This window comes from Chanodichthys erythropterus, chromosome 1, assembly GCF_024489055.1.
Source record: "Chanodichthys erythropterus isolate Z2021 chromosome 1, ASM2448905v1, whole genome shotgun sequence".
NCBI lineage: Eukaryota > Metazoa > Chordata > Actinopteri > Cypriniformes > Xenocyprididae > Chanodichthys > Chanodichthys erythropterus.
The window spans coordinates 35045317-35189495 of NC_090221.1; the positions used below are offsets into that span (position 1 = coordinate 35045317).

General features: G+C 37.9%; 3 protein-coding genes across 5 annotated transcripts in view; all 3 read right to left on the minus strand.

Moving 5' to 3' along the window:
- LOC137023958 (protein diaphanous homolog 1) overlaps window positions 1-14052 on the minus strand; it is a 112536-nt gene extending 98484 nt beyond the window's left edge. Inside the window, exon 1 of the mRNA XM_067391125.1 lies at window positions 13468-14052. Coding sequence (XP_067247226.1) covers window positions 13468-13569 — 102 coding nt within the window. The 5' untranslated portion in view covers window positions 13570-14052. The remainder of the gene's footprint in view (window positions 1-13467) is intronic.
- Window positions 14053-22711: 8659 nt separating this feature from the next.
- Window positions 22712-25005, minus strand: LOC137018588 (small integral membrane protein 32-like). 3 transcript variants are annotated; one of them, XM_067383271.1, is made up of 2 exons: window positions 24790-25005; window positions 22712-23189 (listed from the first exon to the last, which is right to left on the minus strand). In XM_067383271.1, the coding sequence occupies exon 2, from the start codon at window positions 23162-23164 to the stop codon at window positions 22841-22843; it is 324 nt and encodes a 107-aa protein (XP_067239372.1). In that variant the 5' UTR covers window positions 23165-23189; window positions 24790-25005; the 3' UTR covers window positions 22712-22840. The 3 variants fall into 3 exon arrangements, with proteins under 3 accessions (XP_067239372.1, XP_067239381.1, XP_067239362.1); XM_067383280.1 differs by having other exon boundaries at window positions 24553-25005; XM_067383261.1 differs by having other exon boundaries at window positions 24458-25005.
- A 39234-nt stretch (window positions 25006-64239) lies between these two features.
- Window positions 64240-113753, minus strand: trpc7b (transient receptor potential cation channel, subfamily C, member 7b). The gene is made up of 11 exons (XM_067383292.1): window positions 113001-113753; window positions 100813-100995; window positions 95548-95712; window positions 91453-91669; window positions 90215-90448; window positions 88567-88831; window positions 66588-66783; window positions 65666-65887; window positions 64703-64783; window positions 64534-64609; window positions 64240-64382 (listed from the first exon to the last, which is right to left on the minus strand). Exons 1-11 carry the CDS (start codon window positions 113751-113753, stop codon window positions 64240-64242), a joined length of 2535 nt encoding a protein of 844 aa, XP_067239393.1.
- Between the last annotated feature and the right edge of the window lie 30426 nt (window positions 113754-144179).

Consider the following 144179-nt stretch of genomic DNA (forward strand, 5'->3'; position numbering starts at 1 on the left):
GTCTGTTAATGATAGACTGCAGGTCAAAGGGAATTTCACTGCTGTAACAGTAACAGAGATGAGAAAAATCTTTTTAAAATATCACAGCTATTTATATAGAGGGCCAATGATAATGTTTTACTTTATTTAAAAGGATGGTGTGTCCTGTTTAGATAATTATGGGGCCCATTAAGACTAATGTCAAAAGAGATAAACAAAACATTACACGTTGCGGCTTCTTCACAGGTGTCATTATGAACAAGATTCATTTCATTGTCAAACTGGGTGACTTACTAATTACTGAACCGCAATCCACACACACACCTGTGTCTGCACCTCAGAATCTAATCCAGTGACTCACAACCTATTTAAAAACCATTCTCTCTCTTACTCTCACACACCACACCACAACTTTGGCAGTCTGACTTAATCCATCCATTCAGCCTGAACGGAGTACAATCCACTGACCACACACACACATTTGTTTCACTGTATCAGTGAGCTTATCTCATTGACTTCCAATATTTATTTATTTTTTTTTTATTTTATATATATATATATATATATATATATATATATATATATATATATATATATATATATATATATATATATTTTTTTTTTTTTTTTTTTTTTTTTTCTCCTAATCTAATCCCTAAATCAATCCTCACAGAAACCTCTGCACATCATTAGATTTAATCACAAACATCACCTGGACCAGTGATTCACAACAAGGTGTCCAGGGAACACTAGAGGGCCTCAGCAAACTTCACAAAGGACTTAAATAAGCCAAAACAACTACAAACCTATGTATATTTCTTTTTCTTGATCCCACAAGCAGGTATCTGAAGACAGTGAGGTGCAACCACTCTATGTGTCAGCACACTATTAAATCTGATAAGATGATTTTTTTAAATGTATTTGTTTGTTTTTTAAGGATAAGAACCACTGTTCCCAATGTCTTGAAAAACCTGCATTTATAAGATGGTCTAATTTTAAAAGTGTGATTTCTGGACCTGGAAAACTTGAGAACTACTGATCGGGACCATGTATATGCCTTTTTGTGCTTGTGAAGTCACTTGTCATGATATTTTACTATATTAGTGAGGACATTTGGCCCTTAACCGTGCAAAGCCTGACCTATGAAAAAAGTTTAATAATAATTTTAGATTTTTTTTTAATGGAACAGTTCTTTGAACCTTTAGACAAATTTAAAAAAAAAAAGGTTTGCACGCGTGTGTGTGTTTGTTTTACTGAATATCATATTGATACATCAGGCGTTTGCTGCTCATATAGTAAGATAGTGAGAACATGGAGCTCAAACTCAATTTTATTCAGATAAAAATATCCAATTTAGTGCAGATTTATATGGACAAAATGTAGCAAGATGAAATTCTGATGCTTGTAATGTAAATCAATTAGATCTTTATAACAATATAGCAGATACTTTCATAAAATGCACATAAATATCAGTCACTCTATATTAGGGCTGTATGATTTATCGCACAATACAAAAAAAAACCCTGAACTTAAACACGATTATTGCTTAAATGCGATTCTTAGTGCAATTATGAATCTGCAAAGGCTGCTGCTTTTTTTTTTTTTTATGCGCAGCTTGTCAATGAAGTATGGCTCCAAATGCTAATCCATCTGAAAGCACTGCGAGTCTGAGTCGCTTATAATGTATATTTGACAAATCAACACACGTCAAACAGCTTTCCAGAAGTATTTATTAACAACTTGTCCAACAAAAGACAACATTTAATAACATGTTTTTACTCCAAACTCACTTCATAATGACAGTTGAGCATCTTTCTGTGAGATGGTTAGGCTTCTTACACAGAATAAGGCAGTCGTGTGTTTACTGGTCATGTTTAATCAAAGTGATCCAATCCTTTTTTCCAATCTCTTTGCCAAATCGTGTGCGGTTTAATCGCGATAAATAGTCTTGCAGCCCTACTGCCCATAATATGTCTTAGTAAGATATATTTAAATGCTTAGTTTTACCATCAAAGCTCTGTAGTTTTAAAACATAATGCAATGCAACACAAAGATGATTGAGAGATCAACAAATAAAACCTTCCTCAAAAGCCTGATGATCAAGATGTATGGATAAGTTGCTTCAGTCAAGAAATTCATCTAGAAGTAATACTAACAAGATTAAATTATTCTTATGTTTACTACTTTAAAGGTTTCATAGTAAAAAGACACGTGAACCACAAGCTGAAGGGATGTTTTATAATTATACTAAAAGACTTTTACTTGTTAAAAATTATAAACTATCAATCGGATGACAGAAGGACTGTAGTAGATTGTGTGCAACAGGTTTTTCAGCAGTTTTGATCATGTTGATAATTTAGAGGCCTTAGAAACATAGGCTTTACAGGGTAAGCATAGACAAAGCTGTATAAGAGACACTGGACACACATAACTGAACATCACACTCCTCACACAAACATTTGACACATTTCTGCCGTCACAATCTTTGACACTGAACAAACTTTCAACGGTCACCGAGTTGAAATAAACAATGAGGAGTTTAACTCGCCTTCAGATCCCTGTAGATGTATAGATACTGTTAGACAGTCATTTACACTGAACTCATTTGCCTTTAATAGATATTCTAATAGATTTTCTTTATCAGGGTCTGAATTTCGGCTTGGGATTGTGGGTATTGTGCATAATTTTATGTATTCCTGCAGGTAGTGTGATTATAAAGCAGGATAAAGCCCTTGCACAAAAAAAAAAAAAAAAAAAAAAAATCACCAAAAAAAGTCACCTAAGGAGGGATTTCCCCTCATTTTCTGAAAAATAATCCAGGCTGTTTATGATTCAGCTGCACAGGTGGTCATCATAACCACATTACAGTGCATTACATCATTTCAGATTATATGCAAAACCGTCTGTCAGTGGGGTAGAACAGCCTGTGATTGGCTGAAGCAGTTTGTGTTGGTTTCTCATTATCCAATCACAATGTCTGAAACTGAATGCACAAACACAGGGTTTTATGGATCTATATTTGTTTAAATCTACGAATCCTGATCTCATTTACAACATAACATGACAGTAAAACATGAGTAAGAGCAAGAGGGTAAACCCTGACTTCCTGTCGTTATAGCGGTTACATCCTGAAACAACACAAAGACGCGTTTCTAAGAAAACATGCGAACAAACAGCATCAGACACACACGCGACTGAGTCAGCAGGAGCTCTGACTGCTATAACTATGAACTTTATGATCAACAAACTTTTCATTAAAACAACAGATGTATTAAGCAAGGATGCATTCAATTAATCAAAACTAACAGTAAATATATTTATAAATGTACAACAAGTTTTCAATTCCAAATAATGCTTTTTTTTTTACTTTCTATTCATCAAAGAATCCAGAAAAAAATGTATCACGGTTTCCACAAATTAAGTAGCACAACTGTTTTCAACTTTGATAATCAGAAATGCTTCTTGAGCAGCAAATCAGCATATTAGAATGATTTCTGAAGGATCATGTGACACTGAAGACTGGAGGAATGATGCTGAAAATTCAGCTTTGAACACAGGAATAAATTACAGTTTACTAATATATATATATATATATATATATATATTATATATATATATATATATATATATATATATATATATATATATATATATATATATATATATTCATATTCACAAAACAGCTATTTTTAAATATTTCACAATATTTTTTTTCCTTTATTTTTGATTTTTAAAAAAAAATGCAGCCTTGATGAATAGAAGAGATTTCTTTCAAAAACACATATACTGTATGAGAAGTAAAAATGTAAGGTTGTTTCCACCATGAAATACATTTTTAAAAAAGTAATCGTGACTTTTTATCTCACAATTCTGACCGTTTTTGTCGCAATCGTGAGATATAAACTCACAATTGTGAGTTATAAAGTCAGAATTGTGTGATATAAAGTCAGAATTGTGAAACATGAGGCAACAAAATTGTGCGATATAATTATAAAGTCAGAATTGAGAGTTATAAAGTCAAAACTGCATGATATAAACTCAATTCTGAGGCGCGACAAGTGTTTTTTGCTAGTTTCAGCCCGACACAGTTATCATTTTCACATCCAGAGCCATGTTGTTTAAATAGCAAATGCACTCGCGCCCATCTGTGTACCCATGCGCGTACTGGTCTGGTGTGCTCAGGTGCAATGTTGGCGTGTTGCTATTTTGAGGCAAATGAAAACTACAGCGACATTTACTAATTGAAAGCTGGTCTTTTTTTTTTTGTTGTTGTTGTTGTTATCAGTGTTATTTAAAGAGCATGTTAGTAATATGCACCTATAGGAAAGTGCACAACACGTACACTCTGCTTGTTACACACAGGGATGCGCAGCAGCACACAAACATACCAAATCAGTGCTTCCCACACATAGACTTTACTTGGGCGGCCGCCCACGTATAATAACGGCCGTCCAAGTATATTCAGAGACACATTTTTGCTTTTATTATTTTAATCCTCTTATACTTTTATACCCGCGCAAGATAATGAAACCATCGACGATCGATTAACTAGTCTTAACCTAGTCGTACCTGCTCGTTATGTGTGCGTCAGAACTGTTTACTCCCGCTAACATTCAAACGGGCGCTGCATTTTGCAAAGTCACAAAGGGCCGCTGTTGCGCTTTCTACAAGCTCGCGCAACAGCGCTTCAGACTGCTTCAAAGTGATTCTCAATCAATGAAAAGCGCAGATTTATGCCAAGCGATTGCTAATGAACTCAAGTTGATGAATTATTACAAAGACTACTTTATGGCCTTTATATAAAATGTTTTAGAAGATTGTAAGAATCTGAAGGATCAGCCTGCAATAGTACAGACATTTCAAAATAAGAGTACGTGTGTATTTCAGGCTTGTTTATAATTAAAAGTCACACGCTAAGTTTTTTCTTTTTCTTTTGGGCATTATTGGTATTTTGGTTACACAATAAATTGTATTTAATTTGATTTCCATTTAATTCATAGTAAATTATTGTAGACTCCCCCACAGGAAGAAAAGACTAAGAACATTATTTGACATATATTATTCATTATATAAATTTTACTAGTAAAATCTGTGTCCCATTCACTGAGAGAGACACTATATGACAGCAAGGAGAACATAGGAAAACGTGAACCATTTAAATGCTGTAATTTTGCATAATTTACAATGCATAATGTTAGTATGTAATTAAATGTATATGTTATTTAATTAAAATTATCTTCAATAAATAAAAATACTGTTAAAAATCACACATTGTTTGTTTGTCACATGTAGTAGACCCTTTTTGTGCCGTGGGTAATAGGAGAATTTTTCACCCGGCTACCACCGCAAGTATATTTCAAACCTGTGGGAAGCACTGCAAATATTAAAAATAAAAGTATTTCTCTCTGGAGAAGCGTTCAGTCTAAAAGAATGGAAGATGAGACTCTGATTGTTTATTGCACGTTATGGCCAAAACACGCCCATGACTCATTAAGAGACTAGGTACAACCCTTTTAGACCATGCACCTGGTGCGCCGACCATTTCTTCCATCGTTCAACTAACAAAAGTGGATTCGGACATACCCTATGGCCGTGTGTCCTCTGCTTAAAACGCCCGTCTGTGAGTGCTTGAGAGCGCTTCTTTTTTTCCGTTGAGGCACTTTGTTGCTATGATACGGAATATCTGCGGCACTGTTACTTAAAACAGATTTTGCAGGTAATTTGTTTCAGACTTAAAATGTTGACACAATGTGAAATTACTTTGCTATGTATTTTCGGAGAGCAGCAATATCAATTTCTCATCCATTTTGTTCTGTTCTCTGTTTGTCGATGTTGTTGTACAGCAAGAATGTTGTGACGGTTGGCCAGTGTAGTATTTGTCCCACCCCTCCTCCACTCTGATTGGACGGCTGGCTAAAAAGTGACAGTGATGACTGCAACGTTTTACTCAAAGTTGAATGTTGTTCAACTCGAGGCGACCAGTAAAAAACGCTGAGCTCTCAGCGCTTGAGCGTGAAAAAAAACGCTCAGCACGTCGTTACGCTCCTGCCGTTTAAAAAACGCGGCGCTCCCATTGAAAACAATTGAAAAAGTATGCTAGCAGCTGGAAAAAACGCTTTGGTGGACACACGGCCTATGTGCACCTGCGCCGTGCGCTTTAAAACATGCGCTTAAAATCGAGCCCACTGACTGTTCTGTGATGACCTTGAGTTCAATTCCAGCAAATATTAAGATATTTCTACCACTATAACATTTTCTTAAACATTTACTTTCAGTTCATTTCTTTTCTTCCGTTTCCCACACTAGATCTCTTTCTCTCGACATTGTGTGGCTCAGTCACCTCAGCTGCACTTCCTGTTAACTAAATATGAACAATATCTTGTTTTAAGCAAATGCCACCAATAATGGCTAAGAAAAGTTTTCTTTTTCACAGTAAAGTGACAGTCTGAACACAGAGGCCCCTGCATTCTTCTGTGAATGATGCTGTTGTTTTATGAGAGGAGGCTTCAGAGGCGTTTCCCAGACAGCATCTGAATTACATCACGGGGCGTCTGAGAATGTGATCTGATTTTGAAGAGCTACAAACACTTTATTTTTCCTCTAAGAATGTCTTGTTATTCCCTTTGTTCTCTGGCATATGAGGTAAACACCCATAAACAGAAGTGGGCGGCAGTTCTGAATCAGCAGTCATGTTTTCCTGGACATCTGTCGGATGGAGAACAGGATACGGAACAGAACAAGCTCTCAGATCTCTGAAGAAAACATGCTCAAAAACATCTCTCCTCCTCTGTCAACCTGACAATCTGGATTTAGTAGCTTCTGTCAATCAGTGAGTCGGATGAGTTTATCAAAGCGGTTTGAGATTGTGATCAGAAATTGGAGGCAGTGAAGCCTGTTGAATTAGGCCTATTTGAGCGTCTCTTATCTTCAGCATCAGGCAGAGCGACTCTTCCTCCTGTCAGCATTAAAGTAAGGAGTAAACACTCAAAGTGTACCATTAGTGTATTAAAAAGCACAAATAAAGCTGTGCTGCACCATCTAAATGCTTGAAACATTTTCCACAATTTAAATTATCACTCATCAAGCACCAAATGAGAGTAAAAAGTAGCTCTAAAGGGTAAAAATACAAAAAACTACCTTTCAAGTGATTTGATAAAAGTCTCTTCTGCTCACCAAGGCTGCATTTATCTGATTGTTGACATGATAATCGTAATCAAATTGAATTGTGAGACCAGTGACGATTCACACCCCTAATATTTTCTATATATATACACACACATACAGTATATGGCAGACATGACTGGAGACATAGATATACATGTATACAATACATTATATAATATATATATATATATATATATATATATATATATATACACGTTTCATTACCAGTAAATATACATTTAGCCTTGGCTGGTAAAGCATTAGTTTGGCAGAATGAAGCACAAGCACTCATGTCTCCAGTCATGTCTGACAGCAGTGTGCAGCAGTGCAAGAGTGTGATGCAGTTTTCCACCTGACCTTTCAAATGCACATGAGACGGGTCTCAAACATCAACGTTAACACCTTTGTTAGCTGCAGAAGCACCTGTCTGTCCTGAGGGGGCAAACTCAGCTGTAATGCAGATTCACGTCAGTGTTTTTATACAAACATACTGTTCAGTGAGTCGATGTTTTCCTAAACAAACCATGAGCGCCATTAAGATGAGCAACATTACAGCTGTCAGGGGACATTCGTCAGTAAAGAGAAAAACTGGACGCATTAGTGCACGGCATCATTTACAGTGGCAAAAAAAATCTATTTGTAGTTACAGCTGCAATATACATCAAATTATATCTCAATATTGTTTAGACTTCTGACTAGACTATTGAAGTATTAGCTCGTCACACTTTTGCAACATGCAGTGTACAAAAAACAAATAGATTCAAAATATTTAAATCATATCTTCCACACTGATTCGAACTAAATGAACAAGGAACAATCATATTTCATCTAAATACATCAGTGTAATAATCAACCATAGCACTATTTTTTTTTAAACATTTTAAGATATGTAAAGAATGTCCTGTATTTCGAGTGATGCTGCAAGCAAGTTGTTGTTGAGAATTGATGCACCGACATGGAAAGTTAAAAAAATTCCTTCCAAAGATTACTGGCATTCTTGCCACTGAGATATTAATTAAAGTCTTAGAGGCCGTTCACACTACACTGTTTTCAACTAAAAATAGAGAATTTATGCGTTTTGCCCGCTCATTTACATGACAACAGCATTTTGGGGGCCTGAAAACGCAAACTTTTGAAAACGGACTTCAAAGTGTAGGTTTTTGAGTAGTCTCAGTGTAAACTACAAAATCGTATTTTTGAAAGCAATGACATCATGTGTATTCTGTGTTCAGTCTATAGGCGCGTAGTGACATCGCCACCTACTGGCCTGATAGCATAGTACAGCATTTTTTGTCGTTTTCACGGATTCGTGTCAAAGGGAATTGTCATCTGCGTGCAAAAAATGCAAAGAAAAAACTTTTCTGTTTTAGTATATTATTTTTGTGTAAATGTGCATTAAGTGCACAAATTCAAAAGGTTGGCGTGGGTATGATTTTTTTTTCGTATGAGACATTTCTCCTGCTCACCGCGGATGCATTTATTTGATCAAAAATACAGTAAAAACAGTAATATTGTGAAATATTATTCCAATTTAAAATAACTATTTTAAATCAATTTGAATATATTTTAAAAATATAATTTATTCCTGTGATCAAAGCTGAATTTTCAGCATCATTACTCCACTCTTTAGTGTCTCATGATCCTTCAAAAATCATTCTAATATGCTGATTATATCTAATATGTGAATATACTTTAATATGCTGATTTTCTGCTCAAGAAACATTTCTGATTATCATCAATTTGGAAATGGTTGTGCTGCTTCATATTTCTCTGGAAACCAATATAAACCATGAAATTAATAGAAAGTTCAAAAGAACAGCACTTATTTGAAATTTTGTAACATCAACCATTTCTTTACTGTCACTTTTTAGCAATTTAATGCGTCCTTGAATACAAATATTCATTTCTTTACAAAAAAATTATAAATTCTTACTGACCCCAAACTTTTGAAAAAGATTTTGAACTGCTGAATGTGTCTTTCATCTTTGACAGTGTCTGGTTATTTTTAGTATTCTGATAACTAAGTGTAACACCAAACACGTCCTGTTGAGCAAACACAGCTATCGCCTACATTTGAACTTTTGATGAATAACTGCCCCGCTTTAGACGCCACACTGACATGAAATCTATTATGTCGCAATGTGTCGCATTGTGTGCTTATGATCTCTAGAGACGATCTGTAAGCATAACTAGCAGGTTTAGGCAGGGGAAGAGGATATGACATCATCAAACAGAGACATTGGACTGTGGCGTCTCTCTGCGGGGGACAGATGTAAGCGGCGTCCTGCGGACATTCAGACACTGATCCAATCTCCCTCACAGAGATGACTTCCATACAAAAACACGACCTTCCCCTCATTATGGAAAAACACCAGTGGCAGATGTGTGTTTGACATCCTTGCTGAAGGGAGAGTATGAAAGCATCGAGGGGGCAGATATGAGACAAGGACGCTCCGCTCCAGACCCGAAGCACAAAACTGTTCCACTCAACTGAGCACACTTTCAAATGAACTCTCTCCTTGTGCCAGCATTTGACCATGACATCACTGTGATAAAAGGGAAATTCTGGACTTTAAGACCTTTCTGAAATCGATCAGGAGAGCTAAATGAACTAACAGAGCAAACATTTACATCATCTAAACTCCAGACACAACACAAGGCCTCCAGTGATACAAACACAGCTTTCAGAAAAGCATTTATTTAGGGCCTTATGAAAGGTTTCATTTTTTCCCAAATTCTGTATTTTCTAGTTTGTTTTTTTTAACACTGCAGGTCTTAACACCCAATTCTGATTTGTTGACTATATCTGATTTTTTTAATGACCATCTTTTAAAAGTGAACCATAATCCAAGATCTGCGTTTACTATACACTTGGCGAAACAACCTAAGGTAGACGTCTGCCACTGAAAAGCTTAGGAAGTAAAAACGGCGTGATTCGCAATGAACGCAGAAAAAAAGATAATACAAGATTTTGCTCTCTGCACCATCTTTACAGGTCAGCAAAACATTGGTCTCTTAATGCGGAGAAACAGAGTAGAGCCCTTGTTGCAGCCTAGGCATTGAAAAGAGTCATGTGATCATGGTTGGCGTCCACCTGAGTCGGCATCATTCATCACAATCGCTTTTTCAATGACGTATGACTCGCATTGACAGGAGAATATCCGATCTGTCCGCTTACGCAAATGCACGTATCCGATTTATATCAGATTTATTTTCACATATGAATAAGGCCTGAAACTGATCTGAGAATATCGGATACCATGTGCGTTTTCCTGCTTACACATTCGTGTGTCTGTGCCACATGGAAGGAAAAAAAATTGGAATTGGGTCACTTGAACCACGTAATGTAAATGCGGCCTAAGATGGTAGAATGCCTTGTTTACTACTGAATCGATCAAAGATAAAAGTTGGGACTATAATAACCAGACCTGTTCCCACATGCACCAAACATGTTGGTGAAATAATGAGCATGAAGATGAGAAACACTTTTCTCAGGATAATGATATTTAGGCTGTGAGCTGATTCAACCTTTTACAAACCAGTGCAAACCAGACAGCTCTGCAGCTTTGGATCCGACACTTCACCATTTGTCTTATGTCAGAGTTCAAATAAAAACAACAAATCAGACTGGCATGCTGAAATAATTAGGAAAACAGCTGTCCATCGTTATACTAGAGAACTGGAATAATTCAACTCCAAAAACTTGGAGACACACATGCTTATAAACATTAACCAGCAAAATACCAGTCAATAGAGCTATTATTAAAATAAAGCCACCAGCGTCATCACAAAACAATCCACTTCTTACACAGTTTGAATGAGAACTCTTACTAACGTATAATAGTTAACTGTATTAATTAGGAATGTATTAATTATGGTATTTTGGTGGTAATTATTGATTCCATGACCATGGTAAATGTTAATAAGCTGCCTCTACCAGACAGAAACAGCACACGTTCACACACAGTGATGGTTTACGGTTTCCTCCCATTACAGTGTCTAGAGTTTCACTATAAACACACCAGGTGTGTTTGGGAGTCTATGGAAACACGGTCTGATGATGGAATATCAGTTTCCACTCAGAACTAAAGCTTGTTTGGATTAGCATGGTACCATCTTACTATATTCTGCATTAATACCCCACTACATTTGACAAAATGTGCAGTTTGCAACCATAACATACTACATGCGGTACTGTGCCTCCCACAATACAATGCACTCAACTTGACCTTTCATTCAGTGTGATAAAAGCTGTCTAACTGACGAACACTAAAAGAAGACACATAAACAGGTATGTAATATAAAGACATTCCCTTTCATACATCCTCCTTACTGGCATTGTACATTGACCTCTATGTATATGACATACTAAAAACAACTGCAAAAAAATGATTCAGGTGTTGAATAAAAAAAATAAAATTTTACCACAAGGAACAACTTACATTTGTTTACTCATACTTTTGCACACTATAGTATAGAGAAATATACATAAACACATGTATGGGAGCCTATTTCCGACACATAAGATCACCAAGCAGATCTCAGAATTTCATTTTTGGGTGAACTATCCCTTTAAAGGGATAGTTCACCCAAAAATGAAAATTTGATGTTTATCTGCTTAACCCCAGTGCATCCAAGGTGTAGGTGACGATTGTTTCGGTTTGTGCAATAAACTGAACAGTATTTATATCATTTATATCAACTCTTATACACCACTATGTCCAACTGCATTCATCACTCGATTCGTTTGGTCTGATCGCGCTCTGACAGCAGCAGTTATGTCTCGCACGTATACTTCAATGAGAGCGAGACATCACTACCGCTTTCAGAGCGCAATCAGACCTTACTAACAAGTGCTGAACGCAGTTGGACATGGTGGTGTATTAGAGTTAAAAAATGATATAAATACTGTTCGGTTTATCGCACAAACCTATCGTTTCGTGTCTTAGGACATCAATGTGTCGTCACGAGCCGCAGGGTTTAATTTGGACTGGTCTATGCAAGTTTTATTTACTCTTATAGTAGAAGTTCCCATCCGCTAGCATTATTTGACTGACAGACGGCAACGGTTGCAGTTAAAAATCATCATTTGTGTTCTACTGAAGAAACAAAGTCACCTACATCTTGGATGCGCTGGGGGTAAACAGATAAACATCAAATTTTTATTTTTGGGTGAACTATCCCTTTAATTATGACATGAAAAGTCGAAGTATGACATACTAAGTACTATGAGATAAAAAGTTTGAAATTATGAAATTATGTCGTAATTATTTTGATATCATAATTTCATATTTCAAGTCATAATTCTGACTTTCCATCTCATGATGACTTAATAATTCTGATTTACCAAAGCCTGATTTTATTTTCTTATGTGGCGGAAATGGGCACACGTGTGAAGGCGTGGGAATGAAGTGGAACAGCATGCACTTTCCAGTATATACTGTGCAGCATGCATTCCATTCTAAACAGTCGAGATGAAGAGACACTCGTGGGCGTGGCTTGAGACTTCACGCGGGGGGGGGCGCTCGAGTCCCCTCCAACTACACAAGCTCTTTTATGACGACACAGAATTCCCTCTCATTCGCGCTTTTCCAGTTCCACGACTTCCAAGAGTGACTGTGGAGTTCTAGTGTTTTTTACCCAAAGGCAATAAAATTCCTGGTACCGAAACTGTTCTGTAATCTATGCAAATATGCGAGTGACAGCACGCAGCGCCAAAATGAAACTATGTTACACTCAAACCGCTCTTTGACTGAAAGAACGTTACACTTCAAAAGCTTTTCAGAAGAAACAATTCACACGTCAAAATGGAACGTTGCTGCAATCAGAATGCAACATTGTAGCACTTCACTAAAACAACGTTTCATTTCGCCGTGAAACAATGCTGCATGTCGCGATACTTTTGTGGTAGTTCCATATGGAATGTTTCAAACAAAGTGTGGTATTTCCATGGAACTCCAGGGTACTTCTAAGAATACTATGGTATTACCATTGTACAGGTCAGAAGTGACAGCTCTCAGCACATCCCCCCTGACCTAACTCCACATTTCTGAGCTAAAGATCTTCAGAACCAGAAGGAACAGAGTGATTCTTCAAAACACACTTCCTCATAAGAGACGAGGACGTACCGCGCGAGCTGCAAAAGCTCAAAACTTCCCAAACTTAAGAGCGGTTTAATGCGACATGTAGAACCTCAATGATAATACAATTTTAAACATTTCACAAACAGCCATATTCAAGAATATATATATACATCCAAACACGCCCTGATGCTTCACTGCAGTACTGACAGTAAACTCACAACGATAAGAACATGACACTTACAAACTTCTTCTTTCCGTCTCCTTCTTCATAGTTCTTCTTGCTTTTCTTCTCCTTGTCTTTCCCACTTTTGGGAGCACCAGCTGATGCTGAGTTTGGATCCATTGTTGTTCAATTAAAAAAAGTATATTCCCCAAAAGTGCAGTGCTTTATCCTCACACACTCGCGTGCTCTGTCTGCCTCTCAGGGCGTCTTAACCCGCGGCCTGCTGTTGCCGCGCGCCGCCGGCCTGTGCTCGTCCTCCGGCACAAAGGAAAAGGAGGGAAGTTTGAACCCTGAATCTTGAAGCCCAGATCACAGATGCGTTCTTTAATACGGATGCTTTTCTTCGCGCCCTGATGATAACGCGCTGATCTCGGCGCAAATGTCTCTTGAGTCCGTGCGCGTGTTTTGGCGCAAGTTTGTCTCGATCTCGAATAAACCAACCACGCGTTAAGTCTCTAAACCTATCAATCTCAGCTGTCAATCTATAGAGCTGTCATTAACACCGCCGACGATTGATATAAAGTCCTTGTGCTTCATGGTAAAGACTTCAGATTCAAAGAACAGCCATGAGCAGATCAGCTGAAGTTTTCCGCTTTCTCTCTCTCTCTCTCTTCCTGTGTGTGTTGGGCAGGTCAGGTGGGAGGAGCCATCATGCGCACAAACACACACCTGAGTCACATCACAAACACACACACACAGGTAGACAAACACTGACACCTCAGCTACACTCACGTTCTTTATACAAAATGATAAATGTTATAAAAAAAATTACTTGTTTTAGCTAAATAACAGCATAATACACAGATTATTTTGATAGCAATAATAGCACAATAAATGACAAAATTAGCCTTCCTCATAATGGAATATTTAGATGTTAAAACTGACTTCCTTAGAGAGTTTATTTTTCATAGATTCAGTTCTGATAACATCATTATGAATAGCTCTTTTTGCAGAAGTAAGTTTGCTTCACACATTGCATAATATCTGTCCATAGTGTCTATTATTGCATATGTCCAGAATATTGTCTGTCATGTCCATGTGTCTCTTATTTTACACTATTGCCAATATGTTAGCAACCACCAGAATACCCTAGCAACTGCATAGCAGCACCCTAGCAACCACCCACAGTAACCTAGCAACTGCATAGCAACACCCTAGCAACCACAAAGAATAACAATCTGTTTTTCTGACAGATATGGCCTTCAAAACCTTCAAGCTTTAAAACGACTTCAAACTGTCTGGTCAGGTTTTCTCAAGCCAACATCTTTTTTTTTTTTTTTTATCTGGTTTGTTTTGCTATTGTAAGAATGAACTTCTGGGAAAGTTTTATGGTTTATGGTAAATGTTCTTGATATTTCTCTGTGTAATCATGATATTCTTGTTTTTATACATTATAATAAAGAACAATTTTTCAATTGTATAGGTTACAGGTTTCTTTTATCCAAATATTATGTACAGATGAGTAGATGTAAATGTATTTATTAGTTAGTTAGTTAGTTAGTTAGTTAGTTAGTTAGTTAGTTAGTTAGTTAGTGAATTCAAAACAGAAATTAATTTATGTGAATTTATTTATTTAATTTGAAAATAAGTATAATTTATTTCCTTTGCTTACTTTTCTTACTCCCGACATATGATATAGTGAAGTCTATTGACACTCCTCGTTTTCTATGATGTGTTCTAATCAATACAACTGAAATCAATACATCTGGAAAAAAACGGTACAAAAGCTGTCACTGAGATGGTACCCTTTAAAAAAGGTTCAAATATGCACCTTAAATACTTATTTTGGTACCAATATGTACATTTCAGGTAGTAATATGCTCTTTTTAGGCACAAAGGTGTATCTTTTGAAAGGTCACCGCACCAGTGACAGCTTTTGTACATTTTTTCTGAGAGTGTTGGATGGGATCAGGTTTCTAATTCACTAACCCTTGTTTTATGTCTGAGCGAAGCGCGCCACCTGCTGGTCAGAAGATGAGCGGCCGCTGCAGTGGGTGCGCGTGAGCGCGCGTGTTTGTTTCATGTGGATTGAATAGCAGGGAAAACAGTTTTAATTAGACTCGTTTCAGATTTGTCCCATTAAAAGGTAAAAGCAGAACGGATCGTGATGAATCCATACTGGTTAAGACACATTAAGAGTCGTTTCACTTTGCTCATCTTTCCAATGTCATTAACTTTAATGGAGAGAAGCTGCTGAGAGTTGACTCAATCAGTCTTATTCAACGGTGTGTGTAATTAACAGGCCTCGGACGGTTACGTGTGTCATAAAGGGAACAAAAAAGGAAAGGCTCTAATCCTCTGCATCCATTTCTCTCTTTAAGCAATGCACAATATTTCCTCAAGCTCTGCAGAAATCGGTCTGATATTGTCCTCAGTCGTCACGGCATGATTCGTTGTAAATGTGCTGACTCAACCCAACCCAGTTTCACACTGAGTCATTATTATCTACCGCACACTCGCCAATTTACTCAGAGCTCTCGTCCAAATCGCAGCAGCGCGCGAAACACGCAGAAACATCTGAGGCTCCTGACACTGAAGGACAGACTTTATGCTAATGATGGTTTGTTATGAACATTCTCTGTCATACATTTATATTGTTCTTTATGGACAGATTAACCTAAAGACTGACAGTAAAAATATTATTTAGTCTCTTTAGGAAGCAGTTTCTAAGTTGAACTGTTCTGTTTCAAATAAATTCAGTTCTTTTGCAATTTCTATTCCTCAAAGAATCCACAAAATATTCCACAGGAATATTGATCACAGGAATAAATTACATTTTACAATATATTATAAATAAAAAACAGCAATTTTACTTTGTAATATTATTTCACAATATTACTGTTTTACTGTATTTTTGATCAGATAAATGCAGCCTTGGCGAGCAGGGGAGACGTCTTTATCAGTTATTAACCTGAACTGATATTCATTTAAAAATATATGTAGTTGTGGTCAGAATTATTGGCACCCTTGGTAAATATGATCAAAGATGACTGTAAAAATAAATATGCATTGTTTATCCTTTTGATCTTTAATTCATAAATTTAGCAAAAATCTAACCTTTCATTGAAGGAAAAGAATTAAAAGTGGGTGGAAATCACATTATGAAATAAAAGTTTTTCTTCAAAACACGTTGGCCACAATTTTTGGCACCCCTAGAATTTAGTAAAATATCTCTGAAGTATATTCCCATTCATGTTTATATTTTGTTTTAGCACACCAGGGTGATCATAAACATGAAATTGTCGAGCCATGACTTCCTGTTCCACAGGAGTACAAACATGAGGAAACACAAAGGCCAAATTCCCCTAATCATTCATCACAATGAGGAAAACCAAAGAATATAGTTCTGATGTGCAGCAAAAGATTGTTGAGCTTCACAAAATAGAAAGTGTCTGTAAGAAAATAGCTAAAGCATTGAAAATCCCCATTTCCACCATCAGGGCAATAATTGAGAAGTTCCAATCAACTAAAGATGTTACAAATCTGCCTGGAAGAGGACGTGTGTCTAAATCATCCTAATGTGCGGTGAGGAGGAGAGTGTGAGTGGACAAAGACTCTCCAAGGATCACAGCTGGAGAATTGCAGAGATTAGTTGAGTCTTGAGTCTCAGAAAGCCTAAAAAAATATCAAACAGCACCTACATCCCCACAAGTTGTTCAGGAGGGTTTCAAGAAAAATGCTCTCATCCAGAAACAATCTTCAGTATATTCAGTTGTCAGACAAGACTGGAACCTCAAACGGGATTGATCTATGGTCAGATGAAAACAAGAGCTTTTTGGCAGCAAACCCACCAGATGGGTTTGGTGCACACATGGATAAAAAGTACCTCATGCCCACGTTTAAATATACTGCTGGATCTTTAATGTTGTGGGCCTATTTTTCTGCTGGAGGTCCTGGACATCTTGTTCAGATACATGGTCTCATGGATTCTACCAAATATCAACAGATAAAAAATCAAAACCTGACCACTTCTGCTAGAAATCCAATAATGGGCCGTGATTAGATCTTCCACCAGGAAAATGATCCAAAACAAACATCAAAACCAACACAAAAATGTGTCACTGAGCACAAAATGAAGCTTCTGCCATGACCATCCCAGTCCCCTGACCTGAACCCTAAAGAAAATGATTGGAGTGAACTGAAGAGAAGAAGCACCAACATGGAGCTGGAATCTGAAGGATCTGGAGAGATTCTGCATGAAGGAATGGTCACTGATCTCTTGTCAGGTGTTCTCCAAACTCATCAGGCATTATAGTATAAGAATTAGAGCTGTTATCTTGGGAAAAGGATGTTGCAATAATAATGTGACTTTCCCCCCCAGTTTTAATTCTTTTCCTTCAATGAAAGGTTAGATTTTTGCTAATTTTATGAATTAAAGATCAAAAGGATAAACAATGCAGACTTTATTTTACAGTCATCTTTGATCATATTTACCAAGGGTGCCAATAATTCTGACCAACACTGTGTATATATATATATACATATATATATATATATATATATATATATATATATATATATATATATATATATATATATATATATATATATATATATATATATATATATATATAATGTATATCAAATTAACTTTAATAACCAGAAAGGTTACATTATACATCATTATCAAATACTTTTTTAAACAAATTGTTGTGTTGACAACATTCAAGCTTGTCCATTTAACCATGTTACTATAAAATTATTATAAAAATGGTGAAGTTTAATTCTTTAGTTAATGACAAATATAAGTTTAAATTTAATTAGCACTTGTATTTACCAATGAGTGCTAATTAAATTTAAACCTGTATCCCTGTTTTTTTTGTATCCTGTTACCCATTCTAAAAATTTATTAATTTATTTCATTTGAATTTAAAGGTGCCATAGAATGTCTTTTTAAAAGATGTAATATAAGTCTAAGGTGTCCCCTGAATGTGTCTGTGAAGTTTCAGCTCAAAATACCCCATAGATTTTTTTTATTTATTTTTTTTTATAAATTTATTTAACTGCCTATTTTGGGGCATCATTAAATATGAGCCGACTTAGGCTGCGGCCCCTTTAATGTTCACTCACAGTTCACACAACTAATATAACCCTCAAAATGGATCTTTACAAAGTGTTCATCATGCAGCATGTCTAATCGGGTAAGTATGGTGTTTATTTGGATGTTTACATTTGATTCTGAATTAGTTTGATAGTGATATGTGGCTAAAGCTAACATTACACACTGCTGGAGAGATTTATAAAGAATGAAGTTGTGTTTATGAATTATACAGACTGCACATGTTTAAAAATGAAAATAGCGACGGCTCTTGTCTCTGTGAAGAAACTATGGTAACTTTAACCACATTTAATAGTACATTAGCAACATGCTAACAAAACATTTATAAAGACATTTTTCGCTGTTGTCCTTGCTTGCTTACCTAGTCTGATGATTCAGCTGTGCACATCCAGACGTTAATACTGGCTGCCCTTGTGTAATGCCTCAATCATGGGCTGGCATATGCAAATATTGGGGTCGTACATATTAATGATCCCGACATTTACGTAACAGTGGGTGTTATGTTGAGATTTGCCTGTTTTTCTGAGGTCTTTTAAACAAATGAGATTTACATAAGGAGGAGGAAACAATGGAGTTTGAGACTCACCGTATGTCATTTCCATGAACTGAACTCTTGTTATTCAACTATGCCAAGATAAATTAAATTTTTTATCCTAGGGCACCTTTAAATGTCATGTTTAGTGCTATAAAATAATAAAACATAAACCAGGATTTTAAATTATTCTGGTAGTAGGGGTAAAATAGCAAATGTAATAAATAATAAATAACAAACTGCTCATTTGACATTTAGTTTGACCTCCCGGGAAGAATGAACATTTTCTGAAAGATAAACACTTTCTTTCAACGGCCCTTAAAGAAAACTTTTTCAAGGATTTAAGCCCTTGTTCCCTTTAGTTGAAAGTTCCCTTCAGATGTTCTGGGGACATTTTTCAGCAAAGTTGTCCTCAAAAGTGTGGCTAGGTCAGAAACTCTCTCTCTCTCTCTCTCTCTCTCACACACACACACACACACACACACACACACACACACACACACACACACACATGTTTGTTTTTGTGAATTGTGGGGACTTTCCATAGACTTCAATGCATTTTACACTGAACAAACTGTACATTCTATCCCCCTACCCTGCCCCTACCCCTAAACCTAACCCTCACAGGAAACTGTGCAAACTTTTACTTTTTCACAAAAACTCATTCTATATGATTTATAAACCCATTTACATTGTGGGGACCGCTGGCTGGTCCCCACGATGTAGGTGAACTCAGGTTTATATTACATCATGGGGACATTTGGTCCCCACAATGTAATATAAACAAAAGCACACACACACACACACACACACACACACACACACACACACACACACACACACACACACACACACACACACACACGTTTGGTTTCCATGTTTTATGGTGACTTTCCATAGACATAATGATTTTTATACTCTACAAACTGTATATTATTTCCCCTAACCCTAAACCTACCCATCACAGAAAACTTTCTGCATTTTTACATTTTCAAAAAACATCACTCATGTGGACCAAAAATGTCCCCACAAGGACAAGGATTTCTGGTATTGCCATCCTTGTGGGGACATTTTGTGCTCATAATGCAGGCTTTACCAGGACTCCCCCACACACACCGTTATTTGAGGACTGTATCTTATTAAACCTCAAAACACTTGGATATTTCTGTCATGGCCATTTGTTTCTTTCAGGCTTTGTGAGCTGCTCGGGCTCTTTAGAAGAGAGACACATCCATTTGTCTTGGTTTCATATTATGGGGCCCGCCGTCTCTCTCTTATCGAGTCGCACCTGATTTTCTGCGTCTGTCATCACGGCTTTGGTGCATCGGATGCGGATTAAGACAGATATCAGATTGATTTATATCTCAGCTGGCGCTGCTGTCTTACGTAACTTCGGGAGAATAAAATAACTGTCAGACAAACATCGATAGATGATTTCAGCTCAGCTGGGTGGAAGCCGGACTAACTACTGGTTGACTCATTTAGTTGTTGTGCTCCCAAGCGTTTCACAGGACAAAATGGTGATGATTTAAGAGGAGTTGAACCTGAAACCCTTTAACTCAGATCTCTGAAGGAACAATTCAACCTTAAAATTAAATTCTGTCATCATTTACTCACCCAAATGATTCACTTTCTTCTGTGGAAAAATGTTCAAAACAAACCACTGTTATTTTTTAACTAAGACTAAAAATAGTTTTTGTTCATTGAAATAAAGCTTAAATTAAATAAAATATAAGTATTAGATGAAAAACATAAACAGATTGGCAACTAACTGAATTAAATTAAGCTGAACGTATAATGTTATAAACGTTATTCCTTCAAAAGCACAAACATGTACATACATGTTCCTAACATATTATTGTAGCCTAGATTGTGCTGAATACAGTGTAATGACACTTTTTCAATTAATATGTTTATGAACAACTGAAAAAAGCACAAATGTCAGGGCAAATGTCAGGCCAAAAATCCTCAGACCCCTGAGGGTTAAAATACTAAAAAAACTACAACTGAAATAGAAATTAAAAAACCTAATAAAAATGACCAATGCATACAACAAAATTACTAAAAACAAACTAAAATACAAAAATAAAAGCTTATTCAAAATATTGAAATACTATAGTATATAAATAATGCTAAAATAACACCATAACGGTTGTTTAAGCAACTTATGCATTTTATGTGTTCAGTGCAAGAAATACCTTCATTCTGGGGTGTGTTTTGCAAAAGCATTGTTAGCCAACTATGTCTATATACATTTTAATCTAAATATTTTAGCATATCAACAATCAGAATGTGCAAGGGAACGCTAGAGTATGACATATGAGCAAACCGACGATGAATCAAACATCAAATAAAGCAAAATGATATGGAACAAAAACTGAAGTAGTCATTAGGTGCCATGTTTGTTACAGCAACATCTCAGAGATTTCAAATAGATTAAATCAGCAGAGGTTATTACTCCTCCACCTGCGCGTGACGTCATTAATGACAGTCCTATATTGTTGAACCAATGTGGTTCAAATGACAGAGGTGTGACCATGTTACTATAGTTCGGGAAACAGTCGAGACTAGCTGGTTAGTTTCTCCAATGATGCATTGTACTATGGCAGTTAATCAGCGAGTTACGTCATTGTATGAATATCGAACCCCAGGTTTGGGAAAACACAATGATGAGTAAATGATGACATGAGGATGAAGAAATGATTCCTTTAAGCACTAGGCTGTAAGCTGTGAGGGTACAGTCATTTTAAAAAAGAGCATGTTTCACCCAAAAATGAAAATTCTGTTTTCATTTACTCACCCTCATGTCGTTCCAAATCCGTAAGACTTTCGTTCATCTTCGGAACACAAATGAAGATATTGTTAATGAATTCTGAGTGATTTCTGTCCCTCTGTTGACATCTACACAACTACCACTTTGATGCTTCAAAAATTTCATAGAGAGATCGTAAAATGAATCCATATGAATTGAACGGTTTAGTCCAAATTTTCTGAAGAGACTCGATCACTTTATATGATGAACAGATTTAATTTAGGCTTTTATTTACATATAAACATGGATCAGCTCACACATCAGTTGTGGTAAACGGAAGCTCAAGTATGCTTGCATGATGTGCGAGAACCAATGAGGTTCAATCTCGCACATCAAGCAGGTTCAGTTGAGCTTCTGTTTATGTTTGCTGATCAATGTTTATATGTGAATAAAAGCCTAAATTAAATCTGTTCATCATATAAAGTGATCGCGTCTCATCAGAAAATTTGGACTAAACCGCTCAATTCAAATGGATTCATTTTATGATCTCTTTTTGAACTTTTTGAAGCGTCAGAGTGTAGCTGTCTATGGAGGGACAGAAATCACTCAGAGTTCATTAAAAAAATCTTCATTGTGTGTTTTGAAGATGAACAAAAGTCTTACGGGTTTGGAACGACATAAGTGTGAGTAATTAATGACAGAATTTTCATTTGAGGTAAATATTACCTCTTTAAGCTTTATTTGCTTCTTCTCATCACAACCACATCCTGTGATCAATATCAGCAGGGCTTTTTACACATTTTCCAGACACAGATGGTCATGAATGTGAGATTTAATCATGTTTTAACACCGTACAAGAAAATAATCTGTCTTACACAACGCACATAATTTGTGATAAACCCTATATGGACAGAAAAGGCCGTGCAGAAGTACAAAACAGTCATTATATACAGACAGATCAATGAGTTCATCTTCAATCTACATTATCCACATCGCTTTGCATCCTATGATCCAATGGCACGATCCAATCATTTCGGGCTCAAAATGATCATTTGTAGGAGCTACGGGCCTCTCGCAGTGAGCGGTCGTAAGGCATGGATGCAAAGAAAGAGTTCCTCAGCTGACAGTTGATGAAGAACACGATGAGAAGGACCAGCAGGAAAAGCACCAGACACATCACCACGTACGTGGCCAGGTCAGGTTTGTCGGGCTCGCCCTCTCGGAGCGCGCTCCCGCGGCCCGTGGGCTTCAAGAGGGCCGACACGCTCACGGGCACGTGGGACACGTTCATCGGTGCCGACGTGTGCGTGTTGGTCATCAGGTCGAAGTCTCGCGCCGCTGCCGTGGAGTTCAACAGCACCTGCCTCAGCATGATGAATCTAGCGGACACTGTTAGACTGCAACAGACAAATAAACACCAGATATGGATGTTTATACTAGTAAGCAGCAGTCACAGTATATAAGCATTCTAATTGACTAAACATCAAGCTGTTTTATACAAGTGTTGAATTTATATTTCTTATGTATATGAGATGTAGATTATTATTGCATTATATTATGTATAAGGGACACAGGTGCTAATTGTCACAAAGTCTTTATCTTAGGTTTGGAGTCAAAAGTCAAATTTTACAAATGCTTCTTTCCTTTAGCAGTGGTTTGTTTGGTGGGTTTCCTTAGTGTTTTTTATTTTTTATTTATTTTTTGGTGAATCTTATTCTCTAAACTTAAACCTAATATCAACATATGAAGCCTTCAGCTGCAAAAGCCTCTAAGTGCCATCTGAAATTTTTTCTAAAATGAGCATTTTTATCAGGCTCCTATGTTTAGGTTCAGTAACATCACTTTAATGGCAAAAAATAAGTCATTGCCATTAAAGTGAAAAGAAAAAAAAAAAAAAAAAAACTGACCATAAACATAGGAATCTGATAAAAATTATAATTTTAGAAATCATTTTCAGGTGGCACTTGGAATGGAACTCTTCATATGTTTATTATATTTGTTGGCTAACAAGTGAACACATTAAAGTCATATTGACATAAATAAACACAAAAGTCACTACATAATAAAGGTAGATAGTGTTCAATGTGTTCTCATTATAAGTACTTTACATGAAAGGCAAGTTGTCACGTGGTTTAGTGTTGTAAATTTGTACAGTACTTTCCACTGGCCAAAACAATGTTTTGTTTATTTATGTAGTGTTGCTCTTTCATGAATTTACTTTATAGGCCTAATTGTTCCATTGCTGAAAGCCATTTAATTAATTCACAATTTGCTTTTTTGTTATTTCAGATAGCATTTCATATTTCTTCTCAAACCAGTGTCAAACACATTGTGACAACATGCCCCGTCATGTTCAACGTATGTTCAATGAACTGTATCTTTTATCCAGGGCAATAACGGTGTATAACAGTCCTCAAGACATTCATTTTTGTGTCTGCACAGTAAGGGACTTTCATAAAAATAAACCTGAACTGAAAAATAGGCTGGAATAAAACATGTGACAACTTACCCCGGTGTCCTCTACATGTAACTTTGAAAATACAGGCTTTTCAAAACCATATTTTAATGCAATAAAAAATAGTAAAAGTAAATAAAAAAAAACACCGTAGATATAAGTATTAAGATAAGATAAGCGTTGCGCGTTATTTACGAGGGCTCCACTCACTGTCTGTGCGCCCCGGACAGAAGGCGAGGAGGACGCGGCGCGTCGTTGCGTTCGCATACCACAAACTCCCCAAGACCACCAGACCTCCAACACACCTCAGACAGGGGCTCTGATCATCGGCACTACATCCACAGATGGCTCAAACTGTCTATCCATGTCCCGCAATGTGATTTCCCATAGATTCTTGCGCTACCGGAGAGAGAGGACCTCTCCAATCACACCGACGGATCCAAATCTCTCCAAACGTCGCAATAAACGCGCAGTGAAGCGCAGTAACAGCGCAAAACGGGTCTCAGTATATCCTTGCACACAAATAACCACTCATTTCACACCTGTTTCCATGGTTTGGTCTAACCAAGCTCCCGTCGCATGTTTATATCCAGGGAAAGTGGCTCTCCACAAGCGCATCCGTCATCCCCGACCTCCGGTGACTGGGGGCGATCGATCCGGTTCGGCTGGAGAGGAAGTGAACAAATTAAAGAAACATAGAAACGAAAGATAAACGAGCAGTTCTCTGTGCGCAATGGAGATGGAGACGCGTAAATCTCCCTCCCTCTCTCTCCTCAGACAGACTCTTCAATTTGAGACAAAGTGAGTGGAAGAGTTTCAGGAGGGTGCGGAATGTCTCGGAGAGGTTTTACAGGGAGAGAGAGAGAGAGAAACATGCAGCCTATCAGCTGAACCAGACATTTAAAGGGACCGTTTGAGCTGCTGATGTCATGATGAGTTCGTTCTTGCTCAGAATTGTGCGTAATATCGCATGTTGGAATATCAAATATGTGTTAGTGTTATTGTCCCAGAAATGTAGTTGCTGCAAAATTAATCCTTCTCATGCATTAGGCTATGTTGTGCTAGACGTATTGCTAAAGATTGCCTTTTCTCCTCAACAAATAATAAACCTGGCATGCATAATGTGCCAAGTTTGGGATAATCTCTGTAACTAATCTAACTGACCCATTCATACAAGTTTTCTTTAGAACTTAGCCCTGCTAAATGTGATGTTCAAGTAACCTCTCAATGAAGTTGCAGGTCATTGTTTAGTGTTGAAGCTTATTAATATTCATATGAGTTTGAGGACACGCCCTTCTTGTGGTAATCACCACTGAAGAACATCATATCACAGCTCAGAGGTTAAACAGCTCATCAATATTCATGAGCACCTGTCTTGAATTAGCTTCGCACACATTGGGGGCAATGAACGGTGCGATGAGGACAAAGTCACATTGGTTGGGTGACCCCTCTAAAGTGAACAGACGGGCCACTTGGACATGACCATAAATGTCATTTAGGCAGAAAGTGTTTGTGCGGCAGTTTCATTCTATACACTACACCTTTAAAAATAAAGCTTCTTCTTAAAGAGAAAAAGAAAACTGTTATGCTGATAGGATTAGAAAATGATGACAATGAATTATTCTTTCAGTGTAGAATCCTCCTCATATCAAGAAGAATTGTACATTGCATAGGGCTTTTATTTTTTTGATGTTCTTCTTTTATATGCTTAAAGAAAGTCATTCATGTTATATTATAGGTTCTTCAGATCAGTGATTTGGTTTCTGAGCTTTTTAAAACAACAATACACTTAAGAAAACTCATCTTTAAGAGAACCACGCTTCAAACCCTCATCCTGCAATTTGCATAAAACTAAAGTCCTTTAAGAGTCTGTGTGAAGAAGACAAAAGTTTTCTTATGACCCTTAATCCGTCATCTGAATAGGACTAGAATAGGCATCTCATCTCATCAGTGCCATCATTACTTTTGTATGGTAATCTGTAACCAAAGATATTTAGAATCACACAAATGTGAAAATAAAGTAAATCTAGAGTGCTTTGCATTCATGATTATAAGCAAACTTAACCATAAACTTAAAATACATTCTGAGATGCTCTTGGAGTTTGTTTTGAAGCGTTCACACATTCTTGCAAATCACTCCCAGACACTTAAAACACCCTTAAAACAGATATACTTCGAAAGAACTCAAAGAACTAACTGGTGTGACTGCATTTTGAACATAATCAGCCAAAATGTTCCAAAGAGTTCATTTGGATTTCGTTTCGGGAGTTCGAAACATCCTATTCAGCTGGTCAGGTATTTCAAAATTAGCCTATTTTTAGCAAAGCATGAAAAAATTACTGGTCATAATTTAAATTAGGGTCCAAATCTTGAAAATGTATGTACGGTAGACTGTCCATGTCCAGAAAGGTAATAAAAACATCATCAAAGTAGTCCATGTGACATCAATGGGTTAGTTAGAATTTGTTGAAGCATCAAAAATACATTTTGGTCGAAAAATAACAAAAACTACGACTTTATTCAGCATTGTATTCTCTTCCGGAATCCTTTCAATTGAATTGATTCCATTGAATTCTTTCATCTTTCAGCGTTGGTAATGCATTTTTACGTCGCCGTGGTTGTTTTTGGCGATTAGGACATCCGCGATTAGTATTCCGTACAAGCATTTTCAATGGAGGGACAGAAAGCTCTCGGATTAAATCTAAAATATCTTAAACTGTGTTCTGAAGATGAACGGAGGTCTTACGGGTTTGGAACGACATGAGGGTGAGTCATTAATGACATAATTTTCATTTTTGGGTGAACTACCCTTTAACTAACTATTAACTACAACTTTTGCTTCAATAAACTCCTAATTACAATTCCTGCAAAATCAAAATTGGGATACTCGATTTCTCATGACACCGGAAAGTGTGCTTTGGCAAGCTGTTTCGAACTCCCAAAACAAACTCTAAATGAAATTTGTTTCGGCCTGATTTTGTTCAAAATGACGTCACATTACTTCGTTCTTTGAATTCGCTTGAAGTAGTATATCATGCCTTAAGGGATGTAGGATATGGTCATGCAGAATAAGGCGTTAATATGTGATTTATAAGTACTAATAAACATCCAATATCCTATTAATATGCATGCTAATAAGCAACTAATTAATAGTGAGAGTCAGACCCTAAACTAAAGTGTTACCAAAGGATTTTGTGCAAGTACATCGGGGCCTTTAAAAAGGTTCTTGATTGGCCTCATGCTTTGTGGTTCTAACTGCCCCCATTATTTACCTTTAATTAAATGCTGCCTGAAACATTTGGGAAAAAGCTGTCAGACGACTGCCAAAGCCTGAAAACATGCCAGTCTGCATTAGATGACCAGGTTAATGTGCCCTAGGAAGACTTTGTCGCCTCATGTAAGCATCTTACAAGCGAACGCTTCGCCTAAAGTGCAAAAATCTCCCAGCCGCCGCTCAGCATAAATATCCTCCGGTGGTATTTGCTTCCGCTGGAAAGGAAGAACATAGCTGTAATTGCGGCGGGCTAAGGAGATTATAATTGCTTTGCAACTGACACTTTTCCTCTAACGGGCCCTGTTTTGCCATTGGGAACCTTCCTGCCTCCCCCACCACAACACTGACCCATTTTTCTGTTCTTGTGCTGTCCAATTCAATCTACCTCTAATCCACTTGCTGACAAACTAAGTCCCTCGCCTTTATGAAATTCCACCTGGAGGGCTGTTACGATTCCAGAGATAGAGTGGACATGGACGGAAGCAAGCGAGAAAAGGAATGCAAGGGAATATTTTTAGACCACTAAACAGCCATCTCTTTGTTCGTCCTCATTATCTGGCCTGGCAATAGAATTTAGCACTTATACTTTAAGAAAAAGCTACCATTCTCCTTCCTCAGCTCTCTTGTCCCAGAAGAAACGCAGGTTCTGCGAGTAATTAACCGTGAAAAGATGTAAAATCACACTTGAGTACAACAGTAGAGCGCCGATGCGCAAGCTTCCTCCTACGTTCCCGCTGATGACAGGAGCTTGTTCTCGGCAGGGGAGACACGGGGTAATGTGAGATAAGTCTTCCCGCCACAGGCCCCCTGACGCGTTGGACGGCAGCCACAAGAGCCTCCTGTGTTCCCTAATGAAGATCTGCGGTTCACACGCTCTTCATCAAGTCGATCTCCGGGTCTTTTCGAGGTTATGCAAAGTTAGCATCCTACTGACGTTTGTGGCTGGGTCGCCTCGTGAGGTTATGAGTGGCTCGTGACAAAAGTGCACATGAGGGGAAGAGGGAAATGGCTGGAAATTTTTATAGAGGTGTGCCATGGAATTACTTTAGCACCTAAAACAGATCACGTCATGCAGATTATATTTTCTGAATTTAGCAGACATACTTCAGAACGGCTTATGAAAAGTGCTTTAGCGTCAACTGATGACTAGCAGGCAGTTTAGGAAGTCACAACATGCTGTTATTGATGTTGTTGTGGATTCACACTCTCACTGGTTTATTGAGGTTTGTTGAACTAGAGGCTCTTGCTAAGTCAAGCATCACTATTGCTCATATATGGATGATATTTAAGGATTAAAATAGTTTGAGGAGAAGTGTGGTGATCATAATTAAGATTTTCACCAGCTTGATGCACTAGCAATGCACTAAAAATCACTCAGACATGCATTTCCTTCAGAAAATATTAAACCCCCAGCTTTCACAGACAAGGCTTAGGCCTAGTCCCACACTAAAATGCATGTTTGAGCTGTTTTAAAGGGGTGGTTGATAATGATTTCACTTTTTAAACTTTAGTTAGTGTGTAATGTTGCTTTTTAAGGTCTACAACAAATGGCTGGTAGGGACTACAATGAGCTTCTTCCTGGGTTGGTGACATCACAAACCCCCAAATTTACATAAAACCCGCCCCCAAGAACACGTAACAAAGGGGGCGGGGCCATGTTGGGCTGCTTTAGAGAAGAGGAAGAGTTGTTGTAGTAGAGTGTTGTTGATGCCGTCATTTTACGCCGGACTGCTTTACGAACGAGAGTCAATTCAACACTGGATTTGCACAAAAGATGAACATGACGACACATGCTAGTGGATGAATTGAATCAACTCCACAGCAACTACATAAATTTATCCACTAACCGTTCAGAAACGTCCAGTTTTATTCTAAAAGTTGTAACTTCTTCCTGAGTCTCTCCATCAGTGTCGACTCCGGTTTGAACAATGTAAGGCTGAACACCGTTACTGACAATCTTCATTTTGGCTGCGTGAGATTCTCCATCTTTGTTGTTGTTGAGCTGTTAAAGCTCCGCCCTCTTCTGGAAAGGGGGCCGGGAGCAGCAGCTCATTTGCATTTAAAGGGACACGCACAAAAATGGCGTGTTTTTGCTCACAGCCAAATAGGGGCAAATTTGACAAGCTATAATAAATGATCTGTGGGGTATTTTGAGCTGAATCTTCACAGACACATTCTGGAGACACCAGAGACTTATATTACATCTTGTGAAATGGGCATTATAGGTCCCCTTTAAACTGAAATCAACTTGCACTGACGCATCTTAAAATATGTCAGAGCCATTGTTTTGTCTCAAGATGCACATCAGTAATTTTTTTTCTCTAAGGCACATTTATAAAAGCTACTTAAATGTCCTAATTGAACTAAGACCTAATCCTGGCTTAATCTATGCCGTGTTTGTGGACCCAGGCCAAAATGTAGAATATGTGTGTTTGAATGTTTAAATAATGCTGAATCTTCTTGTAAACTGAGCTAAAAAAAAAAAAAAAATCGTTACAGGATTTACTTTGAAAGACAGGCATATGGCTGCATAATGGCTGCAGCACACTGATCTCACCCTGGTATAAAATCAGCAGGGAATAAAGAATGTGATCGCCGTGGACCAGCGCTGGCAGACGGCAGGACTTCATTTATATAACTCTGTTAAATAAACAGACACAATCCAGGCAGGGTATGGACTATCTCTCTGTTTCCCTCCTCCTGTACAATGGAGCTCAACATCGACCGCCCACTTTTACAGCAGCCTTGGTTCAGGAAATATTTTTCTCATTCATTTTCTCCAAAGGGGTTTAAGAAAATGATTCATAATATAGAGTTGTGAGCCAAGAACTGATCCGACCAGCTTTCAGATGAATCACAACATTTGATCCAAAATGTTTATGTCAGTCTGAAGCCACTCATCCCATGAAGCATTGCGAATGATGTGAAATTAAAACTTTTGAAGTGAAATTGAACAGGCTTTAAAAATAAAATACAATTCCATAAAGTGCTGGGTCATTACAATTTGTTTTTGTTTGAAAGAAATCAATACTTTTATTCAGCAAGGACACATCAAATTGATCAAAAGTGACAGTAAATAGACTTATAGGCCTGGTTTCACAGACAGGGCTTAGATTAAGTCAGGATTAGGCCAGGCTTAAACCTTGTCTCCGAAACTGGGCATCAATGATTAAATCTTCATGGGAATTCTACAATTAAACACAATTTGACAAAGTTGACAGAAGCATATACCATCATCGTTTTTCTTAGGGAATAAAGTTCAAGTTCGTTTAATTCTGTGAACAGTTATTAATGCTGCACTGAATCATGTACAATCATTTTTACCTATTCACACAAACACACAGTTTGTTGAATAAGATGAGGTCTTTGCTTCAAACATCCCCTATCAAACTCTGGATTTTGCCTGTTTGACTGTTCAACAGCCTCTCCTCCTGAGATGTCTTCATCCTCCTCTTCAAATCTGTCTCAGATTCGTCTCATCTCATGCCTGTCATCCTGAACAGGCAGAACACCTCATGCTGATTTCCATAAGAATGTCAGCTCTTGCTTGCCATGCATGTTTACATGCGACACAGAGCGACACGCCGTTATCATCTGACATGAGAGAGAGGAGCACGGGAATGTCTGGAAATAACCCACAGTTCAACATTATATAAACAGTAGAAAATCCCAAAGACAGACTAAACAAACACACACGCACAGGAATAGATTGGAATGAGAGGAGGATTCGGAGATGACAGATTTCATTAGCACAACCGGTGGGTTGAGACGACTGCAAGGATTGCGAGTCTATCGACGTGTGCTGGACACAAAATCCCAATGCATTTCTTTATCCTTGATGTGAGAGAGAACATATGCACACTCACACCACTCACACACAGCAGTGTTTTCTGTTATTTTTGTGTCAATCTGGCTGTGTGTGCTTGTGTGTGTGTTCTCATGGTTGTGTGAGCAACTATAACTAAGGTACGTCCCAAGACTCATAATGAGCGTACTTAATCACTATTCTATGTTTATGTTTATTTATAAATAATGCGATTAGTGTGTTCACGCTGAAATTTCTATATAGAAAAAGTGCACTTCAAATATCCGGATGATGCACTTCATTAACCAAAAATACAAAGGTTGCGTTCAAAATCGCATACTCTCTTGAGCAGTACTTGCTTTGCAAGTGTTAAACAGTCCCCCGGTTTCACAGACAAGGCTTAAAAGGGTTAGTTCACCCAAAACTGAAAATTCTGTCATTAATTACTTACCCTCATGTTGTTCCACATCCGTAAGACCTTCATTAATCTTTGCAGCACAAATTACGATATTTTTGATAAAATCCGATGGCTCAGTGAGGCGTCCATTGATAGCAAGTTAATTTACACTTTCAATGCCCAGAAAGCTACTAAAGACATATTTAAAACAGCTCATGTGACTACAGTGGTTCAACCTTAATGTTATGAAGCGACAAAAATACTTTTTGTGCACCCAAAAAATAAATAAATAACGACTTTATTCAACATTATCTAGTGTCTGGACGATTTTAAAACTCTGCCTCATGAAGCTTCACAGCTTTACGAATCTTTTGTTTCGAATCAGTGGTTCTGAGCGTGTATCAAGCTGCCAAAGTCACGTGATTTCAGTACACAAGGCTTCGTTACATCATAAGTGTTTCGAAATGTTTCAAAATTTTAGTGGTTCACGTGACTTTGGCAGTTTGATACAAAAGATTCATAAAGCTTTGAAGCTTCATGAAGCAGTGTTTTGAAATCGCCCATCACTAGATATTGTTGAATGAAGTTGTTATTTTGTTTTGTTTTTTTTGGTGCACAAAAAGTCTTCTCATCGCTTCATAACATTAAGGTTGAACACTACGGTGGCCCAGTAGTGCACAACAAAAGAAATTAAGAATTTAAAAAAGCAAACATAAGTTCACAACACAACGAAATCAAGCCACAACACAATGGAAATGCTCCCGACCACTAGGGGGCTCTCAGAGCTCGGTAATGTTAGTTTTCTTTGCCACTGTTCTATAGAGTCGGCAGTAATATCAATAGCACGATTAGTTTAAACAGTATGTAACCACCGTATATCGACATGAAATATTAATTCAATATTACCTAAGTGCAAAATAGCTTCATATTTATACTTGTGAATGATTTGACGCGCTACCACTGTGCATGGTGAAGGGAACGTCTGCCAGTCCCACCAAGTGGTTAAAACGTATAATTTGTATTCATTAAAATTACTTTTAACATTTAAAAACAGACATATTCAAATTCCAAAGCTTGTCAGTCTTACCAACAGGAACTAACAACCTTTGGAATTTTAACATGTCTGTTTTTAAATATTAAAAGTAACTTTAATGAATACAAATTATACGTTTTAACCACTTGGTGGAATTGGTGGATGTTCCCTTTATCATGCGCCGTGGTATCGCGTCAAATCAAAGTATAAATATGAAGCTATTGTGAACGTAGTTGGTTTTTAATTAATATATCATGTCGATATACAATGCTTACATGCTTAAAACTAATCATGGTATTGATATCTTTGTAAAACTGTCGACTTTATAGAACAGTGGCAAGGAATAGTAATATTACCGAGCTCTGAGAGCCCCCAAGTGGTCGGGAGCATTTCCGTTGTTGTGTTGTGGCTTGATTCCGTTGTGTTGTAAACTTATGTTTGCTTTTTTAATTTCGTTGTGTTGTGCACTACTGGGCCACCGTATGAACCACTGTAGTCACATGAACTGTTTTAAATACGTCTTTAGTAGCTTTCTGGGCTAAAGTGTTAATTTTCTTGCTGTCAATGCAGGCCTCACTGAACCATCGGATTTTATTAAAAATATCTTAATTTGTGTTCCAAAGATTAATGAAGGTCTTACGGGTGTGTAACGACATGAGAGTGAGTAATTAATGACAGAATTTTCATTTTTGGGTGAACTAACCCTTTAAGCCTAGTCATAGACTAAAATGCATGTTTGAGCTGTTTTAACTGAAAGCAGCTTGCACTAACAGACCTTAAAATATGTCAGTGCCATTGTTTTGTCTCAAGATGCACACCAGTAATGTAATGTAATTTTTCTAAGGCACATTAAAAGCAACTTAAATGCCCTAATTGAACTAAGACCTAATCCTGCTAAATCTAAGCCCTGTCTGTGAAACCAGGCCAGTATGTTCTATATAGCATGAATGTGTGTAGTAAAGTAATCCGGGCGTACCACATTCACCATGTTGTCATTATTATGTGACCTGCAGCGGGAGTTGTGTCGCTTCACTGCCATTCACAAATCCTCTCCCATGTGAAAATATCTTGATTGTATGCATATATAAGAGAAAGTATTTAGGTGCTAAAAGCTTTTTTTTTTCTGTTCACATAGAGTCCTGCAGTGACTAATCAATAAAAGAACAAATATTCCAAGTCATAACAATGCATGTGCAATCATACAAATTGCTCTAATTTTAGATAAAGTATACTGGAACATGTTGTATCATGTTTCTCCTTCACATTTTCAATGATTTTTCAATCATCCCCACCCCCCATACTTGTGCAATAATAACATGCTTGAGTGTGTACATTTCAGAAATGTGCAGTTTTTTCTGTCTCTTAAATCGGTGGGATTATCCTCTCAAACAGTGGTATCCACTACATGACATCCACTATCTGAATTCATAGAGATCACTGATTGTGAGATGTGTGTGCAGCGAGTGAGAGAATACAGTGAATTTTAATGGCTGTTTGTGTCGAATGTTTGTCTGCATGGCTGGACAGAGAGTCAGAAATCCGAGCAGCATCTCTCAAATATCAGAAAGAAACCAGCATTTTTACATTTTATGCACAAAAATGATAGTGGTGTCTGCACGTGGAAAATCTGCATTGGTATGTGGTTGCTAAAGTGTTTTTCTTAGCACATTGCTAAGAGGTTGCTAGGGTGTTGCTACGCAGTATGCTGTCATGATTACACACTGGGTCCACCCAGCTAACAAAAATATGGTCTAAAGGCTCATTCACACTAAGAATGGGTGACATGCATGTAAGCGAGTAAATAGAGGAGAAATACGGCAAAGTAATTTTGACGTGCCACACCTCCTGCTGCCAACAGGTGGCGCTTTGACTATTACTGAATATTGCATGTAGATGTCTTCAGGACAGGACTATTGTCAAACATGTGAAGTTTGGAGCAGATTGTATGCCTGAATTAAAACAACTTCCTGTTTCGTGGCATTAATCACATACTTTAGCACTTAGCCAAGTGTTGCATGATTTCTAGTATGTACTTCGAGGCTTATTTAAATGTGTTTCTGGGAGTGAATTACAGTGCAAAGCATGCTATTTCCTGTTGCCAGCAGGTGGCATTATGACTAACTGAATATTGGCATACAGATGTCTTTAGGCGAGGACTCTTATCACACTTGTGAAGTTTGGGACAGATCGGACACTGTATGCCTGAGTTACAACAGCTTCCTCTTTCATGGCGAAACATCAGACTTTGTGAGTAGTATTAACGATGAGATCATTAGACCAGGCAAGCAAACAGTGTAACATAAAATTACCTCAGGTATCCAGCACTAGTTTCGACAACATTGTGCTGTGTTCTTTGAAGTTGCAGTGAAAAAGACTAGGCATTGTTTTTATTCCTCTATATTGACTTTGTCTCCTAAATTCACTGTTAGATTAGACTAGATTGATTACACTAGCTACTCACTTGAAACATATCATACTGAGGACATCTGCTGGTTAAAACGTGTAAATGCAACAAGAACAGCAAAAACATACAGTAAGTAAGAGTATTTAAGATATTTATTGTCATTGTACCAGTACAAGTACAACAAAATTTAGGATGGCAACTCTTAGACAAATTTAAACATTTACTCACTAAATATAGGCATGCACATAAAAAAAAAAAAAAATCATTAAAAATATAGAACCAAAATCACTAAAAATACATTGCACATTATATAAAGAGTGTTATAGTGTTATAACATTAAAAACAAACAGTCCACAATTCTTGAGGAAAACAAAAAAAAAGTTACTATAAAGAATAAAAGGGCTGTGAAGGAGTCGGAGGTCTAAGCGCAGCTACAGCTTTGGCAAAAAAAGCTGTGCTTTAACCTATTTGCCATAGCCTTAATGGCCATGTACATCTTCCCAGATGGTAAAGGGACAAACGATCTATATCCTGGATGGGTGGGATCCATAATGATCCTGCTGGCCTTCGTGTGTAACCGAGTAGCATACACAGTATCCAAACTCGGAAGCGCAGTGCTTATGATCCGCTGCGCTGTTTTGACTACGCGACAAAGTTCTTTGCGGTTTTCACCAGTGCAGCTAGCATACCACACAGTTATCCCATAGGCAGGAATGTTCTTTATGATACAATGATAGAAATTCACTAAAAACTGTGTGGGTTACCTTCCCTGCTTCATACACAATTTGTTACATTACTGTTACGTTACTGTTACGTTACTGTTTCTCACCTGGGCTGGGCTTGCTTGCTTGTTTGTTTATTTGTTTTAATAACAACAACAAAAAAAGTACTATTTTTGGCTAATATTAAGGCCCTTTCACACCAAAAGTGAAATGAATACGCCTCAGGCTGAAGGAAATTCAGATTTATCCCTGTACAGTAGAGGGCACAGCTCAAACAAACTTTTTAGCTGTGCTGCCATTCTGGATTAAAGGATTAGTTCACTTTCAAATAAAAATATTTCCTGATAATTTACTCACCCCCATGTCATCCAAGATGTTCATGTCTTTCTTTCTTCAGCTGAAAAGAAATTAAGGTTTTTGATGAAAACATTCCAGGATTTTTCTCCATATAGTGGACTTCAGTGGAGCCCAAATGGTTGAAGGTCAAAATTACAGTTTGCAGCGATCCCAGATGAGAAATAAGGGAGAAACCATTGCTCATTTTCTAAAAAAAAAATTAAACATTTTTAATTTGTATTACTGCCCTCCACAGGTCAAAGTTTGAACAAAATTGTCATATACAATATGCTAGTGCAAGTATATAACAATTAGTTCAAACTTTAACCTGTGGAGGGCAGTAATACACTTAGCAGCGTCTACATTGCCGGAATTCAAATAGAGAAGAAGAAGACAGCTAGTTCAAGATGAGCATTTATTGTTAAAACTTATATAATTTCTTTTTTTTTTTTTTTAGAAAATGAGCGATGGTTTCTCTAGATAAGGCCCTTATTCCTTGTCTGGGATTGTGTAGAACGTTTTGAAGCTGCAATGAATCTGTAATTTTGACCTTCAACCGCTTGGAGGCCATTGAAGTCCACTATATGTAGAAAAATCCTGTAATGTTTTCCTCAAAAACCTTCATTTCTTTTCGACTGAAGAAAGAAAGACATGAACATCTTGGATGACATGGGGGTGAGTAAATTATCAGGAAATTTTCATTTGAAAGTGAACTAATCCTTTAAAGAAGAACAGGATTCAGGAAAATACTCTTATTTCTAAATCAAGTAATTTCTATTTAGTATGGTTGAATTGGATCATTTAAGGTCAGCAGCAAAGACATTGGTTAATAAAGTGAGATTAAATACTGTACATAAAGTATATTTGTGCAATTGAATATGTTTAATTACAGGTTTGCGTAAATTTCTGAGATTGCATTTCACTTTTTTTTATTCATTTTGAGGAATACTGAATGTTTTCGTGCAAGTGAGATGAGTAAATGCATGTTCTCATTTAGTCTAGAACTAAAATTCCCTTCATGTTCACAAAGCAGACACAACACCTATGCACTTTATTTCTCTCAACATGGGGACAGTAGAGCTGTCAGTCAATAAATGTGAAAACGTGACTTGTTACTTATTTGAAAAAGTAACTTAGATATTTTGTTGTAAATTCAAAAAGCAATGTGTTACTTTACTAGTTACTTGAAAAAGTAACTCAAGTTACTTGTAATGCGTTACCCCCATCACTGGTAGCAAGTAGTAACAAATAAAAAATGCCAGGCGAACGTCCAACTAAATGTTTCAGAAAAAACATTCCATAAATGATTTATAAACAGAGCTGGGTAGATTACTTATGAATTGTAATCAGTTACTGATTACAAATTACATGACAAAATTTGAAATCAGTAATATAATCTCTTAGATTACATATTTTTGGAAACGTAATCTGACTACTTTTGGATTACATTTAGATTACTTTTGTGCTAATGTCACATATATTGTAGGATAATCTTGTACTATTTTGACAGATACAAAGAAAAAATATATTCCAGAAAATATATTCTATTCACCAACAAGAGCCTCAACAGATTATTTTTAAAGTGCAATGTATGGACAGTTAATACTTCAAAATACTAACACTAATGTACCTGTTAGTGTTTGCTGATAGTAACACTGAATAAAACAAAAACAGCAACATTACAAAAACAAATATTGAAAAACATGAAATTCACAGCAATATCACTGCTACATCAAATATTTAATCTATATGTCATATATTATTATTATTATTATATTATTATTTCATATATATTTCATATATATTATTCTATATTTCATTTATATTTCCCCCTCACCGCTGGAAAAAATTGAATCACGAAGGTATATAAGCGGCAGGTTTATTATGAAAAAATATAAGCGTTAAAAAAATGAAAAATTAGGAGAATCAATGAATTGTGAACAACTTACTGCCATTGTGTAAATAATACATAAATCCACAAAAAAGTAACTGTAGTCTGATTACGAGTATTTTAAAAAGTAGTTTACTCTAATTACAAGTTCTTGATTTTTGGAATCTGATTACAGGGGGGTATTCCAGAAAGCAGGTTATGTGACATACCTGGGTATGTTTAAGAGTAAGTAAGCGGATAACCTTTCAGTTCCAACTTTCGGTTTCAAAAACGGAGGTAACTTTCAGGATATGTTATTAGTGTAGTGAACAGCACATTCTAGGGCCCAGTTTATGGCCGGGCCCCTATCTGTCCGTAACAGAGGACAAAGGTTTGCTACATTTTGATTGGATCTTGGTGGCCTAACACAAACAAACTGTCCTACGCCATCAGATAAAGATGGAAGGACAACATCCAGACCTCTCTTAGAGGGTAAGAAGAAGACCTCTTGTACCAAGCCTGGGAAGGACAAGACTTCTCATTGGTCCACAGGCAGTTACTGCCCTTCACCCACCTAGACACTACTTCCTAAGGTTGGCCAGAGACTACCATAAAAATTCCTCGGGACCTTAGCACCATATATTATATATATCTTCCAAGGGTTTTTTTCCCCTCCTAGGACTTTTTTTCCCAGTGCTAGCACGCTGGGTTTTTCTCCTAGGGGGTTTTTTCCACCCCTGGGAGTCAGCCGACATTGGCTTAATGTAGCACCATCTTGTATATGTTACATATTACCATGCTTGTTTGTACAGGTTATTTTTAACCACTTCCCTTTTTTCTGTGCTTCTAATATGTAAAGCTGCTTTGAAACAATTACCAATTGTAAAAGCGCTATATAAATAAATTTGACTTGACTTGACCTACGCCAGGGCCTCATCTGCGTGTTCCAGATTTTAGGACCCTTTGGTGCTCCAGGAGATCAGCATCCCACAGAGCTTCGTGTTCAAGACTGTTGAAACAGATTCTGGCTCCTCTCCCCACTGCATTGTCACCCAGCACATCCAAGTGGAACGTAAATATCACTTAACCAAAACCTCTTTCCAGAGACCTTGGCATTGTTGTATATTATCAGTATATAATTTCCTAATTCCCATTAGATGTAATATAGCTGATGTTATTTAATAACAAATAATCTTTCGTTTATTTGTTTAGCGCATAATAAGTGTTACAGGTCCCTTGTTCTCCTAGACTCCATTTCCCAAGATCCTCCTGTTCTCCACACCTGCACTCACTTCCCTCGTCATCTCCCCATCATCACGGATCACCTGCACCTGGACTCTATTGTTAGCACTCCCTTTATATGACACTCACTCCCTACACCCCTTGTCCGTTCTGAATGTTGTTTACCGTGTATGTTGGCGTTCCTTACCTTTGTTACATTAAAAGCAGTATATTATTGTGGAAATCCGCATCTGCCTCATCTCTCAACCAGCATACCGTAACAGAAGAACGGACCAAAAACGACCGGATTTTCCACAGGGAAAAAAAATAAATAAATAAATAAATAATGGAGACTTTCACCGGCTCCCTGGATCCAGCTCCTCCAACGCCTCTCACCCTGACAGCCAGCGATCGCCTTATCGGACTCCTGCAGGTAGGTCGTTCGCTGGAGAGGTATGTGGAGGAGTTCGTTGAGCTCGCTTATTTGTCTGACTGGCCTGAAGCAGTTTTGATCTCCCTGTTTCTGGATGGACTAGATGATGACACCATCCGTTTTAGTGAACCCGATTATCGTTTCTCCTTAAGCGAAACCATAAATTCCATTTTATGGTTAAATGATTCCAAATTTATCGTGGATTGGGTTCAGGATGGGTGTCTGTCTCTAGTCCATCCAGCGACACGGTTGGCCGGGCCAGTCAGTCAACCTCCGGCTTCCTCTGCATACCTTTCCAGCGAACTCCCTGCCTGCCCCACACGGGACCCACAATCCTCAACTGGGTCCCGTAAGCGGAGGAGGAGGAAGCAAGCCGCTCCAGTGTCTCCAGAGCCCGCTCCAGTGTCTCCAGAGCCCGCTCCAGTGTCTCCAGAGCCCGCTCCAGTGTCTCCAGAGCCCGCTCCAGTGTCTCCAGAGCCCGCTCCAGTGTCTCCAGAGCCCGCTCCAGTGTCTCCAGAGCCCGCTCCAGTGTCTCCAGAGCCCGCTCCAGTATCTCCAGAGCCCGCTCCAGTATCTCCAGAGCCCGCTCCAGTCCCCACAGAGCCAGCTCCAGTGCCTGTGGGGATTTCCAGTGTATTTGAGGGGATGAAATGTCTCCAGAGCCCCAGTCTCCTCCGAGCCCGCTCCAGTGTCTCCAGAGCCCGCTCCAGTGTCTCCGAGCCCGCTCCAGCTCCAGAGCCCGCTCCAGTGTCTCCAGAGCCCGCTCCAGCTCCAGAGCCCGCTCCAGTGTCTCCAGAGCCCGCTCCAGTGTCTCCAGAGCCCGCTCCAGTGTCTCCAGAGCCCGCTCCAGTGTCTCCAGAGCCCGCTCCAGTGTCTCCAGAGCCCGCTCCAGTGTCTCCAGAGCCCGCTCCAGTGTCTCCAGAGCCCGCTCCAGTGTCTCCAGAGCCCGCTCCAGTCCCCACAGAGCCAGCTCCAGTGCCTGTGGGGATTTTAATTGTATTTGAGGGGATGAAATGGCCCTCAACCCCAGTCTCCTCCGAGCAAAGTTCTCCAGTCTCCGCCGCCTACGAGCCCTCAGCTCCAGCCGCCGCCTACGAGCCCTCAGCTCCAGCCGCCGCCGCCGAGCCAGCCGCTCCAGCCGCCGCCGCCGAGCCAGCCGCTCCAGCCCGCCGCCGCCGAGCCAGCCGCTCCAGCCGCCGCCGCCGAACCAACTGCTCCTATGAACTGTGTTTTTGAACCCTCCAGCCCAAAGACTGTTTCCCCTCCCTGCCTCCCTCTCCCGCCTCCGTCCATATGTCTCAGCACTGTACCTCCACCTCAAGCCCCTTCGCCCAGATCTCCACCTCGGACCTCTGGGCGATTACCTACACCCTGGCTCCAACCTCCCTCGTCTCCACCATGGCCCATCAGTTCACTAGTCTCACCAGTCTCCATCCTGCCCCCGTTCACACCTTGTTCCTTCGTCGGCCTGCCCTTACTTCTGGACTGCACTCCTCCGTCTCTGCTCCGTCCCTCCGTCCCTCAGTTCCAGTTGGCCTCCTCACTCCCCCCGGTGTTCACTTTGTTGTATGTCGTCTGTCTCCTACTGCGGCCTTCTGGAGCCCCGGCTGCGCTTCGGTCGGCGGAGCCGTGGATTCCGCCATCTCCCGCCAGTCCTTCAGCGCCGCCTGGGCTCGACGGCTTCAAGGCTTCGGCCCCTGACCCTCCATGGCCGCCTTCGGCCCCTGACCCTCCATGGCCGCCTTCGGCCCCTGACCCTCCATGGCCGCCTTCGGCCCCTGACCCTCCATGGCCGCCTTCGGCCCCTGACCCTCCATGGCCGCCTTCGGCCCCTGACCCTCCATGGCCGCCTTCGGCCCCTGACCCTCCATGGCCGCCTTCGGCCCCTGACCCTCCATGGCCGCCTTCGGCCCCTGACCCTCCATGGCGTTTGAGCCCGCCCTGGAGACCTCCACTCCAGTCTGCTCTTCCCCCTGCTCCGGCTTGAGGTCTCCAGGGCGCCCACCCCCCTCCCGGTTGTTACATCTACGGCGCGAGGACGCGCCTACCGGGAGGGGGAGGTACTGTTACAGATCCCTTGTTCTCCTAGACTCCATTTCCCAAGATCCTCCTGTTCTCCACACCTGCACTCACTTCCCTCGTCATCTCCCCATCATCACGGATCACCTGCACCTGGACTCTATTGTTAGCACTCCCTTTATATGACACTCACTCCCTACACTCCTTGTCCGTTCTGAATGTTGTTTACCGTGTATGTTGGCGTTCCTTACCTTTGTTACATTAAAAGCAGTATATTATTGTGGAAATCCGCATCTGCCTCATCTCTCTACCAGTACACGTAACAATAAGGTGCTCCACCTTATTATTTTCAGAGAAACAGTTTATCTTTCCATAAGATAACGTAACTCTTCCATAGCCACACTCAACTTAATCACTTGTATTCTATGTATTTTATGCACTTTATTCCTTTATCATTCATAGTATTCATTTAGTATTTGTGTTAGTTATTCTTGTTTATCTTTTTGGTTAATAAAATGTATTTTATTACACTTGTGTCTTCCTTGTGCTGATAATACAGAAAAGGCTCTACAAGTTAGCAATATCACCAATCTTTCAAATAAATCAGCTGACCACTTTACATTCTAAATGAATGAAAGCCCCTGTTGGGAGTGTTCTCATACTGCCAAGGTAACAGACCTTGACTGGTGCCCTGAACTAGGGAAAAAGGGAAAAGAGGTCATCTGATGTACTCATAACCACACCTTAAGAGACGTGTGATCCAAAAATCACAACGTCAGCGGTGACGTGAGTACCAATCCCTGTTTTACTTTGCGTCCTTGGATGGACAAAGTAAAAATCACTACATTAGCCATAGCGACTTGCTCTCTGAACATAACCTGCTCTAGTTTAAAGGAAGTAGAATGGCTCACTTTCTCCTAGCATCTGTTTCCATAGTGAATCATCGATTCATTGCTCGGTTGAGAATGTTTTGTGTGTTAACGGGGAACATACTCTGACTGAACTTACTCCCGAAAGCATTTTTTGGAACCAGCATACCTTAAGTAAGCAAGGTTTGAGTTAATCAAAGGTTCAAGGTATATGTTACGGTAAGTTAACCTTGCTTTCTGGAATAACCCCCTGATTACATCTAATCCGTTTCTGCCCAGCTCTGTAAATAATGTTTTTTGGTGCTAACTTTAGACCAGATAACATTAAACAGATTCTATTAGTTTTACTGGACAAACCATGCAAGAATGTTAGCTCTGAGAACATTCGTGTTAGATGGGTAAACAATAGCATACACTGTTGCATTATGACATCAGATAATAAGGGAACTGAATTTAGGTTTAAGTCTCAAATTTACCATCCTTTAGGGTAAATTGAAAACCACACAACTTAAAAATGAACTGCAAATTACATGCAAAACACACAAACAGTCTCAATGGGTAATTTGAGAGTGCGTGTCATTATTTACACACTCCATGCGACGTTTGGGACGCTGGCGGTCATTATCTTCAGTGTAAACATGAGCTGAACGAGGTTAGGCCTATTATTATTACTCAGCACAGCTTGATAATAATGTCACACCACTGGAAAGAGTCAAATAATGAGGAAATAACAGCATTTTCTCTACACAGTGATGCATTTGCACATTTACTGTATACTGAAACCGAATCCACACAGGACTAGTTTAATTATAAATCAATGAGCAATAAGCTGGTATTTGCAGGCATCTCCTGCTGTTGACTCTGTGACTGCAGCACGTCCTACTCAGCTCTGACTCACTCCAGATATAATGCCTTCAGTTAAAATTAGAGCTAGTGTGGTTAGTTGGTTCTCGGGCTAGTCGTTTCTTCCAGCGTGTGAGTGATTGTGTGTGTTTGTACGTGCGGATTTGAGCGCTGCATCCCATAATAACGAGTGAGGCGGTTGACAGGTGAGAGCAGACAGACGCGCCACGCGCACTGCTGGCGGTGTGACAGAACGGATTCTGTGTGTTCTGCTTTCACTCTTGAGTCACCTCAGATGGCATGACAGCGGTCTGTTCACGGACACACAGCACTGGCGTTCTCAGAATCACAATCGCAGTCCGCTGTGACGCAACGGTGTTGTTTACATAGTACCAGATTGCCACAATAAGACCTTCTGTGGATAAACATATTGCTGGATGTGTTAAAGTTTGTGAGGTGCATCACATCTTTCAAAGGGATATTTACAATAAGGGGAAATTCATTAAGAGTGAATTGTACCCCTGCTGATAGCACTGTTTATTTGCACAAGTCTTCGTGTTCCCCAGCCTGGCCAAGCAGTTAAAGCTGGTCTGTTTGGATAAAGACCAGCAAACCATCCTAAGGCTAGAATACACAACACGACTTTTAAAATCTGAACAGTTTTTAAAACACTAGGCATCATATACTCACCAAAAAATTCAGCATCATATGACTGACGATCACCTTTCAATTCACCGAGACACATGACAAATGTTAAGAAAAAAATTGCTCCAAAGAAATCAAACACGTTTGATATCCTAAGACTGAATAGAATCACAGTTTGAAGCTACAAAATTGGATTATGTGCCCATCGCACACTATGCAATTTTCTGTGAAATGTGTCTCAAATCTGTAGACACCATCAACTCATAACTGTAAATCGAGGCAAAGTTGTCGTGTAGTAGGCTGGTGTTACGATCACCATCAGTTGCTGTGAATTCCTGGACTCCAATTCTCATAATCCTCCCTGCCAGTCACATGCACACACTCCACACCAATCACCCATTGCCACATACAGCTGTAGCTCATTACCTGGACTATAAAAGACTCACACACACACACCACCTCATTGCAAAGTCTTGTGTGGCGACCAGGGCGGGCGAGAGCCGTGAGGGAACGGCACGAGTGTTAATGAGCTTCACCTGGGAGGCGCACCGGCCTTGAGTCCCTCACGGAGGAGCTCCGGGAGCATAAAAGGAGGAGCGACTACAGTGAAGGACGAGAGAGGACCAGGTCTGGACTTTATTTTATGTTTTATTATGTTTGTGTGGCCGGCAGACGTCCGCGAGGGTCTGCCGGCATTACTTCCGTTTTGTTGTTTGTTTATTTTGAGATTAAAGTTTTGTTGAATGTTCGCCGGTTCCCGCCTCCTTCTTCCCACATCTACTGACCTCGTTACATCTTGATTCACCCTGTGTTCAATTCTGAGCGTTCCCCTGTGTTTATTGTCTGCCTGTCATTGAACCTGTCTGTGTACCGTTTATGATCCTCTGCTGCCAGCCTTTGGACTTTGCATTGTTTCCTGACCTGTGAATGATATCTGCCTGTCCTGACCACGATTCTGCCTAGCCCTTGCTGTTCCTGTTTGACCCTGCCTGTACGACCACGCTTACTTTAAATAAAGCTTGGAAATGGATCTCTGCCTGAGTCCCGTCTCGTTACAGCTGGTTTAAGTTAATCATTTTTAAGCCTGGGAAACACTCATCCATTCATTTGTTTTAAATATGTTTGATTTTCACTCACTACAAAATGCAAAATCATAAGTTCCCAAACTTTTTTGTCAGCTAAACCCCTCTGACATCATTTTGAGGAGAATATTTTGATCATTTAAAGGGGCTATATGTAAGAATGTCCATGTATTAATCGCCAGTGTGTGAACAGCTTGTAATGAAACGAGACCTTCCCTGACTTCCTAGGTTGTCTATGAAAGCCTGTAGATTGATTTTCATGTGAAGGACTCGAGTTGTTTTTACCGGGAAAATCAAAAGGAGGTGACATTTACACACGCTCCTGAGACCCACTCTTCCGTTCTATGACAGATGAAATGAATGCTTATACAATGTTCAGGATATTGCCAAAAGAGCCGATCTGTACTATAATGTCAATGTGTCATGCAAAGAAAAGCAATTAATTCAAACTAGTCTCATAACAGTGTCATTTTACTGACCTCATTTGTCGCAATGATGCTGTTGAATTGCAGAGCTGGAGCCAGCATATCCATATCGCTATGATCAGATGTTTTCTGAACTGCTGTTTTCTCACCTCAGCCATTTTTGTTTTGTGTTTATTTTGTTATTGAGAGGAAAGCGCGCAGGACATATTTAAATATTCATCTAAACATCGCTTTCAGCAGCATGGACGACGTCAGGATGTTCGTTAACAGTATATTGCCGCAAAGGTATTTCCAACTTCTTTTTACTTTTAAGCAAAGAACGAAAACGAACTTCGCTGTGAGTATATTGGGCCTTGAATTACGTTCAGTCTCTTGTACAATAAGTGAGCATGAGTGCGAGCACGGCTGCAGTTCACTTAATGTCCATTGGTGTTGCTAATAACAAGGGTTTCTGAATTCTTCATACAGCCCTTTTAACATGTTCACGGTTCTCTGATGTTGGTTAATGGTCACATGACTTGCAGGCAGAACGTAGAAAAGTAGAACTGTCACGGAATGGCACACAGACGAGAGGGTTAGATCCAAATGCAGTTTTAATTGAGTAATCCATAAACGTAATCCAAACAGGCAGGGGTCAAAATCCACAGAGCAGTCCACATAAAACAAAGAAAACAGAAACCAGTGACCATAAACAAAACCTCGATAACAAAAGCAGAAACAAACCAGGTATAAATAGACAGACACTAATGATCAAACACAAAACAGCCCAGTGCAATGACTGGATAATGAGTCCGGGAAGTGGGTTATGGGAAAAGAAGTCCAAGTGAGATGAGGCAATAGTCCGTGTTGGAGTGCCCTCTAGTGGCTAACTAGGGCACTCCAACTGGTGATCATGGCAAGAACATTCAAAATTGCCACTTATGTCATAAGACCACATCTTTCATTTCCACTCAATCATTTTCTGATGCCAGTTACTCTGAAACAAGTTGATGAAATGGAGAGAATAAAGTTTTTATTTGCATTTCTTTCAAAATATAATGATTAATTATATTGAAATTATTAAATTAAAACAAGGTAACCCCCAAACTATCGGAATTGTTATCAGTATCGGCAGATATCACTCTGAATAATCCGCTATCGGTATTGGAGAAATTTATTATCTGTGCATCTCTAATATATATAATTTGGTTTTCATATACCTAAAGCGATATATATATCAAAATAGAATAAGTTGCACAGTGGACTAGACTGTACTCTAACAGTCAAAAGTCCAGCTACATAAAAATATAAGGACTGTCAGAGAGTGTTAACGGATTGTGATCACCTGTTGATCTCAAGCGCTCATCAGTCGTCCAGTGTCTATCCCAGGGTGCCGCGGGGCGACTGGCTCAATAGGAAAGAATGAGATGGTGATGATGATGGTGGTGCTGGTGGGATTTTGCTGCTGACAGTAATGAGTGATGCTTCTCTCCAGGGAAAGAAAAAGTGAGGAAAGGAATGTATAGGGAATAAGTGGTGTCATTCTTCTCGCCATACACCAGTGCGTTTGTGCCCTAGAGGACTGGAATATAATCAATATCCTTCTGTTCAAATGCTCACACACACATACACAAACACACACACAGGAACAGGAACTTTTCAGCATGATGTTTCTCTTTATGGTTCTGGTGGATGTTGATATTAAACGCAATCAAATGTAAAAAAATACACTGATGTTTGAGAGGGTTTGGGGGTTTGTCACACATCCATGTGTCTGAGAAAAAATGGACCTTAATCAGGGTAGATGCAATAATTAAGTAGATGAAAATGAATATGAGGTTTTTGGCCACTGGAAATGTTTTGGAAAGACACACGTTTGGCTGAAACATCAAAGTACACTTTTTCATCCATATCATTTTAAAAGCCATTTACTCTGATTAAGGTCAATATCACAAATGTTTCTTACAGACAGCAAAGGTTACACTGAGATCATTTACTACTTAAAAAAGACCACATAAATGAAGATAGTTAATACAAAGAAAGAGACTGGTTTAAAGGGGACCTATAATGCCCCTTTTCTCAAAATGTAATAAAAGTCTCTGGTGTCCAGAATGTGTCTGTGAAGTTTCAGCTCAAAATCCCCCACAGATCATTTATTATAGCTTGTCAAATTTGCCCCTATTTGGGTGTGAGCAAAACCACGCTGTTTTTGTGTGTGTCCCTTTAAATGCAAATGAGCTGCTGCTCCAGAAGAGGGCGGAGCTTTAACAGCTCAACAACAACAAAGCTGGAGAATCTCACGCAGACAAAATGAGGATTGTCAGTAACGGTGTTCAGCCTTACATTGTTCAAACCGGAGTCGACACTGATGGAGAGACTCAGGAAGAAGTTACAACTTTTAGAATAAAACTGGACGTTTCTGAACGGTTAGTGGATAAATTTATGTAGTTGCTGTGGAGTTGATTCAACTCATCCACTAACATGTGCCGTCATGTTCATCTTTTGTGCAAATACAGTGTTGAATTAACCGTCGTTTGTGAAGCAGTCCGGTGTAAAATGACGGCATCAACAACACTCTACTACAACAACTCTTCCTCTTCTCTAAAGCAGCCCAACATAGCCCCGCCCCCTTTGTTACGTGTTCTCGGGGGCGGGATTCATGTAAATTTTGGGGTTTGTGATGTCACCAACCCCGGAAGAAGCTCATTGTAGTCCCTACCAGCCATTTGTTGTCATCCTTAAAAAGTGATTTCTGAAAAAGAAAATTGATCTTTGAGTGTCGTAACTTTGCAGATGTTGTTTATGCTCAAACAGCAACATTACACACTAACTAAAGTTAAAAAAATGAAATCAAGGACCCCTTTTATTTTTAAGCATAGCTCTATTTAATTATAGCTCTACTATACAACTATTGACCGCTTGAGACCACTTTTTATTTCTCTTGCAGGATAAATGTCTGAGACAAAGCTGACACTTATATCACTAAGATATCTCTTGAGCTATAAAAGAGAAAGCTGTGAGCAACGCAATGCTCCTCCAGGGTGAGACTGCAGCACTGGCACGTGTTTTTAACGCATAAATAAATAAATTAAACCAACGAGTCAGGCACATACACGCACCACAAGGCCGTGCCAGTGTCAGTCATGCCACCGCATTCAAGTGATGCTCCCGGAGGGTGGCATCATCTCACAATGTCACACTAGCCTGCCTCTTCCTCTTTCTCTTCCTCAGCGGCTCCCTGAAGATGTCTGGACAAACGCCAGACTAGATGTCACGCACCCTGAGCCTTCGGGTCCCTCTCCTGGAGCTGTGCCCATGTTTATTGCCCATTTTATATCATTAGTTGGACATTTGAATGTGTCGCTGCAGCTGAAACAGGATTTAGACTGTTTAGCATTCAGCAGCGTGTCCCAAAACAACCTCTGCTGTACCTCGCCTGGGACACAAACAAAAAATATGTTATGATGATCCAACATCATGTCCCTGCACCCATATGGATGAATCACTATCATAATTTGTCCAAAATTCAAAACAACATCCTATTCATTAATTCATTGATTCAACTCATTTGAATTCAAATGTGTCTCTGACTGGAACGCAGGAATTTGTTGTACGTCTCAAAACAACTCAAAACAAAACAAAACAAAACATGATTCAGTTAAAGTTACATCAGTTCATTCACTCTCAGACTGATTTAAATATTAGAAAATGTTTTTTTAGCACTCAGTACAAAACATTTCAAAACAAAAATCAAGATCACATTAATTTTTAACATAGTTAATTTTAATACAAAATATGATTGAAAAAATATTATTCAAAACAACATAAAATTAATTAAATAGCCTGATTTAGTTTGTTCGACCAGATGTTTAATATATCAAGTCACATTTATTTCATAGCGCTTTAAGCAGTACAGATTTCGAAGCAGCTTCACAGTGATAAAAATAACAGAATCAATGATGCAAAGACAAATTCAAATTCTGCTCTGAAGCAGCTTTAAAAAGACAATAGTGTCCTTATTCAGATCAATTCAGTTTAATGTTGATTCAGTTCAGATCAATAACTTTGTAAAGTTCATCAATTATGATTCAGCTACAGTGGCATGAAAAAGTACTTGCAGAATCTGTGAAAATTAGAATTATTTTAATAAAATAAGAGGGATAATAAAAAATGCATGTTATTTTTTTGTTTAGTACTGTCCTGAGTAAGATATTTTACATAAAAGTTGTTTGCATTTAGTTCACAAGACAAAACAATAGCTGAATTTATTAAAATAACCCCATTCATAAGTATGTGAATCATTGATTCTCGATACTGTGTGTGGTTACCTGATGATCCACGACTGTTTTTATGTTTTGTGATGGTTGTTCATGAGTCTCTTGTTTGTCCTGAGCAGTTAAACTGAGCTCTGTTCTTCAGAAAAATCCTCCAGCTCCTGCAGATTCTTCAGTTTTCAAGCATTTTTGCATATTTGAACCCTTTCCAGCAGTGACTGTAGGATTTTGAGATCTGTGTTTTCATACTGAGGGACTCAAACTCAACTATTAAAAAAGGTTCAAACATTCACTGATGCTCCAGAAGGAAACACGATGCATTAAGAGTCGGGGGGTGAAAACTTTTGAATTCAAATATCAAGGTAAATTGTACTTAATTTTTCTGCCGGGTAACATGCAAGTATCTTCTGTTGCTTCCGAAGGGCAGTACTAAATGAAAAACAATGATATTTAAACAAAATAAGAAAAATTGTGACGTCTTCATCCTGTTCAAAAGTTTAACGCATCGTGTTTCCTTCTGGAGCATCAGTGAATGTTTGAACCTTTTTTAAAGGTGCCCTAGATTGTTTTTTTACAAGATGTAATATAAGTCCTAGGTGTCCCCTGAATATGTCTGTGAAGTTTCAGCTCAAAATACCCCATAGATTTTTTTTTTTTTTTTTTAACTGCCTATTTTGGGGCATCATTAACTATGCACTGATTTTTTCAGCACGGCCCCTTTAAGAGATGCGTTCCCTCTGCCCCACAAGCTCTCGACTATACATTGCATAAACAAAGTTCACACAGCTAATATAACCCTCAAATGGATCTTTAAAGCATGCTTCAAATTATGTGAGTAAATTATTTATTTAGATGGTTACGTTTGATTCTGTGTGAGTTTGAGGCTATGCTCTGTGGCTAAAGCTAACATTACACACTGTTGGAGAGATTTATAAAGAATGAAGTTGTGTTTATGAATTATACAGACTGCACGTGTTTAAAAATGAAAATAGCAATGACTCTCGTCTCCATGAATACAGTAAGAAACGATGGTAACATTAACCACATTTAACAGTACATTAGCAACATGCTAACGAAACATTTAGAAAGACAATTTACAAATATCACTAAAAATATCATGATATCATGGATCATGTCAGTTATTATCGCTCCATCTGCCATTTTTTGCTGTTTTTCTTGCTTGCTTACCTTGTCTGTGCACAGATCCAGACGTTAATACTGCCTTTCCTTGTCTAATGCGTCGAATGGGCTGGCATTATGCAAATATTGGGGTCATACATATTAATGATCCCGACTGTTACGTAACAGTCGGTGTTATGTTGAGATCCGAGTGTTTTCCGGAAGTCTTTTAAACAAATGAGATTTATATAAGAAGGAGGAAACAATGGAGTTTGAAACTCAATGTATGTCTTTTCCATGTACTGAACTCTTGTTATTTAACTATGCTGAGATAAATTCAAATTCTGATTCTAGGGCACCTTTAATAGTTGAGTTTGAGTCCCTCAGTTGTCCTCAGTATGAAAACACAGATCTCAAAATCCTACAGTCACTGCTGGTTCAAATATGCAAAAATGCTTGAAAACTGAAGAATCTGCAGGAGCTGGAGGATTTTTCTGAAGAACAGAGCTCAGTTTAACTGCTCAGGACAAACAAGAGACTCATGAACAACCATCACAAAACACAAAAACAGTCGTGGATCATCAGGTAACCACACACTGTATTGAGAATCAATGCTTCACATACTTATGAATGGGGTTATTTTAATAAATTCAGCTATTGTTTTGTCTTGTGAACTAAATGCAAACATCTTTTATGTAAAATATCTTACTCAGGACAGTACTAAACAAAAAATAACATGCATTTTTTATTATCCCTCTTATTTTAGTAAAATAATTCTAATTTTCACAGATTCTGCAAGAGGTTCACATACTTTTTCATGCCACTGTTCAATTCGGTTTAATAACAGTGTCAATGTTGCTAAATTCGTCAATTATGAAATGAGTTGAATCAACTATAAACTATGAAGTAACACAAGATTCATGAATTGGCCTGATTCAAGAGAGATCAGGTTTTTTTTTTTTTTTCAGACTTTATGTTTAACACAAAAATCAAGATCAAATCCAAATTAGATTCATTAGTTGACCTGATTTAATTGATTTCAATAGAAAATATCTAGAGAATATATGTCTTAAAACAGCATCAGATTTAATAAAAAGATTTGATAAAAAGTGACAGAACACCTTCAGTATAACTTTTTTTTTTCAGTGAACCGAATTTACTATTTCAAAAATGATTCAGACACTAGATATATTTTTTGATATATATTTTACTAGTGGGTGCAGGACACTATAGTTCATTTCTGTAAGTGAGGATAGCAAAATAAAGTAAACTGTGACATATTATACCCAAAAATTCTTCATACAGTGGACTACCAGTGAAAATGATAAAAATTTGAGATCAAAAATTATTTTGATCACTTTGACCTGACCATGTTTTTCTTAATTGTTGTCTGACATAATCAAGAACATTTTTTTTTCTGACATTCACACCGAGTTTCACCATTCTGATGAAATAAAAACAAAAAATTAAAAAAACAAACAGACATTTTGGGTCAAAAATGAGGGTTAAAAGTAATTAAAAGTAGTGATCCAATATAAGAGCTAAATGAGGAAATACTGCTGGTTCCTGAGGTGAGAATTACAGAAGGTGAGCACCTGCAGCTGTGTTAAAACTCCCCTCACATGATTAATGTCCGGCCGCCTCTTGCACCTGACGATGAAGTGCGGAGAAAGAACGTGATATCTGCAGGCATGAATGCTTTCCATTGGCTCACATTTGATATATTAGAACAGAATGATGATTACAAATAAATAATATATGATGCATTAGATATTATATGTTATATTTCAGTAGATATGCTACAGTGTTGACTGAAAATGAAATTTCTGTCATCTATTCATGTTCACTCTCATGTTTTTCCAATATGCTGTTACTTGTCTATATATACAATTCTTTATATTTCAAAGAATTTTCACATCTGTCAAGCTCCAAAAAAAGGACAGAAAATAGCATAAAATCTTCGGCCCGTAAGGACATAATAGAGTTTTAAAGCTTTACAACGCATGAAAACCAATGATGTTTAGGCATCAGCCGACATTGACGCACCACTGTTGAAATAAGTTTCATTCTTGAGTGAACTATCCCTTTAGTCACCATGAAATCAAAATGGACAATTCTTGTTTTTTTTGCACTGCTTATTTTGAACGATTTATCTGTGCACATCTTTAAAAAAAAAATGTTCCTCGTAATCTTGAATCAAAATAACTTCCCTCTCTCTTGCAGTGTCATCTCTTCTTTTCTCTGACGATGTGTTTACTGGGGCGTGGGCGGGGCAACATGTCACTCACATAAGGTCCACCAATAGCAAACCACAACCATCCAATCAATTCCCCATGGAAAAAATCAAGTTCATGTTCCAGAAGCCGTTACACTCGGATACATGACACAATAGGGAAGAAAATACTATTGCGAATTCAGCTTCATGCCGACTTTCAGTTTTGATTCTCATAAATAGGTGTCAATGCAGAAATCTAGCAATGTGTTCACCTGCTGGCGAGTGTCATAAATATAATAATTAACCTAAGTGAAGAAGTTCTGTCTCTTTTTCTGAAGAAGAGGGCGAATATGTGACCAAAGGTTCTGCTAGAGCAAATTTTAGGACAAAAGGGTTTCCTCTTCCTCCACGATCCCGCTGGGTCGAACCACATCTGCCCACGAGCGGCTCAGAGAAGAAACCAATAGAATTCTGATAGACCACAGGAGGATGAATCATCCTGCCACTCACAGGAAACGCTGAATGGAAATTAAAGGCATATTTCATAATGAAATTCCCTAAGGGCCGAGACGAGTCTCCATGGAGATAAAGAAGCTGCCAATTTGATTTTTATGACTTAAGAACACAGGAGAAATTCGCAGAAGGCCATTAATAACTAAAAATAGGCACACCTGAGCAAAGAAATCAACTATACGTAGAAAAACATCTTTTGTTTGGTGAATGTTGTTCAGCTCTTAAATTGAAGGATTTAAAGCCAACTGAAATCAAAACTAAGAGTGAGTAAACGATGACAGGTTTTTAATTAGTTTCTTTAAGCACTTCCCAAAGACTTCTTGACACACTGTCCTCATGTGAATGAAAGTGATGACGAACAGAATGTGTTTATGAGAGAACAGAGATATGAAACTGAAGAACAACACTTCACACTGCAGACATGCCTAATATATCCTGGCCTTTTATGAGACGTTTGACCCCATTGTCCCATTGCTTACAACTTTTTATGGGGTTTTCGGCTAGACAGATGTGCCGGCTCTCGCTTCAGAGTTACAGTGCATCTAAACCACGAGCAAACAACACAATACTGCTAAATTAAACTATGATAAAAAAGTTCCCCTTATACTGAACAAATCTTTTACCATTTGATCAACGATTTCCCAGTATCTTTTGAACTACAAAAAGAGGATTTTGAATGTTTCAATCCTTTAAAAATAGCAACAAATGCACAGCCATATTTAAATGCTTAAGCATAAAAATAGTAACATTGGTTAGTTAATTACATTAATTAACATGAACTAATCCTGAAAAATACCTAAGCATTAATTAAATTTAGCCATACCATGGTCTGTCTGAATACTTGATTCTGATTGGCTGGAGAGTGTGCATAAAAAGCAGGGTAAGCAATTTCGTGGCTAGCAATAGCAAGCTAGCTTTGAAAGCATGAGATCTCTTCAGAGTGTCTCCAAAGCCACGCCTCCTTCAAAACACATGAACGCCCACAACCAGAGCAGAGTCTGCAAAGCATCATGAGAGATGACGTTACACTAACTCATGTCTCAAAGCACATAGCATTACATTAATAATGAATGCAAAATACTTACAGAGCTCTAGTTGTATCATCTGACTACTGCAGATTCACTTCGGTGTTGAAAGTGTTTACATGGAAATGCATTAATGCAAGTCTGAGGACGTGAACAGCTCCAGGTAGAACGTCACAGGTTGTCATCTTGTAATTAAGGTAGTTACAGCGTGAACGCAGCATAAGCTCGTTGTTTTGGTTCAAGAGGAACTGTAAACGGCGGCTACTGTTTGTTTGTGGCTCTCTGTGACTGACGTCTGTCTACAACTCTGCATAGCCTTACGAAATGAGCTGATGACGTGTGATGTCTGTGCGAGCAGGTGCACGGAAGTATGGAAATACATATGTTGACAGGCAGTTAGGACATCGGAGTGAATGCAATGATTGGACCAACATTTTTTTGGTCCTGAGACTACCACAGACAATATGTGACCCGTCACGGAAACCAGGGACACAAGTCGGCAGCACAACTATTGAGCAAACTGAGAAAGAAGCTTTTTTTTTTTTTCAAAATTGGTGATTTTAGTTTTTTTGCAGAATCTGTTAGTTGAGATCATGAAAAAGCATCTCCGTGTTTTAGACAGCAGTTTTGGTTTATTTAAAAGCGTACATTTTGAGGTTGAAATCGGCTTGTTTTTCAGAGATTCTATCTCGCAGTAGGGGTGCGTCATTGTCTGTTTGTATTTCCATACTGGAATACGATACGCTGGCTTTTGTTTCTTTTGTTATTGCCGCCGCCCTCCAAGGGAAGCGTGGCTACTTAGTATGCAGCACTCTGGCCGGCTCTAGCTGATATCAAAATTTAATGTAGATAAATCGCAGACGAGCTGAACCGTGGCCGTTACACCGAAAATGTTTTGAAGTACAACATACGGCTGGATTCTTTAGCTGCGGAAAAAGAGTGACAGGACATGTGAATTATTGGACATTTAGAGGCAAACAGACACATAGTGCAAACTTTGGAGATGGTTACATCCACAAAGAAGACCCCGACAAAGAGAAAGTGTGCCCGAACAACTTATTTCATTGGAGGCAACAAGATCTTTTCTGTTTCTTATGGGGTGAGTTTCCATAAACATCAAAGTTTGTCGTTTTGTGTTCATTCTAAGAACACGCAGGCTACACGTTATCTCATGTGTCTATTGTTATTAGCTAGCTCAGGACTGACGTTTTAATTGTAATCGTTAGCATCGTACCACTTGCCAAAAACCCCCATTACTATAATGGGCTTTTAGATGGTAATGTTAGCATGTTAATTTGAATAACGCTTCAACTGCTTGAATTGACTGGTGCGAATGACTTAGCTCATGTAAACCTTACTATTCTTGAATTGAATGTGACACTAATAATTTTAGCCAGTTACTACTTCTTAACAAGGATTTACTAATGTAATAGTAAATGCATCAGATTAAATTCCTACGTAAGTAAAAGTATAAAGTATCCGTAGTCGTAAAATGTGCGTTATAAGTCAAAAGTAAAAGTATTGAAGAGTTTAATGTACAGGATTTTTTTAATCTTTTGACTCAAACCAGGTCTAACCACTAACTGAGGTCTAAACCAGGACTATACGGTTATCACACAATCCTGTTCAAAAAGTTCTAATGTCAAAAAAGATAAATTACTGACATTTACAATGCACATTATCCTTTATTATTAATAGTGTGCGGTCCGATTTTTCCCGTTGCGTCTGTCGTTGCTATGCAACCATGCAGCTTTACAGGGGGTATGGCTTATCTAAATGAGATGTAAATGAGCCCTATTGTCACTCCCAGCAGCTGAGAACATGCGAGAACTGCAAAATCTTTAGGTCATTTTCTGCCCTTTGAGCTTTTTTGAGTGCCTACCTTCAAATGGCCACAACTTCTCCAAATATTATCAGATTTCCATGTGTTACACATCGTTGGAAAGCTTGGAGACTACACTTTCAGAATCTGTGAATAACTCAAAATTCCACAGAACCGACTTGTGTCCCTACTTTCCGTGACTGGTCACATATATGTACATTTTTTAATATTTAGACCATTTCTATTATTGACTGCTATCAGGATGTGAGGTGAGTTTCAACCAGAATAACAAAAGGTGTTTATGGAAAAAAATTGCCAGCTCTACCTTTAAGTAAAGGATAATTCACAGCTAGCTGTGCATTTAACAATTTTAATGCATGAAGTAGAAGGCAAAAAAAATCAAATTGAAAAAAAAATCATTGAATGCACAGCTAGCCGTGAATTATCTTGTTTATACCATGGTCATTTTGCCAGCTTTGATAAGTTAAATTGCTTTAAATCTGATAGAGATAAAGTAGTGCGTGAATCATATCATTTATTTGAATGAATTAGCCAATCGAGAGAAAGAGAGAGATGCATGTGTGAATTACCTGCGTCTGTGCAGTGTCTCTCTACTAGCAATGTTAGTTTAAGTACTTCAAAAACAGCAATGTTACCACCTCCTTGCTGAGTAATATAATGTAGCGAGTGATTCAGTAGCGAAGTACAAAGTACTTCAAGCCCGTCTGCACTACTGTTGTGGTCGTCTGCTCCACCCTACTCAGCTGGCTCCACCCTGGTCATCAGCTTTGCCTTCCCCTCCACGGACCTGGCCCACCATCCCTCCTCCGTTCCACCTCCCTTCTGAATTTTTTTTTGTTTTCGTGATCACCTGCTGGAGTGCCCTTGACAGCCACAAGAGGGCACTCTACCCCAGACATTCTCACTAACATGGACTTCATATCCCATCATCCTTTGATCTGGACTAATCACTGTTCATTGCACACAGCTGTTTTCACTCATCTTGTTAGTTTCTGCCTATTTATACCCGGTTTGTTTCTGTCAGTTTCTTTGAGGTTTTGGTATTGTTACGTTGCATGTCTGAACACTTGCTCTTTTTGTTTTCATAATTTCAGACCCTTTGCCTGGCTGTGACAACGATTCTGGATTTTCCTATTAAACTGCACTTGGATCTTAACTAAAAGTCTCAGATCTTTCGTGACAGAGTATTACAAATTCCTTTCATAAAATATCTTTGAAAAAAAAAACACTTAAAGGAACTTAAATGAGTAAAATGATACCCTCAGGTGCACACTGGAGACTCTTTTATCAGTATATCTTTGGAAATGTTTTCACAAGCCTTTTGGCAGTCAATGGACAGTTGCCAGGCAATATCCGTATGTCAAATTGAGTGGAACAAAGCATTGTTGAGTCATTTTCAATTCAAGAGACTATCAGAGAGACTGTAAGTCAGCAGATGTTCTGTCTAGCTCTAGTGACTGTCATTGAGGGTTCACAGCACACATGGTGTGTGAACGCAGCGATGGCGACAGAGGACAATGATGCCACAGATTTCCCTGAAGAAGAACACCGCACTTTAAAGATCGGTGTTAAATTCCAGATAAAATAATCATAAATAAAATCAATAAAAATTTTATCATCAGTCTGATTAATAATTAAAATAAATCATTGCTGTGGTAATGACAGTTTGTGTCGGTAAGGACACAATGTTAATGACGCATATTAATAATGTTAATAATGTAACCTTAACATTAGGTTACTATAAAAACAGTAACAGACAAAATCAGAAGTTATTTTGTCAAAGAGGTATTGCAATAAAAACTGGGTTACACCGAGTTTCTTTTATGAACTTATATTATAAAAACAAACTAATTTGAGGCCTTCAGTATTTTTTGTCCTCTTGTTTCTTTTGTTTATCCTCCACTGTCTTCTTTTCTGATTTGTCAGTTTATCGGCTCTTTTTTAATGCTCTTTTTCCATACTATTCATATCTGTCAGTGTCATTTTCTCATTACGTCTCTGCATTTCTTGCAACTTTACTGCAACACATAAAAATGCTGTGGTAAAGACATGTTGCGGAAATGACATTTTTGCTAATATTGCTGATAACTGGCAGCTAGCAAGGTCTGATACTTCAGTTTTGACTTTTAGCACCACATATACATGTATTCAACAGTAATATAAATTCATTTTTAAAATGTATTTCAAAATACTACTAAGCTGAATGGTATAGGACACATAATAAATACTTATGAAGAAAAGATGATCTTTATCTTAGTTTTCTGGGTTTTATGTGTGTGACCTAATGGGGGTGGCCCAATCTGTCAGCCATGTGCTCACATGCTGATTTCTGTTTCCATAGAAACTAGATTTGTTTGGATTTGAACAAATGTCATATTAAGAGTCTTTTTTCAGTGTTGCAGCAAAGACTCAAAAGTGTGGGACAGGTGTATTTAGAAAAAAAAAATCATTTAAATGATTAATAAACAAAACAAGAAGTTTAAGATGGTGTAAAGAAACATTTAAATAAAACTAATTTGTTTGAAATAATGTCATATTGTAAAAGAATTAGCTAATTTATCAGCATTGAAACCACAGGTGTGGGACATGAGCAAAAATGGTGTTTGGACCTATAAATGCTTCATAATTTTTCATTTAATCTTATTATTCATTCATTATTTTTTAAGTCAAGGTGTGTAATGACACTATGTTTATATTTATGAAGCTTTAGATGACAAATTTGAACATAATCCTTAAATTTCACTACTGGGAATTATAAGTGCCCGTAGTTGCAGAACCACCCATATATACAAATATTATTTTGAGAGCTTGGAGAGTTCGACTCGATTACATCATTAGCACTACTTCATGGGAGTGGGCGGAGCTAATGAGATTTTTGGCACATGTTGCTTTTTTCAACTCTCTGATTGATGTAATTTTCTGTACTGCATCATGGGAAATTTATTTTTTTCACCAGGAATTCCACTGTTACGATTATTTAAAAAATGAGCTGAAATAATGCAGTGTTTCCAAGTCTATGGTTTTCCCACAGAATTGGTCTACTTTAACACTGTTGCCGCTGGTTATTTTCATGTCCGTGGGTTTGAAGCAACCCCAAATAACATATTTTAGCCCCTGGAATGCGAATTTTACCAGGGGAACCCTGGCAAAATCGTGGATTCTACCCTCCAGAAATGGCTTTTTACCAGGGGACCCCCCCTGAAATGTGTTTGGGCTAGTTTTGAGTAGCAATTGGGCAGGTTTTGTTGTGAAAACCTGGCAACCCTGAGGCTGACATCTTCAGCAGAGGCAAATACCATCAATTAAGAACCTTGTAGCTCACAGTAAGGCTGTCTTTAAAGTTTTATAAGTTCTTGTTCAAAATAAATTTCCCTATGGAGAAAGTGAATGGAGTTTTTTACTTCAGGAACCCGACTGTTGCACTCTATTGTCATCTGTAGAGCTGCATTTACATGAGGAATATGACTTCAGGTATTTTTCAGTTCATTAGAACTAATACACCGAATGCCACAGTCAGGAATCGATCCGAGGGAATTTCGTGAAACAGCTCGTGAATTTAAGCAGACAGTCACATCATTTGAATCACAATCAGACACACTGTGAGCGTGTGCCGCCTGCTCATATTAAAGTGCCACATCGTGTCAGACAAACAAAACAATGGCTTGATTTGCTGGTCACCATCAGCGAGAGCTCGGGCTGTAGATGCCATGGTTACCGTCGCCCTCGAGACTCTTTGCTAGTTATTCTGTCATTTATACAGCCAGCAGCCCCAGTGTCAATATCGTTCTGACAGTGTGATAAAATACCTGTCGCAGGTGTCAAGCGATGGCTTCTTGAAGACACCATCTTTAAGCGTGGCAAATATTATAGGACGACCCGTTATATGTTGAGCGGTGACACTAATGGAATGGGGATGTTACTGTGGAGACGAGCACGACCTCATCTCATGGCTTATAATGGAAGTTGCCGGATAATGTCAGAATGGGACATTATATAGTAATAACCACAAACCCCATGAAGCTCATTTGTGTAATATTCATGTTTCATGTTGTATCCTCCTGAGGAAAACTACATTTGTTTGTGTTTAGTGCTAGTTTGTGTAATCAAGTTTCATATTAGAGTGTATTCTGATTTATTGTTTACAGCTTGGAGCTCTGAACGTGATGAGCACCAGGGGAAATTTCATGTTTCAATTTCACTGACATTCGTCTTCTATTCCACAGTGTGCCGATAATACTCGTCACCGAGAGAATTCAGTTGAAAAGTTACTTTAAGAAAAAGGTAATTTCCGAACTGAGCCCATCTTGAAAATCGAATTTGGGTTATAAATAGCAGAATATATGCCTTTGCCTTTTTATTTTGTTTGTACAGGTGAAAAATATACTTTACAGGATGCAAGTGAATCACACAAAACGTTTCCAGGTCACAATTCACCTCTAAATAAAGAAGATAAGAATATGCATATGTAAAAAGAGAACATTTTTTAAGGATCATCAGGTTTTCTGCATTGTGACACTATTTAAGCACATTTTCACATATTTAACTTAAAAAAAAAAACAGCATCAGTTAAAATCAGTTAAAGAAGTACTATTTTTCTCTATAAATATTTAACAATATATATATATATATATATATATATATATATATATATATATATATATATATATTTTTTTATTTTTTTAATATATATATATATTTTTTTTTTCTTTAATATTTTCTTTATATTTGTGCTTTGAGCACTAGGGGAAATTCTTTGTCCCTTTTTTTCCTGACATTTGTTTTCTAAAAGTTCCCATTCCACAGCATGCCAAATATATAGATTATAGAGAGAATTCAATATTTTTTCATTTCCTGTACGTGTATGAAAAATGTCAAATGAAATAAAGGTACACAGTCAAACTAAGACCATTTAAAACTTTTAATTTTAGTAATAAATAGCACAATATTTTGCTCAGTCATGTGTTTCCTTGTACAAGTGAAAAATACACTTTCTGATCATCTGTGTATTTAATTCATTTACTGTTGGTGAAACAAAAAGAATACATTCAGATAAATCTATAACTCTTACTGTAAAACTAGTAAAGGTGAACATGTCATGTAAACGCTCTTTCTCTGACTTAAGTCTCTGTGAGCAAGAGCTTTATACAGGCAAAGTCTTTAATAAAAGCTACAAATACAGTAACGTACGTGTGTGTGTGTGTGTGTGTGTGTGTGTGTGTGTGTGTGTGTGTGTGTGTGTGTGTGTGTGTGTGTGTGTGTGTGTGTGTGTGTGTGTGTGAATCTCAGATAACCTGGCAAGAGTCTGTGTCATTTACCATACATCAAAATCAAAAGTAGAAACTAAAATCATTAAAATTCAAAATAGATTAAATAAAAAAAAAAGTTTATATATTATATATATATAATCATCAAAATAATATTAATTATAATATATAATATGAATTAAAATATATTAAAAAAGCTTTAAAGTAAAACTGTGCCTTACTCCAAATAAAAAAAAAGAAAATCATATTTTTCACATTAAAATTAAAAATATATTAAATTAAAATATATTACAAAATTTATAATATTAATTAAAATATATGAAAACACCTTAAAGTAAAATGTACAGGTTCCATACACAAAAATCAATCAATCAAAAGAAAACAATATAAAAATCATATTCTGCACAATAAAATGTAAAATAAATTAACTGTGTATATATTAAAAAGCTCCAGGTGTATTCCAGGAATGAGAATTTAAAGTTGTCAGTTTCACCCGTGTGTGTGTGTGTGTGTGTGTGTGTGTGTGTGTGTGTGTGTGTGTTAATTAGACAGCCTGTATGTGTAAAGAGGAAATGATGTTTATGTACATTCTCAGTCTTACTGCCAATTTGACTCGTACTTAAATGATTAAAACATTTTTATATGAAATCATATCATAAATGGCAACATCACAGTGTTTTCATCTACTGTTCTCCTTTTCTCTGTATATTTCTCTCCTGTGAGATATGATCTCAGAACAGGAAATGACTCTTAAGGGAGGTGATATCCCAGAATGCACTGCATACCTGCTGTGAGCCTGTTAGATTCGTTTAGTCTCCGTTTATCTCTCACCCTCTGTTTTTCCTCATCTCTCACTCTCTCCTCATGATGATGTTCAGTATCTGAGTGAATTCAGATCAACTCCTGCTGTACAGATTTTAACAGTCACTGATCACAGTCTTTTCCCATTCACTCACTTCCTCCAGAAAGAGGAATCATCTCTGAGATGAATCACACCATTACAACATTCAATCTGACTCATGATGTAATCCAGTCAGGCTGAGGAATTAAAGCTGTTTCACTATACTTTTTTTGCTTCAATGTTGCAACATCCATCATTTACTAACATTAAAAATGTCTGAATGTGATTCACTTGATCAAGTGTAAAAAAAAAAAAAAAATGGATTGAAAATTATTGGAGTACGTTTTACAAGAAAAAACTATTTCAGTCTACTTCAAAATGTCATGTTTAATTCCATGTGGCTTCTCTTTGTAATTAATTGTGAAATTTATTAGCAATTTGTGAGAGAACATTGTTTCTACACCATTTAATGGGTGCATGAAGTCAGTTAGAGTATCACATTCACTATCAACATTTACAAACCAAAAAACATTACTGTCTGTCTTCATTTCTAACACTAGATCTACTGTTTTAGCATTTCAAACCATACAAACATTCATCTGTCAGCTGTTTTACTTGTGAAGTGTGTTTATTAGAGGTGTGACGAGACAGGTAGATCATGAGAACGAGAACGAGACGAGATCAGATTTGTACACAGTATTTTTAAGAAATCCTCAATGACGAAATACCTGACTAGAAGAATAGTCTGCAGGTGCATTTGAAATATTTTAATTAATCATCTTCTAATGAATGTCATTTCAGTTCTACTTTGAGTACTCTGTGTATAGGGAGCGGCGGTGCTGAGCGCATTCTACAAGATACAGACGCTTAGTCTCTGTTGTGCAACGAATCCTCCGCCATGGTCTTGTCAGTCATCTCGTTACTTACTCTCATCACATGATCCATGAACTCTGATTCCTGCTGCACTATGTGTGACTCTGCAGCTCGTTAAATGGTTTTAATTTCTATAAAAAGCTAAACAACAGTGGAGGTGTAATGTAAACGTAGCAGTGGCATATTCTATCCTAATTTCACCCTCACACTCCGTCATTCACCTCAGAGAGAAATCTTGTCACATTTTAATCTTGCGAGATCTTGTGGCATCCTTTATGTATCTGTCATTATATTAAAGGGTTCACCCAAAAATGAAATTTCTGTCATTAAGTGCTCACCCAAAACATGTCGTCCCAAACTTGTAAGACCTTAGTTTGTGTTCGGAACACAAATTAAGATATTTTTGATGAAATCTGAGGGAATTTGATTCACTCATAGGCAGCACTTTGAGGTCCAAAAGGGTACTTAATGACAGAAATTTCATTTTTTTGGTTGAACTAACTCTTTAAGTGACACTTGATTTGATATTTTGTGACCTATGAATGACATTCAGACATTTTTAAGTGTCTCAAGTGTGGAGACACTTTTCCTAAACTACTTTATACTTGATACTTTGTCACGTAAACTGTGTCTCTCTCTCTCTCCCCCCGTCTGTCAGTCTTTCTGTCTCAAGGTTGTTTCTTGGCGTTCCTGCCGAACTTGTCACTGAGCTGTTGAATGAGGTCAGCCAGTTCTCCAGTGGCCTGAGATTTCTCTTCCAGAAGCTCGTAGCGCAGACTGGAGATGTCCTGTTTTATTTCCTTCAGTTCACCTGTAACACACACACACAGCTTGAGTTACTATATGAATATGAGTGATCATCAAGACACGTGATTTAAAGTGAGATGCTTCTGCTTATGAAACACACACATGACTTAGGTGAAAAATAAGCTGACGTTACAGTGAATTTACTGGGTTTTTACCTTCATTGACTTCATCATTCTCTCTGTCGACCTGAGCCTTCAAAACATAGCGCTTAATCAAACGCTTCATTATCTTCTGTTACACAGACAGATATAAGAGAGAAAGATTCATTTTAACATGATCATAATGAACTCTGGTCAGTTTCACATGGTTTGTTGAGTCTCTCACCTGATATCGTGTGGGGTTTTTGATGGGTTTCTTGAAGGTGTTTTCCTCTCGGCTCCTGAGATTCGCTCGATGACGATCAGCCTGAAAAAAACGCCAATATTCAGCTGACATGCATCACAGGTGTATAAGTTATTTTGCAATAGCATCCAATCATATTCATAATGCATGACTGATTTAAGCCTTCATAATGTGAAATGTTTTTACACTGATGCATTTGTTAAGATTAACAAGAAGTTTTATCATGTTTTGTTTTGTGTGCATTCTAAATGAAAGGAGAAAGTATTCAAAAGAGATGAAGTACATCGCATTGATAAAGTATTTAATTACTTAAATTTGTAAAAATAGACAATAACACCTGGTTATGTAATATGTATATAAACCTTTTTTTTTTGCACTGAATTGTTAGCAAAAATAACTACATACATCATAATATATATCATGATCATAACCATAATTATATATTACATGTTTATTTAAATTAAATATTATTTATAATATAGAATATTACATTATATATTTTACCGTACGCATATTCTATGCTAAATCTAATTCGATCCTGCCCCCTGTTTCAGTGTGAATTCTCTTTAGTGTTCTGCATCGATCTCTACAGACGTCTGCTGACGCGACACTTCCAGAAACTCACAGACGCAAACATGCGAGGGTCTGATACAGGTAATATCAGATTTCAGTCGTATGTTCTTTAAATGACACTTGATTGAGACTCACTGTTGAGATCATTTCCATTTAAAAGATTTCAATCGAAGTCCTTCTGCTCATCTGCAGCTGTGAATCAGTTTGTAAGGTGCAAAACTGCAGACGAGAGTGAACTGAGATATCAGTGAGACTGATTAAACCAGTTAAATTAAATCTAGAGTACACAAGGAACATAAGTTGAGTTAAAAAAATATATATAAGTACCCTGAATTGCATACTTTTAGTGTGTAGTGCAAGTATGCATTTTACCTTCGGCCGTGAATTGAGCATGCCCATCTCCAGCTCGTTGTCATGATGATGACCTTTGCCCTTACACAGTTGTATAAGGCAGGACTTGACCCGGACGATCAGGTAGTAGAAGGATTTCGGGGTGGGCACCAGGTTAAACGGAGCGGGCAACGTCCGTCCCTCATCGAAATACGACAACCAGAGTTTAGCGCGAGCAAATTTCCACTCCACATCAGCATCTTCCTGCAAAAACATGAAGACATAAACCATATAATTCATTTAGTGAGGTTTCTGCTTCCATAATGTGAAGTATTTCTGCGTGAAACAATATTCAACAAGGAAAACGCATTTTATTTTGCTTGTCAGCAGTGTTGGCTACTAACTGGTTACATGTAATTTGGATTACATAATCAGATTACAAAAAATAAGTACTTGATTATTACATTTATTCCCTTTTTTGTCAGCCATTTGACCTAAAATATTGAATTAAAATAATTTAAATTTAAATTTTTAATTTAAAGTTAAAATGTCAATAATTTATCAACACATTCAATGGTTACAGTTCTCTGTCACATTGACATGCAGGTAAATAAAATATGTAATAATTTTTAGTGTTCAAGTGTTTTATTTTGATTGTTTATTAAATTAGTTTTTTTTTTTTTTTTTTTTTTTTTAAATTTGTATTATTTAATTATTAACAAAATAATCCTATTTAAATCTATTCGATAAATGAGTTAGGTCCAAAGTAATCTAAAAGTAATCAAAAAATAAATAAATAAGTAATCTAATAGATTACTAACTACAATTTTCATCAAGTATTTTGTAATCAGCAATGGACTATCTAATCTATCCAGAACTGTTTGTCAGGTAAATATCTCTTGCTTTAAGGATATTTAAATATTTTTTATTCAGAATCGATTCTCAGTCTATGGATTGAGCGTACCTCTATTTCCTGGTAGGAGCTGTTGATCATGGCGATCAGCATGTTGAGAAGAACCACCACCATCGTGACATTATAAACCCCATACAGCACGTAACCAATGTTCTCAATGAACTTATGATCATACTTCAGAACCACAGAAATCACCTCTGAGAGCCCAAATATGGACCAGAACAGAGTCTTGAAGCTCTCCTCAACCCTGTTAACACACACAGATCACAGGAAAATGTTATTGATCAGATGCCGTGTTTTCATAGATTCTCATAAAATTTGATTTAAAAAAAACAATGAAAATAATGATACTTTGGACCAACTAAAAATAAAATAATAATAATTTGTTGCAGCCAATTTTATATATAGTCAAACCAAAATTTATTCAGACACCTTGAACATTTCATTAATTAATACAGTTTATTCACTATAGTTTATGACAAATATGACAAGATCTTAAACTGTATCAGAAAAAAATAATCTTGATTCTGTCAGATAACACTTAAGCAAAACATGGTCAGGTCAAAGTGTCTGTATAATTTTTGGTTTCCAAATTTTTATAAATTTTACTGGTAGTCCACTGTATGAAGAATTTCTGGGTATAATATGTCACAGTTTACTTTATTTTGCTATTCTCATTTACATAAATGAACTATAGTGTCCTGCACCCACTAGTAAATATATATCAAAAATGTCTAAATAATTTTTGGTTTGACTATATATATGATCAAAAATTGATTAGTTTTAAATAATTACATATATATATTATATATATACAGTGGGTACGGAAAGTATTCAGACCGCCTTAAATTTTTCACTCTTTGTTATATTGCAGCCATTTGCTAAAATCATTTAAGTTCATTTTTTTTCCTCACTAATGTACACACAGCACCCCATATTGACAGAAAAACACAGAATTGTTGAAATTTTTGCAGATTTATTTAAAAGGAAAAACTGAAATATCACATGGTCCTAAGTATTCAGACCCTTTGTTGTGACACTCATATATTTAACTCAGGTGCTGTCCATTTCTTCTGATCATCCTTGAGATGGAGTCCAGTTGTGTTTCATTATACTGATTGGACTTGATTAGGAAAGCCACACACCTGTCTATATAAGACCTTACAGCTCACAGTGCATGTCAGAGCAAATGAGAATCATGAGGTCAAAGGAACTGCCTGAAGAGCTCAGAGACAGAATTGTGGCAAGTCACAGATCTGGTCAAGGTTACAAAAAAAATCTGCTACACTTAAGGTTCCTAAGAGCACAGTGGCCTCCATAATCCTTAAATGGAAGACGTTTGGGATGACCAGAACCCTTCCTAGAGCTGGCCGTCCGGCCAAACTGATCTATCGGGGCAGAAGAGCCTTGGTGAGAGAGGTAAAGAAGAACCCAAAGATCGCTGTGGCTGAGCTCCAGAGATGCAGTTGGGAGATGGGAGAAAGTTGTAGAAAGTCAACCATCACTGCAGCCCTCCACCAGTCGGGGCTTTATGGCGAAGTGGCTCGACGGAAGCCTCTCCTCAGTGCAAGACACATGAAAGCCCGCATGGAGTTTGCCAAGATGGTGAGAAATAAGATTCTCTGGTCTGATGAGACCAAGATAGAACTTTCTGACCTTAACTCTAATCAGTATGTGTGGAGAAAACCAGGCACTGCTCATCACCTGTCCAATACAGTCCCAACAGTGAAGCATGGTGGTGGCAGCATCATGCTGTGGGGGTGTTTTTCAGCTGCAGGGACAGGACGACTGGTTGCAATCGAGGGAAAGATGAATATGGCAAATATTTGGTAAATATATATGGTAAATATATGGTAAATATTTCTCAAATATATACATGGATGTGTTTGTATTTGTATATACATAATAATTACATACAGTACACCCACATATATTAGGCAAACTCAAACTTTTATTTTGTATGCGATTAATCGTGATTAATCATTTGACAGCCCTAGTATTAATGTACTAATTTAAGACATTTCTCCTTATCTAGAACCTTTTTGGCATAAAGAGTTCTTTAACATTGAGTCAAGAACCCTAGAGTTCTATATAGAACCCCATAGAACCTTTTTTCTAAGAATGATGCACTTTAAATAAATCACACTGTCATTTCACTTTTTTTCAGTGTTACAAATGAGAAAGGTGCTGACATGAATGCATGCCCAGACAGAGAGACTTCTGTTAGCAGACACTGGACTCTCGGTAAACCTGAGCGGTTTGAGGCCAGTTTCGATCTGTTCTGAAACTCTTGAAGAGACTCATGTGAGATCACAAGACTCCTTTGAGAACTTCAGCTAGTCTTCAATCTAACTGTCTGGCAGATTGTGATTGTGCTTTCTTGTGTGCCACTTGGACACATTTTTATTCCATCTGCACCTGTTTTTAAACAAGGGCCGCATTCATGAGCTGAATGACGGCAGAATGAGGATGATGAATCATCCAGTGAATCAAATGAAGTGACGCTGGAGAACAGAGGAACAGAGGGTCTGTTAAATAATGGATTTGTTTTGTGTTTTAATGCTGAACTCATAGAGTGGACGCAGTCAAGGTCTCGCTCCCTCCATGCCGCTCTGAATTTTTACACAGGTTGTGTCCGTGTGAATGCTGGAATATACTTCAAGAACTAAAAGGTGTGCATTGTGACTGTTTTCAGAACAATTAAGCACTTTTTCAGTCCAAATTCTCACTGTAAAGCAATTACTTTTGTGTTCATTTGTAGTTCTCATTAGATTCTCACTACTGTAATGAATCACAAAATCACATTATGGCAGCACTACAAACACTACAATGATGTATAAATATTTTACAATTTAAATGATACATTATTAAGTTTTTCACATAACAGCACTGCAAAAGTTGGGGTAAATACACTTCTTTTAATAAGATTAGGATTAATGGTCCTAAAAATGTTTAATTTTCTTTATGCAAAACATACATTTCTTTACTATGGGTTTGAGGTGAAATATGAGCAGGTTTTGTAAGATTCTCGCAGATATTTTTTCACTCTTGCATATAATTGAACTACAATTAAATCTAATTACATATACATTTCTACATATAATTGCGTTCACTTTTCTTCCGTTTTTCATTATAATCATCTCTAACACTTTTCCTTCGTTTAATTTAAGTCTCTCTTTCACACTTCATATTTTCTCAGTCTCTCATTTATTATTAATATATCTAGATGTGGTTTAGAGTTTCTCTCTATCTCTAGTAATTTATCTGATGATTTCAGACAGTAGGTTTATTATAGCCATGAGCAATTGGTTTTATTAACACGTAAATCATATTATAAAGAGAGTATTCAAAAAAATAATCCACCTAAGAAGTTCTTCTGTTATGATCTTCTTCCCTCTGTCTCTTTCTATTTTCCCTCATAAATTAATCTCCTTCTCTATATTGTTCTTAATGGCACTTCTTTTCTACTCGTCTTTCCTGTTTTCCATCCATTTGTCTGTCTCGCTCGCTCTCACCCAAACACACCGGCTCAGCTCAATAAATATAAGCGGGAGATTAGATGCCATCGACGCCAATCAAAATGATGAAATGAGCTCGGCTCTTTAATATGAAAGAGATAAAAACTTCAGTTCCTCCGTCAATCTTCATGTTTGCTGATCAAAACCCATTAAGTGCGTGTGAGATTTAAGCTGTTAGCTAAAGCTGAGCCCTAAAGGAAATCTGACAAACTCTACCTCTACTCTAATCCAGATACATTTCAAAACATTTCTCTACATTTTGTCTAAAACAGTGTTTTAGTCCTGCGAAAACTGAGCTTTTTGAAAACACTCTCTCAAGTGCATAAATTATAGCGTGGACTGTGAAAACAATGACACGTTTATGTGAAGAATATTGTACCGATAGATATTTATGTTTATACCGGCATGTCCCTGATGTGCTACTCACTTTCACTGTGTTGCTAAAGATAGATCTTCATATTACATTCCTGCAAAGATGACAGAACATTTACTTGCAATTGTTGTCCTGGGGCAAAACATGAGGGTGATTGCATTTTAGACGATGCATGAGTGCGATCTGGACGCAACCTTGTAAGTAGTGGGATATTTTGGTAATAAAATGATAATACCAGAAGAATAGCATGAGAAATTTATTAGATCTGGTCTCTCAGTATCATCTCGGGAGCTTTTATTATGTTTTATGCATGCGCAGTAAGATGATTTTAACATCTTCCAATGTTTTAGTGTGGACGAGAAACTTTTAGAAAACACTTGAAAACACCATGTGGGCAGAGAGTATTTAGAAATTTTGCAGATTAATGTAGATGTAGCCAAAACTTCAGTGACGTCCATTCGGTCAAGAAAAAAAAACAAGTGAGCTCTACGTAGACAACTATTTTAGGCATCACAAGTTATGACACGTATCCTTCTCCGAGAAGGAAGTCAATCCCAGAATGCATCACGATAAAATAATGAAAAAATAATGAAAAATAAAAGAGGAATCATCATGGTAACACTTTACAATACAGTCTTATTTCTTATTAGCTAACAGGAACTAACAATGAACAAAATTGTAAAAAGTATTTATTAATCTTTGTTAACGTTGGTTGGTATAATTCTAATTGTTCACGGATAGTTCCCAGTACCCCTATTATGCTATTTTACAGGTTCCTAGTTTTGTTTTGGAGTCTCCTACAAAATATTCACCTGCATCTGAGGTCAAAAAACACATTAATGTTCTCATAATATCAATTGCAGCATCAGCTCTTTTCTCTCAGTGTCTCAAACAATTTGATCAAGGATTCAGTCTCTATAAACCCCTCCTTTCTGAGAGCTGCTCTGCTCTGATTGGTCAGATGGCTTAGACTGTTGTAATTGGTTGACTGCTTACAGTGTCTGTCCGAAACCATATTCCAATTATCATATCTGAATTTCAGTTCTTCATAAGTACTTGATACACACAGTAACGATGACATCAATTTTACCTTATTAATATCATTCTTTTGGAAGTTCATTAATGTGGATTTAACTTTCGCAGCATAGAAAACAGCATCTTCTTGACATGAACAACATGAACCAAATTCTTCCAGGCCTCAACTGCTCATGGGCAGCCAATGAAGGCCATAGGCTGGCATTATGCAAATTAGTTACAAACTAATTAGTTTGAACAGGAAGCGAGACTAGAATTACTGATGACTCGTTTCAGTCAAAAAAAACAAACAAACTTTATTGTAAAGTGTTACCATTACAGTTTTTTCCAATTGCTAACACACAATTTTTCAAACTAGTCTGGTTTTATCAAAAAACACAATTCACAAAACCACACACCCAAACTGCAAAATACCTCATATATCCTGCAAAATGAAGCACTGCAACCGAAACTACACAGAGCATTATCAAAATCAAACTTTTGCATGAAATGGCACACACTTCATTCATATTACCAGATTTTTGCCTAACCACCTACACACTGTTGGGCATAATGAAAAGCACCCCCATCTTTAGTATGCTTTGCCATAATACTAAAATATGTATCAGATTGTTCACATGCACAGAAATATTTGCAGATACACACATGCTGTTGCAACATTTTTATTTTTTTTCCTTCACTACAGTAAACAAGTCAGTACAACATAAGCACAGCAGATATATTTACATGGGACTGAACAAAAATATTCTTACAAAAAAAGTAAACTGAAAAAGAAAATTTCTGAAAAAAAATATATTACAGTAAAAAAAAACAAAAAAAAAAAAGGCAAGAAAAATAATTAGGCAGCATCTTGCCGCACAGCCGGGTCTGGCCACAACGCCTCGTCAACATCACAGGCAATATCTTCCCTTGCCAGACATCGAGGGAAGAAGCACCTTGAGTGCCTTATCCATCCCTGAATTGCACCCACATCAATCTCATCACATGCCTCTTCCATGGCCTGCACAAGAGGCATGCGCACAAAGGGCTGCCGGTCGTATACCTTCCACCGCCATGCCGAAAAGAATTCTTCTATGGGGTTCAGAAATGGTGAGTATGGTGGGAGGTATTGCACGAGAAATGTTGGGTGGTCAGCAAACCAGTTTTGGACTGGGGCTGCACGATGAAAGCTCACGTTGTCCCATACTACAACGTACCGGTTTCTTTGATGGTCTGCATCATTCATACGCTCTGGTGGTATGAGAATGTTGTGAAGTCTGTCCAGAAATGTGAGAATATGGGCTGTGTTGTATGGTCCAAGTTTGGCATGACGGTGGAGGACACCATGCATATTGGAGATGGCAGCGCACATTGTGATGTTCCCACCACGTTGGCCAGGAACATCTATAATGGCTCTGTGGCCAATGAGGTTTCTCCCTCTTCTTCTGGTCTTTGCTAGGTTGAACCCAGCCTCATCTATAAAGATGAACTCATGTGGGATTGCATGAGCATCCATTTCCAGTACTCCCTGAAAACAAAGAACAAAAATCACTCAATATGGTGTTATCCAGTACACTGGGAAACAATGTTGTGTGTAGTGTACTGCAGTCAATATAGTACTTACATCCACATATGCTCGTCTGATCTCTTTGTTTCTTTGAGAGTTTCTCTCAAACGGCACCTTATAAAGTGGTTTCATTCTGATTTGGTTTCGCTTGAGAATGCGAGCCAATGTGGACAGACTAACTCGTTGAATGTTGTTGAATAAGGTGTTGTCTTGGATGATGTGGCTTTGAATTTCTCGTAATCTGATTTCATTATTTTCCAAAACCAAGTTTACAATGGCAGCTTCCTGTACCCCGGTGAACATTTGGTCCCTTCCTCCACCATGGTGTCGTCTCTCAGTCCTTTAGAAAAAATTAAATAAAAATATATATAGGGCTTGGACAATGCAGCCTAAATATTTTCCCCCACAGTAGAGTACATTGTACAGGAAACTTGTACAGTTCACGAATGGCTGATGTCAAACACTAAGTAAACAGGTGTCACCCAACTGATACACTATGACATGGGGTATACTACATGTGTACTACATGAAATTTTGGTTACATACCTGTTCTCCAGTCTAAAGGTCCGGATGACAGAGGCGACAGTAAAACGGCTCAAGTTTGGCTGCACTCTCTGTCCAGCCTCACGCATTGTCAACCCATGGTTGATGACATGATCTACTAAGGTTGCTCTGATTTCATTTGAAAGTGTTTGTCTTCTTTGGCCATGAACTCCTCTACCTGCTCTACCCCTACCTCTCACTCTTCCTCCCCCTCTTATTCTCAACCTCCCTCTTCCTCTTCCTCTTCCTCTCTCTGCAATGTCTTCCATTGTTGTTGTAAAAAAAAGGTTCTCACCTGTGGTCTTTTCATAGTGCTTACATCCTGATTGAAGTGTTAACAATTAACCACTGAGGTGTTTGGCCAGGTGGCACATGTAATTGGCCAATTAGCTCATGTAGTGTCATTTTGAATGGCAGTGTTTTGAAATGGCAAACATGTGACTTTATGTCAGATTGTTGTGTCTTATGCAGAGAACTGTATTTAGTGAATTTAAAAAGGGCTATTTTGAAATGCAAAATGTGTGTAAAACAGAAAAGGTGTTTAGACTTTTGGAGACTTGAGAAGAAGTTTTGCTCTCTGTGTGTCAGTTTAAATAATTGTGCTGTGCATGTCATTTTAGTGTGTTAGCAATTGGAAAAAACTGTAATGAATATGATTCAAGTATAACAATTGTGAGTTGAAATATTTGTCTAACACTCCAAATCTGTCACTTCAATTTCAATCAGCATGTCATCTTAGAAGACAGCTCACTATGTAGGAGGCAGATGGCAAAGGTTTTGGAACAGAGTGATTATAATTAACTTCACAGAAGTCTACAGAAGAGCTTCTCAGCTGGTTTTTACTTCAGATGTGGGTCTGTTTGTGGCTTAGTAACTGGTTAGTTGCAGCAGGTAAACATGTCCTAAAATCGCACAAACACACACAGAAGCCTTCATCACTCTCATCTTAATTATATTTTCTTTGCTCTGTTCTCTCTGCTTCTCTCCTCTGTGTTTCACAGAATAACTTCACAGTGAATGTGTTTAAAGATGTAGGCAGAGAGAAAGAGAGACTCTTTCTGACTCATGTTTAGGTCATCTACCTTCCTCGATTCACACACACACACACACACACACACACACACACACACACACACACACACACACACACTCTCTCTCACAGCAGGTTCCAGTGTTCGTTTTTCTTCTTTTGCTTTGCGCCTACAGACTGGGCAAGAAAACCATCTCCTCTCTATATATATATTTCTCTCTTTCTTAAAATATCATCCATACAATGGCATGAAAAAGTATGTGAACCCCTTGCAGAATCTGTGAAAATGAGAATTATTTTAATAAAATAAGAAGGATAATGAAAAATATATGTAATTTTTTTGTTTAGTACTGTCCTGAGTAAGATATTTTACATAAAAGATGTTTGCATTTAGTTCACAAGACAAAACAATAGCTGAATTGATTAAAATAACCCCAGTTAACCCGCAGTTAAACTGAGCTCTGTTCTTCAGAAAAATCCTCCAGCTCCTGCAGATTCATCAGTTTTCAAGCATTTTTGCATATTTGAACCCTTTCCAGCAGTGACTGTATGATTTTGAGATCTGTGTTTTCATACTGAGGACAACTGAGGGACTCAAACTCAACTATTAAAAAAGGTTCAAACATTCACTGATGCTCCAGAAGGAAACACGATGCATTAAGAGTCGGGGGGGTGAAAACTTTTGAACAGGATGAAGATGTCACAATTTTTCTTATTTTGTTTAAATATCATTGTTTTTCATTTAGTACTGCCGTTCAGAACCAACAGAAGATACTTGCATGTTTGCCGGCAGAAAAATTAAGTACAATTTACCTTGATATTTGAATTCAAAAGTTTTCACCCCTCAGCTCTTAATGCATCGTGTTTCCTTCTGGAGCATCAGTGAATGTTTGAACCTTTTTTAATAGTTGAGTTTGAGTCCCTCAGTTGTCCTCAGTATGAAATGAACTATTAAATGTGATTAAAGTTACCATCGTTTCTTACTGTATTCATGGAGACAAGAGCCGTCATTATTTTCATTTTTAAACACTTGCAGTCTGTATAATTCATAAACACAACTTCATTCTTTATAAATCTCTCCAACAGTGTGTAATGTTAGCTTTAGCCACGGAGCACAATCAAACTCATTCAGAATCAAATGTAAACATCCAAATAAATACTATACTCACATGATCCGAAGCATGCATGACGAACATTTTGTAAAGATCCGTTTGAGGGTTATATTAGCTGTGTGAACTTTGTTAATGCACTGTTTTATAGTCTAGAGCTGGGGGGGGGGGGGGAGCACGAGGATTTAAAGGGGCCGCAGCCTGAATCGGCGCATAGTTAATGATGCCCCAAAATAGGCAGTTAAAAAAATTAATTTAAAAAAATCGATGGGGTATTTTGAGCTGAAACTTCACAGACACATTCAGGGGACACCTTAGACTTATATTACATCTTGTGAAAGAATGTTCTAGGGCACCTTTAAATGCTAATTGTCAGTTTGGTAATAATGAATTACCATGTTAACTAATAAAGCTTTAGGTCATCAAGGTCGTCAAGTGTTACCGAACAATAACAAATAATCAGAAAATTTTCAATCATTATACGGCATGTTGTAGCCCATATTAAAATATAAAAATGTTTAAGTTTGAAAATAAATAGCCAGTTAAGTTGTTAAGTATCAAGTATTTGGTCCTGTGAATGAACAACATTGCGAATACAAAAAAATGAATGGCTGTTTGAAGCATTTTAAATACTGTTCAGTAGCAGCTGCTTTGTTTACGGGGTTTACGGGGTAACCGCAGCATTTCTGCTGTTCCATCAGCGCCCTCTGCTGTCAGAGAGTGAAAGTGCACTTTCATTCAGCTCGTCTCTTTCACTCGTTCTGCCATGTGCTTCTCAAATCGGCACGTCTAATTCTAACTTAATCACCTCTGATTGGCCATTGCGTTCAATAAATCAACAGATATGTCTGCGATTGGCTTCATTGCTCAACGCTGGAAAAACATGTTGTAAAGAGAAACCTTTGACACTCTTCGGAGCGCAAACACAGATATGCACTGGACCGTTTGCCAAATCTGTTTAACCAATATGCTATCATTACAGAGAAAACTGATCCTAGACCAGCAGCTTTTCCCTCTAAAAGCAATCAGGAGAAGCAGCAGGAAGTGGTTTGAGTGAGAAAATCCCACACTAGTCTTGAGTCAGTGTCCAAGGGAAGGCTAAGCCTTGCCAAGCTTTACACACGCTCCGCCTATGCCTCACGAAATTACATCACCAGCAGCCTGAACCGCTGATACAAGGCAGGATGGATCTATGATTTCATGTTGTTTATGCCAAATTCTGACTCCACCATCTGAATGTCGCAGCAGAAGTCCTGGCTCATCAGACCAGGCAATGTTTTTCCAATCTTCTATCATCCAACTTTGGTGAGTCGGTGTGAATTGTAGCATCAGTTTGCTGTTCTCAGCTGACAGGAGTGGAACCGTTATGTCTTCTGCAACTGGAGCTCATCTGCTTCAAGGTTTGACATGTTGTGTTCAGAGATGCTCTTCTGCAGACCTCGTTATTTGAGTTTCTGTTGCTTTTCTATCAGCTGAACCAGTCTGGTCATTCTCCTGTAACCTCTGCCATCAACAAGGTATTTTCACCCACAGAACTTACACTCACTGGATATTTTCTCTTCTTCTGACAATTCTCTAAACACTAGAGATGGAAATCCCAGTAGATCAGCAGTTTCTGAAATACTCAGACTAGCCCATCTGGCAGCAACAACCATGCCACGTTCAAAGTCACTTAAATCACCTTTCTTCTCTATTCTGATGCACAGTGTGTACTTCAGCAGATCATCTTGTCCATCTTGCCCAGGATTTCATGAGAAGCAAGTAAACACAACAGTGTTCCTTTTGCTGATGCAAAACTGACACAAACAGATGTTTTACTTTGTCTTGCTGTCCAAAGAGGTGGACTTAGAGGTTTTTGTGAAAAAAGCACTCATGTACTTAGCTGGATTTGCAGCAAAAGACAGTCAAATTTGTTAAATACCAATGAATTGACTAAAGTGACATTTTTTAAAATAAGGCATTTCAATAACTGACTAATAACCTTTCTATTGCCATTAAAGTGAAATTACTGAACCTAAATATAGGAGCCTGGTAAAAAATGCTCATTTATAAGAAAACATGTCAGATGGATTTAGAGGTTTTTGCAACAGAACTCTTCATATATAAATATGTGTGTGTGTTTGTGTGTAGCTCTACGCATTTATGCGTTTTCATAAAATCGGCAAAATCCTTGGCTGACAGACAGCCTCAGGCATGACATTTTTTGTCAAGAGTTTCTTAAACATTTTCATATGTTCCCTGGTGAAAACCCACCCACCCACCCCCCACACACACAAGCTTAAAAAGACTCAATAAGAGAAATCCTGGGATCAAATTAACTCTCCTCACACACCATGCATGTTTTCTGATGGATGTGCTTTTGTCAGCAGGAGAGTTGTGCCTTTTCTCTCCTGGTTTGAGGACATTTTCACTCATTCTGTCCATTCCTGACTGCCTGTTTCCTCTCGTTCTTTATCTCTGGTGTGTTAAAGTGCAAACCCTGCAGTGTTGCTTTACAAAGACCTGCTCCAGCATCACGTCTCTCTCTCTCTCTCTCTCTCTCTCCTGGCTGAATTCATTGAACAGTGAGGCTACTTGAGCATGTTTGAGGATTCAGATTGTCATTCTCATTCTTTCTAGCACAAACCTGCTTAATGTGTAAATTAGACTCAGTATTGATTGAGCCTTATTCGCTAAACGAACATACCCTAACACTCAGAACGACCCGCAAGATGGGGACAAAAGAGCGCAATTACTTTCAGCACATTTTGTGGCATGTTTGCATTAAGGGACTTGTATAGCATCTGTAGTGAAACAGGCACTAAAACACAGATGGTGCATGCAAAGACATGATGCAATTAGTTAAAATTCTCTCTTTCCTGCATTTATATATATATCTATACATCTAACATGCATGTATATTACACACACAAAAAAAAAAAAAACATTGTTAGCTAAAACTAAAACTTTTATTTTATTGAAAAAATATATTGAAAATTAGATGAAAAACTCATTGAAAACAAAAAAAGACTAAACAAAAATGAGAAATGTTGTGTTGGCAATGGCAACTAACCAAAATAAGTTAAAGTTGAAGCACTAAAATTGAAACTGAAAAAAAAAAATAAATAAATAAACTGAAAAAAATAAAATAAAATAACATTAACAATAAAAAAAATGACAACATCACATACAAAATTACTAAAATCTAAATCTAAATGACAATGAAAATGTATAAAGTTAAAGTTAATTCAAAATATGAATAAAATATATATAAAAATAGAGATATTTCACCCGAAAATCAGATCTTAATGGGATTTATTATCTTTATGTTTTATATGTGATTTTAAGGTGAAATGAGATCTGGATGTGCTTTTGATGCGTCACTGCTCTCCAACTATGACGCCTTCTGAGCAAACCATCTCTCTCCCTTGACAAGTATCATTATGTATGTGTGATTAGATTGTGCCGCTGTCTTTCAAGTATTAGCTTTCGCCAGCACTTCTTCAATACTGTCCACTTACACACACACACAAACGGCCCCAAGAGAGATCATTATCGCATCCACCTGCATCACACACACGCAAGACACTGAGCCGCAGAGAGACTGCATGCACTCACACACACGCACACAGAAGTATCTGTGCTCTAACCTTTAAGGCTTGTTAGCAAACCTGTGAGTGTTTCCACATTGCTGAACTTCAGAACAAACTGTCTGCCGTTCATTTCCCATGATTCATTGTTGCACATCACACTGAACCCAGGGAAACGCTGTAATGCTGGATGGAAAATCATGAACTAAAACTCAAATTAATTAAAAAACATTTCTGTTAATTGAAATAAAGCTAAAATAAAATAAAATATAAATATTAGATAAAAATGAAAATTAGATGAAAATTAGAAAATTGAAACGTTGCCTGAAATACAAACCCGATTCCCAAAAAGTTGGGACACTGTACAAATTGTGAATAAAAAAGGAATGCAATAATTTACAAATCTCATAAATTTATATTTTATTCACAATAGAATATAGATAACATATCAAATGTTGAAAGTGAGACATTTTGAAATGTCATGCCAAATATTGGCTCATTTTGGATTTCATGAGAGCTACACATTCCAAAAAAGTTGGGACAGGTAGCAATTAGAGGCCGGAAAAGTTGAATGTACATATAAGGAACAGCTGGAGGACCAATTTGTAACTTATTAGATCAACTGGCAACATGCTACTATAATGGAAATCACAACATGGGCTCAGGAATACTTTGAAAACATTGTCACTGAACACAATCCACCGTGCCATTCGCAATTGCCGGCTAAAACTCTATAGGTCAAAAAAGAAGCCATATCTAAACATGATCCAGAAGCAAAGGTGTTTTCTCTGGGCCAAGGCTCATTTAAAATGGACTGTGGCAAAGTGGAAAACTGTTCTGTGGTCAGACGAATCAAAGTTTGAAGTTCTTTTTGGAAAACTGGGATGCCATGTCAATCGGACTAAAGAGGACAAGGACAACCCAAGTTGTTATCAGCGCTCAGTTCAGAAGCCTGCATCTCTGATGGTATGGGGTTGCATGAGTGCGTGTGGCATGGGCAGCTTACACATCTGGAAAGGCACCATCAATGCTGAAAGGTATATCCAAGTTCTAGAACAACATATGCTCCCATCCAGACGTCGTCTCTTTCAGGGAAGACCTTGCATTTTCCAACATGACAATGCCAGACCACATACTGCATCAATTACAACATCATGGCTGCGTAGGAGAAGGATCCGGGTACTGAAATGGCCAGCCTGCAGTCCAGATCTTTCACCCACAGAAAACATTTGGCTCATCATAAAGAGGAAGATGCGACAAAGAAGACCGAAGACAGTTGAGCAACTAGAAGCCTGTATTAGACAAGAATGGGACAACATTCCTATTCCTAAACTTGAGCAACTTGTCTCCTCAGTCCCCAGACGTTTGCAGACTGTTATAAAAAGAAGAGGGGATGCCACACAGTGGTAAACATGGCCTTGTCCCAACTTTTTTGAGATGTGTTGATCCCATCAACTTATTTTTCCCTTAAAATGATACATTTTCTCAGTTTTAACATTTGATATGTCATCTATGTTGTATTCTGAATAAAATATTGAAATGTGAAACTTCCACATCATTGCATTCTGTTTTTATTCAAAATTTGTACAATGTCCCAACTTTTTTGGAATCGAATATGAATAAAACTATAATAAAACTAAAATAAGCCTGGGAAAACATCTGCAAAACAGCAGCAGCTGACGACCTGAGAGTTTGAAAAGTTCACGTCGGATAATTACATGAAATCACATTTGCAATTCGGCAGACTTCCATAATATGACATATTTCTGAGCTCAACTAAGTATTCAGTGGGAAATAATGTACAGTCAGTGGTACGTTTTTAATAGAAACTTTTGCTATTCTATTTTCAAAAAGTCAGCTAAATTATTAAAAGTATGAAATATTCAGAGCTGAATCTGTTGAGGTTGAACTGTCATTTTGCGGCACTAGCACAGCTAAACGTCAACTAATATCTTTATACTTTTGAAATATAAAAACTGGCTTTGTCAGCAAAAACGTTTGAGAGGTGTATAGTTATTTTTCATAGTAAATTATGAAAGCAAAAATAATTTTCTCATTTGAATAACATGCACTGATGAATCATGCAAAATAAAACCACAATAAAATGATAACATTACATGTTGTATTTAAGCACTTGTTAAAGTTCACGACACACACTGATAAAATGTATATGAAAATGCATGAACTGATAAAATGTATAGTCTTAATGCACTACAAGTCAATTTGAATAAAAGCACCTGCCAAATGCATAAATGTAAATGTAAATGAAATGTCCAGCGGTCAGGGGAAGGTGACAAGCACAGTCTGACTTCATCAACCACAATTTGCGTTCATGCATTTGGCAGATGCTTTTATCCAAAGTGACTTACACTTCATTCAAGGTAAACAGTTGATCAGTTCATGCATTCGCTGTGAATCAAACCCTCCATGACACTGGTGTTGCTAGCGCCACGCTCTACTGCTTCAGCTACTGTGAAAATGCCTCTTTTTGATGTGTTCTGAACTTGTATGGTGCTATATTTGAAGTGTTCTATTTACAGATTCCTCCACATTAAGTTTCCGTCTTCTACATCTGAGGTTAGTTAAGTTCATTTGAGTCACAGAGGTGTTAGACTGTCTCATGACTAATGAGTTCCACATTCTCCATGTGAACTTTATCAAGGCCCGCTGGGAGAAGCTGCATGTTGCTCAATAAGGAGCTGCAGATGAGTCCAGATCCACACTGCCATCTACTGACAACTATCACACAACTATTTAGAACTGAATAGAATATATATATACATGACTAGAAAAATAGTCTGCAGGTACATTTGAAATGTTTTAACTAATCATCTTGTAATAAATGTCCTTTCAATTCTATTTTCTGAGTATGAATTATCATATGCAGTAAAAGACAACAATATTCAAGCACTGTAAAAGGTTTTGCCACAACCTCAAGAGCTGACCAGTGTATACATAAAAATGAATAACACAGTTTTCTCTAGTCTTAAGTGCAAACAATAAGTGCAGCCATAATCAAAGCACTCTCTCAATATTTAAAGTGCAAATGGAGACCAATTTTTTCTTCAAGCATGATACAGAGATGGCTACAACTTACAACTACACAGCCCAGCCTAAGATAGCTTTCATACTGTGGTATATTTGCATGCATCAGGGAGCCGCTTTCAAAATATGGAGTATTGAAATCGAGTATGAATGCACACTTTTGAAAACTTCTGAACAAGAAGTTGATGTGCAAGTTTTTTGGTTTTGTTTAAAGAACATATTTTTTTCATTTAGTATTGCCCTTTGGAAGCTACAAAGATACTTGTTTCCCAGAAGACAAAAAAATGTACAATTTATTCTATTCATCCAATTCAAAAAGTTTACATCCCCGACTGTGTCGTGTTTTCTTCTGAAGCATCAGTAAATGTTTGAACCTTTTTTAATAGTTGAGTTTGAGTCCCTCAGTTGTCCTCAGTGTGAAAAGACGGATCTCAAAATCATTCAGTCACTGCCGGAGAGGGTTCAAATATGCAGAAGATGCTGGAAAACCAAAGAATCTGCAGGAGCTGGAGGATTTTTCTGAAGAACAGAGCTCAGTTTAACTGCTCAGGACAAACAAGAGACTCATGAACATATATATATATATATTAGTATTAGTACTGTTAGTACTATATATACATATGTTAGTGAATTAAACAAAATTATTATTATTATTATTATTATCATAATTAATAGCTTAATTAATTTAATATGATTTATTTTGTGTCCTGGCAGGAGTGTTGGGATGAACATTTATGTGAAAAAACAATGTGAACTGTTCCAAACCAACATAAAAATCCCAATGAGGTTTGATTTGTTACAGTGTTTTTTGGGGAAGGTTTTCGGTCCTGTGGTAGGTGTTGCACATCATCATGTTACAGTGAACCTGAAAGTTTTTCCCATTCACATCAGGCTTGAGCTCTTTGATTCAGATTAAATCAGGCCGTCGGCTGCTTCAGAGACAGTTCATTGATTACATCTGCTCTGCGGCTCTTATTGTCCTAAAACCAGTCTCCATCTCAGCAGGGCGCTCTGCGATGTGCGCCAAATGATTAAAATCAACGCCTCCTCGCTCGTGTCCCTCTGACAGGCTGAGATACGTCGATGGGACGCCGTCACTCCTCCCGCCTCGATTTTCCATTTAGAGGCATCACGGAGGAGCGTAACCATGACGACGCTAACAGGGTTTCCATGGGCCGTTACGGGCCAGTAGCTGGCGAGCTGAGGCGGTGCATCACTTTTAATCAGCATGCTAATTTCCCACCTACAGCGAACAAAACTAGCAGCACAGACACAACACATGATAATTACGAGACGCGCATATGAAGCAACATTATAGCCAACATGAATGAGATCTTTTAAATCTGTCAATGTATTTTCTGGGTGTGGGACTTTTCATCTACGATAATAACGTAATTGTTGTTTTTGTAACAGTGTGGAAGCTGACACTGTCACTCACTTTGCAAAACAAAAACTGGCCTTTCACTGTTGCAGATTAGTAGAATGCAGTTAAAATGACCACGAAATTCAATATATGGTGCAAAAATGCCTCTGTATGAGTTTTTGACATTTTTATATGGAAGTTAAGCAATATCACATGAGCAAGCGTGTTGTTGTTGATGAACACTTCAATAAACAAACAAAGTTTTTTCTCTATTTCACCAACAAATATAGACCCACATCAAAACCGTAGTGCGTCTCCGAACAACTTACATCAGTGTTTCATTCCTGAATGAATCAGCATTGTGGAACGAGTCAATGATTCAATGAACTATTCATAAAGAGTCACTTGCTTCATTCCTGAGTGAATCAGCTACTTGAACAAATCGGCTGACTGAATGACTCAATAAAACAGTGACTTGCTTTTTTCATATTTTTTACATATTTTTTTTACATTTTACTATCATTTAGGTTTTTTTAAATATTTCAATATTCACGATATTACCATAACATTTATGCAATTGTAACTGCTGTGTAAATAAATGCTGCTAGATGGAGCTACAAAATATCATCTAATATCATCTAATCCTTATCATTACTGACAAAATCCCAGAAAATATCGAGATAATTATATGTCAATATCACACTGCCCTAAAAAAAAAAAGAAAAGACTTTAATGTACGCTTAGGGCCCTATTCTAATGCAAAATGTAAAGTGCACTGCGCAGGTGCACTCAGGGCGTGTCCAAATCCACTTTTGCTATTTTAAAGACGGAAATACGGTCCGTGCGCCGGGGCGCATTTTTAAAATGGGCTGTCCCTATTCTCTTAATGAGTAATGGGCGTAACGTTCAATAAACCAATCAGAGTGTCATCTCCCATTCCCTTGAAGAGTGAGATGCGCTCGCATCATGGCGGATTGCTATTTACATGGCGGAATTTGTTGGCGGAAAAGCTGAACGCTTTTCAAGCGAAGAAACCGATCTGCTCGTGCGCGAAGTTAAAGCGCGCGAGCAGATCTTCTATGGGACAATCAGGAATCCACCAAAGCTTCCCGAGGTGAAGAAGGCATGGGATGAATTAGCAGTGACTGTGTCCGTTATAAGTAGTAATAGGCTGAAATGAAAATAGGTATCCTAATTCTAATACACGCAATGACTATTCATCATTACATTTTTATATTTATGTAGCCTACACAATAACATTCTTTTACACTGTAATCCTTTTGTTTTTAATATTTGGCATGTTTGTGTGATGCGCATCCCTGTGTGTAATAAGCAAAGTCAACGCACACTGTACACTATAGAGTTTGATGGCCTAAGACACGAATCGATCGGTTTGTGCGAGAAACCGAACTGTATTTATATCATTTTTTACCTCTAATACACCACTATGTCCAACTTCGTTCAACTTCCGGTTAGTGAGGTCTGATCGCGCTCTGACAACGGAAGTGATGTCTCGCGCTCATTGAAGTATATGGGCGAGACATCACTTCCGTCTTCACAACGCGTTTTTTGACCTCACTAACAGGAAGCTGAACGAAGTTGGACATAGTGGTGTATTAGAGGTAAAAATTATATAAATAATGTTCGGTTTCTCGCACAAACGGATCGTTTCGTGTCTTAGGACATTAATGTGTCGTCACGAGCCGCAGGTTTTAATTTTGATTTGTCTAAGCAAGGTTTATTCACTCTTATAGTTGAAGTTCCCATCTACTGCTATTATTTGACTGACAGACGGCAGCGGTTGCAGTTAAAAATCATAATTTGCTTTCGACTGAAGAAAAAAGTCACCTACATCTTGGATGCACTGGGGGTAGCAGATAAACATCAAATTTTCATTTTTGGGTGAACTATCCCTTTAAGTAATTTTGCTTCTCAGTAAAATGCATATCTTAAGAATGTTTAGATATTTATATTCAAGACAAAAATACTGAGAAAGAAAATAAATTTTTTTCACTGTATGACAAAACCTGACCAGCTTTTGCTGATTTCTCCAGTGGAATTTTAGGAGAAACATCTATACAAGTTCTCTAACTGAGGTTTAGGATCTTAAAGTTTTCTTGTCTATAATGAGGAGAAGTTTCCAGTGGTTTATGAGGCATTTGGACCTTTTAAATGAAAGACAACGAAAGTAGCAGTGTGGGAGAACGGCCCCTGTGAGAACCAGCGGTGAGGCTCATTCTGTTTGCTTTGAAATGAAGCCGGACCGCAGGGATCCCCTTCAAAATGAGCTGACCAGAACCTAAAAACCCATTTGCAGAGTGATTTGGAAAAGATTACAGCTGAGCCATTCTCTCATAAGCCTGACATATCTGTGCACAGAATACAAATCAGCACTTACTGCTTCAAAACAGCACTCACGCTAATGTAAGATGGCAGCAGAGAGAGAGAGAGAGAGTTTGAGTATGAACAGTGTAAATTTGACATTTCACACAGAAGTTTGTCTTTTACCTGTCACAAGTCAAACTCTGCGGTTTACAAATAAATGTTCAGCAGCAGTTATTTGGTTATGTAGCCTATGTTTGTGTATTTTGGTGCCTTACATTTTGGCCCTATGAGGAAAACGGCATCATAAAGTGAATAAATAATACCTTGCTGCAGAAGTTTAGGATCTTGGCAGTGGCAGTGGGTCACAATTGGTGAATTTCAACCCAAAAATAGCATGGAAAAGCAAAGCTAAATGCATGTCAATGCAACTAACACTCAAATATGGACAAAGCCAACCGTTGGGTTCAAAATTTACACTCTAAAAAATGTTTGGTTAAAAACAACCCAAGTTGGGTTGAAAATGGACAAACCCAGCAATTGGGTTGTTTTAACCCAGTGGTTGGGTTAAATGTTTGCCCAACCTGCTGGGTAGTTTTATTTAACCCAACTACTGATTAAAAATGACTATATGGCTGGCTTAAAATGAATCCATAATAGGTGAGAAATTAAAAATCAGACACATAGTTACTAGAGGCAACAATAATAATCAAAAGGTGTACATTTATTAATAAGCAATTTAATAAATGTTTATTGTTTATTATTCATTATCTTATTAATAAATGCTCATTTATTAAACATATTTATACATGTTAATTTCCAGCATATTTTGGGTTCATTTTAAGCAAGCAATACAGTAATATTTATACAACAGTTGAGTTAAATAAAACTACCCAGCAGGTTGGGCAAACATTTAACCCAACCACTGGGTTAAAACAACCCAATTGCTGGGTTTGTCCATTTTCAACACAAGTTGGGTTGTTTTTAACCCAGCATTTTTTTTAGAGTGTAATTAAAAACTTTAACCTAATGGTTGGGTTTGTCCATATTTGACCCAAATTTGGGTTGAAACAGCCCAGCATTTTTTAGAGTGTTTATTTGTCCATATACACAGAGAAAACACATCATAATTCAATCAAAACATGCAGCTGATCACGAATGAGATCACTTTTGTGATGATCGATTTGTGCTACACTCTAAAAAATGCTGGGTTAAAAACAACCCAAATTGGGTTGTTTTAACCCAGTGGCAGCTTTATTTAATTCAACTATTGTTTAAAAACTATAAATGACTAAATATTCATTTATTAAACATATTAATAAATGTTAATTTCCAACATATTTTGGGTTCATTTAAACAATAGTTTAGTTAAATAAAACTACCCAGCACATTGGAAAAACTGGGTTAAAACAACCTACCCAACTTGGGTTGTTTTTAACCCACCACTTTTTAGAGTGTATGAGAAAAATATGGAGATCTTCAATAAGACCTTCCGCTTGATGATTCGGTTACACTTTATTTTACAGTGCTTTAGTTACATTGTAATTACTCAAAAAAGTACTGAGTACTTTTAATTAACTACATGTACTTACTATAGAGTTACAGTTAGGGTTAGGGTTTGTTTAAGGGTTAGTTACTGTAAAATAAAGTGTTACTGATACTCCTGAGAAACGAGCCTAGAAACATTCTAGTTTCAGTAGAGGAATTTCTCAAATTGTGCTTTTTATTCACTAAGACAATAGTCTGTCTCAAAACTCAATATGACCACAAACATTTCTCATCAAAGATCAAATGATCTGATCTACTCCATATTCATTTAGCTCTATATGACAACTATTAACTTCTTTGTGTCTATGTTTATTTCTCCAGAGGGATTTTGCTGAAGTTTGGGGTCTATTTGAGACAATGGTTCTCAAAATGGATAAGCAATGCTGAATGCATATACTAGCACAACAAACCATATAACAGTGTACAGTTACAGAGAAAACACTTTGCATATTTTTTGTTGTTGATGTCAAAGGTCAAGTGTCCAATCAAATTCTATGGTAATTTGTTGAAAATCTATCTGACACTGAACAGAAGTCAAATTGTCAACATGGACAGGTTGTTCCTTCCAAAACATGAACAAAAATACATAAGATAAAGATAAGAGGACATTAAATCCGATTTCATTTGCAGTGAGGATAAACATGGTGTGTGTCGACCGCAGTGTGTTTCATGTGGTGAATTACTGGCTTTTACAAACCAAACACTCAAATTATAAAGACTATAAATCAATTCTGCTTATTTACAAATGTCACATTAATAGCTTAAAATATTGTTGGACAATTGAGGGTCACAGTAATATTAATGACTTTCACCAAGGTAAATAAAAATGTGATTTGTTTTATTTATGCATAATAAGTAATTTACTATTCAGCCAATGCCACATGAATAATTCACATATTGTTGGCCAATTATAGATAGCAATATTATTAAATAATTTCAGTGAGACTTGTTTAATTGAAATAATTATTAGATTTTTTATTTATGACCAATAAAGGATTTTAATGATGTGTCTGTGCGTGTGTCACTCACGTGGTGAAGGCGGGGTTATATTTGGCCCCCAGGTAATACGAGTACAGGTTGAACATGCCGATCATAAACGCCACGAAGACCATGATGAAGATGACCATGAACTTGAAGATGTCCTTCACTGTACGGCCCAGGGAGATCTGGAGCGGCCCGAAGCTCTCGTTGGCCGGGAGGATGTAGGCGATACGAGAGAAGCTCAGGACCACAGCGATGGCGTACAGACCCTCGGAGATGATCTGAGGATCTGACGGCCTCCACCTGTTCCTCGCTATAAGAGACACATACAGAGACCTTCGATAAAAATACTGCTACATTCTGTAACTGGACAGATGGAGGAATTTGATTCAGATTTAAAGGAATGGTAAAGTGTGCTCAGGTTTGAAGGTGTGAACTCAAAGAGAATCAGGAGGAGGAAGTCAAAGGTGGATAATGCTAATGAAGACTTTGTTCAGAGATTCTCAGTGAACACAATGAAGATCAAACACACACACACACACACACAGAGAGAGTCAGCAGTAAAGCACATTCAAAGATTTCACCAGCACATACACTCTTTATATACATATTTATATAAGTTCTGTGATTTCAGAGGCTGCAATATCACTTTCACACCAGCAGATAGCAGCATTGATAACAGATATCAGCTCTAAGCATCATTGTGTGTGTTCACAATGGTCAATAATATATATAATTATTTTGAATTAACTTTTGTTTTATATTTTTTCTTTTCATTTTAGTTTTAGTAATTTTGTTATGCACTTTTATCATTTTTTACTTTTTACTTTAATATTTTATTTAGCTTTAATTTATATTTATTTTAGTTGTCGTTTTAGTAATTTTACAACTTCAACTTAAACTCGTTTTGTTTCGGTTAGTTGCCAATGCAATGTATTTAATTTTCATTTTCATCACCATGATTTTCTGAAGTGTTTACACAGTTTAACTCTGAGATCTTTTCATATTTTATTAACATTTTAAACTATAGTGAATACTGTATTAATGAATGAAATGTTCAAGGTGTCTGAATAAATTTTGGTTTGACTGTATATATATATATATATATATATATATATATATATATATATATATATATATATATATATATATATATATATATATATATATATATATATATATAAAATGGCTATTTAAGTAAATTATTACTTGGATATTAGGCAGTAGCCATACATAAGAGTTAAATTTAATCTATTAGTGCTCAGAAATAATATACAGCTAAAAGTACAGCAGTGGAGATGGGAAGCGTAAAGTCAGACTGGTCACGCAAACCACAGATTTCAGCTGAGCTAATGATGCTAACAGAGCTACAGTTCAGCATCGCTGCCTCCTCATTAATGATTCTGCCTAAAACACCTGCACTGCTTTCTACAATCAGACACCTCACAGAAATGTACAATGGTAAACAGACTTTCAGCTAAAATACTATAATCCGTTGATGTGGGGCAATACAATTATGCTAAACTGGTATTATTTACCATTGTCATGAACAAAAAGGTAATGACAGAAAGATTCTGACACTTGTCTAATGTCAATTTGTAGGACAGTTATTATTTTATTTATTAATCAGATTCAGAAGTTCTCATTCTGTCAAGAGTTCAGACAGACGTGTGATGATCTGCATGCATTTACACACCATATGTGAAGTAGGCAACGTCTGCAGGAAGTGATGCGTTGCTAATGTCTCGGTTGGGAACGTGCAGGTCGACATAGAGCTGAGCTTTAGACGCCTTGAGGAACGCCATGAGACGAGCGGTGAAGGAGGCCACGAAGATCGACAGCATCCCAAAGTCTAAGACGTTCCACAGGTGCATCACGTACTCGCGCGGACCGTCGACCCAGATCTCCTTACACTCCGACCAGATCATACCTGAAACACACACACACGTTTGGTTTCTATGTTTTATTTGGACATTCCCATCACAGGAAACTTTTTGCATTTTTACATTTTCAAAAAACATGATTAATATGCTGTTTTCCTTATGGGGACCAAAACTGTTCCAATAAGGACAAGGATTTTGGATATTGCCATCCTTGTGGGGACATTTTGTCCTCATAATGTAGAGTTTACCTGAACCAAACACACACACACACACACACACAAGTGTCATCCAGACGCAGGCCTGCAGAGGAACACGCATCTGAATTTGTATTTTTTGAATCTGAATGCAAGGCTTTAAATGGGTTTACTATAAATAAAAGCATTATTAAATCTCTCATAATGCTTCTCATCTCAAATCATCATGTCAGCTAACAAATCATCATTTAAATATAATGAATAAACTATTTCATATGTCTTTTGACCCTTGTCTAAAATACTAAAGACTAAAATACTATTACATTTGAAAAACTTTGAATTTGTTTTAATGTGTTTTTTCAGAAAATAATTTGCTCCTGACTATTCACACTAGAGCATTATTGAGAGGAATAAAATAAGATAAAGATAAGAAAAAGATCACATTTTATTACATTCAGAAATAATTTAAAATACAAATTAATAAAATGAAAATTTATGTCTGTAATACTACAGTGGCTGTTTAAATCCCTGACTCTAAGTATGTAAATATTAATGATTAATAATTACATTTCTATTAAAACAAAACATTTGAAAATAACATCCTCTAAAACTGGAATAAAATCTGCATTATATTTTCTCACACAGATGTTGTGAAACACATTGAAATGCACCTATAATCAGCATAATTTTACTTTCCATTACCTGTGCAGACAACAGGAACAAGAATAACACACACACACACACACACACACACACACACACACACACACACACACACACACACACACACACACACACACACACACACACAAACCCTAAACCATTTCAGTCTTTCCCCATCATGCAGCTGGCCTTACCCAGAACCCATTTCATGATGAGTAGCTCAGTCCAGGAGAACTGTGTGGTCTTGACGCGGAACACCTGTCGCGGATGGTCCGTTATGGTCTCGTTGGGGAGGTTCTTTACACCCTCGAATCGGTCTGACGCGTTCAGAATCAACAGACCCAGAAAGATGGTGAACGACACGGCATGAGCGACAAACTTCATGAAGGGACTCCGTAATATCTGACCCAACTGAGACAGAGAAATATGAACATGAGATATGAAGCATCCTAAAAATATTTTGTTATATATATATATATATATATATATATATATATATGAAATAATTCCATTGTGATATATCATTTATTTTAAATATTTGCTCAACGCTCTACCTTATATCAATAACAGTAGATGGATTCGCTCACAGACACTGCTCTTACTGGATGATTATGAAATTGTTTCTCCGAAAGATCATCAGATTTTCTCCAAAATCAATCATTTGTATTCAGTCCGTGTATTCAGACGTGAAGGTTTTGATTGCCCTCGAATTCAAGTGTCTCGCACACAATACCTTCATCATCATCATCATCATCAGTCGTGTAATCTTCTGCTTGACATTCAACACCTTTATCTCTCAGACAGTGAAAGTTTAAATGCTTTAATGAGGCATAACTTGTTACGAGTTGTCTTGCTGTCTACATAGGCAGCTCCTTTAGTAAGGCGGCATCCTAACTGAAACCCTAACCCTCATAAAAGAGTGAATTAGAACATTCTATATGCAGAATCACATAAATAGCACTCTTCATGTGAATCGCAACTGATTTCAATTGAGTTTGATGCTAACATGTTGCTAAGCTAATGAAATGATTCACTAACAAGCATGAAAATATATAGCACACACATATATTAGGTGATATAGTCCATTTTTAATTATAACTTTTAATTAGAAAATATTTTTGGTACTGAATGAAACAATTATGCAATATAATATAATATAATATAATATAATATAATATAATATAATATAATATAATATAATATAATATAATATAATATAATATAATATAATATAATATAATATAATATAATATAATATAATATAATATAATATAATATAATATAATATACAAACCCGATTCCAAAAAAGTTGGTACACTGTACAAACAATAATTTACAAATCTCACAAACTTATATTTTATTCACAATAGAATATAGATAACATATCAAATTTTGAAATGTCATGCCAAATATTGGCTCATTTTGGATTTCATGATAGCTACACATTCCAAAAATGTTGGGACAGGTAGCAATAAGAGGCCGGAAAAGTTAAATGTACATATAAGGAACAGCTGGAGGACCAATTTGCAATTTATTAGGTCAATTGGCAACATGATTGGGTATAAAAAGAGCCTCTCAGAGTGGCAGTGTCTCTCAGAAGTCAAGATGGGCAGAGGATCACCAATTCCCCCAATGCTGCGGCCAAAAATAGTGGAGCAATATCAGAAAGGAGTTTCTCAGAGAAAAATTGCAAAGAGTTTGAAGTTATCCTCATCTACTTCCAGATTCAGAGAATCTGGAACAATCTCTGTGCATAAGGGTCAAGGCCGGAAAACCATACTGGATGCCCGTGATCTTCGGACCCTTAGATGGCACTGCATCACATACAGGAATGCTACTGTAATGGAAATCACAACATGGGCTCAGGAATACTTCCGGAAAACATTGTTGGTGAACACAATCCACCGTGCCATTCGCCGTTGCCGGCTAAAACTCTATAGGTCAAAGAAGAAGCCATATCTAAACATGATCCAGAAGTGCAGGCGTTTTCTCTGGGCCAAGGCTCATTTAAAATGGACTGTGGCAAAGTGGAAAACTGTTCTGTGGTCAGACAAATCAAAGTTTGAAGTTCTTTTTGGAAAACTGGGATGCCATGTCATCCGGACTAAAGAGGACAAGGACAACCCAAGTTGTTATCAGCGCTCAGTTCAGAAGCCTGCATCTCTGATGGTATGGAGTTGCATGAGTGCATGTGGCATGGGCAGCTTACACATCTGGAAAGGCACCATCAATGCTGAAAGGTATATCCAAGTTCTAGAACAACATATGCTCCCATCCAGACGTCGTCTCTTTCAGGGAAGACCTTGCATTTTCCAACATGACAATGCCAGACCACATACTGCATCAATTACAACATCATGGCTGCGTAGAAGAAGGATCCGGGTACTGAAATGACCAGCCTGCAGTCCAGATCTTTCACCCATAGAAAACATTTGGCACATCATAAAGAGGAAGATGCGACAAAGAAGACCGAAGACAGTTGAGCAACTAGAAGCCTGTATTAGACAAGAATGGGACAACATTCCTATTCCTAAACTTGAGCAACTTGTCTCCTCAGTCCCCAGACGTTTGCAGACTGTTATAAAAAGAAGAGGGGATGCCACACAGTGGTAAACATGGCCTTGTCCCAACTTTTTTTGAGATGTGTTGATGCCATGAAATTTAAAATTAACTTATTTTTCCCTTAAAATGATACATTTTCTCAGTTTCTCAGTTTTGATATGTCATCTATGTTGTATTCTGAATAAAATATTGAAATGTGAAACTTCCACATCATTGTATTCTGTTTTTATTCACAATTTGTACAGTGTCCCAACTTTTTTTCTGAATCCGGTTTGTAATGTAATGTAATGTAATATAATATAATATAACTAACATTTCTCAACTCTATATGTATTAAACAGCTTTATATATTTATATAGCTGTATATATATATATATATATATATATATATATATATATATATATATATAATACAATTTATAGCTTATATTTTAAACAATATATGTAATGTACATGCACAAATATATAACTGTATATTTAAGTTTTAATCAATATAAAATCAGAATACATTTTTGGTACTGGAAGAAACATAAATAAAAATAAAATAAAATAAAAATACATATTTTATCATGTTAACTGACTTTTCTCTCAATTCTGCCACAAAAAGCTTTATATGTGCTCTGATTGGCTGTATCATGTCACAGCAATTTCATGTACATTTATCTAAATTAACACACACCACAGACTTCTATTGTCTCATATAAAGCTAATTAAAATTAGACTAATAGACTAATCCTAAACCTAAAACAATGATAGTTAAGTAAATTGTCTCTCGCACACACACAACTATACATCTTCTCTGTGAACCTCAAATGCACTCTCCTCTCCTCTCTCTCTCTCTGTCACAAATCTCAAGAGACGCCACAGTTCTTCCTGTCTGACGAGCTCTGATTAGATTTCAATCCCAAACCCTTCACAAAAAGCCTCCCTGTGTGTGTGTGTGTGTGTGTGTGGTGGGGGGGGGGGGGGGGGATCTCTCTCAGCTGATATCTCTCCATGAGACAGTGTGTGTTGAAGTGCCCATCAAACACAGAGTCAGTGTGTAAATCCACTTCCTCAGGATGGAAATGAAACATGTTTATCTGTGCTTATGCTTAGGTAAGTCTGTTCGTAATAGAGTTTGGAGAGATGTGTGTGCGTGTATCTGTATGTTTATTCATGTGTGTTTATGGAAAAGGTGAAGCTTTTACCCAGTTATATGAATTTTAAGGGGTCTTGTCATAGAAAATTGGATTTTTCTTACTCTCTGAAATGAAAAAAAAGCTCTTTTCCCCATTTACAGAACCCAAATTGCAAAAACAGCTTGTTCAGATGCATTCATGATTCGAAATTAAAGCGATTTTGTCTGGTTCAGACACAGTGTAATGGTCAGAGTGAAGGAAAATGGTCATGTAAACTAAATTACAGCTGTTTCTAGAGCAAGAAACCTGCACATTAGTCATCTTATACTACAAAATATCCACAACAGTGTGAATTAAAATGTCTTTAAAACAGCTGCCCAGAGAAATGAAGACAGTCACTCTTGACTCAGAGGTCATCTTCTCATCTGAAGAGTCAGATGAAGCTTGGAGAAACAGCAGAGATGTGGATGTGTGTCTGTGTGTGTGTGTGTGTGTGTGTGTGTGTGTGTGTGTGTGTGTGTGTGTGTGTGTGTGTGTGTGTGTGTGTGTGTGTGTGTGTGTGTGTGTGTGTGTGTGTGTGTGTGTGTGTGTGTGTGTGTGTGTTACCTTGCTACAGGGCATAATCCAGTAGGCGATGGCAAGGAAAGGCAGTCCGACAGTTACGCCCAGAACTGTCAAACACTTCACACTGATGGACTGCTGCCGCAGACCCGACAGATTCTCATACCAGATCGTCAGCAGCTGCTGCTGGCAGTTTGGATGAGCCACAAACTGAGACACATGGAGAAAAGAGAACGATGACAAATCATATTAGAGGAAAACATATTTTCTCAATATTTTGTGCACTTATTGTGGCTGAATACAGCAGCAGAATATTGAAATATGGTCAAATGTGTTATACATTGGATAGTCATACATGACCTTAGAGTAAAACTGTAATTAAATTATGTGAAAATATTGATCTGCAATGAAAAATATTCTATAATTTTTATAAATAAATAAGTGCACATGTACAATTTATGTTACATTATACATAACATTATTACATTATATTACAATTAGTAGTGTTTTTTTTTTAATATTATGTAAATTCCAATCAAGGTAAATGCATAGGAACTGATAATAAATAATACATGAAGCTGATAAAAGAATCTTCTTTTATTTATTTATTTTTAAAGTCAAAATTAAAAATAAAACTATTTGATAAAAAAATAAACAAAGTGTCCTACTGTCCTCTAAATATAATATAATATAATATAATATAATATAATATAATATAATATAATATAATATAATATAATATAATATAATATAATATAATATAATATAATATAATATAATATAATATAATAATAATATGGATTATAAAAAAAAACACACACTTTTAATGTTTTTGAAAAGCCATATGCTCATCAAGACTAAATTTATTTGATGAAATATACAATAAAAACAGTAATATTGTGAAATATTAGTTGTGATCAAAGCTGAATTACAGCATCATTACTCCAGTCTTCAGTGTCACATGATCCTTCTAGTCATTCTGGCTCTGAACAGCCGCTGGTGTTCCTGTTGTGTGGTGCTGTAGCTCTATTAGACTGGTGAACGTGTGTGTTTCTTTAGAGAAGATAACACCTAGCATTGAGATGCCCTCAGAGAAACAGACAGATGGTGACACTGATTTAAGGAGCGCTGCCGGGCTGCTGTGTGATCCAGAGCCGCGCTGGATCCATCGAAAGCTGACAGTGTGTGTGTGTGTGTGTTTGCTCAGAGTATAATAGACAATCTATTTCAGAAGCTACAAGCCATATACCATTCTCAACCTTAAATTGCCCTGCAGACCACACACACTCTCTCTCTCTCTCTCTCTCTCTCTCTCTCTTTCTCTCTCTCTTCCCACCTGAAGCTTACCTGTCTTTAGTGATCCATTAAATTCTGACATAGAGAGTATGATGGCAGTTATCACAATATGTGTGTGTGTGTGTGTGTGTGTGTGTGTGTGTGTGTGTGTGTGTGCTTTTGTTTATATTACATTGTGGGGACCAAATGTCCCCATGATGTAATATAAACCTGAGTTCACCTACATCGTGGGGACCAGCCAGCGGTCCCCACAATGTAAATGGGTTTATAAATCATATAGAATGAGTTTTTGTGAAAAAGTAAAAGTTTGCACAGTTTCCTGTGAGGGTTAGGTTTAGGGGTAGGGGCAGGGTAGGGGGATAGAATGTACAGTTTGTTCAGTGTAAAATGCATTGAAGTCTATGGAAAGTCCCCACAATTCACAAAAACAAACATGTGTGTGTGTGCGTGTGTGTGTGTGTGTGTGTGTGTGTGTGTGTGTGTCTGAGACGCCGTGACACACACAGATCTGAGGTCACCTGAACCTTGTACCTGGTTGCCATAGCAACAGTCCCAGCATCCCTTCTGATTGCTTTTAATGAAAATTGTCTCACTCGTCTGAATAAACTAGATGTTTAGTGTCCATCTACAAAAGGCTCCAATTTGTATTTATGCATAATTTATATTTTAATCTGCATAATTTCTAAAAGCTGAACTTGAAACGATTTGATTTGCATAATTTTTAAATAGTTAAACGTGAATGGGTTTCATATGCATAATTATTTTTTACAGGGTGAAGAGTTTCTGATTAATTGATTCTCAGGGAATTTTTCTGCATCAAATCATACTATACATTTGGAAGCCATAAAGAAAAGTGATATTGTTCTCAATAGTATGGAGATGTTGTATTCTAGATTTTTTACATTTCTCTTTAAAATCTCTAAACTAAACCAGCAATGACTTCTGGAGAGCTTTAGAGCTCATCTTAATCAACTCTACATACAATGCACACAAATTAAATTGTCAACATTCATAGTTATAACAAGTTATAATCAATATTGGATTCTTTAATTGATGCCCTCAACTCACTGGTAATTATGATATTGTGGCATTCAAGCACGCTCATCTCATAAATATGATGATTGCAATGTTCCTTGAAGGCTTTATTTAACTCAAGGGTCTGTCATTGTCACGGATCTTCAGTCAATAAAACTATTACGATTTCAATCTCAATATGAAAATGATTACGATTCAATGGACCTGGCTTGTAATGAGAGCTCCTCTCAGGAGGGTTTGGATTGAGCTGAGGGCAACAGGACTAATTACCCTCACATTATCTGGTTAACAAGGTCGTGAGCCCTTTAAACCCACAGCAGTGATGGATGACATGACAGATCATCATCCTCTGACATTCACTGCACTGAACAACTGCAATAAAAACACACTGCAGTGGAAAATTAAATGATCACATCGTCAAATTTTCATTCCTCTGAAGCTAAATAAAAACATTTCTTAAGTATTTATACATGTTTTTTTTTGTTGTACCAATTTAAATTATGCTGATTTTAAACAACAAACAAACAGATTTGATTGATTGATTTGCAAAGTATTTATTTAATTCATAGTTGTGTTTGTTGTACCAAACAATAAATAAATAAATATTATAATTATAATTATTATTATAAATAATAATAATTTATAAATATTACTATATATATATATATATATATATATATATATATATATATATATATATATATATATATATATATATATATATATATATATATAAAGCCTGAAGAGAAACCAAAATAGACACAAATAGAGACTAAATAGTTTATGTAAAGTAAGAGTATTGAGCCATAAAATGACTGCAGATAGCAGCTCAGATCATCTGATGAGAAATATTTGCATTCATATTGAGATGTCTGACACATCTGAGCACAGTTTGAGAAATTGCTGCAGTCTCTTCTGAAACTGAAACACATGTGAGATTACTGGAGACACATGTGAGATTAATCTTTTTGGGAGAAACATCTGAGACAGGCAAAGGTCTCTTCAGAGACACTCTTTTCCATCGTGACGCAGATCATCGCAAGCTCCCTGGACACTTTACTGCCCGTCAGTGACTTCATGGTGTTTATCTTGTGAAATTAAAGCACTGCTGAGGCGTGTCACCACAAGCCCACTGTCTCAGCTTCATTTCCTCTCTCTAATGTGTGTTTGTTTGACATTTAGTCTAATAAGATCAAAGTGGATGAAGCCAAAGGAAGTACAATTCTCCAACTCACAGATCATGATGTTTACAATTCAGAAACACACATGCATGACCTAAAAACTGAACTGCCTGTGCAAACTCACTCCCAGCCTCCTCATGAAGGTAACTTCATAAGAAAGCTGGTGGTGCTCATTGTTTTGAGAGCTCAGCATTGTGGAATCAGTGGAGTGTGTGCTGAAGTCAGAAGGAAAGGAAGTTCTGGAGCCGTTAGCATGCAGAGGAGCGAGTTCTCTATTTTAGACCCAGTCGACCAATCAAAAGTTCAGCTGAGGTGAAGAAAAGAGCCAGTCAGATGCTTCATTAGATTCCAAACCTGAACACCTCTCCTCACCTCACGTCTCCGTATTCTCTTCCCAAACCTACTGAGCTGCCCACTGTCTGCCATTCTTAGGATCCATTCACACAGAACATATTTTGCATTATTGCATGTACTGCGTCTTTTGCAGCATCTGGGGGACAATTTTACAGTTAATGTCAAGTTTAGACTTACAACAAGGTTAAGGTGCTTCTACATCAGCGCACAGAAAGCAGACAAATTGAACTTGAACAGACAAATACACATATAAGTATGGCAAAAGGTGGAATCGAGAACTGAGAAATTATTCTCTTTAAAGGTGCCATAGAATTTAAAATTGAATTTACCTTGGCATAGTTGAAAAACAAGAGTTCAGAACATGGAAGTGACATACAGTGAGTCTCAAACTCCATTGTTTCCTCCTCCTTATGTAAATCTCATTTGTTTAAAAGACCTCCGAAGAACAGGCGAATCTCAACATAACACCGACTGTTACGTAACAGTCGAGATCATTAATATGTACGACCCCAATATTTGCATATGCCAGCCCATGTTCAAGACATTAGACAAGGGCAGCCAGTATTAACGTCTGGATCTGTGCACAGCTGAATCATCAGACTAGGTAAGCAAGCAAGAACAATAGCGAAAAATGGCAGATGGAGCAATAATAACTGACATGATCCATGATATCATGATATTTTTAGTGATATTTGTAAATTGTCTTTTTAAATGTTTCGTTAGCATGTTGCTAATGTACTGTTAAATGAGGTTAAAGTTACCATTGTTTATTACTGTATTCACGAAGACAAGTTATTTTCTTTATTAAACACTTGCAGTCTGTAAAATGCATAAACACAACTTCATTCTTTATAAATCTCTCCAACAGTGTGTAATGTTAGCTTTAGCCACGGAGCACATCAAACTAATTCAGAATCAAATGTAAACATCCAAATAAATACTATACTCACATGATCCGATGTATGCATGCAGTATGCATGACGAACATTTTGTAAAGATCCATTTGAGGGTTATATTAGTAGTGTGAACTTTGTTTATGCACTGTTATATAGTTGAGAGCTCGGGGGCGGGGAGCGCAGGATTTAAAGGGGCAGCGCGCTGAATTGGTGCATAGTTAATTATGCCCCAAAATAGGCAGTTCTCTAAATTTAACAATTTTTTTTTCTCCAAAAAAAACCAAAACTTTATTCTCGAAATGTAATGATTATATTCTCAACATTGTATTTCAACTTTTTTTCTCAAAATTTAATGAATTTAATCTCGCATTGTAATGCTTTAATATCAAGATGGTTTTATTTTTTTTTATTATTATTTCTTGGCCCTAATCCTCTTCCGTATGTTTTTGACATTTTTATAATTTTTTTTTAAAGAATGTCTATATAGTTTTTATTAAGTTTTAGTTTATTTAGTTTTGTTATTTTAGTTTATTTTAGTTTATTCTCACCTTTTTGACTTCATATTTGATGGCGAGTTTGATGCGGCTCAGACAGGGTCTCTGGTGTTCTGCAGGAGGGATCTGGTCCACGTCACCGTTCAGAATGGCCTCCACTTCCTCTGTGTCACGGCAAAGATCCAGAACACCCACCACAAAGTCCTTACACTGCATAGACAACTTCCTGTAGTCATTCTGAGAGACAGAGAGAGAGAGAGAGAGAGATTAGCCAGGAAGCCATATATATATATATATATATATATATATGTGAAATGATTGAGACATGTCTTTGTGAGATTCATCCAGAACTGATTTGCAAGATATAGAAAAGCTAAACTTTCTTAAATTATTTATATAATATAATATGTTTAAAGGTGCCCTAGAATCAAAAATTGAATTTATATTGGCATAGTTAAATAACAAGTGTTCAGTACATGGAAAAGACATACATTGACTTTCAAACCCCATTGCTTCCTCCTTATATAAATCTCATTTGTTTAAAAGACTTCAGGAAAACACGCAGATCTCAACATAACACCGACTGTTATGTAACAGTCGGGATCATTAATATGTATGACCCCAATATTTGCATATGCCAGCCCATGTTCAAGGCATTAGACAAGGAAAGGCAGTATTAACATCTGGATCTGTGCACAGACAAGGTAAGCAAGCAAGAACAACAGCGAAAAATGGCAGATGGAGCAATAATAACTGACATGATCCATGATAGCATGATATTTTTAGTGATATTTGTAAACTGTCTTTCTAAATGTTTCGTTAGCATGTTGCTAATGTACTGTTAAATGTGGTTAAAGTTACCATTGTTTATTACTGTATTCACAGAGACAAGTTATTTTCTTTATTAAACACTTGCAGTCTGTAAAATGCATAAACACAACTTCATTCTTTATAAATCTCTCCAACAGTGTGTAATGTTAGCTTTAGCCACGAAGCACTATCAAACTCATTCAGAATTAAATGTAAACATCCAAATAAATACTATACTCACAAAATCCGATGTATGCATGCAGCATGCATGACGAACATCTTGTAAAGATCCATTTAAGGGTTATATTAGCTGTGTGAACTTTGTAAATGCACTGTAATATAGTCGAGAGCTCGTGTGGCAGGAAGCACGCCATTTAAAGGGGCGGCGCTGCCAAAATCAGTGTATAGTTAATGATGCCCCAAAATAGCAGTTAAAAAAAAATCGATGGGGTATTTTGAGCTGAAACTTCACAGACACATTCAGGAGACACCTTAGACTTATATTACATCTTGTGAAAAAGCATTCTTGGGCACCTTTAATTTATATAGAGCCTTTCCCAAACTCAAGGACGCTTATTTCACTGATGAACAAGCAGGTGAGAACAAAACAACACACTGTGAACTTCCATGACAGCTCAGAATCCAGCATTCACAACGACACCAGAGATCCAGGAAGACTGTCACAAAAATCATCTTGTGGAGGTGTCTGTCTATCTGGAGAACAATTGCAGTTATCCAGCCCTTTCAATCCGTGTCAGTGTTCCTGCACCGGAAGAGCCGATCATTTGATTTCTGACACAGAGTCTGTGGGCGGAACAGATGCCGAGCGCTACGGATGGCCGTTCAGACTGATCTCGGAGATAACGAGCAGTCTGTCCGTCTCGGGAAAGCCAGCGTTACCCACAATTCCCTTCATTCGTGTGTGTCTGAACCACAATGCGTTCAAACAAAGACAAGGATGCGGAATAATCAAGGTCTGTCTGCGGCTTCCACAGATAAACTCTGAACGGTTCCATAGTTCGGGCAGCCCGTCGTTCATGGATCAAGTAGCCTGAGATGGATTTGTTGAGCTATTCTGAAATCTGTCAAACATGCTGACTGATGACACACAGATAAATATCTGCCATTCAAAAGTTTGAGTCAGTAAGATTTTTTTGTGTGCTTTTGAAAGAAAATACTTTGATCCATCAAGGATGTGTTAAACTGAACATTTATAATGTTACAAAACATTCCTATTTTAAATAAATGTTATTTTGAACTTTCTGTTAATCAGAAATCCTGTTTCCACATAAATATGAAGCGTCACAACTGGTTTCAACATTGAGAATAATCATAAATGTTTCTTGAGCAGCAAATCATCATATTAGAATGATTTCTGAAGTATCATGTGACACTGATGACTGGAGTAATGATGCTGAAAATTCAGCTTTGATCACTGGATATAAATTACATTTAAACTTATATTCACATAGAAAATAGCAATTTTGAACTGCAATAATATTTCACATTTTTACTGTTTTTACTGTATTTTTGATCAAATAGATGCAGCCTTGGTGAGCAGAAGAGACTTCTTTCAAAAACATTAAATAATCATACTGACCTCAAACTTTTAAGGGAAGAAAACTCACATTGCTTTTATAAAACACCATTACATAATAATATGTTTAAGCAAAAAACATATTTTAAGCAAAGTAACTAAATGCCATCCATCTGCAAGATCTATTCCTGGCATATACAGTACATTATGTAATCTACTGTAGATATTAAACAGACAGTCTAACAATACTCTAAATGCTAGTTGACATGTAGTTGCAAAGTTACTTATAGTTAGTAGAATGTGGACTATCAAAATAAAGTGTTACTGTATGTGCTGTTGCATTCTGAGATATGTCAGAAAATAATTCATAATGCAATGCACAGCTTCACGTCAAAGCTTTAAATATAATGGATTTTTAGAGTGACTGAACCATGTATTTACCAATCAGTAAAGATCATTGTCTTGAAATGGCTCACATTAGCTAAGCTAGCATACATCAAGCACATTCAGCAGTTAGATATCACACACACACACACACACACACACACAGGTCTCATTCGGGACCTGCAGCTGTTCTGCGTGTTGAACCCTTTCATGAAAATCCATCAGCATTGATATGATTCAATGCATAAATGAACATTTTGATATTAATCGAGGACGTAAATCATTCACTTCACAGTCACAGATGTTTTAGATGATCTAAAATTACAGTCCCTTATCACTTCACTGTGTTCTTTATGAATCATTACAAAGTTTCAAATGAACAGACTTTCAAAGAGTCAAACAGCACACAAAACAAAAACACACAGAAATGCACAAGGATTGATGTATATGTACACATCGATCAGGCATAACATTATGACCACCTTCCTAATATTGTATTGGTCCCACTTTTGCTGTCAAAACAGCCCTGACCCGTCAGACTCCTCTAGACCCCTGAAGGTGTGCTGTGGTATCTGCACCAAGATGTTAGCAGCAGATCATTTAAGTTCTGTAAGTTGTGAGGTGGATCCTCCATGGATCGCACTTGTTTGTTCAGCACATCCCACAGATGCTCCATTGGATTGAGATCTGGGGAATTTGGAGGTCAAGTCAACACCTCAAACTCGTTGTTGTGCTCCTCAAACCATTCCTGAACCATTTTTGCTTTGTGGCAGGAGCATTATCCTGCTGAAAGAGGCCACAGACACCAGGGAATACCGTTTCCATGAAAGGGCGTACATGGTCTGCAACAATGCTCAGGTAGGTGGTACGTGTCAAAGTAACATCCACATGGATGGCAGGACCAAAGGTTTCCCAGCAGAACATTGCCCAAAGCATCACACTGCCTCCGCCGGCTTGCCTTCTTCCCATAGTGCATCCTGGTGCCATGTGTTTCCCAGGTAAGTGATGCACACTCACCCGGCCATCCATGTGATGTAAAAGAAACCATGATTCATCAGACCAGGCCACCTTCTTCCATTGCTCTGTGGTCCAGTTCTGATGCTCACATGTCCACTGTTGGCTCTTTCGGCGGTGGACACCCTGACTGGTCTGCAGCTATGCAGCTCCATACGCACCTTTCTATCAGAACCAGAATTAACTTCTGGAGCAATTTGAGCTACAGGAGTTCGTCTGTTGGATCGAACCACACGGGTCAGCCTTCGCTCTCCACGTGCCCCACAAGAGCTGCAGTTTTGGAGATGCTCTGACCCAGTCGTCTAGCCATCACAATTTGGTCCTTGTTAAACTCGCTCAAATCCTTACGCTTGCCCATTTTTCCTGCTTCTAACACATCAACTTTGAGGACAAAATGTTCACTTGCTGCCTAACATATCCACCCACTAACAGATGCCGTGATGAAGAGATAATCAGTGTTATTCACTTCACCTGTCAGTGTCACAATGTTATGCCTATAAATGAAAAATGTATTTTTTTATCCAAAGTTTTAAATGAACAGACCTTTACACAGTGTGTTTTGTCACAGTGTGCGGTTTGGCTCTTTAAAGTCCGTTAATTTAAAACTTTGTAAGAAATCATAAAGAACCCAATGTAACAAAAACAGAAATGCACAAGAGCTGTGGTCAAGCAAACTGGCTAAAAATTACAAATAATTTCAGTGAAAGCTGAATGGAAAGACCAGCCACCCGGAAACACTCTCATAATGTGACTGTAAGTCATGTAAACACTTTAAACTAGAAACAACAGCTCTGGAGACACTCATAATTGGGGCTGTTTGTACACAAGCTGCTGAATCGATGGTGCAAGAAGAGCATTTTTAGGAACAAATATCTGAGATAAAGCTGATCAGGCAATGAAACAATTAAAAATGAATGCAGAGCCAGTGTAACAGTCAACTTCTGATTAATGAACTCAATTTTCTCCTTTCCTTGAATAATGCAACAATACATTAGCTACAGACTGTATTTAAAGCTGCTGTGTGTAATTTTTTCCCCCTCCAGTTTGATGTCAGGAGTCAGAGGTAAACAATGCTCAAATTTGTAGTTAATTTTGCAGTTATGTTTGATGCCGTATCACACGCTGCAGCTTTAAGCAGTTCAGACGGTTTCTGTTCGCTGCTTCTGCACATGGAAAACAATTTGCTTTTTTACATTAGATTCCTCAGCAGGGCCAATCTATGGGGAACAGGGGAAGAGAAGCACTTTCTCAGGAAACGGAGAGCAGAGGAAAACCAAATGATTTAGTTTTGCAAACATCTGCAGGTTTGTGTGTTTGCAGGAGTTTAAACTCCTGCAAACACATATTATGTTCTGACACGCACAGTAAGATGACACAGGTTTTACTGCAATGCTTTTCTCATGTATTTTTAGAGCACAGAAGGTGTGGAGTGCATTTTGTTTTGTCCCCTACATTTTAATTATTTTCTGGCTGGGAGTCTCAGGTTTTGGGAGGGTCTCAGTGTTCCTGGTTTGAAATGTATGGCCCAAACCCTCTAGCGCCACCAACAGGTTAAGGTCTGTGCCTACATTTTTGCATTCTAAAATAGCGAGAAAAAAATCAAAATGACTTGCAAAAGCAAACTTTTCCAGTTTTTAATTCCCGAAATGAACACTAAATAAACTTTGTTTTGGCCTGATTTTGTTCGAAATGACATCACACCAGTTCATTCTTCAGTTTCACTTGAGTCATATCAGGCCCTTAATAGTTACTACTACTAGTAATCTACTACATCTACTAATCCCCAACAAAGGTTCCCTGATCAAACAAACTTTACAATGTCACTGTTCAGTATTCGCTGCTCGCATCTATAATCATACTTGTATTATTTATTTATTTATTAATATGAAGAAAATACAAGTATATCAAATGGAGTGGAAAAATTATAATTGCTCTTCTTGATAGTGATGTTTGAGGCCATTTTTCTTCCTGTGATTTGTTTACTAGACAGCTCTTTCTTTTAATAGCTGCTCTCTCTGTTTAGCATATGATGATGGATATGAAAATGTCAAATAATGAAAACAATCCCCTGAGCCCGACCTGCCTGAGGTGTATGTGTGTGTGTGTGTGTGTGTGTGTGTGTGTGTGTGTGTGTGTGTGTGTGTGTTTCATATGACTGATATCCAGCTGATCTAACAGATTTGCCCTTTTCACTGGACTGTTGTGAAGAAATCAGTCTTTCTGAAGGATGAGAGAGGCACTGTTCGAACAACCCAACACACATGAATACTGCCTCAGTGTGCACACACACACACACACACACTGGGTTTTCATGTTTTATGGGGGCATTTCATAGACATAATGGCTTTATACTGTACAAACTGTATATTATCTCCCCTAACCCTAACTAATTTTCACATTTTCAAAAACAAGGATTTTGGATATTTCCATCTTTGTGAAGACAATCACACAACATCAGCATTACTGATACTCTATTATCTGAAGTCTTCAGATCACAATATAGGAATATTCCAGTTCAGTTAAGCTCTACTGACAGTATCTGTGACATGTTGTCAGTTTCCACAGAAAGTCTTTTCGACTCCTTTACAGTGATACACTGACAGTAAAACCTATGGGGCAAGACACTGCAGAAGAATAACCACGAAACTCAAAGTCAAATCACTAAAAACCAATGAAGCTGGAAGTTTTCATAAGATAGATGTAAAGAAATCAGAGAGAAACGGTTTGCTTAAAATCCACCGAACAGGAATGACATTCAGTAGCAAATACCCAGGTTCATTTGCCTAGAAAAGTATTTAAAGGATGACTTAAAGAATTATTTAAAAACATTTACAGCTCAAACAACACACAGAGCAATCAATTTAGGAACTTTTACAAAATAGAAGCTTCACGTTTCTTCCCATAAACATCAAAACAAAGTGCATTACTAGCTATGTTTCCTATTTTTATGCAAATATTTTGGATATTGCATAAAAAAATGCTGGATGCAATTGCCAAGATGCACATAAATTCTAAACATTCACATAAAAACTTGTGCGCTCAATTGAGGCCAGTGTTATTTCAGTAAGATTGAGATGCTATACTTGAGATGAATATTAATATTTTATTTATATTTTATTCATATTATTATTTTTTAGTTCAGTTTCAGTTTTAGTTATTATAGTTCATCAAGTTAAAATGAAAAAGAGAAATGTTGGCTTGGCAACTAACTAAATAAATTAAGTTTACGTTTTTTTTTATATTTTATTTTATTCCACTTAAAGTTTTTTAATGAAAGTGTTTCAGTTTTAGTTAACTATAATAATCGTGATTAAGCCAGATCACTTTTTAATCGCATAAACTACGATGGAAACACATTTACTGAATAAATCCCCCATCACTTAAGAAAAGTCTTAAGTGACTTTGACTCAACAGAGGATGTGATTGGATAACTGGACTATCCAGCGGACCAATCACATCACAGCATTCCGAATGTTGGTTTGGTCATTCTGAAACGCCTGAGCCAAAGTCTGTCATCAGAATGATTTGGTTTAATTTCCTCCCAGAAGCATCTCACATGGTTGCGTTCACAAACATCAGGCATCTGAGAAAAAAGATCACAGATTACAGCAACCTACATTTTTATTACAGATATTTTGCACCAATTTCCCAGGAAGTGACAAATTATTTCTCTTGAACACATGGGATGAAAATGCGGCTTTCATTGCAAATGTTTTAAGTGATATTCCAATTTTGCACATAAGTTAAATTCACAACTTTATATGGAAACAGCTAGTTTAAACAGTTTTTGTTATTTAAACTCAGGGATGAGAAATTAATATCACTGCACTTATCCAATTCGTAACTATAAAGTAAATTTTTATTAAAATAAACTCTCTATTCCTCTATTGTTCTGCTTTAGATGCTCTGGTCTAGAGAAAATCGGTATTATCATATAATTTATGATAAATTGCTCATATGCTAACTTGTTAATCATGTTTGAGTAAAGCGTTTGCTAAATGGATAAATGTAAATGTAGTCACACAATGACAGTTTAATTTCTCTTCCTTCAATGATAAATACTCAGCACAAATGTTTCATATTCAGCCTTCAGTATAATTTCAGTATGGATTTTCCATTACAGCATCAATGATACATGTATTTCATATTAATGTAATTAATCACAGTGATGTTCAATTACAGACTGTACGAATGGGGTTTACTAATGTGTGTTAAACAAGATCAGACATGTTGAAGATGGAGAACCAGGCCACAATTTTTACCCTAGTGAATGCTTCACAGCCTTCATTTATTCTGTAAAATATATTCTGTATAGAAAAAAAAAAAAAAAAACATTCACAAACAAAAATTTCAGTTCATTCTTAAACTATAATGGGGCAAGTTGTCACAACGTGAAGCTGCATATTAATTGCACTGATTCAAAAATAATACCCTGGTAGAAATTAAATATCTAAAGTAAGAAAGTAAAAAACACAATATATCAAAATTTAATTCTATTATTTCTTATATTGTATTGTGTGTGTGTGTGTGTGTGTGTGGTTATATATATATATATATATATATATATATATATATATATATATATATATATATATATATATATATATATATAAAATGAATGAATGAAACTTTAAAAGTCTTGACTAAAAACACATTTAATGCAGTTGAACATGTTGAACTATAATGGGGTAAGTTGTCACAATGGGAAGCTGCTCATTATTTGCACTAATTTGAGCAGAATATACCCTTCGTATTCTAAAGTAAATATCTTCAGTAAAAGGTATCAGTCTATTTAATACAAAAAAGATCTTAAAAGTTTTAATAAATGTATAATGTCTCAATGTTAAACTAGTATTAAATGAAACACTGCTGGCATTCACTGTCGCATTTAGCAGAATGAATGCACTAATTTCTAACATTCTTTGCTGGATTGCATTCCTCCTTCAAACGCAGCCACAGGGATCATCTGGAGTCGCCGGGAGTCTGTCGCTCTTAAAAAGTGTCCTGCCTCGAGCTCTAATGAACGTTCCTTAGAAACCTCCGGTAATCCTCGGCCACTTTCGGAGACAAATGGGAGGATTCCATCAACTCAGCATACATCTCATCAACACAGACAACAGATGTTATGTTACCGGTAGCAACAGTGATCCCGAGACACGTGGAATGCTGGCTGGAATGAATTCATTGATGGCTGTAAAACAACGTTCCTTGCTGATTTATCTGCAGCCTGTTTTGGGAGGATAAAACCGTGTTTGTTTTCATCGGCTGCTAATACAGATGCCACTTCTGAAGATGAAACTGTCTGTGTGCCCATATGGCTCTTAAACATGAAGCACTTCAATGGGAATTAGTTCTGAGACGTATCGATGTCTGATCGCCGCACAATACCTGACAGAGTTTATATGAGGTTAGAGAGTACAGCCCTCTTTACAATGTGGAAAGAAGCAAAGAATGATTGGATTTGACAAACCAATCCACCACCGGCCTGCGCCACCAGATTCAAGATGATACTGCAGGAACAAAAGCTTTTCATCATAGAATAGCTTCTTAGTAGGGTTGCCCCAACAAAACTAGCCCAAAGTGCAATCATTTTGATTTTCTCAGATACTGGATAAAACTACATTAAACATCTTTAACCTGCATCAGAATACATGCGGTGTAAAGTCTGCTGTCAGGCGGCTCTGGAGGAGAATTGATTCGGGCCACAGACGGATCAGATCCCTGAGGAGCAGGACAGGATTCGGCCGTCAGATGGATTAGACTCACACTCATTAGTGAGCAGTGTGTGCTGGGGAACAGATGCTGCTCTGGTGAACGTGTGGACGCTTCACTCAAAAACACTGGATGTGCGAATTAACATTCAACTGCACACACACACACACAGGATTTAGATTGAATTTTTTTATTTAGATAGAATTGTCACACACTCCTGTGTGAAGAACACTTTAATTTACAGTTGTGTAGTGGACACACACGCCACCATCTGAGCCCTGACAAAAACACACACTTACTCCTGATCCTCACACACATGCCATCCGTTAGCTCTGTTTCTAACCATAGTGAGCTGTCGAAATAGGGAACTACATTTCACATACATTAAACATGAAATGCATGAGATTTAGTTGATAGAGTTGAGAAGTGATAGTTTAAACAAAAAACAAAAAACACATTTTCCTCATATCCTCCATTGTTGCAGCTCCTCTCTTCCCAGTCTGTCAGTAACGCTCTGTTTAGTTCCTGTCTCTATGAAGCCCCTCCTTCTGAAAAGCACAATGTGCTCTGATTGGTCAACTGGATCAGTGTGTTGTGATTGGTCAAGCGTTTCGAGCGTGTTTTGGAAATGTTCCACCCCATACCATAACGGCCAGTTTCACTACACACACACTACACTACACACACCTTTATTTTAGGCGGAATTATTTAAATGAGGAATACTGTGATGTGTTTGTTCCCGGAAGAAGCTCAAGACTTCAATGGAGGCGTTTCAGGGAGTTCAGAAACACCGACACTGATATAGAGAAGAACTCCTGCAGGAGGGACTTTGGAACTTTTCAGAGCTTATTCATGCTCAAACAGCAACATTACACAGTAAAGAAAGTTGAATGTGGAAAAAAGCACAGTATTTCCTCTTTAATATGTATAAAAATACAACACAAAGAGCAATTCTGTTTCTGTCTTATCTTCTTTCTACTGGTTTCATCTTCTCCAGGTCAGGACGTACGTATGTCCACTGGAGGTGAGAAGTAAACGCCGTCGGCCCAAAAATCAAATTCAAAGTACTTTATTTGGCTGTTTCCTGCTCCATTTCTCACTCACACACACACTGTTCTTCATTGGTATCATACAGCGAGAGCTGATTGTATTGCCTGAAGATTCAGTGTCACTGCTGCTCTATTGTAGTTTGAGGAGATGAGACATGCCTATGAAATGTTATCATTATATATATTGATTGAGTTTTTGTTATCTTTTCTTACCTAACATCAAATGACTTTATTGACTTTACACACCTCTGTATGTACCGTTTGTGCTCCAATGAGTCTCCAATGCATCACAACCTGTCAACATCACGTTCAGCTTCACATAATAAAAAAAAATTTGCATAAAGAAAATGAAGCCCTTTTCTTTTTTTGATTGTGGCAATATTTTAAAAATATATTGTTAAGTGCTTTTCCTCTGCCCAAATTCTCATTATTTTAATAAAAATAGTGCTAAATTATTTAAACGTAGATATTAAGTATTTATAATGATAGTATTTGTTGTACTGAATTTAATTTATTAAAACATAAATCATTGTGTCATAAATCATAAATCAAACCAAAAATTATTCTGACATTTTTTCTATTTTTGATATATTTTTGGGTTTGACTGTATGTGTAATATAATAGCATAATATACAGTTATGCTATTTTATGTATTACAATCCTATTTTTTCTTCACAAATACTGTAAGCCTGTTTTACACTGAGCCGAAATTCACTTAATTCATCTTAATTCGGTGCATCAGAGTCGCCAAACCTTACAAAACCCATTTACAAAATTTGAGTTTTCTATATTCACTAGAAGCAATGTCTGATGAGAACCATGCCTCCAACAAAACATCTCAAAACACCTCTGGACAAAATAACACACAACATTACGTGTCATAAAAATCAGACCACACCACCATTAAAATCTCAAGCCAACAGTAAAGTATAGAGGGGCCACTATGGTTTAGAGCTTTTTGCTGCCTCAGGTCCTGGACATCTTGCTATCTTCAACAGAAAATGAATTTTAATGTTCACCAGCACATTATTGTAATAAGAGAGGACATTAGTTAAAAAAACGTAAGAACGTCTGTCTGCCAACTGAAGCTCAACAGAAATCAGTGACACAATAGAAAAAAAAAACAAACACTGGACTAAATCAACAACAGAAGGACTTCAACAGAAGAAAAAACCTTCTGGAGTGAAACAATCAAAGTCCTGACCTCAACGCCACTGAGATGATGAGGTATTTGAGAGAGCAATTCACACCAGATATCTCAAGAAAACTGCTAAAATGAAACCACTTTGGTGCTAAATTCCTTCTGAACATGTTCAGGTCTGATGCACAATTACAGGAAAAACTCTGCATGGAGGTTTTTGCTTCTAAAAGTAAGTAACAGCAATTACTAAATCACACAGCTCTTTAAAATTTGAAATATATTTTATATCCAACTTTATCTGCACACATCCACTTGCACAGGCCGAAATATAGGCTACTATAGAGCAAATCTCAACCACCTGATTACTTGCACAATCGTACAATGTAAACTACTGTATATTATCATCCAGCTCTAATCCACTAAATGCAACTAAAAGTCATGAAGATGTTAAGATATTATAAACATTAACATCATGATTTTCTGTAAAGCTGCTTTAAAACAATGTGTATTGTGAAAAGTGCTAAACAATTAGATTTGACTTTAGTAAATGACCCATTTTTGTTTCTTCTGGTTATAGTACTATCAAATTTCTCACCTTGAACTCTGTCTCTATGTTGGCGAGTCGTGCGAGTTCGTTGCTGAGCTCCAGAGCCGTCAGCACGGGATCTTCGCTGGACAGCGACAGGTAGGCGGCGCTGGCGAGCCCTTTGTATGCGTTCATGCGTGATCTCGAGTGACTGAAAGAGTCGCGTCTCTGTTTCTCCGTGCACTCGTAGCACTTGCAGAAGTAGTCGTGCGGCCGCTCGATCCTGGCACCTTTCATCAGCAGGATGTGTACGATCTCGTACTCTTGACAGTGCGCGGCCAGAATCACAGGTGTCACGTCGTGCGAAAAACGTGTCCCATCCTCGTCGTAAGCGTAGAAGTCATCATCCCTCAGTTCCTGCTCCAGCGGGCTCAATGTCAATCTCAAACCGCCTGCGAACGCCGGATGAGCCAATATGGCCTCCACGATTCGCACGTAGCCTTTGCTGATTGCCAAAAGAAGTGCGTCGCCCACACGCGCCATTCCGTCTTTCTTCAGGAGGAGCTCTGTGACCTCCAGGTGCTCGTTCCCGACTGCCAGCTGCAACGCGTTTTGACCCATGTAGTCCACGCAGTTGAAGTTGAGTGTTTTGGACTCATCCAGCATCTTGCGGACAACAGGAATATTGCCGTACTCCGCAGCGTCGAGGAAACGCTCCTCCTCCACCGTGAGGCTGGTGCCACGTTCATTGAACATGTAGGCTGGGCCTCGGATGGCCTGCCGACGACCCTTCTCTCGCAGGGTGGTGTGCCTGCGATGCATGACCTCTGACCTAAGAAAAAGTTTTAAAAAAATGAGTGAAGAACACTTAGTCGCAATCCATATTATTTGTAATGAGAAACAGAATATTCAATAAAGAACTTGACTTCATCCATCAATAAGTTAAAGTGCCTCTATTACACTGTACCTTTCATGCAGTCTGTAATAGAGCTGTTTGTGAAAGTAAAAGTTCTTTAAAGTTTTAAAGGTCAAGTAAATGGAGATAAATGGAGTAACCGATTCTGAACTGCCTGAAATGAGTCGTCTGTAATCTCTCTTCCTGCGTGAACCTATGTAGGTTTTGAAACTAATCTGCATAATGCCAGCCTATGGTCTTCATTGGCTGCCTGCGAACAACATCTATTTTGCTCCGCCTTCAAACATAGTAGTTGCAGCTGAGACTGTAGCGGAGAGTTTGGTTCATGTTGTTCATGTCGAAAGGAAGCAGTTTTCAGTGCTACAAAACTAAATCCACTTATAGCTCATTTCCACCGAGCTGTACAGTACAGCAGTGGCGTGCGGTCCATATAAGCTGCGAATGCTCTGCATACCCAAGCCATTCGTGGACTCGGCAACTAATATTAACATTATAAATTACTATTAAATCCCTTGTTTGAGGTGTATCATATAGCCTACATGATTGGTAATGCGTATGTAACTGTCCGTAATTTATTTATTTGCCAAACGACGGTAATTTTCCCTAAATCTGCCAGTTACGGAGACTTCTGGGTAAGCTGATCTGCAGCAGCTTTTGCGCCTTTGCACTTTTGTTATGGAACGTCATCATTGTCGCGCGTTCTCATTGGTTTGCTGGTCTATTGCAAATTACATGGGCAGGATAAGCTATGAGCGGACCGCTCGCCCAAGAAGAAAAAATAGCTACTGCCAGATCTCGATCACCAAAAATCACATTGTATTTGATACAAAACTAACTAGACTTAGCCAAATGGGGGAAAAATATCATAACTAAAACTATTTTCATAGTTTTTCATTTTCTCCATAGAGATTTTTTTTTGAAAACTTAGAAATAGTTTAAGGATGTTAATCGATATAGTTTTTGTGTTTGCATAATTTCAACTTTTTTTTAAAGAACTGATAGAAGAACTGATTTTTTTAAAGCCTACTGATATTTTTTATTTATTATAGCCTACTTATATTTATTATAATTAATTTTTTTTTTATTTATAATAGGCTACTAATTGTTTTACTTATTTTTAATAATCAATTTAAAAGGTACTTGTGCGTGGCATACATTTAAATTGATGCCATGGTGTTTTTTATTTGTCGTGTCTGATTTAAATCTGTGTCCTAAACTGATACGTTGAAGTATGTCATTTCTGTGACACTAGCGGCACCTAGCGGATTACAAAAATACATAATATTTTGCAAACACACATAAATATGTGTAAAAAATACATAATATTTTGCAAACACACCTTTCGCATGTTGCACCTTCGTCGACTCAAATGTCACAAAAGCTCTTACAGGTGCTTGTGAAGGCACGTCCCCATATGGGCTACTCTCAATAAAAGTTCCAACATATTAGAAATACTTTTCACTGTTCCTATTTGTCATGAGCAAGCAAATGAGTAAACTAACAATGTCTAGAGAGAACGTGAGCGTCTCGCATATTAGCTATAAACCCATTCAACGTAACTCTATTGGCCACATTTATTTACATGACGCACCACACAGCATACCCGGTTAAAAAAGTCACCGCTCGCCACTGCAGTACAGTACAGATCAGCACAGTATGATCTAGGATGGCAACCCTGATCTGGTTTACATTTCCACCACCAACAGGACCCTTACTTGATAGGCGTGGTGTCTGCTGGAAAGTAACAATCTAGGTCAACCTTGCGTGAAGAAGAATGTGACACATTAAACAACAATGGAGGACATACAGCAGATCTTATTTTTCCTTCTCGGTATGTATATTGGTATATTGCTGTGTGCCGACATTGTGTTGCAATGGTATTGCGTTTCAAATGTTGCCTCTTGTGTTGTCATTCCCCTTGTAGCACACACAAGTGGCGATTCTCTGTGAACCAATCAATGTTCTGCAGTGATTCTAGCTCCACCCTTTAGATACCGGACTATTGTGCTAGGTACCCCAATGGAGGGGTCCCAAAAAAAGTGGTACGGTTCGGTATTTTGGTACCATTAACAACTTCTGACAAAGGAAACAAAAATAACTGCATACTGTACTGTACTGTACCGTCCTGCTCAGTGGACATGAGCCATTAGATTCACTGTGAAAGGACAAGGACTCAAGCTCGAACTGATACTGAAATTGATGGTAAAACTGACACCATCATTTCTGTTCGTTTCACTGTGTATCAAGTGGTGAGGAAGATCTGGTGCTGAAATTCAGATATGCTTATGGCTGTTGATCTGGTTAAATCTCTATGAGGAGTTAATCACAGTGTAAAACATGTAATTTTCTGTTGCCTACAGGTGGCGCTATGACTGTAACTGTATATTGGCATGTAGGTGTCTTCAGGCCAGGACTATTATCAAACATGTGAAGTTTGGGGCAGATCGGACATTGTATGCCTGTTTCATGGCGAAACATTGAATATTGTCAAGCTGCCACAGACACGCCCTTTAACGATTTTATGTTGCAAAGGCCTTTAGATTAGACTGACCAAACATGATGTTTATCTGATAGAATTTCTATGATGGAGTTCGTTAAAAGTACAACGTCTGGAAATGATTTTGCAGAGAAAATTCAAAATATCTTACTTCCTGTTGGGTCTTCCTGCTTTTTTGTAGGTATTGGGCTGTTACATCTGTCTGACGAATTTCATACTTGTACGTGAAGCATAACGCAAAGGACGCTTAATTGAGCTATTGAGCCATTTTGCCACACCTAATTCAGAAACCCATATCAAATTTAATTTTCACCACTTCTGATGTGTGCAAAGTTTCATGAGTTTTCGAGCATGTTTAGGCCCTTAAAAATTAAGAAGAAAAGAAGAAGAATTGACTGAGCAATTACAATAGGGTCCTCACACCATGGGTGCTCGGGCATTAACTAGCTGTAAAAGGCTGCAGCTAAAGAGTTTAAATGAGTGTGCTTAATTCAACTTGTCTAATCTGCTCTGTTCACTGCACAGCACGAGATTCAATCCATGACTGTTTGTCAATAGACTGACGGTCTAAAATGACCAATCACAGCTCTGCTTTTAGAAGTTGCTAAATTGGCCTCTCACACCAATCTGACCTCTGATTGGACCAATAATCAATAACATCAGAGATCAGCTTGGGGTTGCAGCTTTTTCTATGGATCTCACACTGTGATGCACGTGTTCTTCAAGAGTGGGACCAAAAGCTAAGAAATTACCATGATTTCAACACTTTGGGGATAAAGTACACACACTTCAGTTTTGTCATTTTTAGATAAGAGTCAGTGTGGTTTTCAATCATGAGAGTGGATATATCACGCTATACAAATGACATGATGATTGCAAGTTGCAGATGCTATATTTTTTTAAAAAAATCATATCAATTTTAGTCCTCTTGACAGTCTTGTCTGAAATTGCGAACATACAAAAGCGCCTCTGGAGAAAATCCATTTTCTCAGTACCGACCAGTTTCACTCACACAAACTGCTTATGCAGCATAGAAAAAGCAATATACACACATGAACACATGAAACATACATGTACAGTGAGCAGATCAATATGTTGTCTTGTACATGCTGTGCTGCTCTGAACATTTTATTTCCAAGTGCTCTTAAACTCAGTCTCTGGGTGAGACATTTTATACAGCAGCAAATTGCAGCAAGTCACAACCTGCTACAAAAAAAACAAACAAAAAATGCTGTCTGCTTTTATGCAAATACACACACACATAACCCAGAGAGAAAAAATCCAAAGTTTACCAGCTGGACACATCAATGCAGAATGTTGTTTAATTAGTAGTGTTTGTTAAACATAGTCAAACATAACTATTGCTGTTGCTCATATTTATACTTGTGATGTGATCAAACATCTGAAACTTAGTATTAAAGTTTGAAGTGTCATGTGTCGTCCTGCAGCATTTGTGAATGATTCTTCAAATCACATGTGTTGTTGAGGAGAGTGTGCTGGTATTTTACCAAGTTATCAGATGCACCATTTTCACTTACTGGACCAGAAAACAGGTGAAAACCTGCAACCACCTATCAATGCTCTTGCACTGCCCTGGCAACCATCCAAACACCCCAGCAACCACCTGAGAATACCATAGTAATGTCCTGGAAAATACCTTAGCAACCACATAAGAATGCCCTAGCAATGTCCTTGCAACCACCCCAAACACCCTAACAACTGCATAGGAATGCTCTAGAAATTCCCTGCCAACCACCATGAACACTCTAGCAACCACCTAAAAATGCCTTAGCAACACCCTGGCAACCACTTCAAACACCCTAGCAACCATTTAGAAATACCCTAGCAATGTATTGGCAACCACCCCAAACATCCTAACAACCACATAAAAATGCTCTAGAAATGCCCTGCTAACCATCCTGAACAAGTTAGCAACCACTTAAAAAATGCCCTAGCAACACCCTGGTATCCACCTCAAACATTCTAGCAAACGCTTAGAAATACTCTAGCAATGTCCTAGCAACCACCCAAAAAACCATAACAACCACATAAGAATAATCTAGAAATGCCCTGCCAACCATCCTGAACATGCTAGCAACCACCTAAAAATGCCCTAGCAACACCCTGGCAACCACTTCAAACACCCTAGCAACCATTTAGAAATACCATAGCAATGTCCTGGCAAACACTGCAAACACCCTAACAATCCGATAAGAAATGACCATTGGTGGTGGTTGAGGAGATTCCCCCTTCAATATGTAAAGCGCTTTGAGTGCCCAGAAAAGCGCTATATAAATGTAAGGATTATTATTATTATTAAATGCCCTGGCAACCACCTCAAACACCCTTGCATCTAACAATGCCTAGCATTCACTTCAGACACCTTAGAAATGCCCTGGCAATCACCCGAAAACCCTAGAAACCACTGGCCAATGCCATAGCAAAACCCTGTCATTCACCCTGGACACCCTAGCAACCACTTGAGAATGCCCTAGCAATGCCCTGCCAACCATCTAGTAATACTCTAGCAACATCCTGGCAACCACATGAACACCCTAGAAACCACCTAAGAATGCATTTACATTACATTTACATTGTCCAGCAATGTCCTAGTAACCACCTTGAACATCCTAGCAACTACCTAAGAATGTCCCAGCAATGTCCTAGTAACCACCTTAAACACCCTAGCAGCTATCAAAGAATGCCCCAGCAATGCCCTGGCAACCATCTACCAATGCTCTTGGAAACCACTTCTTCATAAAATGTAAAATTGTAGTTATGTCTAGTTTAGTGGGGTGGGCCACTAGTTAACTGACATTGTGCTCCTCAGAGATGAATAAAAGGCTGAAGTGATAAAAAGACAGCAGAAAGATGATTACACAGCGCTCTGAGACATCAAACGCAGAAAGGAGCGGGTGAAAATGGAACCCATTCAAACACTGCAAGTTCCCCTAGGGACATGAAAGAGCATCGCACTCAAGAGAGGGAGCCATGCTGAGTGCAGACAGACAGCTCTGTGTGTGTGAGAGGTCATCAAGATCCTCGAGATATGTCTGTCTCTCTCTCTCACACACACACAGTTACAGGTGCACAAACTGCATGTGTTTGCATAAGTTTAGCTTTCGGCTGTGTCTGATTAAACCTGTGGGATTTCTATGACACCAAATGGAACTGCAAAAATATCTAGATTTTTTACAATTTCTGAGGAAATTATAAGCATTGTGTACCTGTGCAAACCTTAATACATGACTCATTCTATAATCCAATGTAAAAAAAAATCATGTCAAAAAGATAGGCAACTGGTTTTCTGCTGCTGTGCGTTGCTAGGGTGTCTTGGGTGGTTGCTAGGTGCTTTGATATAATGCATTTTGCACTGGTTAAATCTACATATCATAATTAGTTGCAGTTACTGGGACCCTAATAATCCGTTTGTTATCGGAGTAGTAGCACAGTCTGCATAAAAGTCGCATGCAACCATGTCAATTGGAATGAATTGGCCAAATCAATTTAAATTTATTTGGATTGTAAGGGGTGGTTTAAGCCTTTTCTAAACATGTAAACACTTGATCAGAATGACTACCAAAACTGCGCATGTGCAGTGTACAAATGGCGTTCTGTCATGACTGAGAGTTTGGCATGGTAATGGATATGACAGTGTTTATATGTTTGGCCTTGGGGAATAGATCAGCTATATGCTGCTGCTGCTGTTGGTTATTGTTGCTGCTGTTGTTATTGCTGTTGCTGTTGGTTATTGCTGCTGTTGTTGGTTATTGTTGCTGCTGTTGTTATTGCTGTTGGTTATTGCTGCTCCTGCTGTTGTTGCTGTTTGTTATTGCTGCTGCTCCTGCTGTTACTGCTGTTATTGCTGCTGCTGCTTATAGTGGTAACCTAAAGCCACCGAGGGGCTAAGCAGCAGGACAAAATCTGTGAGGCGTTTCCATGCATTTAAAATCCATTTATTTTCATGACGAAATATAGTTCAAATAACACTTAAACTGTACAAACATTTAGGATTAGGAATGATTAAAAAAGGTCAACAGAAAATGAGCGTTCCAGGCTACTTACAGGGGGTAAATTCCTACACGGTAAATTCAAAAACAGGAAACACTATCAATTAAATACCCACCTACACATGTGTGACCAAAATACCTGGAAATGCATACCGAAAATACAAAATTAAAAAAAAACAACATTTTTCTGCACTTACAGTGCTGTTGGTTATTGCTGCTGCTCCTACTGTTAATTATTGCTGTTGCTGCTGTTTGTTATTACTGCTGCTGCTGTCATTGCTGCTGCTGTTTGTAATTGCTGCTGCTGGTTATTGCTGCTGCAGATGCTGTTATTGCTGCTGCTGTTTGTTATTGCTGCTGCTGTTTGTTATTGCTGCTGCTGTTGGTTATTGCTGCTGCTGTTTGTAATTGCTGCTGCTGGTTATTGCTGCTGCAGATGCTGTTATTGCTGCTGCTGTTGGTTATTGCTGCTGCTGTTTGTTATTGCTGCTGCTGGTTATTGCTGCTGCAGATGCTGTTATTGCTGCTGCTGTTTGTTATTGCTGCTGCTGGTTATTGCTGCTGCAGATGCTGTTATTGCTGCTGCTGTTTGTTATTGCTGCTGCTGTTGGTTATTGCTGCTGCTGTTTGTTATTGCTGCTGCTGGTTATTGCTGCTGCAGATGCTGTTATTGCTGCTGCTGTTGGTTATTGCTGCTGTTATTGCTGCTGCAGATGCTGTTAGTGCTGCTGCTGTTGGTTATTGCTGCTGTTATTGCTGCTGCAGATGCTGTTATTGCTGCTGCTGTTGGTTATTGCTGCTGCTATTGGTTATTGCTGCTGCTGTTATTGCTGCTGCTGCTGCTGTTATTGCTGCTGCTGCTGTTTGTTATTGCTGCTGCTGTTATTGTTACTGCTGCTGTTATTGTTACTGCTGCTGTTGGTTATTGCTGCTGCTGCTGTTATTGCTGCTGCTGTTGGTTATTGTTGCTGCTGTTGATTATTGCTGCTGCTGTTTGTTATTGCTGCTGCTGGTTATTGCTGCTGCTGTTGGTTATTGCTGCTGTTATTGCTGCTGCAGATGCTGTTATTGCTGCTGCTGTTGGTTATTGCTGCTGCTGTTGGTTATTGCTGCTGCTGTTATTGCTGTTGCTGTTTGTTATTGCTGCTGCTGCTGTTTGTTATTGCTGCTGCTGTTATTGCTGCTGCTGGTTATTGCTGCTGCTGTTGTTATTGCTGCTGCTGCTGTTGTTATTGCTGCTGCTGTTATTGCTGCTGCTGGTTATTGCTGCTGCTGTTGTTATTGCTGCTGCTGCTGCTGCTGTTATTGCTGCTGCTGGTTATTGCTACTGCTGCTGCTGCTGTTATTGCTGCTGCTGTTGGTTATTGTTGCTGCTGTTGATTATTGCTGCTGCTGTTTGTTATTGCGGCTGCTGTTTGTTATTGCTGCTGCTGTTATTGCTGCTGCTGCTGTTGCTGCTGTTATTGCTGCTGCTGTTATTGCTGCTGCTGTTTGTTATTGCTGCTGCTGTTATTGCTACTGCTGGTGCTGCTGTTATTGCTGCTGCTGTTGGTTATTGCTGCTGCTGCTGTTATTGCTGCTGCTGTTGGTTATTGTTGCTGCTGTTGATTATTGTTGCTGCTGTTTGTTATTGCTGCTGCTGTTTATTATTGCTGCAGCTGCTGTTTGTTATTGCGGCTGCTGTTTGTTATTGCTGCTGCTGTTATTGCTGCTGCTGCTGTTGCTGCTGTTATTGCTGCTGCTGATGTTTGTTATTGCTGCTGCTGTTTGTAATTGCTGCTGCTGCTGTTTGTTATTGCTGCTGCTGCTGCTGTTTGTTATTGCTGCTGTTATTGCTGCTGCTGCTGCTGCTTGTTATTGCTGCTGCTGTTTGTAATTGCTGCTGCTGTTTGTTATTGCTGCTGCTGTTATTGCTACTGCTGCTGTTATTGCTGCTGCTGTTGGTTATTGCTGCTGCTGCTGTTATTGCTGCTGCTGGTTATTGCTACTGCTGCTGTTATTGCTACTGCTGGTTATTGCTACTGCTGCTGTTATTGCTACTGCTGCTGTTATTGCTGCTGCTGTTGGTTATTGCTGCTGCTGCTGTTATTGCTGCTGCTGGTTATTGCTACTGCTGCTGTTATTGCTGCTGCTGTTGGTTATTGCTGCTGCTGCTGTTATTGCTACTGCTGCTGTTATTGCTGCTGCTGTTGGTTATTGCTGCTGCTGGTTATTGCTACTGCTGCTGTTATTGCTGCTGTTGTTGGTTATTGTTGCTGCTGTTGATTATTGCTGCTGCTGTTTGTTATTGCTGCTGCTGTTTATTATTGCTGCTGCTGTTTGTTATTGCGGCTGCTGTTTGTTATTGCTGCTGCTGTTATTGCTGCTGCTGCTGCTGTTGCTGCTGTTATTGCTGCTGCTGTTATTGCTGCTGCTGTTATTGCTGCTGCTGTTATTGCTGCTGCTGCTGCTGTTATTGCTGCTGCTGTTTGTTATTGCTGCTGCTGTTTGTTATTGCTGCTGCTGTTATTGCTGCTGCTGTTTGTTATTGCTGCTGCTGTTATTGCTGCTGCTGTTATTGCTGCTGTTGCTGCTGTTATTGCTGCTGCTGTTTGTTATTGCTGCTGCTGTTATTGCTGCTGCTGCTTGTTATTGCTGCTGCTGCTGCTGTTTGTTATTGCTGCTGCTGTTATTGCTGCTGCTGCTGATGATGATGCTGTTATTGCTGCTGCTGTTGGTTATTGCTGCTGCTGTTTGTTATTGCTACTGCTGGTTATTGCTACTGCTGCTGCTGTTGTTATTGCTGCTGCTGTTGGTTATTGCTGCTGCTGCTAACATCCAAAACAATACTGTGTGCTGAGCTAAATGCGCTCGTTGTATGTGCGTAGGTACATATGATGGTATTGACCAGCTTATAAAATGTGTAAATGCGTCAAAACAGCAGCAGGAATCCCTCACACGCAAATGAAGATCTGCTACGAGATGCAATTCTGATGCCTGTACTGAACTGTGATGGGCAACATTGCGACTATGACAAGGAAAAAACAGGTATGCTTGAGCATTCTGTCCTTTTTAGAGTCACATCTTTTGAAATCATGTCCTGTTTTTGATTCCTTTACATGTCTTTGGTCTGTGTTGCTTTCATACTTCATTCAAACTGCACCAGAGTTTGTTTGAAAGCTGTCTCAGTTCGGATGGCAGCATTAACACTAATTCAAATTAATCAAACTAACAAACCAATCGCACCAGAGTTCATTTTAATCGAACCAAACATGCCAAGTGTGAACACACCCTTAGTCTTCTTACAAAGAAACGTAAAGAATTTCACAAAGAAATTCACCCCTAACAGTGGTGAAACTGTATACCTGTATGGTGTGCACGCAGGGCCGCGGTATCCTAATGGGCAACATGGGCTGCAGCCCAGGGCCCCGAACACTTGGGGGGGCCCGCGAGACAATCCTCTTTTGCGTTTTAAAACGCATCGTTGTCACACCCAAATCAAGAGTCACAGGCGCGCAGCGGACACGCACGCAGGAATACAACCAGGACAGTGTGCGTAGCGTCTGGGTATGCACGTGCATATGGCTGGATTGGTGGCCCGCTATTACAGGCTTAGGCTTAACACCAAGGTATACTTCGGGCGTTCGCATCGCGTAATTTTCGTCATCAAGAGGGTTCGCAGACGTCCGCGCTCCCCGTCCGCGTGCAGCCCAATTTTTGTGATGGCACGGACCATGTGTGTACTGTACAACAGCCCATGCGAAAGTGAATTGAGTGCTTGACAACAAAAGTCCACTAGATAGTGCGCAGTGCACACGCCGAACGCATCTTTCCGCAGCCAAATACTTTTAGCACGCGCGTCTTTGCGCGAGACAGAAGCCGTGTGCATGTTCATAAAAATGAAGCATAAGCGAAATAATGTTGTCAATAACTTGTTAAAGCTTTAAATTGATATCTTATTCATATTAAAATCTTCATTCTAATAAGACGCGCGATTATGGATGTTGGGGGGGGGGGGCTGTGCGTTCGTTAGCCCAGGGCCCCGCGAAGGCTTAACGCGGCACTGTGTGCACGTCAAAAGACTAAATCCGATTTGAAGCTTGTGACATAAATGCGCACATTTACCCGATAATTTTATTTAGCGTTCATGTAAACACTATGTTCAGATTCATCAGTCAGAATCATTTAAACAAAAGGTGTCCATGTAAGCGTAGCTATTGATTTACATTAATTTTTAGCAGAATAAAAAAAAAAGATTCACATGACGTGTCCTCTTATCATCAGTGATGCTCTGCCAAAAGGTCCAAACTCAATCCACTGACATGTTGGGCTGCTTAAACAAACAGATCAATGTTATGAAAGAGTCTTCAGGAAGTCAAACTACCAATGACTTACAGTGAACATCAAACTGGCACAGAAGAAAGCTTTTATGACACACAGCTGCTTTAATGACTATATGATGTGCTTGAGTCTGATCTGACAGTTTAGGATTAATATGAGTGAAGTTTAAACTGGGAATGAATTATGAGCCCATCCATATGGAGAAAATGTGGAGCTGATTATCTGGACGGACACACACTCACAAAGAAAGAATAATATGCAAACTCCTTCGTCTATTCTTTCATCCTACTGTACTATAGATCACCTCTCATTTCTCTCTCTTCTTTCTGCGCTCTTGTACAAGCATCAGCATAGAAATGGAATTTTTGCTCCTCATCAGCACGAAGAATGAAAGGACCAGCTGGAATCACAATGAGAGAGGAAGACTACAAGCCGGAGAAGTGAGACAGATGAAACAGAGCAGTAAGACTGAGATGAAAGAAGTGATGGCCCTCTTTACAAACGCTTTGAAATTATGTAGGTTCTGTTGATATTTTATGCTGGGGGAAAAAATGAAGAGAAACTAGGAAGAAGACACTGTGACCAGGAAGTGACCAGGGTTATTAAACATTAATAAAAACCATAAAGTATATAAATAATATTAAATAAACACTGTAAGTGACAGGCTCCTACTTACTATAAAACATAAAAACACACAAGAGCACAAACCTAGTCTACATCAGCAGCTCTCTTCCAAGGTAGCATCCAAACTGACATAGAACCTGATTGAAACACCCTACATAGTGAAGCACACAAGACACCACTTACAATTCCAATTCAATCTTGGCTTCAGCATGTTGCCAATCTAACCGTACAATAATATAACATAAAAAAATACATTACAGACACATAATTATCTGATTATATAGTCAATTTTGTAGCAGACTGAACACTTATAATATCTTATAATAGCAATATCTTTCTGTAATTTTCTTAAAGGGGTGGTTCAGTGTTTTTTAGGCTTGATTGTGTTTTTGGGGCACAGTTTAACATGTCTTATAGCTTTGGTTTTTTTTTTTTGAAAACGCTGTATTTTTCACATATTTTAGCTTTATTCTACACCTCTGTTTCCACTGTCATATGAACGGCTCGTTAGACTTCCTGCTTCTATGAAGCCACTCCCTCCGAAATACGCAATGTGCTCAGATTGGTTAGCAGGTTGGTAGCTGGCCCAGTGTATCATGATTCGCTGAAGCGTCTGGAAACGCCACGCCCCTTACCATTCGTAGTTAGCGCTTCAGAGGAAATGTAAATAATAGCGCCTATATTGCTGTATCAAATTGAGCCAAATCAGACCCAGATGAAGAGGAAAAAGCAGAACCTATCCAATTGCGTCTTTTAAAGGATGTTTATGAATGGTATTTCATTTTGTATTTGTGTCAAAGTGTTTAGATGCTGTCACTGCTGTTTGTTAGCTTTCAATATACAGTTTTGTAGCCGTTTTTGTAGGCATTAAACTGCCATAACTTTAAAAGTAAAAACGCTTGGTCAATGCTTTCAGAGTATATGAGAAGAAAATCAGCAAGAACATTTTTCTTCTTTTGTGTTCAAAGTTAGATAGTTATTCAGCTTTAGATGGCATAAAGGTGAGTAAATGATGACAGAAACTTCATTCTGTATTTGGGTGAGCCCTGGAAATGCTTTTGAAAAATAACTCCAGTCATGTTCAAGTCAAGCCTCATCTGGAGATTGACATGGAGATTAATGAAGATCTGATTCTGCCTGCAGTATCATTACCACTGGAGTGGATCAGATGATGACACAGCCAGCTTGTCTGGAATATTTTGGCAGGTTATTATTGTTTTCACCTCAGGCTGCAGGCAGTGTCTTGAGACCAGAACCAAAATTACAAACCCTTTCCCATGTCTCTCTTTCTTTCAACCTAACACACACTTTCAGGCAAAACATCAATACAATAAATGTTGTCAGACATCAATATTTAAAGACCTATTGTGGTGATTCGCGGCCTGTTTTTCGCACCAACGAAAATGAGGTTCTGGGGGGAAACATGAGCAGCGCATGCGCATCATAGGCCTACTGGAGAGCGTCAATCAGGAAACTATTCTAACCTCTCTGTCTAATACCTTTAAAATCAGACCAGTAATGCGAATTATCAGTCAGATAATAGTTACTATTATTAAATAACAGAACTTAAACTGAAAAATAATCCTCGTGTCGCACCTGTGCGAGCTCCAACACGTCACGTGCGCAAGACACAACTGAGGTGCAATGCAATTTTTAACAACTACAATAACATTAAATACATTATAACTTAAAAGAATGATGCCAGAACGATAACTGAAATTATTGTTATTGAAATAACAAATTATTATTGTTATTATTAAATAAATGCTAAATTATTTAATTAAAAACTGCATGATAAATAGAAAGTAGCGCAAATCACACAAGCGATTTACTGCATAGACATAAATAAAACTTTATTTTTATTAGGTTTTGTGAAAGTTGATCCAATTGAAAATATTAAGTTTTATACACTGTAAAAGTGAAAATATTCCACATCAAAGACCAATTTTTACCTCAATCGATCCTTAAAAATGACTTTCGATAGTATAACCAAGGATTCGGTCATATTAAATGATTTAAACCAGTTAATTGATCGATGGGCTATGTCACCACATGAAGCACAGTTTTAGGTTACCTGACAAACATTTTACAGTGACCCCATCATCATAAAATCTGTCTGTTTCTAGATTCCTGTGGAATAATATGTTATAAAGTGCATCAGACTGAAGGTTTAACTCACGCGTGCGGTGGAGCGCAGCTGTGCGGGGTCTCGATCAACTCCTCCGGACTGCGGGTCTCATGATCGGGTCTGTGCGGGGAGCGCCGCCGCTGTCCGCGGTTCTGGAGACCGTCGCGCACCGGAGACGCGCCGCAGCATCGCCCAAGATGCGCGGGTGAGCGCCCGATCAACTCCAGCGGATCGCGGGGAGACGCGTCTCTGGATGCGTCCGGGTGGTCGGTGCGTGGAAGTGGCGCAGATGCCCGCCGCTTCAGGGGTCTTGGCGGCTGAGGGAGATGAGTCTGACCGGCCGAAGCGGGAGAAGAGGGGGAGGAGGGCGGGGAGAGGGAGGAAGAGGAGGCACGGAGCCCCTCGCCTTCGTCAGACATCGGGAGAGCTCGTGCTCCGCATCTGCTAAGTGAAAGGGCTTCATGGAACTGAGACGAGCAACTTCAGCAACAAGTGGAAGAAGAGTTTTACCCTCACATCAACACACACACCTCTAATAAGAGAGGTGTGGCTTACTTTTTGATGGTCAAAAGTACGTGGACGCCCAGACCCGTCAATAGTAGGCCTATGACTTTCATTCTGCATGTGGAACACAAACGGAGATGCAATGAGGAATATCTGAGCTGAACGAAACTGAACAAGATCAAGATTTTTTAAAGCTGCAGTCCGTAACTTTTTTTAGATAAAAATGATCCAAAATCGATTTTTGAGCAAATACATAAGCAGCCAGTGTTCAAAACTATCTCCTTACCTTAGCCCGATTCACAATGGTAAGCTTGAAATAATGTTTTATAATTCGGTTGGTACTGGTGGGTTTCCGCGGGAAACTCGAGCATGCAGCCGTTCGTCTTTGCGTCATTACGTCACGTTTACATAAAGAAGGAGTCCCAGCTAGTAGGCTATATGGCATGTGGAGGATGCTGCAGGTTACGGATCATTTATTGCCTCTTCTCACAGCAGCTGCAATAATTGATGGCAGATTGTAATCCAGAAAGGTCCAAATGACAATCATCAGTGACAGCTGGAGATTCACCCATAGTCAAAAGCAAAAGACTTCAGACTACAGTGGCTACAGAAATTGAAATCTACAGGTAACGCTAACACACACTACATATACAAAGCCATGCAATACTGATGTTGTTAACATTAACAATTTGAGTACAAAATATAACAATATTAATGTGCAAGGTCTGATGTGATCTAAGTAATTGTTTGATTTAATCACCATTGACAGCTCGATTTATTGTTGCTTTATTTTCTCAGTTGGTCAGAACAAAAGTGGCAGATTTGTTACTTGTTCAGATGACATTTTCTGGTGAAAATGCTTATTTATAAAATATTAAAATAAAATATATTCTTATTATAAAATTAAAAAAAAAGTATCTGCATCTTCAAAAGCTCATGTCCATGTTATTGTCAGCTTGATTTTTTATGCATACAAGGAAATCGTGAACACGATGTAGCAAATCAGGGGAACTAATTAGTATGCGCACGATTTATAAATCGAGGGAACGACTTAGTAAAGCACGCGCACGATTTAGTAAATTGAGAGAAAAAGTAAATCACGCGCACAATTATAAATCGAAGGAGCGACAGTAAGGCATAAGTCGAGGGAAAGTATAAGTAACTAAATCACACACATGATTTATAAATCGAGGAAATTACTTAGTAAAGCGTGCACAAAATTTAGCTTACTATTTTTTTCCTGCATGTCATGTGCGGGGCTCCGTATATTTGATTCAGAAGTTGCACAAGCTACAGATAAGAAAACACTCCATATTATACCCCTATTTTGTATTCTCAACCACAAAATGCACCAACACCAAACACTCCTGTACCATATCAGAAAACTGACCGGTTAGCATTTGCAATCAAGTCCAAGGACTTTAATCAGGGAGAGTGAGCAGGATGTGTGTGTGGGAACTTATCTAGTGCTTTGGTTCAAAGGTGATTTAATTCATGGTCAAACAAACACTTAAAAGCTCAGCAAGCACAGAATAAATAAATATCAGCAATATCAGGGTTACTGACCTGGAAGTGTTCGCAGAAATGCAAAATTGTTATACAGTACAATCAGTTTCTCAAGAAGCAAAAATACATTAAAGGTCCCCTTCTTCATGATCCCATGTTTCAAACTTTAGTTAAGCCGAGTTCAGACTGCACGATTTTAGCCCCGATTTTGGCTCGCCGACAGGTTTTGAGAAATCGCAGACAAATGCCCGAAATCACAGGCAAATCGGTGCTCGTTCACGCGAGTGACAATCACGCAGTGTGAATGAGCAAAGACGCGATCTGAGAGAATCGCAGACGAGTCGCCGACGCCCATTTGGCATGCTAAATATCTGGACCTGTCGGCGATTCAAAATCCTGCTGTGTGAAAAGTGTTCTGACTGAAAACTACATCGGCGATGACCGACAGCCAATGAGAGAGCAAGATACAGAGCAGCGGGGAGTTTGGGGAGGAGTTATAGACCACAATATCAGCAAACATGGCTTCGTTTCAGATAAACATTACAATTATATCAAACAGAAACAAAGCACAAACATTTGCTTGACCATCCGCAACAGCAGCACATTGAAAAGTTATTTATTTACCTCCAACTCTCATTGCAGAACACACAATCCACAGTCTCCCCAACCATTTCCTCCTCCATATTCTTCTTTTCTTTTTCTTGTTTTCGCTGCAAATCTAGCGCACAGGCAATTCGTATTGCAAGCTTCTTGTGGGCTACCGTTTTTAATAATAATAATAATAACTCCGGACTTGCACACGTGATATCGCGTTGTTTCCTTGACACATCTCGCGTGTATTTGGTTGTGAAACGTAGTTTGCGTGCCAGACAGTTGTCGGCGATTCTTCCTATCATGCAGTGTGAAACCTTCTGTCGCCGATCCATCGTGCTGTTTGAACACAGCAGCGACTGAATGCTGGCCAAGATAGTCATGCAGTGTGAAAAGAACACTGACCCGACTACTTTGAAAATCATGCAGTCTGAACTCGGCTTTAGTGTTTAATGTTGTTGTTAGAGTATAAATAAAATCTGTAAAATTTTAAAGCTCAAAGTTCAATGCCAAGTGAGATATTTTATTTAACAGAAGTTGCCTACATCGAACGGCCAGTTTGGACTACATCCCTCTACTTCCTTCTTTAATGACATCACTAAAACAGTTTTTTGACTAACCTCCGCCCACAGGAATACGCAAAAAAGGGGGCGTGGTCTTGTTGCGCTCCCATGGAAAAGAGCAAGAGTTGCGTTTGTAGAGTGTGTTTGTTGTCGAAACGCTGTTATTTTCATCCCGCAGTCCAATCACCTTTGTTTGGCCTTCCCAAGGACGCTGTACTTAGAGATCAATGGTTACAATTTATGTTTAACTCGGTTCCCGAAAATTATAATTGTGGTATCCTTACTGCAATAGTTAATGTTGGACTGCAGTGCACATAATGGCCACAAGAGGGGACTATGTTTATGTATATGGCTGTTTTCTGTTTGAGGTACTCTTCTGAGTGAGTGCTAACGTTGTACATTTTCTGTCGCTGCTTGTGGAGATTAAAGAGTTCAGTCTCTCGGGAATTATTGTCTTTTGTGTTCATTCGGCACAACACCACAATAATCCACATGTAAAACTATGTGCAGCACACGTTATGGTAAGAGGCGTGACCTTTCCGGGCAAGGAGCACTAAGCTGCTGTCGAATCACAACACAGGAACCGCTGGCACAATCAGAACTCGTTACATATTTCTGACTTCATAGAACAAGGAAGTCATCAGCCCGTTTTTATGACAGTGGAAACAGCGGTATACAGAGAAGTAAAGTATGTGAAAAATACTGTGTTTTACACGCGAAACATGAAGACATGTTATATTGCACACTATAAACACAATCAAAGCTTCAAAAAAACATGAAAAACTGGACCTTTAAGTTATGTTATCTGAACAATGTATACAATTAAGTTTATTAATTCATTTTATTCTTAAAATGAAAAAAAAAAAAATCTGCTAGAACTTAATTCAAAAGGAAAAAACAGTATCGCTTCTCAATTAAATGTTTCTTGTTTGAAGAATGTTGCTAAAACACAAGAGAAATGCTGAGTAAGAAAACCTTTTTTTTTCAGTAAAAATACTAGCTAAAGAAACATCGCCTAGAACCTACAGTGATTGTTATTTTTTGAATGCTGCTTTTCACAATAGATACTGTTTCAAAGGAGCTTTGGGGAAAATAGTGCCAAAAAAAAAGTTATAAAAAGACTAAAGCAAGGAAAAACTGAATTAACAAAGAAAGCCAGAGAAATGCAATTTAATGCAGCTACTGATTAGACAAACAAATGTAAGAAATAAAATATTCTGAGCACTGCAGAGAAGATGATTAGTGTGTTTGTGATGCTAAACAGGTACCTTCGTGTGTGTGCGTGTTCATGTGTCTTTTGAGTGTTTTATCCAGGATATCTGATCGCTCCGGGTCTCTTCCTGTGTCTGATGGGCATTCTAGGAACATCCGCAGGGATTAATTGGGCAAAATCAGACACACTCGCACAATCAGACAACACAACACACAAACACACACATGCAGAAAGCCTGAGCTCCTCCAGACACTGAGAGCGCACAATCACTCGACTTTCTACTGAAATCAGGAGGCATAATGTTCCCTCTCCTCATCCGTATCACTCCAAAAATACGTTTCTACCTGCAATCAATATTTCAGTCTTATGGGAGGAGTCAGTGTCAGCGGGGCAGAGCCTGGATGTTTACAGAACATGCCCCTTAAACATGATCCTGTAAAAGGGCATGTTTGATAGTGATTGAGAGCTGGGTTTGGTTTCACATCTCAACTGAAGAAAAGAGAAATAGAGAAAGCCCACAGGCCTGTGTGTGTGTGTGTGTGTGTGTGTGTGTGTGTGTGTGTGTGTGTGTGTGTGTGTGTGTGTGTGTGTGTGTGTGTGTGTGTGTGTGTGTGTGTGTGTGTGTGAGAGAGAGAGAGAGAATGAGATAGATAAAGGTGCAGTAAGTGATTTCTGAGAAACACTGTAGTCCAGTCATGATGGGAGAGGAGAGAGGGAGAGAGAGCAAGAGGGAGATTTAAAGAAAGAGAGATGGCTGGGAAAAATTACAAGAAAATCTCAGAGGAATATCACTGGAAAAAGAAGGGTTATGATCTGGCAAGAGCTTTAGGACTCGCGTTAATATTAGAAAAGATTTCCAGGGCTGGAGAGACCTGAGCGTGAAGGCTGGAGAGACCTGAGCGTGAAGGCCTGAAAAAAGATGCAGAGGTTGTGTTGTTTCTGCTCCAAAGTGAGTAACATTGGTTTTGCTATGTTTCACAAAACCAAGATATGTTTTTCTGCAATGTTAGCTATGGTAAAAGGAATGTTTTGAGTGTCATTATGTTTCCATCCAAATTTGTGAATTAAACTAATGCTCAGAATTGGAATATCACTTAAAACATTTGAGAATAAAACATGGTTTCCATCCCATGTGTTCAAGAGAACAAAATTGTCAATTCCTGGGAAATTGGTACAAAATATCTGTAATAAATATGAGAATTGCTGCAAAAGTTTTTACAAACATAAAGTATATGATTTACTGTATGTATAATACACACACACACACACACACACACAATTCATAACGCAATTAAATGAATTAAAATTAATTAATTAAAATTAAATCAATAAAATGATCTGAACCACTAAAATGTTCCAAATATGAAGCGCCTGACAGAATCCTTGAAGATTCTATATAGAACCTTTTCTTGCAGGTCAGTAGAATCATCTGCAATTTTCCACAATACATCCACCTCAGTAAATCCTGTTAACCCACTGCTTATTTCAGCCATCATAAGAGTGTAGAGATTGAACAGGATCATGTTTTCAGTCTGTAGCAGGAACAGTGTGTGACAATGAACAGGATTATGTGATCACGGGTTCATAGCTGGACTCAAACAGCCCAGCCTCGCCCGGCGTGTGACAAACCCAGCAGCTGTCGTATTTCAATCAAATATGGCCTTTACTGTTAAATGCTTTAGAAGCAGGAAGGGACAGGAAGAAAGAACATTTTGATTCACTTCCTTTTCAGAGGAATGGAGGTGTAAGAGCTTCATAGAAATGCACAGATTCTTTCTCTCTAAATATTCACACTCAGGATGATCTTCTGAGGAGTTCGGGTCTGACATGCATTATGTATAATGGCTCTCTCTTTTGTATGCCTCTATTTGCCCAGAGGCCTCCACAAAGTACCCTCTCGGGCTCTTGCTGTTTTTCTATTCGAAAATGAGCACACCTAGACGAAACAAGAGAAGACAGTCTCCATGAAGAACCTGTAATGCTTTCAAAGGTTTTCTGAATGCACTTTTTTTAAAATCCTTAAGAATCAAGCTGCATTTGATGCAACTCTAAAGTATTTTTTACCACTCACTAAACTATTTTTTACTCAAATTGCTAGTAAATTTCACAAATAATTACCAAGAAACAGCATTGAATTAAATGTGAAATTTTGAAGTAGAAAGATTGAAATAGTAAAATGTTCTTGTAAAATGTACTCCATTAATATTTGTTTTTATTTACAAAATTACAGTCTTTGTATTTCTCAGTCTCAAACGGACACAAGTAGTGTGAAAGCGGCCTGACAGCACACAGCTTCTTCACGGAAATCAAGATGTCTAGACTGCATGAGCTGTCAATCATACGACTGAAGCTCTGCAGGGAGAAATCCACCATGTCGCTCAGATCGATAAACCGTCCACCTCTTCTGCTCACCCTCAGCTGTGGTTTGACCCTCCAGATCTGGCTGTCACTTCACATTGTGGACAGAACACATGAAATCACATAAATACCTCATCGTTCACAGCGTTTTTGACCGACGGACCGCTGCACACGGTTAAAGATCTGTGACACAGAACCACAGGCAGATTCAACGCAAACTCCACTTATGTCAGCACCAAAAATGTGATAATTTAGTTTTCCATGACCATATTTTACCCTTTCGCTGACCATTTAGAAGATGTACGTCTATATGCATATGTTCAGGAAGTCAAGGTCGTGATGCAATAACCATGACAATTTCTGAATTTCATCACAGGTCATTTCTGCAGTCATTTTAAAGAGAATGCCCCTTTTCAATTACTTGATATTGTTTTTGGGCTCTACCAGAATAGGTTTTCATGCTTGAATGTTCAAAAAACTCATTATTTTTCACATATTTGACAGCTCCTCTCTTCCAGTCTGTCAGTAATCCTCTGTTTAGTTCCTGTCTCTATGAAGCCCTTCCTTCTGAAAAGCACACTGTGCTCTGATTGGTCAGCTGGACTAGTGTGCTGTGATTGGTCAAGTATTTTGAGTGTGTTTGGGAAATGTCCCGCCCCATACCATAACCACCAGTTTCAATACACTACTAACTAACTCAACCAGGCCCCACCCCTTTATTCTTGGCTGGAATTATTTAAATGAGGAACGATGTGACGTGTTTGTTCCCGGAAGAAAACTCAAGACTACAATGGAGGTGTTTCAGGGAGTTCAGAAACACTAACACTGATATAGAGAAGAACTCCTGCTGGAGGGACCTTGTGCTTTGGAACTTTGCAGACATTTTTCAGGCTCAAACAGCAACATTAAAGAAAGCTTAAAATGTAAAAAAGAATATCTGTTAGAAGAAGATGTATGAATGTATAATCATGTATTAAGTAAGACAGTAGCAGGTCATTTCATACAGAAAATTCACATACAATGCACAAATAGTATGAGTAGCGTATGCTTTTCTGAATATAGCATGTCTGGTTGCTCTGATAAGGAGGCCTGCAAGGACCAAACGACCCATAACTACATCCTGCCTTTTGTGTAATTTACTGAGTTCCTCTTATTGTTGCTGAAGAAGCTCGACTGCACGCCGCTGCCAGCAGAAATGCAAATGACTGTGACAGAGCGACCCTCTTCTGAGAGATTACGAGAGGGAATGTCATTCTGACAGCACTTTAACAGCACTATAAACACTCTCCAATGCAAAGACGGTTACAAATTCTGAAGCAGCATCACATGTAACTTCAGAATTCAGTCCCAGAAGGCATTGTGGCACTCAGGACCAGTGTTATTGTAGTATTATTAAGATACTATTATTGTTTTTATTAACTGTTTGAATTAGTTATATATAAAAAAAAATTATATTATATATATATATATATATATATATATATATATATATATATATATATATATATATATATTTTTTTTTTTTTTTTTTTTTTTTGATTCTGGTTTTAGTTTTTATAGTTGTATAGTTGTGTTTTTTATTAGGTTTTGATTTTTGTCCTTATCGTTTTTATTCATTTTTATTTCAGTTTTAGTTTCAGTTATTTAGTACTTCAAGTTAAACTAAATGAAAATGATAAATGTTTTATTGAATTAGCTAAATAAAATAAGCTTGAGAATTTTTAATATTTTATTTCATTTCATTTCAGGTAACATTAATTTTACTTAAATTAAAAATTGTAATTTTATTATGTGTTTGTTAGGATTTAGTTTTAGTTAACTATAATAAACCCTGCTACCAAAAAAAAAATTAAAAATGATGATGCATTTGCATGGATGCATTTCATTCAATATTGCAACATATTGATAAAACTGAAAAATGTCGATGCTCATTAGGTAAGCAACATACTATCAAACTTTATTGGATATTCTATAAACACTGTGGGCCCTATCATACTCCAAGCGCAATGCAATGCCAGGCGCAACGCAAGTGTTTTTTGCTAGTTTCAGCCCGGCACAGTTATCATTTTCACATTCTGCAGCACATTGTTTAAATAGCAAACTCACTCATGCCCATCTGTTCACCCATGGGTGTGCTGGTCTGAAAACGAGGTGTGTTCAGGCGCATTGTTGGCGTGTTGCTATTTTGAGTAACTTAAAACGAATGCACCATTGACCAGCTGAAACCTGGTCTAAAGTCAATGGCGCTGTGTTTTTATTATTTTTTTTTTTTATTATTTAAATTGCTTTAGTAACATGCATCTATAATCAGGTGCACAAACTGCATACACTCTGCTTGTTACACACACATTGATGCGCGGCAGCACACAAACATGCCAAATATTAAAAATAAAAGGATTACTGAGTTCCTTTTTTTTTTTCATTCTCTGTGACAATACACAGACTATTGGGCAGGTTCTTTCATTTCACCTGCGCACACACACATAGCATAAATTTACATTGATTTTTGTGCTTCTGGAAATACATAAAATGGTTGGGTGCAATATATGTAGGGTTATTGTGTGTATTGTGTCTAGTGTAAAAGTCTGTACATGTTTGGTTGTAACTGTTAACCTTTCACAAGCTGGTCATAAATAACTAAGATGCAGTTATACAAGTTAAGACATTTATTGATACAAGTACCACAGATATACTTACCAGTCAGAAGCATCATTGGTTCAAACCTTGGTTTATGCATATATATTATTCCTAGCATTGGGTTTCTGCTGACGTCACTGGATGATCCCATGTTATATCTGTGAACAAATGTATATCTGGTTGCTGTTTGATGTCTTTGTTTTGTTTATTGAGTTTATGTGTGGCTTGAGTAAAAATGTGTGTGTAAATGTTATGTTAGACTTACCTTTAGCTTGGTATGTTCCGTAGGAGGGGCCACGATGTTAAGATGGCCACCGTAACATTCAGTGGTCAGGTGATGTGAGAGTGGCGTGAGCGTGGTCGGAGTACCGCCACTTTAGTCTGTTTAGTGCAATAATAGCTCGTTGGCATGAATGCGTTTCCTGTCTTGTAGTTTTATTTATTTTCTTCAATTTATTTGTGTTTGTAGCACTTTTTGTTTGTGATGCGCCACGCATTAAAGCTGCAGTAGGTAACTTTTGTAAAAATGTATTTTTTACATATTTATTAAACCTGTCATTATGTCCTGACAGTAGAATATGAGACAGATAATCTGTGAAAAAAATCAAGCTCCTCTGGCTCCTCCCAGTGGTCCTATTGCTATTTGCAGAAATACACCGCTCCCGGAAAGAACCAACCAATCAGAGTCAGGAGGAGTGTCTTAGCAGTGTCAATCAAGCTTGTGTGTGCGCTGATCACACTCCTCTCATGCACAGCCATAGTGCACAGTGTGTACAGGCATTCAAATTCAAGATTACCGGTGTGCAGCAGCTTTGCTTATGGCGGACAAACAATCCAGTTTCGTACGTATAATACCCCATAAAGTGCGTATCTTATGCACGCGAAAAATAGTGATGGGCAGATCGAGGCTTCATGAAACACTGAAGCAGCTGAATCAAATGTGCCGTAATGATTCGAGGCTTCGAAACAATCTGACACCCGTCTCCACGGTGACCCCTAGTGGTTAGAGCAGTGCAAATGCAACAAAACTCAGGCCAGACATGCATTAAAAATACACTTTAACAAATGTATTGCAAAAGTTTTATTTAAAGTAAAATCAATTAAATGGAATTAACTAATCATCTAATAAGATTAAATATAGAGTGTCTGTATAATTTGTGTTCTTTTATCAATTTTAAAGGCTTGTTTCTCTGTTCCATGGCTCAAGCTAAACAGGCCAGATCAGATCAGGTAAAACCATAGGGCAAAGCCCTAGACACTTGTTCAGTAGTTCTCAGTGAATCTGCATGATTCATGGGCTCACTTTATCATCACCCTCTGTTGGTGAACCATTGAAATTTCGAACTGTTTCGAAACAGTGATGACGTGATGAAGCCTCGTTTACTAAAATCACGTGACTTTGGTAGTTTGATACACGCTCCGAATCACTGATTTGAAACAAAAAGATTCATGAAGCAGTGTTTCGAAATCGGCCATCACTAGCGAAAAACTCATTTTGGCGTATATATTCTACAAGATTACAAACTCGTACTATTGATACGCATTTTCGTGTGATCGGGCTCTATTAAGTCATGATATGCAGTTTTAAGATTTTTTCAGGCGAGAATGTGCTGGTTTAAAGCTCAAATTTGTGGTTAATTGATAAAGATAGCGCCTTTCTGACAATTTGATCTGACGTTGTCGGAATTTTGAGATCCAGGCGATCACCGGACTCTCAGCGCTCATGTACCCAGCCGAGAGCAGCCTTCCCTCGGCTAATCCTTCTGACGTTTGCCGCTGGCTCCGTTTTGGCTGAGGGCAACGTGACGTTGCATAAATTTATATATGGCTATTTAACTTTTGTATCATACTAAAGCGCTGATTTTGTACGCTTGACTGAATTGTTTGCTTTATTTCTTATTGTATATTTTTATACCTTTTATAATGGCTATTATTGAACATTAAAACTGACAAAATAGTATTACATTTAATATGTTTGAAATGTAAACGAAAAGAGGCAGGGTTGTTTAATATTTCGTTTTGTTATAAATAAGCAGACATTGCAGATAATTAATCACTCGTTGCCTGAGGCTATTAATATGTTTTTGTTTGTTTCTTTAAATGAAACGAAAAGAGCTAGAGTGGTTTAATAACAAATTTTGTTTTATTCTTGGCTAAAATATAGCTACATACAGAGATAACCGGAGAAGCCAGTTATTTGCGTACTGTAACATTAGTTACCGTTATATTATCTTACTAGCTATTTATTACTTATAGACAGGGGCGGTTTCTTCATTAGGGCAATTGGGCAACGCACCACCAAAGTGAGAAAGGGACGGATTTTTCAATCACATTCAACCACAGAGTTACGCTAGCTGTCACTGCTAGGCTGTTTGTTCTGCCTCTGGATCATGCTCTGGATATAGTCCAATCAGCGTCGAGTCACGCTCTGTGGAGTACCGCCTCTTTTTGGGCGATTTCAGTCTGGTCGAGATTTGCCCCGAGTACTCCCATAGACTTCCATTCAAAAAACTTTTTTTTCGAACTGCAGGGCAGGCACTGCAATGCATTCTCTATGGGTTCCGGGAGGGCTAGCACTAACGTGCTTTCGTCATCATACGTAACCTTAACTTGTGCAGCGATTGGTGCAAACAAACATACCGCTATTAATAATATTTTTTTAAGCTGAAGTGACATCCAATAATTTCCTCAGTGCATGTTTACATTTCACAGGTATATTCTCCATCTGCAAATGTTAGAAAGTCGAGAAAATATTTCCATTTTGCAGCCAGGCGTGGACGAGCCTTCAGCAAGCACAAACTTCTGTGAACGAGCGCCGCCGCGCGCATGCGCGCCAAACAGACGGAGTTCAATCTGAGTAATACATTTTGCTAAAAATATTTGTTGTTGAAAATTTGTTTTTGTTGGCGAACATAATTATGCCATATGTACAATTTCTTAAATACAACAGTGTATTTGTACAATAGCAGTAACTGTGTAAAGTGACTGTTAATAGGGTAATCAAAATAATAATAATTAGTCTGTTCTATTGTTTTTATTTATTTTCATTTTTAGTTTAGTGTATTTAACTTCTGCTTTAAAAAAAAAATTGTTTTTAGATTGTAAAGTTAGAATATTAGAATATAGCCTAGGCCTAATGTGATTTGACCCCCTTTTTTGCACATAATATATCATATACTACACAGTTACATTCATGTTTGGTTTTTATAGCCTTCAATATGAACATTGTTTCTAGGACAATCTTGGGCAGAATGTGAATTTAAAAAAAAAAATAAATAAATACAGATATATATTTTTAGATCCCAGCCCTATGGCATGCTTTAAATATTGAATTTTCCACTTTTTAGATAATCAATAATGATACATGATTATATCACTTGTTCAATGATTATTTAACAATTAGCCTATTCATTCCTGCATCTATATATTAAAAAAAAAAATTTGCGCCCCACCAAAAGATTTTTGCACCAGCCGCCACTGCTTATAGAAATAGTGCATATAGGTCATATAGTTACATAACATGTATTGCAAAATACGTAATGTTTTGAGAACCAAGTTTGTAATCAAAGTATGGAAAGGCCATAGTCAATGCATATCATATTGTTGATGTTTTGTCCATATCAGTGAATGTGCTATGACTGTTTAAATCCGCCGTCATCGGTCCTGCTTGCTTACTAGCCTGCGCGTTCACGGCAGGCTCCGTTGTGATGGGGGAGGAGCTGTGGAGGGAGGGCTGTAGCGCAGCAGAGAGCAAGGGGGAGTGACCTGTGAGTTGTGCTTGTTTAAATTTTCAGGCTAAGTCAACGTTTTCTAAAAACTCCCTACTGCAGCTTTAAGTAATCACGTTACAAGCGTCACACGTGATATAGGTGGAAGTACCTAGCAAGTGTTTATAAAGCGAAAGTGCAAAGACTAAGTTAAACTCCCTTTACAAAAAAAGGTAAAACAACTATGTCGGATGATTTTTTGCCTTTACGCGGTACTTCCACCTACATAACGCATGACCTTTCTAATGTAATGTATGGTGGATCATAGAGCTAGTGCAAGATGAGCATTTAAAAAGCATGGTTAAAAAGTATATAATTTTTAATTTTTTTTAGAAAATGACCGATCGTTTCACTAGAAAAGACCCTTATTCCTCGTCTGGGATCATGTAGAGCTCTTTGAAGCTGCACTGAAACTGACATTTGGACCTTCAACCCGTTGAACCCCAGTGAAGTCCACTATGGAGAAAAATCCTGGAATGTTTTCCTCAAAAACCTTCTTTTATTTTCAACTAAAGAAAGAAAGACATAAACATCTTGGATGACATGAGGGTGAGTAAATTATCAGGAAAGTGAACTAATCCTTTAAACTAGCAAAAGTGGATTCAGACATGCCCTTAGTGCACCTGCACTTCAGACCATGTGCTTAGATCATTAAAAATAGGGCCCTAAATGTGTGTTGAGTTGCTGTCTAGCGTGCTTTTTATCAGACACTTATGAGGGCTCGTTTGAGTTATGCTGTCTAAGAAGGGAGTTTTCAATCAATGTTTGGTTGACACCCATTATACAAACAATTATTGTCTAAAGAGCTGACTGACATTACATTATAAGATTTGCAATAAAGCTGCATCGATGCTTAACATCATTTTTTTGTACTTTAATTCATATAATTAAATAATACTTTGCAATGATCTTCTCTTTATTTAATGAGCTCTGAACTGACAGCAGAGGAGCTGGTGAAACATGTCTCACCCCGCGAGAGATGATCTGATGTCTCAGTGTGTCTCTCTGAGGCTCAGGAACGGGTAATTGGTCTCAGCTGTTCATCCACAGACAGAAACGGTGTTTAAGTAAACGGCTGCTTGCCCCGCCATCATTTTGTCTCGCTGCAAAACAAACCCTGAAAAATGGATGAATGAGGGAGAGAGTTTACAGCAATAATGAGTGTGTGGTCTGTTTGAGTATATGTTTGTCTGTGTATTTGTGTCTGTGTTTGACATTGTGTATATATATATAAAACAAATGAAACGAACATATGAGTATCACACAAATATTTGCACACTTAAACTTGTATATCAATTTAGTGGAATTATACTTGTGTGTGTGTGTGTGTGTGGTTCGGTATCCCTACATTATGTCAATATGTTGTCACTGCAGAAACACTCAAATAAGACAGCGAGCAGAAAGAGACGAGAACTACGAAGATCCAGAGACAGATAAAGCACCATACAGAGGAATGAAACTCAATTACAGCAGCAGAGTCCAGAAAAAACATCACCACTCTCACATGTGAATGTCTTGTGCTGCAGTAGATCAGACCTGAATTCAATCTCTCCCATGAACGCACACCACATCACTGCTGCTGCTACTGCTGTATTTAGGAGTTTCTCATCTGAAAAGAGACACATTAAGATAGAAATGATTATTTCTGTACAACTCCAGTCAATTATGTTCAACTCATCCAACCAGAAATGTTCTGTTTATCTGTAATGTTTGCACCAATCCCACCAACTGAAAAAAGAAGATAAGCAGAAATCTGTCCAACCCCAACACATATGCTAGAGTAAAATCACTCTAAAGCTTCAAAACATCTAAAGCTGAATGTGATATTCGTAAAACATCTAGTCAAAGTACATAATTCAGTTTAAAAGACCCCATTTTCACAATGCTATTCTCTCTCATTTCTGACATGGTGTTTTGAATGGTGCTCCCCACTGAAGTTTAACATCATACATTAGCATCTATAATTGAGGGAGTAATAAATACGAGGCTCATACCTGATGCTTCTCTGAGTGTCTGTGATCAGGCTCTTGTTATTGAGTCTCTTTCACATCAGATGTGATGCCAGCAGTACTTGAAACACCAACTGTTGTTTTACCTAGAAAGCATACAAACAGCTCGAGAGCCATACTGAATGTGGACCTGGCAAATTAATAAACAAGAAGCGCTGTGAAAAAATAACATACCATAATTGCAGTGATTGCTGTGAGAACAAGATCAGGTTGCTCAGAGGATGCATGAGTTAGACGGATAACAGAAGGTCATTTGTACCTTAATTTTAAGACGTGTTTGATTAGAATTGGATTGAAACTGAAAACAAATTTTCCAAACCTCCACAGGGAACTAGTCCTGTTAAAATATACTCAAAGGCTTCTTTCAGGAACTAGCTAGCAAGTAAACTTCTTTCAGCAGAATTATGAAGGGTGATTTGAACATGTGACCCCCTGTGATGGTCATGAAGAAAAACATGTATTTCTCTCCATCATTTGGATGAATTCATGCGTCTGCAAAACATGATGAAAACAGAGCGAACAGCTTGGTACAAAATTCCCTCTGAAATTCCAGGACTGTCGCTTCCCCTTCCATTCACTCTGTTCCTCTCATTGTGTCTCACACTTATCACCTCAGGACAGATTCGAGCACCAGCGAACCAGACAGAGAAACAGACAAACTGAGAGAGACATGTAGGGAAGGTGAGTGTCTGTGAGGCGCAGAGCAGTTCAATGAGAAGTAAACAGAAGAAAGGGAGCATGAAAAAAAGTATTTTTGTCTTGTTTTTACATTCTTAAATCAAGATACGATGCATTACTTAAGATATTAAGTCTTGTTTTCTGGAGAGAAAAAAAGGTGAGTTTTTGCTGAAAACAAGAAAAAATATCTGCCAATAGCTTCAGTAAAATAAACTGGTTTTCTCTTAGAATTAAAGTTTAACTTTGACGATTTTAATCCGCTTTGCATTGTTACGATGTTAGTAGTATATGCAAATGTTTACTTGTTCTCTGTGTTACTTGGACTGAGAAATTCACTTTTTTTGTTAGCAAAAGTTTTGACAGCTCTGGGGCTTTTGTGAAAACTACAGATTGTACTTCTGTATTTTTGTATCCTTGCCCACAGTACCATTAGAGGGTTATTAACAGAAAAAAAAATTGTATCCTATTATCTTTAAACAGCACGATGGTAAAAAACTGAACACTATCGTAACAGCTTTCTTACCTGTACGTGACAGTGTTTTGCTTTGGGCAGAACTGATGGAACGGCAGTTTCATCTTGAAATGTTGACAGAAGTTTTTCAGATTTTCTGTCACAAAGTTCTCTCCATATTTATGATTCTTTGCAGCCTTTAGCCGCTGCCTATTATCCACTGTATCCTTCACTGAAAACTAAAAGTAACTCACTCCCACTAAACATTTACTCTTTGAATTCTTGCACCTGGGAACAATACAAGTCAACACTATTATGTCAAAAAGTTTGCTAAGAAGTATTTCCTACTAAAGCAAGGCGGTAAAAATGACCGTGATTTTAACAGTAAAAGACTGTAAAAATGCTGCGGTGAAAAACTGTCAATTGGTTTACAGAAAGTTTCCGTACTATATACAGTGAATAACTGTAATAGATCT

Coding starts and splice junctions, on each gene's coding strand:
- trpc7b (XM_067383292.1), bottom strand. CDS start 113,753: ATGCATCGCAGGCACACCACCCTGCGAGAGAAGGGTCGTCGGCAGGCC. Junction 64,610..64,702: donor AAAACCCCACACGATATCAG/GTGAGAGACTCA, acceptor TCTGTGTAACAG/AAGATAATGAAGCGTTTGAT. Junction 64,383..64,533: donor GAATGATGAAGTCAATGAAG/GTAAAAACCCAG, acceptor TGTGTGTTACAG/GTGAACTGAAGGAAATAAAA.
- LOC137018588 (XM_067383271.1), bottom strand. CDS start 23,164: ATGCTGAGGCAGGTGCTGTTGAACTCCACGGCAGCGGCGCGAGACTTC.